We start from the raw sequence: 102,431 nt of genomic DNA on the forward strand, positions 1-102,431 counted from the left end.
TGCCTCATGTGCCTCTTTAGTCAAAGCAAAGTGGAACTCTATACCAAGAAGACTCTAGTTGCTGTTTATAGCTCCCAGAGGGTCAAGGGGAGATATTTCCACTAGTGAAGATTGTTGTCCCCGGCTGGACGAAGACTTGCTATCCGCAGCCACTTGCAACGTCTTGCAGATTGTAAAAACCAGGATCAGCGCTGAGCGTCGCTCTCCTCGCTCGAACTACAGCTCCCAGGATGCCCCGCGACCGGGGAGTGCGCACGCGCTTCCGTAGCGGAGGGGGAAACTGGCCTCACGGACAGAGCCGTCGGATTGGGGCAGCAGCCGGCGAGTGGATCCGGCAACTCCCAAGAATCAGACGCAGGCGGACCGGCGGGTGCCGGGTGCTGGAAAACGAAGGCCAGGCTTTCCCCGCGGGTCTGTGAAGGTCAGCAGCTTCAGCGGGTGCCAGTCAGGTACGCTCGGCCCGGTGCTTTCCAGGAAGTCCGTCTGCAGGCGCAGACAGGGAGTCGCACAGGCCATGGTGGCTGAGGAGGGAGAGGTTTCTGTCTTTCTGGCCTCCTTACCTCCTGGTCTCTCCGGGAGCGGGGAGGCGTTGGGTGCTGTTTTGGGGGGCGAACGGGCCCGGTCCGGGGCCGTGGGGCACGCTGGGCGTCGCCCGGAGGCGCGTTAACCCCCGGCTGCTGATGAATCACTCGGGGGCCCAGCCTTCTCGGGTTCGGGACCGGCCCCTTCCCCTCCCGCCGGAGCCCGCGCCTGTCGACGCTGTGCGAGCTCTCCGTGCCTACTCGCCCCTTCCACTCCACCCAGGCGTAGCTGGGGGGACGATCCTCGTAAAAGGGTGTTCTCACCCAGACTCCTGCAAAGGCTTCTGCTAGTTGAAAGTTAGAAAGAAAGAAAAGAAAAAAACCTTAGGTCACACCCTTGGGGGGGGGGGGGGCACTAAAATCTGGCTGGTCTTGCATTCATCGGTTTTGATCTATCTCCTTTGCCTTAAAATAAATTCCTGGCTCCTGCGCAGCACAGCTGGATCCGGCTGTGAAGTTTGTGTGTTGATGTGTTTTGAGGACGTGACTGGGTCGTTGTATTTTTGCTTATGAGGTTGGTGTCTTTCCTCTGCAAGCCTTCAATCTAATTACAAACAAATGGGAAACAGCCACTTTTTTTTTTAATAAATGTTTTAGTTAAGAATTTCATTTCCAACTTGCCGTTGGCTTCTCTTAAAACCAAAAGTCGTCTGGTAATGAACACTGCAGTAAAATTTATCCCAGGAGGTCATACTTGAACAGGAAATAAGCCTGTGGAGATTTAAGTTAGTTATGTGCAGTCTCCCTTGGGTTGTAACATTTTCATGCAGCTCATATTTCTTTCTCTGAGAATCCTTCAGATTAATTTTTTGGCAGATTAGGTTGATTAATTAATTGGCCTGTCAAAAAAATATATCGGGCTTCGAAAAATAGTTTTGTCTAGCCTCATTTACTTTTGCTAGTCTCTTCCTCCTAGTCTTTGACACATTTTACCCTACCACTTCTTTCAGAGTCTACAGTGCTTTTATTATAATATTTAAAATCCCCTTTCCAACTCATTTCTAGCGAAGAAACAAAAAGATAATTAAAATGTAAGATCCAGTATATTCTAAATCTTTTAGCCTGCTTGCTCTCCAACCACTCAGGATTCCTAATTTGCTCTTTATTTTACTTTTTTAAGTAATCTCTGCACCTCACTTGGGTCTCAAACTCACTACCCGAAGGTCAAGAATTGCATGCTGTACCTACTGAGCCAGCCAGGTGTCTGGAGTTTGCTCAACTTTAAAATGAGGTTATCGGACCAGGTGACCCCAAGATTATTCTAGCCCTAAATGTCTCTGATTTTTAGAATTCATTTATTCTCTTCATTCAGGAAGTATTGGCCACATTTGTCATTCCAAGCCCTGTGGTAGGCCTGAAGGAACAAAAATGATTTCCTTAGGATGTTACTGTCCCAGTGCTCAATTTCTTTTTTATTATTTTTATTTTAAATTTATTTATTTTTGAGAGAGAGAGTGTGAGCTGGGGAGGGGCAAAGAGAGGGGACAGAGGATTGGAAGCTGGCTCTGTGCTGACAGCAGAGAGCCTGATGCAGCTCTGAGTCACAAACCATAAGATCATGACCTGATCTGAAGTCTGATGCCTAACCTACTGAGCCATCCAAATGCCCTCTTTTTTTTTTTTTTTTTTAAGATTTTTTTTATGTAATCTCTACACCCAACATGGGCCCAAACTTACAACCCCAAGATAAAGAGTTGCATAATCTTCCAACTGATCCAGCCAGGCGCCCCTCAGTTTCTTTTAATCATATTTTTTGACTAATTTAAAAGTTTTGTGGTATACCCTCCAGGCCAAATTATTTTGCAATTAAAAACTTCACCTAAAGTTAAATACATACATAAAGTTAAATACGTGCAGGTCACATCCCATTACAATGATTGGTTTTCGCTCTATTCAGAGACTTTTCAAGTCTCAGCTACTGGTCCATTTAAATAAAGCGTAGGTTCCCTACAACAGAAAGGACTTGAAGGGTGTAGGGTGGTGCTCTCAGACTTTAATATGCATAAATGACCCGGGATCTTGTAGGTTTAAAGAGGGTCCCTGCATGTCACATAAGGAATGCTGTAGTCTCTCACACTGTATATATTTATTTATTAATGTTTTATTCTTGAAAGAGAGGGCGTGAGTGGGGGAGGGGCAGAGAGAGAGAGAGAGAGAGAGAGAGAGAGAGAACAGAGGACTGAAAGCGGGCTCTGCGCCGACAGCAGCAAGCCCGATGTGGGGGCTTGAACTCACAAACTCTGAGATTGTGAACGGAGCCAGAGTTGGACACTCAACCGACTGAGCTACCCAGGTGCCCCTCTCTCACTTTAAATATCAAGGATGGGACATTTTATGACTGGTGCTGATTACTGTGATACTAGATACATAGCAATGGCTTTTCTCAGTTCTCAAAATTTTTAAAAATAATCCTCTTCATTCTCACAAAAATAATTGCCTTCACAAGTTTTTTCTATTCTTTCTTCTTTTTTCCTCCTCTCTTCTTCTTTTCTCTTTGCTGTGTACTTTGAGCTTTTTTCCCCTCTCATCCTCGTCCATCCTCAGCTGTTTTCATTCCCATTAATTCAGTATTTCACTAATTCAACAAATAAGTGTTTTGCTCCATCCTGTACAGGGCGCTGTCATAGGCTTCTGGTGAATACAGACATACAAGACCTGGGTTTTGTCTGGGAGCTTACTCTCTCTGATACTGGGCACATGTACTTATTTATAGTTCAGAGCACTGTATGAGCCCTGTGTAGTGAATAAAAGCCTGCAGTGGGTGTTAAGGAGAGATCTTTTACAGTTGGGGTGGGGAACAAATGAAATCACCTTTTTTTCAACTCACTTCCCATCACTGTCCCTAGGCTATAGTCTCCGTACTATTTGGTTGTGTGACAAATGTACATAGAATACAGTAAGATTTTGTAAATTTATTTATTTGGATTCTGGGGTGAGCTGGCTATATGAAAATCATTTAGAGCAATAGCAGGGGAGTGAGAGGCAATAAGGGATAAAAATATACCTGGAAAGAGACCAAAAGAGGGAGGGGAAAAGATGAAGAAAAAGAGACCAAGGAGGACCTAGTAAAACAATAGGAGAAAATGGTTCTGTGGCTTTTCAAGTGTCAGTCCAATGTACTAATGTAATAGCTCTTGTAATTTAGACTGTGTTATCTTTTAAAGATCAAATTAGCTGGGAAACTATTCATCAAGCTTTTCAATTGCTCTTAAATTTAAATATGTGTGGACTCTGTCTTGATTAAAATAGTTGAGGGCAATAGTTGAGGCTGTCATAGTGGCTAAAGCACTGTTCTGTCAGTGACTTTCCTTGAAGACATTTGATTTACATGTCTCACTTATACTCATTTAAAAAAAATTTTAGGGGTGTCTGGGTGGCTGAGTTGGTTGAGCATCTGAGTCATGATCTCATGGTTCATGGGTTCAAGCCCCGCATCAGCCTGTGTGCTGACATTTCAGAGCCTGGAGCCTGCTTCGGATTCTGTGTCTGCCTCTCTCTCTGCCCCTCCCCTGTTCATGCTTTGTCTCTCTCTCAAAAATAAATAAAAATATTAAAATTAAAAAAAAAATATATATATATATATATAAGTATTTTATTCTTTTAAGTAATCTCCACACCCAACGTGGGTCCTGAACCCACAACCCCTGAGATCAAGAGTCGCAGGCTCCACTGCCAGCCAGCTACCCCATTTATTCTCATTTTTATCTCAGATTCACACAACTATAAGATCTTATTAAGAGGAAAATGCTATAGAAAACAGAAAAGTCTGCTTGACCTCTAACAGTCCATTAGGTACATATTGAAACTGTGAAGAACCAAACTAGATTTGCTATTTATGAAAAATGAAACATGAACATGTATACTATATGTATCTGCCTGTATGTGTCTGTAATCCGTTGTTATTGGCAGTAATAGAGATGTGAATAATCCAGAGTGGCAAATAATTGAAAATGTATGTGTCTATTCTGTCGTATTCTAGAATTTTATTTGAAACAAAATCATTAGCTTTTATCTTGAAGCAGAGTGCTACTTTGTATTTTTATTGAGGTATAATTAACATTCAGTAAAATGCTGAACATTCATATGTTACGTGTCCAGTTCAAGGAGTTCTAAAGTTTTATACACTGTAACTTCAGCCAAAATAAGATAGAAAACATTTTCATCACTATAGAAAGTTTCCTCATGATCCTTTCCAGTTTCCCTCACCTACCCTCCTCCAGTGGAGGCAACCACTTTTGACTGTATTTCTGATGCCATAGATTTGTTTTGCTTAGTCTTGGACTTGACATAAATGGTCATACAGTATATGCTTTTTGTGTGTGTCTGGCTTCTTTAATGTAATATAATGTTTTTTTTGTTTTTTTGAGAGGGGACTTGGGAGAGAGCGAGTGAATAGGGGACAGGGGAGGGGGAGAGAGAGGGAGGGATACAGAGAATCTCAAGCATGCTCCGCACTGGCTGCACAGAGCCAGAGCCAGACATGGGGCTCCATCTCATGAACCGTAAGACCGTGACCTGAGCCAAGATCAAGCTCAACCAACTGAACCACCCAGGCGCCCCTGTAATATAATGTTTTTGAGATTCATCTTTGTTGTGTATATCGGTGCTTGGTTCTTTTTTATTGAAGACTAGTATTCCATTGTATGAATACACCCTAATTTCTTTATCTGTTCTGTTCTTGATGGATGGTTGGGTTTTTTTCCAGGATTGGGTTATTAGAAATAAAGTTGTTGTGAATATTTCCTTTATAAGTCTCTTATGGATCGATGTTTCCATTTCTTTTGATAAACACCTAAGAGTGGAATTACTGAGTCATAGGGTAGCTGTATGTTGAACTTTATTAAAAAACCACCACACAGTTGTCCAAGGTGGTTTGTATATGACTTCCAGTTTCTTCACATTTTTTATGTTGCCTAATTTTAATGCTGTCAGCCTTTTTTGTTTTACCACACTAGAAGCTGTAAAATGGCACCTCAGTATGGTTTTAATTTGTATTTTTTTTTGATTAAAAATATTGAGTGCTTTACTGTGTAGCAATTGGTTTTACTTCTCTTGTGAAGTATCAGTTAAAGTTTTTGCCTATTTTTTTTCCAATGGATGGTTCATCTTTTTTATTGCTGTTTGTAGGAGTTATTTATATATTCTAAAAATTTTTTTAATGTTTATTTACTTTTGAGAGAGAGACAGAGCATGAACAGGGGAGGGTCAGAGAGAAGGAGACACAGAATCTGAAGCAGGCTTTAGGTTCCAAGCTGTCAGCACAGAGCCTGATGAGGGGCTTGAACTCATGGACCATGAGATCATGACCTGAGCTGAAGTCGGATGCTTAACCAGCTGAGCCACCCAGGCGCCCCCATAGGAGTTCTTTATACATTCTGAGTATAAGCCCTTTGTTAGATATGTATTTTTTACCCAGTCTGTGCCTTTTCTGTTTATTTTCTTGATGATGATGTGATAAGCAGAAATTTTTACTTTTTATAAAATTTTTACCATTTTATCAGTTTTTAATTTTATGGTTAGTGTTTTTGTGCCTAGCTCCAGGGTTGCAGAGATATTCTTAGTTTTATTCTAAAAGCATTCTTGTTCTAGATTTTACATCTAGGTCTGTGATCTGTCGCAGATTAATTTTTGTGTCAAGATGGGAGGTAGGGGTTTAGGTTCATTTTCCCCCCGTACAGGTATCTAGTTGTTCTAGCAATGTAGGTTTAAAATTTTTTTTTCCTTTCTCCATTAGATCAACTTGGTATTTTAACCGAAAATTAATAGAGCTACTTTGTATTTTGGTTGTGCTTTTATTTTTAGTTTCTTAAGCATGGGCCCTGTATCTTTAAACACAAAAGGAAAATACAAAAAAAGACTTTTATGCACCTCTTTGAGACTGTAGCTACATTGAGATTGATCCAGGGCTGGTTACCATGTATTTTCTGATGGAGGAACGTTAATAATGAATTTGAATTTGAAATGGCTTTCCTGCAGTTGAAGTAATGGATGCAATGTTAGTTTCAGTATTGCTTGTACCCTGTCCATAAGCCAGGCTGATACTGGAGGCGGGGGGGGGGGGGGGGGGGGGGGGGGGGGGGGTGGAGAGGGGGGCGGGGAAGGAAGGAGATTCAAGCTCGGAGAGATCATCTAGTACTCTATTAGAGCAAGCTGTAGAGACCTTAATATTTTCTTGTTTATTGATTGGTCAAAATAGATGTAAATATATATAATCCACGTGTTTTGGTTTCCATCTTTCTACTACACTACTCCAGTCCAGTCCTTCATGACAAACAGTTCCTGAATGTGTCCTGGAATAATTTCTAAGGAGACAGGTTGGTTATTGTTTCTACCAGATTTTATTGACTGATAACACAAAGCAGTATTATTTTTTTTTATTCTTTAATGCTTATTTTTGAGAGAGAGAGAGACAGAGTGCGAGTAGGGGAGGAGCAGAGAGAGGTGGAGACACAGGCTCTGAGCTGTCAGCACTGAGCCCCATGTGGGGCTCAAAACTCACCAGTGGTGTGATAATGACCTGAGCCGAAGTCGGACGGTTAACCGACTGAGACACCCAGGTGCCCCGAAAGCAGTATTATTATTATTTTTCTTATTTTTTATTTTTGAAAGAAGTATTATTTTTTAAAGACATCACCTCAACTATATTACTCCAGTGTAACTGTTTTAATTTTTCCTCATTTCCTTCCAGGTTTTGTTCATCTATTTACATATTTTTATATGGTTGTAATCATAGTGTATCTGTTCTTTTCTGTTCAGATATTGAGTGATAATCAGTAAACACTTTGCCACATGTGTGTCATCCTTGTTAGTAAAGACACAGCTGGAGACACAGACTATACCAATTGGAGAACTTAGCATTGGGGAATCTTGAACCCAAGCTTAAGTAAAATAGAAGCAAAGTTAAGATTTTCAAAGACATGTTACCCCTCTATGGAAATATAGGACAACTCTGGTTTCCTTATTTTCTCTCTTTAATATGTAACAGCTTTATTGAAATTCACATCCCGTATAAGTCACTCATTGCAAGAGTACCGGTCAGTGAATTTTAGTATATTCACAGAGTTGAGCAGTCATCACCACAATCCATTTTAGAACATTTTCATCACACCAAAAAGAAACCCCCTACCCATTAGCAGTTGCTACCCGCTTTCCCCAGTCCCCACCAACCTAGGCAACCATTAATCTGTTTCTGTCTGTATGGATTTGCCTATTCTGGATATTTCATAACAATGAAATCATACAGTATAGTCTTTTGTGACTGATTTCTTTTGCCTTTATACTCTTAATAATTTGAGAATACTGAAATACGGACAAGCAAGTTTCCTTCACAGATGTGCACGCTTTTTGACCTGTAAAGGTATACACTCCCTCAGGTACATATGCTCAAACACCTACACCTACTCATTAAAAAACACAAACACACCAAGACAAACATACAGACTAAGGTAGCTGATAGAGATAACCCTTTCCAAATAAACAGTTTCATATCAGAACATATCTAAGCACTAATACCACTACAAGTACATCTAGGTGAACACAGTTCCTGAAGTGTGTAAAAGAAGACGGTTTGAAAACGTGGCAAGCTGGGAGAAAATGAGGGCTCACACAAGACAAGAGACATTAGAATGTGATGGCAAGTTGAATTTATTTAATGTGTACAGAAGCAACAGTCTGACATTTATTTAATATGTATATAGGCATACAAGTAAGAGTCTTGGAGCTCCTTAGTCTATTGCATAGCAGTCCCTTTGAGCAGGATGTTATTAATTGTAATTATAAGGTAAAGAATTTCCATATGGAAAACTATAACGAACAGAATATTTTGGTTCTCTGGGTGTGGTGTTACCATTTTAATGAGTCGTTAAGGAATATTTCTTTGATATGCATACAGTGAAAAGAGATGAGTCCCCTCAAATGTATACATTATAAGTCTGTCATCTATTCAGGCAGCTCTTTCCCTGGAGCAGGCATGGCACAATTTGAAATAATAACCCCAAGATTTATTTTTGGTCTTGGTGGGTAATTATTAACCCAAGTTAGTATTCTTTTTTTTTTTTTTAATTTTTTTTTTCAACATTTTTTTATTTATTTTTGGGACAGAGAGAGACAGAGCATGAACGGGGGAGGGGCAGAGAGAGAGGGAGACACAGAATCGGAAACAGGCTCCAGGCTCCGAGCCATCAGCCCAGAGCCTGACGCGGGGCTCGAACTCACGGACCGCGAGATCGTGACCTGGCTGAAGCCGGACGCTTAACCGACTGCGCCACCCAGGCGCCCCCCAAGTTAGTATTCTTAAAGAATTCTTTTGTTTCCTTGTTTGTTTCCTCTTTAATATAGCCACTGGGGTATTATACCTGCTTAGTGGGAGAGTGGCAGTAGGTGGGGGTGGAATGGCAGTGGGGCAGAATGCTTAATTAGATTAGGAAATGTCAATAAATATGTGATTATTTGACAGGCAGGCACCCATTTTCACCTCGGCAAGGCCTTGTTAGTTATCAGCACACCCTTTACACCTGCCTTTCCTTTGCCATTTTGTTTGAGCCCCCATTATTTCTTCTTATCAAACCATCTCTAACTTTCCTAAGACATCAGACTGCGTTCCCAGGTGAACTCCTGGGTATAGTTTGCTCTCCAGAGTGTAGTACTCATCCCTGCCTTCAGCCCCTTAGCCTTCCCCCTGCCATGTCCTCTTCTTCCCCCTCCCCACCCCCCCACCCACCCCCCAACTGCCAAAACCTTAGCTCTGGTGTATATTTCCTTTTGAGTAGGATACCAGGGAAGGCTCTTCAAAGAAACGTTGTTTGAACTGGTCCCTGAAAGATGCGAAAGGATTTGAACACGAGAAAAGGGGAGAAAGGTATTTCAGGTGTAACGAACATTGTGATCTGAGGGTTGGAGGCAGAAAAGCATGGAACTGTACTTCTTTCACCAGAAAACAGGGTGTGTGAAGATCACTCCTTCCCCTTTACTTTTCTTCCACTCCTTTCCCTGGCTCCCTTCTCATTCCTCCCCCACCCCCAGCATGTACTTTGATCTCTTTGCTTAGTATATACTTCTCTTCTATCTAGCTAAATCTGTCCTTCCCTGACCACCCACAGTGATCTCTGAACTTCTCTAGTACTAATTACCAGCCCCATTCTTTTGTCAGTTAATTTTATATTGCTCTGATTAAAAAAAAAAAAAAAAAAAAGCTTTGTGTGCATGTCTCATTTTCAGATAGAGTGTGTTAGTCAAGATTCTTAGGTCTCAGGGAACACAACCCACTTAAAGCTAGCCTTTCACAAGGTATGGTGGCAGGGCTGGGAGTTGTAGTGGATTGTTACTGTAAGACAACTGAGCTCCCTTACAGGTAGCTGGGTTCTCAGCTGGAACCCAGAGCAGGCCCTTGGGAAGCCCCTGTGCTCCCTCCTCTGTCTACAGTGTACATGGATTCTCCTCAGCCTCATTCTGTGCCTGTGCTCCATTACAGGACGTTGATTTGGATTTTTATGAATACTTTGCGTTACAATATTACCTATCTTTTTTTTTTTTTTTTTTTTTTTTTGTAAGTAATCTCTACACCCAACGTAGGGCTCCATAATATTACCTCTCTTGATTACTGAGTTTTTTGGCACTCTTAAATCTTGCACCTGAGGCAAGTGCCCTTCTCTGTCTCCCTAGCCCCAGTCTGTTGCATCCTGTCCTTTATGGGCTGGCTTTCTCTGCTTTCGAGGCTTGTGCTTACCCCTTAGCTTCAGCTTAAATGTGGCTTAAACTCACTATGATGCTGCTCCTAGACTGATGACATGTGATCTCTCCGTTTAGATTTTGTTTCTTAGCTTTCCATATTCCTGGTGAAGAATTGGATTTGATCTTTCCTACTTGGGCTAGGGATCCCCCCCTGTACCAAATATCTGGGAGGGAGGAGGCATTGATGGTTGCTTAGGCTGTATACTAAACAGGGCCTAGGGTAAAGGTTGTCCCACACAAGGGGGCTTAGGTTTGGACATCCTCGAATGTGCTTGCTTTGGTACCTGAGATCAGAGGGAAGTGAGTATGCCTTAACTTTTTTGTACCTGCACTGCATCTAGCAGATTAACAGCTGAAAGGTGCCTGTGTCTCTTATTTAGTACCCGTTTATTGCTACGATTCTCTGACCATTTGACCATTAGGATTAACTTTAGGCATAACAGACTAATCAGAACAATATTTTTAATGTTTAAAATAAATTACTGAAATGCGTTTTATCATCACTTGGATGATTTCTAGTTTTAGAACAAATTAACTTTTTTAAACATTTTTGAAACTTATTTTCTGGTTCAGAAAGAAAGGGAAAATAGAATGTTGATAATCAATTGAGCAAAAAGTGATAATCAGCCTTTGTTGACTGACCACTGGTCCAAATAGGGTATGGTTAAATCGGTTACTCTCATCATCGATTTCAAAGCTTACTGATCCCCACCCCCCTTATTTTATTATACATTTATTATCTATTATGTTGCAGGCCCAATGATGGTCTGATAATATAAAAATAAGTGCCTGTCTTCAAAGTCCTCATAGCCTGTAAAGGAAACAGATATGACATAGCTGATTATAGTATGGTGAGATAAATTTTGGTAGAAGTGGGGCAAGGTGGTGACTTAGCACCTCCGTTCTACTGTTGTCTTTGTGTATATCTATCTTTCACATTTTTTTTTTTTTTAGTTTATGTATTGATTTTGAGAGAGAGCATGCATGCTTGAGCAGGGGAGGGGCAGAGAGAGAGGGACAGAGAGAATCCCAAGCAGGCTACATGCTCAGCTCAGAGCCCTGGCCCGATCAATCTCATGAGCAGGCTTGATCTCACAATGATGAGATCATGACCTGAGCTGAGTTAATGAATGACCTGAGCAGAAATCAAGAGTTGGATGCTTACCTGACTAAGCCACCCAGGCGCCCCCATCTCTCACTTTTTTATATTCTCTTTTTTAGTCTTTATCTCTCTCATCCAGTCTCTGCAATCAACTGTATTGTATGGATCACAGCATAGTAATATCTCATATACCTAGTACGAGCTATGAAGTATTTCTTAAAAATGAACTTTGAGAATAATTAATAATGACTTTATTAGCTAACAGCAAACCCTTGCTCTATGTCAAGAACTGTTCTAAGTGATTTATATGTATCCATTTAATGAATCAATATATCAGCCTCATGAGATAGGTACTGTTATTATTTTTGTTTTGCATATGAGAAAACAGAGGGACAAAAGATAGTTGACTCTGTTGTCCAAGGTTATAAACTGACATCTTTGTAGGAAGGTTGAAATATTTTTTTAATTTATTTTTTAAAAATTTATAATGTAGAGAGAGAAAGGGAGAGAGAGAGAGCACACATGCACATGTGTGCATGCAAGTGGGGGAAAGGCAGAGAGAGGGAGACACAGAATCTGAAGCAGGCTCCAGGCTCTGAGCTGTCACCACAGAGCCTGATGAGGGGCTTGAACCCAGGAACCACAAGATTATGACCTGAGCTGAAGTTGGAGGCTTAACCCACTGAACCACCCACACACCCATTAAATCTATTTTAAATGTCATTGTTTAAAAGTTTATTTATCTTGAGAGAGAGTGAGTGTGATCAGGGGAGGGAGAGAGAGAATCCCAAGCAGGCCCCCTACTGTCAACATGGAGCCTAATGCAGACCTCTGTCCCATGAACCCTGAGATCATGCCCTTAGCCAAGATCAAGATTCAGAAGCTTAACTGACTAGGCCACCCAAGTGCCCCTAAGTGTCATTTTTTGTAAAAAGTATTATAAAGTTTTTCCTTCCTTCCTTCCTTCCTTCCTTCCTTCCTTCCTTCCTTCCTTCCTTCCTTCCTTCCTTCCTCTTTCTCTTTCTTTCTTTCTTTCTTTCTTTCTTTTTCTTTCTTTCTTTCTCTCTCTTTCTCTCTCCCCCTCCCTACCTCTCTCCCTCCTTTCTTTCTTTCTTTCTTTCTTTCTTTCTTTCTTTCTTTCTTTCTTTCTTTTTCTTTCTTTCTTTCTCTCTCTTTCTCTCTCCCCCTCCCTACCTCTCTCCCTCCTTTCTTTCTTTCTTTCTTTCTTTCTTTCTTTCTTTCTTTCTTTCTTTTTCTTTCTTTCTTTCTCTTTCTCTCTCCCCCTCCCTACCTCTCTCCCTCCTTTCTTTCTTTCTTTCTTCCTTCCTTCCTTCCTTCCTTCCTTCCTTCCTTCCCTTCCCCTTCCCCTTCCCCTTCCCCTTCCCCTTCCCCTCCCCCCCTCCCCCTCCCCCTTCCCCTTCCCCTCCCCCTTCCCCTTCCCCTCCCCTTCCTTTCCTTCTTATCATGGTAAGTGTACTGTTTAATCCCCACCATCCATTTCAGCCATCCCCCCACCCACCACCCCTCTGGTAACCCATCTGTTCCCACCAACATCCTAGAATTTGTATTCTCCACCTGGGAGATTTCATTGCTGCAAATGGCAAGATTTCTTTTTTATGGTTGAATAATATTCCATTGTGTATATATACCACATCTTTAACCCTTCATCTATTGATGGATACTTGGGCTGCTTCCATAGTTTGGCTATTGTAAATAATGCCGCAATAAACATAGAGGTGCATGTATCCCTTTGAATTAGTATGTTTGTATTCTTTGGGTAAATACCCAAATTCCTGGATCATAAGGTAGTTCTATTTGTAACTTTTTGAAGGACCTCTGTACTGTTTTCCACCGTGGCTGTACCAGTTTGCATTCCTACCAACATTGCACGAGGAATCCTTTTTCTTCACATCCTCTCCAACACTTGTTTCTTGTCTTTTTGATTCTAGCCATTCTGACAGGGGTGAGGTGATACCTCATTATAGTTTTGATTTGCATTTCCCTGATGAGGAGTGATGTTGAGCATCTTTTCATGTGTCTGTTGGCCATCTGTGTGTCCTCTTTGAAGAAATGTTTGTTCATATCCTCTGCCCATTTTTATTTGGATTATTTGTTTTTTGAGTGTTGTATGAATTCTTTTTATATTTTGGATACTAACCCTTTATCATATATATGTTTTGCAAATCTCTTCTTTCATTCTGTAGGTTGCCTTTTAGTTTTGTTGATTGTTTCCTTTGCTGTGCAGGAGCTTTTTATTTTGATAGAGTCTCAATGGTTTATTTTTACTTTTATTTCCCTTGCCTCTGGAGACATATCTAGAAAAATGTTGCTATGGCCAGTGTCAGAGAAATTACTGACTGTGCTCTCCCCAAGGACTTTTATGGTTTCAGGTCTCACATTTAGGTCTTTAGTCCATTTTGAGTTTATTTTTGTGTATGTGAAAGAAAGTCCACTTTCATTCTTTTGCATGTAGCTGTCCAGTTTTCCCAGCACCATTTGTTGATGACTATCTTAAATGGAGTCCTTCAAATTTAATTTAACCAAAATCATTTGGAGGATATAGAATTTATTTTAAAAAATTTTTTTAATGTTTATTTTTGAGAGGGAGAGAGAGAGTGAGCACAAGCAGGGGAGGGGCAGAAAGAGAGGGAGACACAAGATCTGAGGCAGGCTCCATGCTCCCAGCTGTCAGCACAGAGCTGGACAGGGGGCTCGAACTCATGAACTGTGAGATCATGCCTTGAGCCGAAGTCTGGGGCTTAACCTACTGAGCCACCCAGGCGCCCCGTGGAAGTTAGAATTCATTGTATGCATTTGGTATTATTCTGTTCTATTGACTTGCCTTCTGAGGTTGTTGACTTTTATAGGCTGTTGGTAATTGCATTAAATAGTTTCACACTTTTGTGTTTTATAGTTTGGTCTTCCCTTTTGCGTCCACCTGTGGCTTCTTGTTGCCAATTACTGTCACTTCAGTAATTTGCTTCTGTTAATGTGTAGTGTGTTGTAACATAAAAGTAAAACCATGGTAGAAAGTGTTTTATAGAGGCAGTGTGATACAGTGTAAAAAGCATGGGTGTCAGGGTCATGTTTAAATCTCACATCCACTGTTGAGAAAGAAGTTACACATCCTGGGGCAGGCTCTTTATTGTCTCAGCCTCCGTTTCTTCATTTATGAAATGGGGATAGTGATAGTTTGCAGAGTTTTTATGAGGATATGTATATGGTAAAGTACCTGGCATATAATAGGTATGCAAATGAAGTTGATTCTTTCCCCCCCACTACCCCCATTATATTGGAATATGGCATATGGCCTCCTCGTTAATATGAGAAACTCAGGTAAATGAAAGAAATGTGTTAAGATGTAAGATAAAGACAGTCTTATTCTCTCACTTAAAAATATTATTTTTTCAGTTGGTATGATAAGTGTTAATTTGAGAAAAATTATCCTCAGCTTTCGTTTTGGGTCCTCTCAGCAACATCCTCTTCTTCCCTGCATTAAATTGCCTTTACTTCTATGTGACTCTCTTAACTTCCCTTGTTTGCTCTTAAAGGAAAACTTTCCATCAGCCCCTTTTAAAAGAACCTGTTCCAGGGCAAACCTTATGACCCTGAGGGCAGTAAACCAGGCTTCTTGGCCAATAGCAATAATTTCTAAAACTTCCCTTCTTTCATCAGTTCTGCTTTTTTCAGCTATCATCAGTCTTAAAATATTAGTTTTTCATTTCATCCCCACTCTCTTCCATTTCTCCTTTCCCAGCAACTGTTCCCACTAGTTGCATGGTCCTCATTATTTCAGTAGTTTTATGTGGTTTAGTTTTTATTATATGTATTTTTCAAAGGTTGTCTTTTTGTAGTTTTAATTATGTATAGGGAACTCTCTTATCTTAATATCATGAAAAATTTCAGTTTTTTGTACCAGAGGTTTTTTTGCCTTCTGTCTTGAAACCCCAGTAAAAACCTGTAATATTATGTGGATGCTTCACCACATACAAATACTCCAGGTCAAGTCACCAAATTTGTTTTAAACAATTTTATTGAGGCTTAATTAATATGCCATAAAATTCATCCATTTTAAGTGTACAATTCAGTAATACCAAATGAATTTTCCTATCAAAAACTCTTCAGTGCTATCTTTGGTCTAGAAGATGATAGTTGCCCTTTTCCCGATTTGTTCCCAAGATCACTTATGTGGGATGTGTGGCTGTTGTTCCTGGTTGCCATGTGGTTACTTACAAGTATCCATCTGTTGGTTATTGCTTCGATTATTCATTCTGAATAATATAGTAACTTGTTAAGATCGAGGTTATCTACACTTGGGACTCAAGGTCAAGGTTGAGGGGGTAGTGCCATTTTCTTGAAGAATGTTTCCTTTTTGCCTATTGACTGGTGTAAGTTACTCTCAATGTTCTTCACCTGAAGATAATTATACCCTCACTCCAGGGCCTACAATCCCTTTGAATGGTTCTGTAGGCTCCATCTTCCCCTTGAGACATCAAGACACATTATGCATATTGTAGGCATGTGCCTTTTAAACCATTGTAACTGCTTTCCATGTTAGTCTGAAAATTAATTTAATTGCTGTAGCAGAGACCCTAGTCTCCTGAAATTAGAGTAAAACTGGTAGTATCTTTTTTTTTTTACTTTGAATTTTTTTTTAAATTTTTTTTTCAACGTTTATTTATTTTTGGGACAGAGAGAGACAGAGCATGAACGGGGGAGGGGCAGAGAGAGAGGGAGACACAGAATCGGAAACAGGCTCCAGGCTCTGAGCCATCAGCCCAGAGCCTGACGCGGGGCTCGAACTCACGGACCGCGAGATCGTGACCTGGCTGAAGTCGGACGCCTAACCGACTGCGCCACCCAGGCGCCCCAAACTGGTAGTATCTTTAAGAGTCACAAGTGTGCTGTTTCTGTGAAGGTGTATGAAATGTCTTCACCATTATAGGCGTGAGACGTAGTCTAGAGGAGTGTGCATTCATACCAGTCAGGGCACCAGACACCTGGTGCAAATATTGGCAAACATTGAGGCTAAATGCCGTGCATCCTGAGCATTGTTGACCTTCAGAAAAGAGACCAAGTAGGGTTGGAAGAGCTAGGAAGTGATTTGGAGAGGGTGGACTTGAGCAAGTCTTGGAAGGGTGTGCAGAGTTTGGATAGAATGTAAAAGTGAAATTTGAGGATGGGGTAGGGAGGATTGTTGAAGAGAAGTACAGACCGTTGTGGGAAGCAAATGAGGCAAAGGGGTGTAGTGAACTTAGGAGACTTGTGAGACTCTAAGGAAGCCAGCCAGATTAGAGCAGAGGATTCCTAGTAATTCTTTTTTTTTTTAATGTTTATTTATTTTTGAGAGAGAGAGAGAGAGAGAGGCAGACACAGATTCTGAAGCAGGCTCCAGGCTCCGAGCTGTCAGCATAGAGCCCGACTCAGGGCTCGAACCCACAAACTGTGAGATCATGACCTGAGCCGAAGTCGGATGTTCAACCGAGTGAGCCACCCAGGCTCCCCAAGGATTCCTAGTAATTCTTAGTGAAAGTAGGAAGGTAGAGTTTATCAAAATCACCTGAGAAAAATACAAACACCTAACAAATAAAAGATTCTAAGCAAAGGAATGAAATGTAAAAGCACTATTACAGGAAGCCTAGTCAGGTGACTGTAAGCAAGCTCATTAGAGCAGGAAAACAAGAGCTTAGAGTTAGGCAGGGAGTTTGCTTGTCCCCGGGAGAGAAGGCTTGGTAAAGCATTGTTTTTACTTCCTTTCATTATGAGGCTCCAGAAATTTCACTAGGTACTGGAATCGTTCCTGGGAAGGGGCAGGGTTCAGAAACACAAGGCTTTGAAGACCTGCGCATAACTTCAGAAAAGTTGAAGTTATTTCTCTTGATGTTTCTTTAGGGAAAAGGAAAAAACATCCTAAAACTGGCCTCAATCCCAGTTTCAGAGTTTTCAATTAGAGGGCCTTTGGTCCCAAGCTGTGAAACTTGGGGGGAATATTGGTCTCATAGATTGTTAGGTTTTTTTCTTAAGTAACATTCTGAAATTCTTTTAGTAGAACTTTGATGGCTAATGCTTCTTGTTGTTTTGCTTTTACACCAAAGTGGAACTTTGCATTTATTTTTATTTTTTAAAATTATTTCTATTATTTTTTTAATGTTTGTTTATTTTTGAGGGAGAGAGCGCAAGCAGGGGAGGGGCAGGGAAAGAGGGAGACACAGAATCAGAAGCAGGCTCCACAGGCTCTGAGCTGCCAGTACAGAGCCAGATGCAGGGCTCCAACTCAGGAACCATGAGATCATGACCTGAGCCACAGTCAGATGCATAACTGACTGAACCACCCAGGCACCGCTGCACTTATTTTTAAAAGTTGAATGATCTTAAACTCTTAGATCTGGAAGGATTTTAAGAGTCATTTGTTAACCCTTACAGTCACTCATTGTAAAAGAAAAGTGGATCATATTTGAGGAATGGATGTACATGAATAATGGGGTTGGTTGACCTGTCTAAAATTCCTTAGGATATCACCATCTGCAACTAAAGCCTATATGAAGACTGCTTCCCACACATCTCTTTCCTAAATTCCAAATATACTTTCCTAACCTATTTTCCTTACTCTAAAGTCTTTTTGGTAATATCTTCCAGTACTGTCTGCTCTTGAGTATCTTGGTTTTAAAATTTAATTAAAATAGTGACAATAGTTAGATACTTTTGAATTTTAAAAAGTGGGAGAAGGGGGTGCCTGGATGGCTCAGTCCATTAAGCATCCGACTCTTGATTTCGGCTCAGGTCATGATCTCATAATGCGTGAGTTTGAGCCCTGCGTCAGGATCCATGCTGGCCGAACAGAGCCTGCTTGGGATTCTCTCCCTCTCTTTGCCCCTCCCATGCTTGCTCTCTCTCTCTCTCTCTCTCTCTCTCTCTTTCTCTCTCTAAATAAATAAATAAACTTGAAAAATTAAAAAAAATAAATTTAAAAAGAGAAAATGAAATAAAGAACAAGGCAGAAATGAATACTACTCTAGTGTTTTTACTGTATTAATAAAATTTATAATTTGCAACTAAAATATTTTTGCATCTATTCCTGTGATTTATGATGTTTTGGGAATACATGTTTTTATGAAACATTTCTATTTTATTACAAGAAAATAGCAAATAAAAATTTGCTTTATTTGGTGACTTTTCAGGAAAACATTTATTAATATGGTCATTCCACTTTAACTTTTTCTCTGTTACACAACAACACTGGCCCATGTTTGACTTCATTATTGACTTTTTTCATTGTTTAATCTATCTGTTCTGGTTTTTCAAGTCCCTTTCCTGAAATATTTTACTTTGTTTTTGTGCTTATCTGGCATGATTCAGCTTTCATATATTTCCTTCCTACTTGTAACATTGTTCATCTTGGCAGTGATGAGAGCACGTTGCTATTTTTTTCCAAGGTTGAGTTCAATAGGGTTTCCTTAAAGTAATAGATTATTAGAGCTAGGAGAGACCAGAGACTATTGAGGCCTATGGTTAAACTGAACAGGCTTCATCCTCTTGCCACTTGTCCTCTGTTGGTAATGGCTGCCCAAGGACTGAGGCCGAGTCTGCGTTCCCTGGGGAAAAGGCTATTTGATTTGCTGTGTCCGTTGTGGATGGGTCCATTGTCAGAACTGGGACCGTATTTTAGTTATTCTTCATGTACCCAAGCAAATTGAGACTTGCTCATAGTCACAGAGCTCTTAAGTCCATAGATCTACAGACTTCCAGTTCAGTGCTAGGAGCTAAGTGCTAGGTGTTTTCTCCTTAAGAATTCTGGTATTCTGGATTCTTTGTTGTCGTTTTCTTCCTTGAGTAATAATTGAATTCTATCCGCTACTTAACTTTGTTCTAGTTTGTTATATCTTCAGGAAAGATTGAGAAATATTCATCAGACAGTCTAAAGGTAGGATTTTCCTTATGCTAGCAGAGAAAAGGGACTTGAGTTACCTAGTCTACCTAAAATTGAGAATTTTCTTTTCATTTGTTTTTAAGACTGAAGGCTTTTCCATTAAAATTTTAAAACTTGCTACTGTATTATCCCCATTCTAATCCAACCAGACCCACCTTCTCCCAAAAGGGAGAAAAGTAGAATTTTATTTCGAAAGAATGAATTTTATTTGAAGATCAGTTGTTGGTTCAAAACAAAATCTGGTCAGGAAGGATTAAAACACTAGTAGAATGAGACAGAATAGGGAGATACTTTAAGAACTTTTTATTTTAGACATTTGTCTACTGAATTGCTTGCCATTTTGACCAAGGTAGTGTGTTATTTTGCAGTTACAAATACAAATAACAGTAAACAACACAAATAACAATAGTAGCTATATACTGTATATACATTAGTACTTTTTTAATGGTCATTGATTTGGAAAATCTTCATATAAAAAATATTTTCCACATCTTGTGGGTTTATTTTGGTGATCTAGATTAGTTCTTGTAATCCCTTAGAGCATTTTCTCCCATATTTTACCAAAATCTTACATTTTTACAGTCTCTAAAATGCTGGGATAGCATTCATACAAAATATTTTGATGCCTTATTAACTGTTAATCAGCAGATGTGCAAGTATTGCCAGCAACCATCACGTACATCTTCATGTAGGCACATTTTGTTGAAAATAGTTGATTTCTCCCAGGATAGTTTCCTCATTTGGAAGTATATTTTTCCATATAAACATGTTTTCAATTTAACAGCAATTTGCTTCTTAATCTTTATTGTGGCACAATTGTTGATATATAGCACTGCTAGAGGATAGAGTTCTGCGTACCCATGGTTGGAAAAAGGGAGTGAAGAAAGAGACGTCCCAGTGATGGGTTCTTTTCGGTATGCCACTCAGGCGATACTCTGATGGAAGGTGGCAGGAGAGGCCGAGGGAGAATCAGATTTACTTTTGCTGTATGTCCAACTTTGCTGGTCACTACTTTTGAAAATTGAGAGAGAATAACAGTGTAACAAAAGAAAATTAAAAGTATTAAGTATGTACCTACATTTAACATTAAATCTACAATTGAGTATTACAGTTTCTGTGCCCTGTTTGTGCCATCTTTGATTCTTGTGATGTCTTAAATTGCCATTTGAGAAGCATTTATAAAGCGGGGAGAAAAACAAGTATGTAATAGGCACTTAATAAATGCATACAAATATATATTTATTTAAAAATGTGGAAATTGGTAAGGTTGAAAAAGGAGAGCTTTTCAGAATGAAGGGAAAAAAGAATGATCTGAAGCCCAGGAAATTCAGAAGGGATGAAACTGAAGAAAGATGTTACCATTCACCTTTTGTTCACTGCATGAAATTCAGATTGCTCTCAGCATGATTCCTTTTAGACCTAGCCTCGTTTATTTTAGGGTTTTGTATATAGTTCAATGCTTACTAACTCTGTCGATTAAGAAAATTCTTGAAAGAGAAACAATGAGTCATAGTGATACTTCCCTTTGGGAGAGAAAGAGAAAGAAAGCCCTCAGATTGGTCTCTCCATTATATACTTGGAATGGATTCAGCATTTTGATTGATGGCTGAGCACTGTTAAGCTTCCCCTAGCTACCTCATATCATATTTGGTTCTGTCCACAGTATGACTGGTAGAAGACTCTGGGTTAACCAGCAAAGATAAAGAGCTCTGTAACCTTATTACCCTAAGAGACTTGTTCATATGATGTCATTTCTATTTTAAGATTTTTGACTTTACAACAATTTTTAGAAAAGCTCCAGCATTTCCTAGCCTATCCAGTTTATTAAATAAACAAACCAAGGAAAAGGAGAAGACTGAAAAATATTTGGTCCTGAGAAACTGAGTATGCTAAGGGTGTGGCTGTTTTGGCATTCATCAGTGGTGCACACAGAGTGGGTTCCTCTCTGACTTGGCCTTTTATCCCTGATGCCACAACACCACCAAGAAGAATGAAAAGAGAGGAGGTAGGCTAGGACTGGGAGCTGGTTTGGCTGCTTTGAGCCAGAGAAGGAAGTAGGGTACATGGGAGCCACAGAGTCTCTCAGTAATCTTATTGAAAGATTGTTTTTGAAGTGTTGTGAGTAACCTGTGAAGTATTTTCTTGTAATAGTCACAAATTATCTGGCTGCTTTCTACTTTGAGGATGCCCTCAGTGACCTTCCAATTAAATCTCTTCTTTTTTTCTGGCCCTAACAAGTATATCTGGGATGCCTCTAGACTTCAGATTTTATTTTCTTTCTTTGTGCTTTTGGGATCTATAGATCTCATTTTAAAAATTTTGAGGTGGCATCAGTAGCAGTGGCAGGAAATATGGGGCTACTTAGCTAATCTCATATGTGGGTTGGTTCATTTCCGTGGAATTTTTACACAGAATAATCAACCACCATTTTCTTAAGTTTCTGTGTGCAAAGCAACTGCCTCTCTCCAAGGTGGGTTCATCTAGGTCAACAGTAGCATCCCAAGAACGCTACAAAATTATTTAAATGTACTGTCTTTTAGGCTTCATTGTATAGAAGATATAGTGAACAGAAGGTTGAATTTAGCATCCATTTTTCCCTTTAAAAAAAGCCTTATTTGCTATAAAAGTAATACATATTATATACAACTAAAATAAAATGGTTTTTACTTTTTAGAAGGTAAATACTGTGTGCATAGTGCTTTGGATGCAGTGGACAGGAAGTACATGTTTGGGTTATAATTAGTGTTATCTAGAATTCATAAGCTCATAAAAGGGAAATGATCTTATGAGAGAGACTCTTAAACTCTCTTGCAGTTGAAGAGTCTGCTGCACACTGTCCCTGACAAATATTCATACTTAGCCTCTGCTTTAATAATGCCAAGAAAAATAGATGACTTTCTTTACTCCAGTCTTCTCCATCAAAGAGACTGTTCCTCAAAACAGCAGAGATGAAACTCAAGTCTAATATTAAATGAGAGAGCATTTTAGATGCCTTAAATGTTAAAATCTCCAGGTGGAATTAAGTTACTTTAAAATTGTTTCCGAATTTATTCTGAAGCCAGGTTCAAACAAAAAAGAAAATGCAATGTTGATTTTATTTTATTTTTTTTTAAGTAGGCTTCACACCCAGCATGGAACCCAACATGAAGCTTGAACTCATGACCCTGAGATCAAGACCTGACCTGAGATCAAGAGTCGGATGCTTAACCGACTGAGCCACCCAGGCACTCTAATTTGACTATTTTTTTAACCAAAGCAAGTTGAAGTAGATACTTATGAATTATTGGATGATGAGCCATATCCAGTTCCAATGATTACATGGGTATTTATCTAGAGGGAGTATTTTGATCCTAACTACTATTATCTGCTATGTATCAACATTGAAATACTTTTACTTAAAAATAAACACATGTAAGGACTAGAAGTTTTCTTTAGCATGAAAGGATAATGAGACTATCAGTCAGTAGTCAATATCTGAACTGAGAAGACAAAGCTAAACAATACTTACTATGATGAGGGAAAACTTTGTTGGCTAGGTATAGTCTATCTGAGCAGATGAGACCAATCTTTTATTTATATAGGGTTTTTGGGAAGTGTGGAATTTCAGGCCTGGCAAACTTTTCCCAGGCCATAATGACATCATCTGTAGAGGCATGATTTGGTTGGCATTCAGGAGTGTTTACTAGAGTGAGTCTCTTTCTGATTGGCTGACGTTCAGAAGTGAGAGACTGATGGTGATTGATTGGCTTACAAAGGCAAATTGTTTTTGGTTTTGTTTTTTATGACTACTTGTTACCATGGCTAAAGAAAAATCAATCTGTTCTATGTGGGGACTTTAATTCTCAACATCAGATACATAGTTACTTGCGCAAAGCAGGTGTATATTGAAATATTTTGAGGTATAACTTAAAGGAAGAAAATCTTAAGTGGACAGCTTAATAAATTTTATTCATGTATATATACTTGCATATATATCACCCAGTTTAAGATATAGCATTTTCATCACCTCAGAATGTTTTCCAGTGTCCCTACCTAACCTATATCCCCCAGTAGCTATTCTGATTTCCATCCCCATCGATTAGTTTTGCCTGTTCTTGAATTTCATATACATAAAAGCACACAGTATATATTATTTCATGTCCAGTTTTTTATATTCCTTTTGGCATATTGCATGTGAGAGTCATTCATGTGTTTGCACATGTCCAGTACTTTATTACTGTGTAGTGTTCTGTTTGTGACTGTACCACAATTCATTTGTATACACAAATAGTAATGGACATTTGCATCATTTCCAGTTTGGGAATATTATGAATAAAGCTGCACTGAACATATTTGTACATCTTATTTTATTAACAAACACTAATGTCTCTTGGGCATATGAAATTGCTATATCATTATGATTTGAGTATGTTTAGTTCTAGTAGATACTGTCAAATTGTTTTCTGAAGTGGTTGAATTGATTTGCATTCCACTAGCAATTTATGAGAGTTTCAGTTGCTTCATGTCCTTGTCAACACTTGGTATTGTCATCATTTTTATTTTAGCCATGCTGGAGGGGTGTGTGTGTGTGTGTTTATTTATCTAAAATTTTTTTTTAATGTTTATTCATTTTTCAGAGACAGAGAGACAGAGTGTGAGTGGGGAAGGCCAGAGAGAGGGAGACACAGAATCTGAAGCAGGCTCTGGGCTCTGAGCTGTCAGCACAGAGCCCACCAAGGGGCTTGAACTCATGGACCATGAGATCATGACCTGAGCTGCAGTCAGACGCTTAACTGACTGAGCCACCCAGGCGCTCCTATATTTATTTTTAAAAAGACAAATTCTGGGGGCACCCGGCTAGCTCAGTTGGAGGAAAATGCAACTCTTGATCTCAGGATCATGAATTTGAGCCCCACGTTGGGTGTAGAGATTACTTAAGTAAATAAAACTTAAAAAAAAAAAAAAAGGCAAATTTTGAAGAAAACAAACCTAGGCTTAGCAATTTAACATGAGAAACTTAAGAATATGGAGTTACCCATGTTAATCGAGGTTTAAGCTTCCTATTAATTCTTAGTGTAAAGAAGAAATAAACATTCTTGATTTTTTTAATTTCTTAAATAGCTTCCTAATTTAGAAAAATCTGATCTAGGAAGAATCATCCTAAAACAAAGTTACTATCGTATAGAGTTATGAAGTTAGTTTCACTAATCTTGGATGACTCCAGGTTAATGTAAATAACTTTTTTACTGTTAGCCTTGAAAATAATTATGTTGAGTATTTTTTAGTACTTAGCATGTGCCACAACCTGTTCTCTGTTGATGATGCAGTAGTGAACAAAAAGTCCTTGCTTGAATAGAATTTAGATTTTAGTGACAGTACAGACAATGAATCAATAAATATGTAATGTCAGGTAATGATATAGAGGGAAATATGGGGTAAGAAGAGATTGCCTAGTGCAGCATTATGGGAGCCTGTGGGGTTGGAGCAGAGGAGGGGCAGAGAGAGAGGGAGAGACACAGAATCTGAAGCAGGCTCCAGGCTCAGCTGTCAGCACAGAGCCTGATGTGGGGCTTGAACTCACAAGCCATGAAATCATGACTTGAGCTGAAATTGGACGCTTAACTGACTGAGCAGGTTATTTAGCTGTATCAAGGAAGACTGTTGTAAGCAGAAGGAGCATTAAGTGCAAAGGCCCTGAGGTAGGCATGTGCCCAGTTTGTTGGGCGAAGAACAAGAACATCAAGTGCTGTGAGCAAGGGATAGAATGGTTGGAGATGAGTTGGGGCTTGCAGGGAGATCATGTAGGGCCTTGTGGGCCGCTTGGCTTTTATTCTGAGATGAGATACCATTAAAAGATTGGGAGCAGTAGAATTAATCTGATCCCACTAGTTATGTTCACGCAAAAACCTGTACACGAATGTTCATCGACACTTTATTTGTAATAGTAAAAAGTTGGAATCATTCTTGAAGTTTTTCAACATCCTAATGGTTACACTGAGGTATGTATATACCATGGAATACAATGAAAGGAATGAACTACTGATACAGAAACTTGGATGAATCTCTAGAGATTTATGTTTAATGATAAACCAATTCCTAAAGATTGCATTTTATATGATTCTATGTATATAACATTTTTGAAATGAAAACATTTTAGAAATAGAGGGCAGATCAGGAGTTTGCCAGGAGTTAGAGAAGAAGGTGGGTTTGGTCACAAAAGGGCAACAGGAGGAATGCTTGTTTTGAAACTTTTAAGTATCTTGACTGTGGTGGTGGATATACAAACCTACAAGGTGATAAAATTATATGGACCCCCCCCCCACACACACACACACATGAGTACCAGTAAAACTGGGGAAATCAGAATAAGATCAGCAGACTATATAAATGTCAATGTGCTCATTGTTGTATACATTAGTTGGGCAAAATGTTATCACTGAGGGCAACTGGAAAAAGTGTACAAGAGATCTCTGTACTATTTTACTATTTCTTATAGCTCACCTGTGAATCTATAATTATCTCAATAAAAAACTTCGGTTAAAAAGGACAAGATCATTCTGGCACCTTTGCAGAAGACAGACTATAGGCTGTATGGCCATTAGAGTGGGAGCATGGTTCCCAGTTAGGCTGTTGCAGTAGGCCAGGTAAGAAGTGATGACTTGAACCAGAATGGAGGCAGTGAAGATAGTATGACATAATACTTTAAAGTTAGAACCAAGAGGATTTGCTTGATGGATCAGATGTGGAATGTAAGAGTAGTCACAGTAAACACCCAAGATTTTTGGCCCAACCAACTGGAAGAATGGAGTTGTTGTTTATTAAATGGTGAAAAATATAGTAAGAGCAGGTTCAGGGAAGAAAATTAGGAGTCTGTTTTGTACATTTATGTTTGAGATACCTGGTAGTCATCCAAGTAGAGCTGTTATATAGCCTGTCTGGCATTCAGGATTCAATCAGGAGGTCCAGACTGAGAATATAATTCCAAGAATTGTCAATGTGTGAAATCACCTGGGGATTGAGTATAAAGAGAGGCTGTCCAAAGAACTAAGTCCTGGGGATACTCCAACACTTAAAGATAGGAAAAATGAGGAAGAACCATCAGAGGAGAATGAGATGGCATAGCCAAAGAAGTAAAGAAATAAAGGAGGACCAAGAGAAAATAATGTCCCCAGGGCCAACTGAGGAAAGTGTTTTAAGACAAAAGGAGTGATCTATTGACAAATGCCAACAGGTCCCATAAGATGCAGGGTAAGAATTTACAATTGGATTTGACATCATGCAGGTTACTGCTAACCAGATCAGTTCGGGTGGGGTGAATGCTGGGGACAAAAACTAGATTGGAGAAGGTTTGAGAGAATAAGAGGGAGAGGGCTAGGGACACTGAAATTTTCTTTCAAGAAGTTTTCTGTAAAGAGGAACCAAGAAATAGGGTAGTGTCTGGAAGGGGTTATGAAGTCACTTTGGGGGATATATTACAGCCTGTATGCTCATGGGCATGATCCAGGAAAGAAAGGTCACAGTTACTAGAGCAGTCATCTATAGAGAAGCAGGGATGGGATGTGGTCACAAGAGGTGAGATTGACTTTAGATAAGAGTATGGACAGTTCATCTGTAGAAGCAAAAGGGAAGGTACAGTATATGGATATAGATGTAGGTAGGGTGGTAGATGTAGCAGGGGAAGCTTAGATGTCTGCCCTCTTACGATTGTTTCTATAAATCTCAGTGAAATATTAAGATTGAGTCTTTGAGAGTGAGTGATAAATATTAAAGGTTTGAGGGAAAAGAGGCAAATAGTCATGTAAGAGAGCAGGAGAGTGACTGGACTAGGGACATGCCAAGGATTGCTAGGCATGTTAGTGGTGATAAATTTTAAATATGACCAGTCAGTATGTATGTTTTTCTCCCACTTGCTCTGCCACCCAGGTGCAGGGGAGGAGTAGGAAGAGAGTTTTACCCAGGTTTGGGGTTTTGCCAGAGGAGTTCAGAGACAGGTAGGCTCAAGGTTGTTAAAAGTTGTGGAGGGGTATAATTATTGGTAATGAGAAGGACTAGGTTACAACCATGAGGATGTCAGACTGAGGCAGGGCGAAGACTGGACCATCAGAAGAGAGAAGGTCGAGGAACTCAGAGTCGAGGTGTTGGAAGGGTCAGCTGTGTAGATCTTAAAATCGCTGGTTGCTGGGTGCCAAATTCATGACCATCTCTTCTTTAGCAGTTTGACTCTAAGCATGGAAAATATTGGAAAGGAAATAATTTAGAGTAATTGTATAATGTTTTTTTAAGAATCATGACAAATTATTTGCTTCTTTCGTTTTTTAGATTTAGCTCTTTGCAGAAGATGATACCAGAAATGGTATTAACCAAAACACGTGCTTTGGTTTAGCATACAAATATGTTAAAGACCGTAGCCAACAGTTGTTTTATTTAGTAATTTGTAGTTGGCTTATTTATGTTATTTGTTCAGTTCATTGGTGGATATTCAAAAATTTGTCCAAAAATTATTCAACAGTTGTCATATTAGAGCAGTTCACAATGTGGATCTCAAAACCATCCTGAAAATACTAGCCAAGAAACTTTGTTTTAAAACCAGACTGAGAAATAGAGGTGACATAGAGCCATATTAAACTCTTCAGAAAAAAACAGGTATGGAACAAAAAATTAATACTAAGTATTAACTGAAAATAACATGTGAGTCGTTCCTGAGTACATCTCTCTCTCTCTCTTTTTTTTTTTTTTTTAAAGAATAACTACTTTTAGGGTGCCTTGGTGGCTCCGTCGGTTAAGCACCGACTTTGGCTCAGGTCATGATCTCAAGGTTCGTGAGTTTGAGTCCTGCGTTGGGTTCTGTGCTGACAGCTTGGAGCCTAGAGCCTGCTTCGGATTCTGTGTCTCCCTCTCTCACTGCTCCTTACCCACTCATGCTTTGTCTCTCTCTGTCTCTCAAAAGTAAATAAACATTAAAGAATACTGTTTTTTTTTTTTAATGTTCATTTATTTATTTTGAGAGAGAGAGAGCACACGCACAAGTTGGGGAGGAGCAGGGAAGGAGGGAGAGAGAGAATCCCAAGCAGGCTCCACACTGTTAGTGCAGAGCCTGATGCAGGGCTCCATCCCATGAACTGTGAGAGTGATCATGACCTGAGCTGAAATCAAGTCGGATGTTTAAACAACTGAGCCACCCAGGTGCTCCTCCCTTTGTATATCTTGTCCTTACCTCTGATAACGAATCTGTGAAAAGTCCTTTTAGTTTGCTTACAAAATATGTCACACATTTATCCACTTCTCTCCATCTCCACAGCTACAACCCTACAACCATTGCTTCTCACCTAAATAGTAGAGGCCTAGAGTGGGAGAGCTGCTAGGGACCTTTTGGTCCTGACTCAAAAATCACCTTTCAGAATGGTCTTTTTTTTTTTTAAGTTTATTCATTTTTGAGAGAGAGAGAGAAAGAGCACAAGCAGGAGAGGGCCAGAGAAACGGGGGGGGGGGGGGGAGGAGAGAGAGAGAGAGAGAGAGAGAGAGAGAATGAATCACAAGCAGACTTCACACTCCACGCTGAGCCTGATGCAGGACTCGATTCCACGACCCTGGGATCATGACCTGAGCCAAAATTGAGTCACACTTAGCCAGCTGAGCCACCCAAGCATCCCTAGAACAGTCTTTCTGAACCATTTGAAAGTAACCTTCCTGACCCTCGTCTCACCCATAGCATTGTCTTGTCCTTGGTTTTTAACTTGTAGTATCTATTGTATCTGATATTATGTTGTTCCTTTGTCATTTTTTGTCTGTGTGCCACCTTCCAAGTAAATTAGAGCAAGGAACTTATCTGTCTTGTATATTGTGAATGCCTGTCGTTTGGAACAAGTCAATTCCAGGTACAGGGGATGCTCAAAAGTATTTGTTGAATGAACAGTAAATGTATTGGAAAACAAATACTCATATGGGATCTTGAGAGAAAAATTTCTGATCTGGTAGGTAACCTAGTTCAGTATCCAGGGGTCCTAGAAGAAGCCACTGAGGAAAAAATGCACAGTCTTGAGCCTGGTACATCTGAAGAGTGAGGCTTGGTGCCTCCTGAGGAGGAAACTCGTTTCTTTACCCAAAAGGAAATTTTAAAAATTTTACTTCTAATTTATTTATTTTTTTTAGTTTGTTTATTTTGAGAGCATGAGCAGGAGAGGGGCAAAGAGAGAAGGAGAGAGAATCCGAATCAGGCTCTGCACCATCAGCTTAGAGTCCGATGCAGGGCTCAAACCCATAAACTGTGAGATTATGACCTGAGCCAAAATCAAGAGTTGGAAGCCTAACTGACTGAGCCACCCAGGTGCCCCCTCCCCAATTTTTAAAAAATATTTAATTAATATTATTTTTTAAAGTAGGCTCCATGCCCAACGTGGGGCTTGAACTCATGACCCTGAGATCAAGAGTCACATGCTCTACCAACTGAGCCAGCCAGGCACCCCAAGAAAATCAAATTTTCAGAGCTCTGATGACTGACAATCAGATGTGTTTTGTTTTGTTTTAACTGGGGTAATTAGACTGTGGAGAACTTTGAATAACAAGCCAAAATGGGTTGACATGAGGAAAGAGAAGGTGAGTAATACAGAGGCTCCATAGGATTAGCAGAAGTATCAAAGACTAATTATCAGTGCTTTTTTTTTTTAAATATATTTTTTTTAACGTTTATTTATTTTTGAGACAGAGAGAGACAGAACATGAATGGGGGAGGCTCAGAGAGAGGGAGACACAGAATCTGAAACAGGCTCCAGGCTCTGAGCTGTCAGCACAGAGCCCAACGTGGGGCTCGAACTCAAGGACCGCGAGATCATGACCTGAGCCGAAGTCGGCCGCTTAACCGACTGAGCCACCCAGGCGCCCCTGTCAGTGCTTTTTTAATTGCAATAAGGGGAATAGAGTTAGGGAGAAAGAAGGACACTAGATATCTGGGGAACTACCAAAATCGGGAAAGAGAGCCTGATGTATGATCCAATTCAGTCAAATTTGACTTAACTACACGCACCAGGTACTGTCCCTGGTGATGGCAAACCAGTAAGGAGGGAGATATAGGAGAGAATGTCTGCTTTTTAAGGGTCTTATTGTGTCTAGCAAGGGAGACAGACAAATGATGACTTATAATATGGGGTCATTGTTGGTTTGATATGAGATGGATATCTTTAGGAGTTACCGGCCAGCCATTCCATGTGTAAGATTTCACATGGTGATGCTCAGCTTTGCTTTTGTAGAAACTGGATTCCAGTAGGTGCCTAATATCTTAAAAAGTGACCCATGCTGGGGCACCTGGGTGGCTCAGTCGGTTAAGCGTCCGACTTTGGCTCGGGTCATGATCTCACGGTTCGTGGGTTCAAGCCCCACATCAGGTTCTGTGCTGACAGCTCAGAGCCCGGAGCCTGTTTCAGATTCTGTGTCTCCCTCTCTCTATGCCCCTCCCCAACTCATGTTCTGTCTCCCTCTGTCTCAAAAATAAATAAACATTAAAAAAAATTTAAAAAAAAAAGTGACCCATGCTAACCATGAACATACAAGAGTGGTGCATAAGCCAAAATATCAGTTTATTAATTTACAGTGAGGAAAGCTATGTGAACAGCCAAGTTTTAATTAGAAGATTACTTAGCATGGAGAAGAATAAAGGGAAGTAATGGGGTGATGTAAATGTCAAGTGACATCAAGCTTTGGTTGTCTGATGCTTCTCCATATCAGGACTGTACCTGCAGTGGGAGCTAGTCACTTTGCTGGTCAGGACACCATGCCTCCCTTGTGATTAATGAACATGGTCACAATTGTTTGATGAACTGCATTTTCTTAAATCTGCGTGCTTACTGCCTTCTTTAGTTATGTTACTGCCATTCTGTAGTAATTTATTCTATCTGCTTCTTTGGGAAACAATCTCTTACCATTGTATGTTGATGTTATCACCTATACCCTTAAGTTTTGAAGATACTTAGGCATAATCTGTGGTTATAATGGAGGTATATACAAGGATAGTGGCAACATAAATAAGGAAACCATTAATACCAACAGTTAGCAAGGATGAACAACTTGAATTGTCATGCACTGAATCTTCTAGGAATATAAATTGATACAACCACTTTGAAAACAGTTTAACATTACCTAGAAAAGTTGAGTATTACCATACCCTTTCCCTAGCAATTCCATTCCTAGGTTTTAATAACTTGGAGAAACTCTTGCACATGTATACCAGGAAATAGGTAACAAGATTGTTTATAGCAGAAAAATAGAAGGGGACAACTACAAGTTCAGTCAAATATTCATTTATACAATGTAACACTCTACAAACATGAAAATGGAAGTGCAGCTCTAAAACAGTATTCAGTGAAACAAGCAAGTCACCAAAAAATACATGCTGTATGAGTCCATTTGTATAAAATGCAAAAAAAGAACAGATCTAAAACTGTTAAGGACATGTCATGTAAGGTAAAACCAAAGAGGAAAGCAAAAGAATGGTTAATTCTTTGGTTAATAATGGTTAAAAGAATGGTTAATTCAAAATTCAATCCAGTCGCTACTTTTTTGGGAGAAGGAGATGCAATTGGAAAGGGGAATATGCAAGTCCTTGTAATGTTCTCTTTCTGAAGCTGGATAGTGCATTCATGGGTATTCATCCTGTCATATTGTCCACAGTGTCCACTAGTGCCTTACTAGTAGGATGACTGTTAAACTTATGGCCCCTACTGGAACACCTTTGAGAGTAAAGGGAGGGGATGCTCAAAATAATTAAAATAATATTTCTTTGGAAATATTTACTAAGAAATTTGTAACCCCCAAAATAAATATATTAAACCACATTAAAAAGTTTTTTATAATGATTGTCTAGACATTAAAAAAATAGCATAAGCTAAATAATTACTCTTGGTATGTGTTCATATACTTTTATCAGTTTCTTAACAGTTATCTGTCTCAAATACCATGTCATTGGTATTTTTATGAAGTGAATATTTTTTTAATGTTTATTTATTTTTGAGAGAGAGGGAGACACAGCATGAGCAGGGGAGGGGCAGAGAGAGCAGGAAACACAGAATATGAAGCAGGCTCCAAGCTCTGAGCTGTCAGCACAGAGCCCGATGCAGGGCTCTAACTCACAAACCATGAGATCATAACCTGAGGCAAAGTTGGACGCTTAACCAACTGAATTACCCAGACACTCCTATGAAGGGAATATTTTTTCAAAATGTTCTTATTTCTTAATTTTTCCCCCTAAAATTGCCTGCCACCTTCAAGGTTGTATTTGTTGGTTAATATATTTGAAAATGCTTATACCTTCTATTGAATCTTCTCTGCAGAGTGTTTTTTTCTTTTTTTGAGAGAGAGAGAGAGAGTGCGCGCGAGTGCGCGCGAGTGCGCGCGCGTGCGTGCGTGTGTGCGTGTGTGTCTTAAGCAGGTTCCATGCTGAGCGTGGAGCCCAACTTGGGGCTCAATCCCACAGCCCTGAGATCATGACCTGAGTCAAATGTTCAACCAATTGAGCCACCCAGCCACCCCAGAGTGTATTACTTTTTTTTTTTTAATTTTTTTTTTAACGTTTTTATTTATTTTTGGGACAGAGAGAGACAGAGCATGAACGGGGGAGGGGCAGAGAGAGAGGGAGACACAGAATCGGAAACAGGCTCCAGGCTCTGAGCCATCAGCCCAGAGCCCGACGCCGGGCTCGAACTCACGGACCGCGAGATCGTGACCTGGCTGAAGTCGGACGCTTAACCGACTGCGCCACCCAGGCGCCCATGATAATATGTTCAAAAAAAAAACACTGAAAAGATCCGGAATAATTGCTAAGCCAAGACAGATGAGATGCCAAGTAGAACAGGTATAAGCCAAACCTGTCTTGGGCAGTTACACAAAATGCCTGCAGTTTAACATCTGCATAAGCACAGTTCTGTTAATTTGCTTGTTATTGGACCCAGGTGGCTGCTAGTCAGGGCACTAGCTGACAGACCCCTGTGGTGAATGTTCCTTTCTTCTTAAGAGATGAAAACACGTAAAAGGATCCATAAACTGTTACTGGTTTGAGAAGGAAAATATATTAGTTTAAATATTAAGTTGGAAAACCTTGGGAGAGAGGAGTAGTAAAGGGAATACATCCACACTTTGAAGTACTGAGTGTTTTGCAGCCGAGTAAAATCGAGCAAAATATCTAAGACTAAGGATTATTTCTTGTTCACATAGGAACATTTTATGAAACAAATGATCCACATTTATGGCTAGAACTTAATAAATACTTTATTTCTACTTTGCATGTTTTGTGGAATTTATTCAAAGTATCTTTTCCTAAAAAAAAAAAAAAGAGGTTAGAGTGGAAGAGAGCCAAAGCATAAGAGACTCTTAAAAACTGAGAACAGGGGCGCCTAGGTGGCGCAGTTGGTTAAGCGTCCGACTTCAGCCAGGTCACGATCTCGCGGTCCTTGAGTTTGAGCCCCACGTCAGGCTCTGGGCTGATGGCTCAGAGCTTGGAACCTGTTTCCGATTCTGTGTCTCCCTCTCTCTCTGCCCCTCCCCTGTTCATGCTCTGTCTCTCTCTGTCCCAAGAAAAATAAATAAACGTTGAAAAAAAAAATTAAAAAAAAAAAACTGAGAACAAACTGAGGGTTGATGGGGGGTGGGAGGGAGGGGAGGGTGGGTGATGGGTATTGAGGAGGGCACCTTTTGGGATGAGCACTGGTTGTTGTATGGAAACCAATTTGACAATAAATTTCATATATTGAAAAAAAAACAAAGTATCTTTTCCTATGGAACAGTTCTGTATCTGGAAAGAGGCTGCTTGTGGAGTTTTACCTCATTTGGGAAAGATTCACATGGTGAGGAAATGACAAAGGTCCTTTCCTATAATGAGACTTTGCTGACCACCTTTGTCAGTCAGTGGGTGACGTATCCCAGCATGGTTTTAAAGAAACATTTTCAGAAAGCTGTAATTTTTCCTGTAAAAACACTTTTTCAAAAAAAATTTTTGTGCCTTTTCAAAACCTATTTTTTTCCAGTGGCAAGTGGCTACTCCTCAATGGGGAGTGTATTAATATCCCCCTTTATTAATAGTGAGTCAGAAGATAATGTTCTCCTACACAATTTACAGTAAAACAAATGTGTCTTAAACATATTGTGCTTAAGCAAAGTTCTCTGGTAGCAATAATTTGAAAGTCACTGATGAGAAAATTTTTATTTTGGCACACATAATGAGTTAATTCCTCCTAAAACTAAGTTATCAGAAATTCTAAATTCTATCAAATGGTTCTTTTAATACATTTGAATAAGAGGTAAGGACACTGAATGATTTATAGACCAGGGTAATGTGTGATGGATAGAGACTATATGACACATAGAAATTACATTTCACTTAATAATAGATCTAAGTAGGTGGAGATGACTTAATATTTTAAATGTGTTTGTTTCTTCTCTCCATAGCTTTAAGAAAAAGTAGAAATCACTCCTGACTCTACTGAATAGCAAAAATTAAGTGACTTTTCCTGTACTGCAAATCATGGCACTACCATTCCGGAAGGACTTAGAAAAGTACAAGGACCTGGATGAAGATGAGCTCCTTGGAAATCTATCAGAAGTAGAACTGAAACAACTGGAAACTGTTCTCGATGATCTTGACCCTGAGGTAGGTGCTAATGAAATAACTTTTCAAACCCTTTGAAACTAAGTAACTTATTTGAGCAGTTAGCTTTTTCATGACTTTTCTCACATACCCCTACATTTTCTCTTTATCCAAATGAATTTTTTGCCTCTTCTTAGTTCCCTCACTTCTGCCCGCACCTCTCCACTCACATGCCAATATATCCTAAACCATTTTCACCAACACCCTTATTTTCAAACATCTGAAATTTCCTGTCCTGTACAAAATCTTTTCTCTTTGGGCAGGGAGCAATGTTTTTGGTAAAATGAAGCAGATAATTAGGTCTTTGATTTATGTCAACCTCTGTGCCTCTTCAGAGCTTCTATACTATGATGGCCCTTGTGTAGAGTGTCTCTAGAAGGTTCTTTGTGACTTTAAATCTTTTTTTTTTTTTTTTTTTTGAGAGAGAGACAGAATGTGAATGGGGGATGGGCAGAGAAGGAGACACAGAATCTGAAACAGGCTCCAGGCTCTGAGCTGTCAGCACAGAGCCCCATGTGGGGCTTGAACTTGGGAATGGAGAGATCATGACCTGAGCCAAAGTCAGACGCTTAACCAACTGAGCCACCCAGGCGCCCCATGACCTTAAATCTAATTGTTACCATTCTAAAAGCTGTTGACCAAATTGAGTAAGTTTCTAGTCATTAGTAGAGTAGACCTAAGTAGATTCTCAGCAGTACTGCAGTCCATATGGAACAGACCTGAATATATGTATATACGTTTTAATTTGCAAAGTGGGGGGCGCCTGGGTGGCTTGGTCGGTTAAGCGTCTGACTTCGGCTCAGGTTATGATCTCACGGTCCGTGAGTTCAAGCCCCACATCGGGCTCTGTGCTGACAGCTCAGAGCCTGGAGCCTGCTTCAGATTCTGTGTCTCCCTCTCCCTGCCCCTCCCCTGTTCATGCTCTGTCTCTGTCTCAAAAATAAATAAACGTTAAAAAAAAAAATTAAAAAAAAATTTGCAAAGTGGGTGTTATTTGTCTTATAAATTACACAAGGCTAAGGTAGAGTCCCTTAACACCTGAATTGTTATTCTCTGGTATGTACAGGGTGGGGGGTGGGTGGGGAATCCTTGAGGGGAGACCCCTAAGGTTATGGCTACTTACCCTGAAGGTAAGGGTCATTTGCTAGGTTTCTTCTCTTTACTACATGCTTCTTTATGCTGAGACATTGATTTTTAGTGTCTTTTAAGAATTGAGATAGAGTTTGTTTTATAAAATTATTCTTGTTGCTACAACACATTTATTTCCTGCTGGAATGTTTTTGAATTTTTATTGAAAATTCTCCTTTTTTCAGCATTACTTCAGCACTTCATTAATGTGTCTATACCGGAGATCAAAACCCTTAACTATAATTGTTATCACAAGGAAAAGTTTGTGGTACTCATAAGTCTGGGGGTAACCGAGGATAACAGTGCTGTTTTGATCCTGTCACAGCAGTCTCTTCTACAAACAGTTCAACCTATTTAGACCTGTTTCAATCAAGTGGTTGTAGAAGTGGCAGGAGCCTAAGAGCTCATCTAGTCCAGAGTTCCTTAACCTTGACACTACTGACATTTGAAGCTGGATAATTCTTTGCTATGGGGGCTGTCCTGTGCATTGTTAAGTTGTTCAGCATCCTGGCCTCTACTCACTACATGCCAATAGCACATCCCCCTGTTTACAAATGTACTTGGGATTTTTTTTTTTTTTTTTAATTAGCTCTGGTAAGATTACAGACATGGAGGAAAAAAGAGTGTATTTCTTATAGTCCCCAAGAGGGAACATGAGAAAACACCTGGTTTCGTCAGGAAGCAGAAGCAGCAAGGAGCAAGTATGGCCCAGAACCATTCTTGTGGTTTCGGAGGGAAGAAATGGGTGAGACAGGATTGGCAAGTTTGAGCAAATTTAGGATTGGATAATTTGAGTAATTTCAGTGGTCTCTGGGCCACAGGAGTAGTCTCCAGTTGTCCAGTTACCTGGTCCTGGGTGATTTAGGGCAGGAGCAATAATGGTTTGCTGGGTGAGAGATAAAGGAGGTGGTTGGGATATGGGCTCCGGATTGGTTGGTTTTCATTTGGCAAGCCCACTGCTGGGTGGAGGGCCAAGGAAGTTGTTTGCTATCCTTAGGAATTAGCCAGCCCCCAAGATGGCAAAGCATCATAAAATACAGAAAATAGAAAACATGATTAATGCGTCCTCCCCTTAGTCATGACAACCAAAAATGTTTGCAGACATTGCCACTTGTCCCCTGTGGGAGCACCTTGGTTGAGAAACATTGATCTAGCACTTGCCCTGTGTTTTATAGATAGAAAACAAAAGTTAGGTGGACTTGATTCAGTTACTACAATTAAGGAAAGAACTGAGACTAGATCCCTCACTGCCTGATGGCTCCCTGGCAGAGTCTAGTGACCTTTCTGCTAAACTGCAGTGAGTACCCTATTAATACTTGCACTATGCTATACATGTGAAAACTGATGGTTTCTATTTTCTTACTTGCAAAACCATGAGGCCTGCTTCGTTTATGGGGAGGTTTGAGTTCAAACCTCTGGGTGTATTTTGCCGGTTCCTCAACCCCAGTTGCAACTCCCCCAACCTCAGATACTGTTAGTTGAGACTGGAAGAACGATGTTTATTGACAGCATGCTGCTTGTGGGTAAAGTTTTGGGCAAGAGTGCCAGTGAAAGATGAGGTATGAAAAGAGTGCAAGGGTAGTAGTGTCCACTTCTGGCAGAGAAAAGCCGCTGTAACTTATAAATCTCAGAAGATAAGAGAAGGGCAGATAGAGGTTGTATATGGTTCCTTGTTACATTTTGGAGGGCTGTTTTACTTTCCATATGCTGCATTCAGTATATTTATTTGCCAACCTACTGCATTTTCTCAAAACATCTATCTCTACAAGACAGACAGCCAGCCTAGGCAAAAGCTAATTTTTTTTTAAATTATTTCCAAGGCTTGGAGTATATATCATTACAACAAAATTGTACTGTGAGGAAGAAACCTACTTTTTAGTGGCAGTCATTTTAATGAGATCTTTACCTGTTATAAAATAATTATGATCTAGTAACTTGAGTAAAGCATACTCCTAATAAAGCATGGTTGATGAGTTTATAGCCTCCAAAGCCAGTTACCTGTCACTTATTTTGTGTTCAAAAATGTATTTAAGGAGCCAGGATTCCAGCTAATGTATCATTTAAAACCTATGTTTCGGGGCACCTGGGTGGGTCAATTGGTTGAGCATCTGAGGTTGGCTCAGGTCACGATCTCACTGTGAGTTCGAGCCCTGCGTTGGCTTTGTGCAGACAGCTCAGAGCCTGGAGCCTGCTTCGGAATCTGTCTCCCTCTTTCTCTCTGCCCCTCTCCCACTTGTGCTGTTTGTCTGTCTGTATGTCTGTCTGTCTTTCTCTCTCTAAAAAATAAACATTAAAAAATTACAAAAAAAAAAAAACAAACAACCTATGTTTCACATGATTTTGACCTGGCAGGTGGAATAGTGCAACTCCATTACTATCCCCATGAAAGAGCAGTAGGTATTATTGATGGTGATGGGAAGTAACTTTGATTAATTTGCCTTAATGAGCATTTTTCTTTAGAAGTGTTCTCAAATCTTTATTCAGTAAATATTTGGGGAGCAACCAATAGATTCCGGTACTATGCTAGGCTTAAGGTTATAAGAGTAAGCAAAACAAATGTGGTCTTTGCCCTCATGATGCAGATTGGTAGGAGTGGGGGAGGTAGGCATTAATCAAATAATCATACCATATTAGTATAAGAGCATATAATGGGAGGTTAAGAAAAGCCTCTTTGGGGGAATGGAGCTGCAGTCTTAAAAATGACTAGCAAAAAATGGTGGACAGAGCATTCTAGAGAAGGTCTTTGGTAGAATGAAGTGTGTGGCAGGCACAGGGGAGGAACTAGGGCTAGTGTGGCTAGAATGAGGAGGGTATGTGAGGTGAGGCTAAGGTAAGAGATAATGGAATGGGAATGAGGGATGATGTGATCCAGGGAAACCAGTTGGGAAGTTAGTATAATATTCCCTGCCAGCTTGATCATAGCTTGGACCAAAGTAATGGTGTTGGAGACGGAGAGAAGTAAATAGACAAGTGAGTTTTTTAGGAAGTAAAAATGGGTAGGATTCTTCATGCATAGTTCTCAATTTCCGAGTTGGTGGGTAGAAGTCTTGTTTCTTTATTATCTTCCTGTAGACAATTTTGCATTACAAAACACATTCTTAGTGCAGGGTTAGGAACAGACCTCCTTTGTATTTCATATTTATAGATGACCTTTCTGTATAATGTATACCATTACATGAGGAGAGCACAAAGGTGAATTTTATGAAAATTATTATGGATCTCGGCAAATGGCCACAGTTGAAGTGCTGTATTTTCTAGTTATAAAATGTATATTCCCTATTATTATCTATATAAGATCTCCCTTTATAATGAAAATTATCTTATAACATCCATGAGATTCAGCATTATGGAAGGTGTTGGCAAAAGAAGGCTGGCCCTTTTATGTGACTTACCGGGCTGCCTTCCATTTCTAAAGCAAAGAATATCTAGGAACAGTGAGACAAGGCAGTATCACCTCTTTGCCTTTCTTTCTTCTTTTTTATTATTATTATTATTTTTTTTTTGAGGGCAAGAGAGAGCATGAACAGGGGAGGGGTAGAGAGAGAGGGAGACACAGAAACAGAAGCTTCCTCCAGGCTCTCAGCTGTCAGCACAGAGCCCAACGTGGGGCTGGAACTCACAGACCAAGAGATCATGATCATGACCTGGGTTGAAGTCAGACACTTAACTGACTGAGCCACGTAGGCACCCCCCTTTTTTTTTATCAGAATTTTTTAAATGTTTATTTATTTTTGAGACAGCACAAGCAGGGTGGGGGGGCAGAGAGTGAGAGGGAGACACAGAATCTGAAGTAGTCTTCAGGCTCTGAGCTGTCAGCACAAAGCCCGAAGCGGGGCTCGAACTCACAAACTGCAAGATCATGACCTGAGCTGAAGTCAGAGGCTTAACTGACTGAGCTACCCGGGTGCCCCACCTCTTGCCTTTCGATGAGCAAAAGGATGGAGCTCACATTGTCCTATCGCCACTTGCTATTCCTGGACTTAGTGAAAATTCAGAGTAGGAACTACAAGAGACAACTTTAACCCATGACCTTGCACCCCTTCCCCACTCTCAGTGCCTCCATGCTCTCAAAAAGATTGTACCCACATGGAACCCCAGAGATATAGCTCTTGTTAGGAGGACATCCATGTGCCTTGGTGCGTGAGTAGCAATGACAGTGGTTGCTGCAGTACATCCTAGTACTGATGTACATCTATCCATACATTGAACCTTTCACATTAATGTTCTGATATCCTACTGTATGGAATGCATGTGTTTATATGAAAAAGTCTTTACCACGAAATAGAAGTCGTTATGAAGGAATATGATGTATATATCATTTAGAATTCTTTTGTAATAGAATTATTTTCTGTATATGCTTATATGCTGAGCAGTTATTAATCATTAAGAAAACTATTTTTTATTACCATGCAGGACATTTAAAAAGTAAGGAGTGTTTCCTTCTAGTAGAACTTTCTGAAGAAAATGTTTATGTGCTTATTTTAATAATGGAAGTGAATTCTACCTAATAAAGAAAACTTTGTGTAGAACACTTTTACGTTGCTGCCCTAAAATGAAACATTTAATGCCAGTATCACATTCTGGTCTATAAGTCTTTCTTAAATGGGTGATCTGTGGAAGCATATAATGTTGGCATTCTTGGTGGTCATAATGGCTGATTCATTCTCTTTGGCAGAATGCCCTTCTGCCTGCAGGGTTCCGGCAGAAGAACCAGACGTCAAAGTCCGCCACAGGGCCGTTTGATAGAGAACACCTCCTTTCATACCTGGAGAAGGAGGCATTGGAGCATAAGGACAGGGAAGACTATGTGCCCTACACTGGAGAAAAAAAAGGTAAACTTTGAAGTCATTATTCGATAGCATTTGATTTTTCTTTTTATAGGTAAGGTAGGTCTGGAGAAATAATGTTTTTAGAGATGCATCTGACACTGTTGACTTAGAAACTTGTCAGGTAATCTGGCACTTCATTTGCATTTTTCATCAACTTGGCCAGTAAGTTCCTTCTGAATGATTTCTGAGATTTTATTATACAGTGATTTTATATAACACTCTAGTGTGCTGAGGTAAAAATTTTAATTCACTAGTATATTTCAGAATGGAAATGATGTCAAAGCAGTGCTCTGTTCTAACTCCTGTCTTTAAGGAGAACTGTCATAAAATAATTCAGGCCATATTTTCAAAGACTCTTTTTAAAGGAGTATTCCTTAGTAATTCATAGTTATAATTCCTACAGCCTTCCTTAGTAATTCATAGTTATAATTGTCAATGCTTCATAACCATTACTTTCAGGAGAGTTTTCTAGTCCAGGCCCCTCCCATTGCAGAGTTTGACCTTAGGTAACCTCAGTGGAGACTGAGTATAGCCATATATTTTAAAGTTCTATATATAACACAACATGAAGTAGATTAAGCTACTCAGCTTTCAGTGCGTGTTGGCCTGCAGAGCCAGAGTCTGCTTGCACCCTTGTTTAGGAGATCATGTGTGGAATACTGGCGAATGGTGGCAGCGGTTGCAGGATCTGCAGATTACCTCTTCCAGGCACTGTTTTTACACCTGAATCCTTAGTAATCCAGACAGGAAGAAGGTTAGAGCATAGTGCTTTCTTCTAGTTAGGCTTTAGCTTTTTACTTGGGAAGGAAGCCCTTCTCAGGAATTTGGCCACAGCTCTGTCACGTGGCTACCCCTTAGTGGCAAGGGAAACTTGAAAATTCATTTTAGCATTCTAGCCTCTGTAACAGAGGAAGGCTAGTGAATGATTTTTGAGTGGGTAATTCACGAGGTCTTCATTAAACCTTTTTAAAATTATCTGTCATCCCCAACTCATTTGCTCTTTCACTAGTTTATCTAGTTCAGCCCTTTATCTCTAGTTCAGCATCATTATCTTAGCTACTTGTATTAGAGTTCTCTAGAGAGACAGAAACAGAACCAAAAGGCTCTGTGTTGGGGAGGGGGTGAGATTTATTTTAAGGTATTGGCACATGTGGTTATGGAGGCTTATTAAGTTTGAAATCTGCAGGATAGGCCGACAGCCTAGAGACCTAGGGAAGAGTTGCAGTTCAAGTCCAAGGGCAGTCTGCCAGCAGAATTCCTTCTTGCTCAGAGACGATCAGTCTTTGTTCTGTTAAGCCCTTCAGCTGATTGGATGAGGCTCACCACATATGGCTTTACTCAAAGTCCACTGATTTAAATGTCAGTCTCATTCAAAAACACCTTCACAGAAACACCCAGGATAATATTTGACCAATTATCTGGGCACCATGCCCAGCCAAATTGGCTCATAACGTTAACCATCACACTACTGTTAGAGATGGGAATGTCTTATCCTCAAATGTTTAGGGCCAGAAAAAGGATTGAAAACCAATACATAGTTTTAAAGTATGGAGAATCACAGAGATGAACAAAAATGTCAGTTCCTTTGTGTTTATAACAGAAAAGACTACTGGTTATGCTTTCATCCAGACAGCCATACCTATAACGTCACAGTGTTTATAGCTTCAATCCTATTTATACAGGAGAGTATGAGTCTATGAGAATAAACATTGGTTGATCACATTTTACTGTTATGTGTGTTTTAGATGGACTCAAATGGAGGTAGAAATGGAGGGAGAGATATGGGAAGAGAGATGGCAGAAAAAAATAAGGAATTTGAGGACAAAAAGAGAAAATAAGAGATGTGAAAGAGCCGTGTTTGTCCTAAATTGACCCAGGAAGCTTCCCAGTATGCTCTTGTTTCATAATCTCCAGTTGCCTAGGGAAAGATCTTGGAGGATTAGAGGGAGTAGGAAAGAAGGTAGAGAAGAATTGTGGAAAACAAGAAAATATCAGAGGGGAGAAATGATAGAGGCGAGGAATATGGGTGGCAAGGAAAAAAAAAATGATGTATCTTCCTTCAGCTGGAGTGTGTAATAATTTTGTTTCTTTTTATAACTTATTTATTTATTTTTGGGTTTTTTTTATGTTTGCTTTTGAGAGAGAGAGAAACAGAGCATGAGTGGGGGAGGGGTAGAGAGAGAGACACACACCCAGAATCCGAAGCAGGCTCCAGGCTCTGAGGTGTCAGCACAGAGCCAGACACAGGCTCCAACCACAGACTGCGAGATCATGACCTGAACTGAGGCGGATGCTTAACTGACTGAGCCACCTAGGCGCCCCTATTTTATTTTTTTAAGTTTATTTATTTTATTTTGAGAGAGAGAGAGATTGTCCCAAACAGGCTTTGCGCTGTCAGCACAGAGCCGGATGTGTGACTTGAACTTATAAACCATGAGATCATGACCTGAGCGGAAATCAATAAGAGTTGGATGCTTACCTGACTGAGCCACCCAGGTGCCCCTAAAATTGTATATATTTTTTAAGATTTTATTATTATTTTTTTAATGTTTATTTATTTTGAGAGATTGAGCAAAGGAGGGGCAGAGAGAGGGAGACTGAGCAGCCAAAGCTTACAGTGCAGAGCCCTGTGTGGGGCTTTAACTCACAAACCGTGAGATCATGACCTGAACTGAAGTCGGATGCTCACCCAACTGAGCCACCCAGGCACCCCATTTTCTAACTTCTAAAAATTTTTATCTCATTTCTTACACTTTGGATGGGTATGAAGTAAACAGAAGTAGTTGAGTTAAAAAGCAGGTAATTTTGCATTCATAGTCAGTTTTTATAATACATTCACTATTTTTACTGCTTCTTGTAGCTTTGTTGAATACTATTTATGGGCAGCTATGACGCAATGACTAAGACTAGCATTTTTAAAAATAATGAACTTTTTCCTGAAGCGTAACATGCTTACAGAAAGTGCACAAATCAGAAGGATATAGCTTGGTTGATTATATAGTGAGCACTGCCATGTAGTCGCTACCTGGCTTCTTCCCACTTTTTCTCTTTGTTTTCGGAGGTAACCACCATCCTAGCTTCTTTCTATCTTTGTTTCTGCACATGTGCAAGTAAGGTGGGGGAGGAGGGAGAGGGAGGGACAGAATCCAAAGGAGGCTCCATACTCAGCATGGAGCCCACCATAGGACTCAGTCTCACAACTGTGAGATCATGACCTGAGCTGAAATCAAGAGTTGGACACTTAACCGACTGAGCCACCCAGGTGCCCCAACCATCCTAGCTTCTAATACAATAAATTAGTTATGCCTGTTTTGAAATTTATATAAAAGGCATCATACAGGCTGAATATCTGCTTTGCCTCATTCATACAGTTTTTGTGTGGACCAGATTTGCTAATGGGTATAGTGAAATCACCATAAAAATCCTTTATGGTGTAGTCATTTTATTTTATTATTTTTTTAAGACTGTGAGTGGGGGGAGGGGCAGAGAGAGAGAGAAAGAATATGAATCCCAAGCGGGCACCATGTTGTTAGCATGGAGCCCAATGTGGGACTGCAACTCATAACAGTGAGATCATAAACTGAGCTGAAATCAAGAGTTGGATGCTTAACCAGCTGAGCCACCCAGGTGCCTCTGTGGTGGTGTAGTCATTTTAAAGGATCGTAAGTGTGATGTTATTACCAAACAAGGGACTTTAATTTCTGTCATGGTGGAGTGGTCCAGAACCACAGAAATGAGGTTTGAATTTCAGGAATCCATGTGATGGAAGCAAATACTACCACCCTAGACTGGGTGGGTCAAGTCTTAGAAGCCATGTTACAGTGTCGTAGACCTGGAGAAGCACAAATTAGTCTTCAACAACTGGGAGACTTTCGTTGTAGAGCTCTACTTTGAAATACTGTAGAGCTAAAAGCCAGCTCATGTTCTCTAATCTACCCTAGGCTCTCATCCTTAAATCAGTTAGCTTTAGTTATCCTTAGTCACTAATATGCCTTCCTTTCTTTGGGTCTCATCCTCAAGATCTTGATCACATTCTAGAAGATCCTGAGAATAATTCATCTACATCTTATTAGCATACCTTCCAACTGAGCTAAATGTGAATCGCCTTCTTAGCTCTGAACATCCCAAAGCTTTTCTTTCTTTTTAAGGTGTATGTTTTTTTAAGATTTTTAAGATGCCTCTCCTATGACTTTTTATCCTAAATACCTAGATTGAGTCCCAAATTTCTTAATAGCTTATTTCATAGGAGATAGATTTTCAGATTGAGGATGCTTTTAGGCAGTAGAGGTTCTCCTGGTTCTTTATTTTAAAAAAGTTTGCACACCTGTTAAGGCAAGCATTTTACTTTTTTGTGTACTTGGACTAGTTAGAACATGTAAAATCTGCCATTAATCTCTAAACTTAAAAAAAATTTTTTTTTACCCTGAGATTCTATGTTGCAGAATTCAGTGCCCAATGACAGTATTAGCTGTCTTTGCCAGTGCATGTTATAGCAATGTCCCTTAGTTCCAAGTTATGTGCCAAAATCACACAGTGATCTCATATTGTAATTACTGTCAAAGATTGAAAAAGATGACCACTCATTTTTTTAAGCAAAAAATTGGGAACCACTAAAAGGATTATCCAATCATTAAAGTTGACTGCTTCTCCTATTCTGAGACTAATTAAATGATTAATTATACTTGTTCACTGAAAGACACGCCCTCTTTGTGGAGGTAAAATTACACAGAATTGGTGTGACCAAAGGGAATCAACGTAAAACTGAAAATTGGACATTTCAGGATTTTTTCTTTGGACAGAAACTGTATACTCATGCCAAATTTTGTTTTTCTAGATCATCTCAAAATGGTTTGTTTTTTGGTTTTTGTTTGTTTTTGTTTTGTGTGTGTGTGTGTGTATGTGTGTGTGTGTGTGTGTGTGTTTTGAGAGAGAGAGCAAGCACAGGTGGGATAGGGGCAGAGAGAGAGGGAGAGAGGGATAATCCCAAGCAGGCTCCATACTGTCAGTGCAGAGCTCACTGCAGGGCTTGAATTCACAAACTGTGAGATAATGACCTGAGCCAAAATTGAGAGTCTGAGACTTAACCAACTGAGCCACCCAGGTACCCCTCAAAATGTTTTAAAAAGACATCACAGACTAAAAAGGATTCTTGAGAGTGGTTATATATAGATAAATGAGTAATTTTATTTTGTGATCTGGGAAATGTTTAAAATTGTACATTTTACAAATTGAAAGTGTATGCCAACGTCTGAGAAGAAGAAATTAATCCTAGATGCATTTTGGGGAACATTTTGTGTCCTACACTAGTAAATGTTCTGCTTTTAATAGTGTAGTTTTTTTTTTTTTTTAATGTTTGTTTATTTTTGAGAGAGAGAGTGTGAGTGGGGGAGGAGCAGAGAGAGAGGGAGACACAGAATCTGAAGCAGGCTCCAGGCTCTGAGCTGTCAGCACAGAGCCCGATGTGAGGCTCAAACTCAGGAACCGTGAGATCATGACCTGAGCTGAAGTCCGATGCTTACCGACTGAGCCACCCGGCGCCCCAATAGTGTAGTTTTATTAATAGCAAAACGAAGGTATTAAGCAGCTAGTAAGGGATAGCTGACAAAAGATGTATTAAGGATTGTTTTTAAGTGCATCATTACAGTAGAATTCACAGTATGCATATATGCATCTGTTAAATTCATCTAAATCTAATAAGCTCGTGCTAGGTATGATATGGTAACAAGTAATCTTGGCAAGTATTAAAGAAAATGCCTTTCTTACGAGTCTACTGTGTTCAAAATGTTGACAAACTAAGCACCTAAGAAAATTTAAACAACATTCCAATATTCATTCCTTTTACTTAAAAACATAATATTAAAATGTTTGGAAGCTTTTTACCTCTTTTTCCTTGAAATTCTACAAAACACGTAACTGTGGTAGAGACCAAGACAAGGGTGAAGGAGAGTGTTCATCCTATTCTTTCTCATTCCTGAGAACAGTGAAAATGCAGAGTGCTGGCTATATAGCTGATTAGCATTTCCCATTATATTTTTACGTATCTTGAATATTCTGTCTCCAGGATAGATAAGGCATAGATCTTCGCCATGAATTTGGCTCCTGGAGAACTAATTTGCCCTACTCTTTAATATTTCTTACCTACTCTCATTTTGCTTTTCTTTGCCAGGAGTCTTCCTCTGCATTTCTAGTATCACCCTTCACCCTTACCTAGCCTGAGTTTTGTCCCCCAAGTGTCCCTTATTTTACAGATGAACCAGAGCCATGCTGCACCTTGTATACTACATTCAGGTGCACCAGAGAATTCCCTTTGAGCCACTGACTCACCCAGATGGGGCTCCTCCATTCCTCACAGAGCCTCCTGTTCTCCCTGTTGGCTGTTAGGGAAGAGCCATCTACGCTTTTTGTTGTTTTTCCTTCTCCTCCCTGAGAAAGGAATGCCCTTGGGTTTTAGTGTCACAAATCCCACTGGCCCTACCTTTCCCTGCTTGTTACTAAAGGTGAATTTAACCTTATTGTTTTAAACTAAAAACTTCTCATACGCTTTCCAAGTTCTTTATTCATAATTATATCAGCTTTCCGGGAAACTTATTGTAGTTACTCTTACACTAAAAGAGGCTTCCCTCACCTTGCTGCGTACATGATTTCTTTGGAGAAAAGGCAGGCCTCATCCCTTTATAAACCAAAAAGATCATGATTATAACCTGCCTGAATCAACAGGCTTAGTAACTGCCAGTGGGTAATTCGTTGCCACTAATTTGAAGATAAAGATGGGCTCTTACTTTTGTATGCATGTCTTATAAATCTAAACTTCCCTTATATGCACGTATATAAAATGGTTGTCACCGACACTGTATAAAGTGCTCTTCCCCACCAATGAAGCTGGTATTTGAAATGGGCTGCTTAAGTTTAGTAACACAGACTGGTGTCTCCTTTTCAGACCGATCACTCTGTCTTTTTGAATGATTTACTCATTATTCCTTTGGGGTCAGGAGTTAGCCAGATGGATCGTTCGTCGCTCATATTAAGACTTCGTTTTATGGAAACTTTCCTCTGGGTAACCATACCCAGGGAATGCATATTCCTTTCCCTCCAACATTTAGTGTATAATTTACATACTATATAGAATACTGTAATTAATTGTTCCAGAATCATATACTATGCAGCTCTGTTATTAGTTTTTTTTCATTTAGGGATTGGTAAGTCCTCCTGATGAAATGACCATTTTGTCACTATGACATGATCTTCCTTACCCCTGGTAAAGTATTCTTTACTCTGGTATTCTTTTACCCCTGGTAAAGTATTCTTTACTCTGAAATCTACATTGTCTTATATTAATATAGCCAATCTCACTTTCTTTTCGTTAGTGCTAGTATGGAATATCTTTTCTGTTGTCTCATCAATTCTTTGTTCCCTTTTTCCTCCTTTCCCCCCCATATCTTCCATGTCTCTGCTTAACTTTTTGAATATATGGAATATAATTATAATAACAGTTTTAATATCCTTACTTGCTAATTTTACATCTGTCATTATTAAGTCAGTTATATTGGATTATTTTTCCTAGCTTATGGGTGGAATTTTCCTGCTTCTTACATTCTGGTTATTTTTTTAATTGGATTTAGACATTATGAATTTTAACTTGTTGGGTGCTGGATATTTTGGTTTCCCTGTAAATATTCCTGAATTTCTTTCTGGGACATGATTAAGTCACTTGGAAACAGTTTGATTTTTAGGGACTTGTTTTTAAGATTTGTTGGATGAGACTGGAGCAGTATTCCTTCAGTCTAGGGCTAAATTTTTCTCCACTGCAGGAACTTCTGAGCTGCTTACCCAATGCTCTATGAATGATGAGGCTTTATAGTCTGGTTGCTGGGAACACGTCTTACTCTCAGCCCTGCATGAGAATAGGCACTATTATCTGTAATTTTTTCAGTGTTTTTTCCTTGGCCCCAAGTAGTTCCATCACACACGTGCTGAGTACTGCTCTGCTGGGTATGAAAAGGCAGCCCTCTGCAGAGCTCCAGAGCTCCAGTTCTGTGCAACTCTCTCCTCTCTGGGATTCTTTCTTGCACATGCACAGCCACTTTGGTCTTTCTGGACCTCAGCTCTGTCTCCTCGGTTCAGAACGTTCTCCCAGCCCTGCCTGGGTTCCCGCTCCCTGTGCTGCAGCTAGACACTTTCTCCAGGCAGGAAGCTGAGCAGTCACAGGGCTTCCTTTGTTTCTCATCTCTCTGGGATCGCTGCCCTTGGTTGTGTGATGATTATTAGTATCTTGAAAACTTCTTTCACATATCTTGTCCATTTTGGGGTTTCAGGCATGTGGGTAAATCCTGTCTTTATTATTTCATTTTGGCCACAGATGGAAGTTTCTAGAATTCTATCTCCCCAAAATAAAGATCTCTTACTTTCCATACAGTGTCTTTCTAGCTCATTATCTAGTGTATACAAACTCACTAAACATTTGTTGAATAAATGAGCATTTATTGCAGTATTGAGTAAGTTCATTTGTCTTTGGGTGAAAATAAAAATGCCTTTCCAGGATCTGCCCTTCATTCTTGAGTTTGGTTGATTTGAAGTTTATGTGCATCTGATCAAAAGGTGGCCTAATTGCCTGGAATCTGTTCTGGAACTGGTAGCTTTTAAACAAACACTAAAATTAGCTAGCTAGGGGCCTTTCACCTCTGTAGAAATGAAATAAATAGGAGCCATCTCTGTTTCTTTTTATTATACCTTATATACACTCAGCAAGGCTGGGAGCTATGACTAAGATAATTTCTTTACATTTGTGGTAGCTGTAACTTGCTATCACAGCAAAAGAGAAGAGATGAGGACTAGTGAAGAAAGGTCCCGGCAATAAAATTGTTAACATGGTTAACAGTATCTCTTACTGATTGGTGACAAAAACAAGGGTCTTGGCAAGATCGTCCCTTTTTTTTTTTTTCCCTCTTGGCACAAACATGAGTTTGGGTAAGTTCCATGCATTTAAATCACTATTACATGAATTCTTATCTTGGTTTCTTCTATTTCCTTAGCTGTCATTTGTAGTTACATAAACATTACTGAACTGTTCTAACATTAGCAACCAAGAGTCATAGCTCTGTTTTTGTTTGTTTTGTTTCATTTGGGGGTTGGGGGGGCATGTCATTTCATACTTGTCTGAGAGATGTTTTCTGACCTAGTCATTGTTTATTGTCTTATTTTGCCTCAGTATAAAGAATTGTCATTTCAGTTTTTTAAAAATTGCAGTTTTAGACTTTGTTACGTTAAATAAAGAAATTAAAGTCACTTAGATAGATAGAGTTCTAAGTTAGGGCTTTTTTGACCATATTTCAAGGAGAGGAAAAACAATTAGATTAGTCCAGGGTAACTCATACTAATCTTTTCAGAACTGTAATCATCCAGATTAGTGGTTATCAATTTGAATAAGTAATTATCAGAATCGCTTAGGGAACTTTCTCAGAAATACCATGCATAACCAGTTTCCATTCCCTGAAGTTTAAGAACCACTGATAAAGATACTTGGAGCTTTATGTTTTTTAATCTCATTGGGTTGTTAGTTTGTCTTGAAAAACTGTCTCTGTCTCTCTGTTTCTCTCTCTGTCTCTCTCTCTCACACACACACACACACACACATACATGCACACACATGCAAGAAATTCCAGGGGAAATAAGAATAAAGAATTAATGTGTTGGGGCGCCTGGGTGGCTCAGTTGGTTGAGCGTCCGACTTCAGCTCAGGTCATGGTCTCACGGTTCGTGGGTTCGAGCCCTGCATCGGGCTCTGTGCTGGCAGCTCAGAATCTGGAGCTTGCTTCAGATTCTGTGTTTCCCTCTCTTTGCTCCTCCCCCACTCATGCTCTATCTCTCTCTCAAAAATAAATAAACATTAAAAAAATTAAAAAAGAATTAACGTGTCTATTATGTTTATTATATACCAGTTCCTTTATATATATTAAATCATTTTATCAGAATGAGATGGAGAATTCTTTAAAGAAATAATCCATGATTTGAAAAAACACAAAGGAATCAAGGTAACCATAATAAAGTGGAATACTAATAAGTTTAAAATTTTTTTTAAAAGCAGTATCAAATTTGTTGTGCATTTCCTTACTCTGCAAAAAACACCACCATACAAAATACCTATCATTTCACTCATCTTGCACGATTTTGGGGCGCAAACCAAACTAACCATTATAAAGATCTATTATATTTGTCAGCATCTCATGGTCATTAAGATTTTTAACTTAAGTCTAACTGATGAAAGACTAAATTAGGACACATGTTAAGAAAGGCATTTCCTGTTTTATGGGATCGAAGCAGTGTGCTAATGTATTTCTCAGAAAACAGCTGATTTTGATTAAGAAGTACAAACCTGCTGTATGACTCAGTACGTCTCAGAAAATTATCTTTTTTCCTTTACGTTTTAGGGGGTGAATATAAGTTTACTCAGGCAGACAAAACCTATATTTAATACATTTTTTGAATGTCTTTATTAAGTGTGCATCATAAAATTTCCCATTTGGAGTATACAGTTTAATGACTTCTGGTGTATTTGCAGAGTTGTGCAACTATCACCACAGTCTTCAGGTTAGGACATTTTCATCACCCAAAAAGAAACCATGTATGTATCCATGAGTAGTCAGTCTTCATTCCTCACTCTATTCCCAGCCCTAGGAAACCACTTATCTACTTAATTTCTCTGGTGCTTATACTACCATATCTAAAAATCCTTTGCCTAACTCGAGGTCATGGAGATTTAGTCTTACTGCTTTTTTTTTTTTTTTTTGGAAAGAGAGAGGGAGAGAGAGAGAATGAACCCACACAAGTGGGGGAGGGGGCGGGAGGGAGGGAGAGAATCTTAAGCAAGCATGATGCTCAGTGCAGAGCCCAACACGGGACTCGATCTCATGACTCTGAGATCATGATCTGAGCTGAAATCAAGAGTCACATGCTTAACTGACTGAGCCACCCAGGTACCCTTCTTATCACTGTTTCTATGATTGTTAGAGTTTTAGGTCTTACATCTAGGTCTGTAATCCACTTTGAATTAATATGGTAATTAACGTATGGTAAGTATGACATAGGGGATTGACTTCATTATTTTGCAAGTAGTTATTCAGTTCTCCCAGCATCATTTACAGTTCTTTCTCCATTGAATTGCCTTGGTACCCTTACAGACTTCAATTGACCATTAACAAAAAGGGTTTATTTCTGGACACTCAACTTCTATTCCATTGATCCAGATGTCTTTCCTTATGCACCATAACACTGTTGATTACAGTAGTTTTATATTAAGTTTTGAAATTGGGATGTGTAAGTCCTTCAGTTTTGTTCTTCTCTTTCAAGGTTACTTGGCAGTCCTAGGTCTCTTGGATTTCCATATGAATTTTAGCATCACCTTGTCATTTTCTGCAAAAAAGTCAGCTGAGATTTTGAAAGGGAGTGTTTAAGTCTATAAATTAATTTGGGGGGATCTCCTTAGGTTTTGTACTCATAATATTAAACTTCATTTCTGCCTAGCTTATTTTCTTATGAAGTTAAATTTCCTGTTACTTTTCTATAATGAGATTTTGTAAAAATGCATTAAAATACAAGTCTTACAGGGTTAATGTTAAGCTAACCATGAAGGAATATGAAGTATTTAATTTTTATACTGTTAAAAACAATATCGTATAGACTAAATACCTCTACAACAAAAATCTCTATATACAGAGAATTTATTATAAAGAGGAGCACCAGCTGAGGTACCAAACTGTTTCAGAGCTGTATAAAATAGAAAAATTGTATATCACAGGAAAATTTCCATAAGCCCTCAAAATTTTGTTGTTTAGCTTTGTTGTTTTTTTTATGATGAGATTAATTTTGTATTTATAAGTTTGGCAAAAGTTTATGGGAAAATTAGATATGAATAATGCCTCTATGGAATGTAGATGAGGATTACAAAAATAAACATTTTAGATTTTTATAATGCTTTAAATTCCATTGGTCCCTAGAATAAGACATGGGCAGCTATTTGATAGTTTGTGTAGTTTTGTTTCATAAGTGAATACCATAATCTAGTGGTTCTCAACCTTGACTGCTATGCATTAAGGTCCCTAGAGAGTTTATAAAAATCCAGATGTCTCACACACCAGACCAATTAAACCAGAATCTCTGGGACTTGGACATCACAATTTTTTAAAGTTCCACAGGTGAATCCAGTGTGCAGCCAATCTTTAGAAGCCCCTCCCATAGACAGTTGAAAATGTAGTGAGACTAAGCTCAGGAAAATGTAATTATCCTGAAATGGCAATTAAAGGCATGAATGGTATGCTACTTTAATTATACTATCAACCACTGAGAAAAGTGCTATGGAATTATCAGGATGTAATGATTTGGATTTGCCTTTGTCTGTGAACCAATAATAAAAGATTGTCTAATCAGAATTCCAAAATTTGGTACTAACATGATCAGTTATGGATGCCATTATATATTTGAGGTATTTGTTTGAGGGGAAAAGTCTACTGTCAAAAAGTTAATTTGAAAGCTACCAGTTTAGGGGCGCCTGGATGGCTCAGTCAGTTAAGTGTCTGACTTCAGCTCAGGTCACGATCTTGTGGTTCGTGAGTTTGAGCCCGCATTGGGCTCTGTGCTGACCGCTCAGAGCCTGGAGCCTGTTTCGTATTCTGTGTCTCCCTCTCTCTGCCCTTTGTCTGCTTACACTCTGTCTCTAGCTCTCTCTCAAAAATAAACGTTAAAAAAAATTTTTTTTAAGTGAAAGCCACCAGTTTATTGGAAGAAACACTCCTGTGTTCTAGTATTAACTCTGCTGTGTAAGTTATTTAAGTTAGACTTTATAAAATGAGGTGATTGAACTGGAGGTGGTCACCAAATTATTTATTCAATAGATTTTCTTGCCCACTTTGTGCCAGGCAAGGATACAGGGATAAACAGAGAACATAAACCATGCCCCTGAAAAGCTCACAGAAGGCAGACAAATATGCAGAATGTGTCTGTGTAGCTATAGCGAAATGTTCAGGGAATCCAGGGAGCACAGAGGTGTACTTCAGCTGGTCCAATATTGGAATACAGTCTGTAGTTGCCTATTAAGTAACAATGCAAAAATCCCTTCGTTCTTACTGGCACAACCTGTCTCTGAAATAGACTGAAAATGCCACCTTTGCAACTGGACATACGACCATTGCTGGTCCGTGACACCAGAGGAGAAATCTGGACAATTTTCCTTATAGGGGCGCCTGGGTGGTGCAGTCGGTTAAGCGTCCGACTTCAGCCAGGTCACGATCTCGGGGTCCGTGAGTTCGAGCCCCGCGTCAGGCTCTGGGCTGATGGCTCAGAGCCTGGAGCCTGTTTCCGACTCTGTGTCTCCCTCTCTCTCTGCCCCTCCCCCGTTCATGCTCTGTCTCTCTCTGTCCCAAAAATAAATAAATGTTGAAAAAAAAAAAATTAAAAAATAAAAATAATAAAAAATAAACGTTATAAAAAGTTTTCTTTATAAAAATTGACAATTGTGCCCTTCCTTCCTGTCCCGACCTTGTTGCTTGAGGGCTTGATACTTAGTGTTACAAAGGTTGTCTTGAGACTGATGGCCTGAGAACAAAGGCTTCTATGTTGATTAAAGCCAAAGAGAAAAATGGAAAGAGCCTAGATCCTTGATGTCAGTACTGAGCTGCTGAACCATCCCTATAGCCACCTACATGTGGAGTTACTGAGATGATAAAAATACTTATTGTTGGAACTCTTGCTGTTTAAAGTGGTCTGTAGTTCAGTATCGGCATCACCTGGGAGTTAAGTCTCATCCCATATTAGACTTGTGGGTCAGAATCTGTACTTTAAAGATCACCATGTGAGTGAGGTGCACATTAAAGCTTGAGAAGCACCAGTTTAAACCCCTTTTAATTGGGTATTCTGTTATATGCAGTTTAAAACATCTTTACTGGGGTGCCTGGGTGGCTCACTTGGTTAAGCATCTGACTCTTGATCTCAGCTCAAATCAAGATCTCACGGTTGATGAATTCAAGCCCCGAGTTGGGCTCTGCACTGATGGTGTGGAGCCTGCCTGGGATTCTGTCTTTACCTCCTTCTCTGCCCCTCCCCTGTTCTCTCTCTCTCTCTCTCTCTCTCTCTCTCTCTCAAAATAAACAAATAAACAAATAAACTTTAAAAAGCAAACAAAAAAACATCCTTACTGATACAAATACACTATAAATTGGCCAAATACAATTTTTTAAATAAGAAAATACTTGACCAGAAAGACTTCTAAGATGTATAAAGTTGCAAGAGACTATTATTCTTACATACCAACCCAAACAAGCAGTCTAAGCGCATTGTTACAGTTTTTTTTTAATGTTTATTTATTTATTTTGAGAGAAAAGAGCACATGCATGTATGTGAGCAGGGGAGGGGCAGAGAGAGGGAGAGAGAGAGAGAGAGAGAGAGAGAGAGAGAGAGAGAGAGAGAGAGAATCCCAGGCAGGGTCCATGCTATCAGCACAGAGCCCAACTCGGGGCTCAGCTCAGTCTCACGAACTGTGAGATCCTGACCTTAGCTGAAATCAAAAGTCAGACACAACTGACTGAGCCACCCAGGTGCCCCTAAGTGCATTTATTATAGTTTTTAAAAAGCTATCAAAGAGCTTGAGGACACAAAACATAAATGATTCTAGAAAGTGACAAACCCTTCTTGAGATTGATGACCCACTTCTCTCTTTTCTGAATGAAATGTAGGGAAAAACAGAAAACTACCATAGAAAGGAGTAAGGAGAAATCAGCCTAACTTTTAACAAACTTTTAATGACTGTGTATGGATTGGATGATAGATTAGAATCCAGAGAAGCCTTAGAGCAGTGCTGTCCACTAGAACTTTCTGCCATGATGGAAATGTTCAGTGTCTATGTTAACCAGTGTGTAGCTCCATCTAACTAAATGCAGCTATCAAGTATTTGAACTGTGACTGTGGAACTGAATTTCTAATTTTAATTAATTTAAATTTAAATAGTCACATGTGGCTAGTGGCTACCGTATTGGATAGTGCAGCACCCCCAGTTCTTTCCTGCAGGTCTTCATTTAGTGCCAGGGACACTACAAGAACAGACGCAATAAAGTAGAGCAGAGAGAAAATTCCTGAGGCATAGGTTTTCAGCTGGGAGAGACTGAGGGAGAGGCAGGAGGGGTGGGACAAATCCCTTTAAGGCCAACCCCAACTTCACAGAGTATAAAGCAGATAAGACGAGAGGGCCTGAGAGATTTGCCAAGGCCCCAAAATTAGGGGATGGGACTGGAAAACAAAGAGAGCTCCGTAGTCATCCAGAAAGCTGATGGCCTAGGCCACATATCAAGAGAAATCTCTCAAAGTTCACCATTCAAAAAGGGAAGATGCTCAGGACATCTCCAGAACCTCACCATGGTTATAATACAAGGTCTTGCTGAAGAGAAAGTCCTGATCCTATATTCAAAATGTTTGAGGCCAATGAGGAATTGAATCAAACTAAAGTTGCAACAAAGGCCAGATTTTCCTTCAGTTTCTGCCATACTTTTACACAAAAATGCTTAGCTTGGAGTCAAAGATCATAAGACACATAGCCCCATACTCAAGAAAATAACAGTCAATAGAAGACTCAGACATGATCCAGATACTGGTGTTATCAGCTAGGGACTTTAAAAATAACTGTAACAAATGCCAAAAAATCTGAGGGACAAGGTAGCACGCATGAACAAATGAGGAATTTCAGCAGACACGTGGAAACTATTTTTTTAAAAAGAACTAAATGGAAATGCTAAACATAAAAAACATACAATATCAGAAATTAAGATCCTTTAGATGGGCTTAGCAGAAAATAGCTGAACAGTTTTGGCCAGAGTCCTGGGAGCAGTCTATTGTGGTGGGATTCCTTATGGGTACACTAATTGATGTGTACCTTGAAGAAGTGCACAACACTCACTGATTCTAAACCCACATTCTTTTGATAGAGCACTGCATAGATCCATCAGGCCACATATTCTTTCATATTTCTCTGGTAGTTTCTTTGGCACATCTGTGAATCTATGCATAGGCCTTTTCCAGATCACTTAGTAAGACTTTTCACTTGTCGTGGGAGAGAAACTGGAGGCAATCTTAGTAACTCAGTCTCTGCCATGTGAGTACATCTTATTTGATCAGCAGTTGTGTCATTATCACTTCTCATTCTCTTCATGTTTTCAATCTTGCGTTGGACATATGGTAATAAAATGCTGATTTTCACATAATAGTTTCTTATCAGGTAACCCTTGTTAGTTTCCATCGAGGCTTAGATGAACAGTGACCTAAAGTTTCACGAAACCACTTAGAACATACAGGAATTTCTTTGCAATTAGATCTTGAATTTCTGGAATCAAAATTGCCTCTGCCATCCCCTAAGTGACTGTAACAGCTTGTTGCTTAAGAATAAAAAAGTGGAGGGGCGCCTGGATGGCTCAGTCAGTTAAGCGTCTGACTCTTGGTTTTAGCTCAGGTCATGATCTCACAGCTCACAGTTTTTGAGTTTGAGCCCCACGCCAGGCTCTCTGCTGTCAGCACAGAACCTGCTGTGGATCTTCTGTCCCCCTGTCTCTGACCATCCTCTGCTTGTTCTGTCTCTCTTAAATAAATAAGAACTTAAAAAAATAATAATTAAAAAATGGATTTTGCAGGGTCTTTTAAATCTCTCTAAAGTTTTATAGATTCTTAAAATTTATTCCTATATTCATCTTTTAATTCGCTATTTAGTAATTCATAATTACTCCAAAAAGATCCTATTTTTAATTTCACAAATAGAATTCCTCAGGTGTGTTTTTTTTTCTTCATTTCAACTTGTACAGCCAAATATTGCCCTGGAAACTTATAATACATATTGAAGATGAAATGTTATTGTAATTGTTTATCTTGTTGACTTTTTCCTTCAGCTTCAATTGTACTTTTCATAATTTTTGTTAGAAGAGTAAATTTTTAATAAGTTAGTTCATAGCAGTAGTATTGGAATTAACAAACTGCTTTATTTTACAGGGAAAATATTTATCCCTAAACAGAAGCCTGTACAGACTTTCACAGAAGAAAAAGTATCTCTTGACCCAGAATTAGAAGAAGCTTTGACAAGTGCTTCTGATACAGAATTGTGTGACCTTGCAGGTATCTCCTAAAACACATTTGTGAATGAGTGTGGAGGGGAGGGGAGTACCAGCACATCCCTGTATACGTCATACAGATGCTTCCTTTGCCTAGCAAAGTGCTGTTGAATCAGTGACCACATATTTGGCTTTGTTTTGTACACTATAAATGTGACATAAAGGATTTCAGTTTTTAAAATACTGTCAGTGGTGAACTTTTTATGTTAATGGAATGTATTGTATTATTTGACATCTTTTCCCATGTTACCATATTTGAAAGTCTTTATAAAAATCTTTCATCAGCTGGTGCTCAGCTAGAAGCTGTCCTATCTAAGCATTGAAAAAGAGTCTCCAGCATCAACTGCTGTCCCATTTTATCAGAAGACCTTGAGATGAGGGGCGTCTGGCTGGCTGAGCCGGTAGAGCATGCGACTCTTGATTTTGGGATTGTGAGTTTGAACCTCACATGGAGTGTAGAGATTACTAAAAATAAATAATAAACTTTGAAGAAAAAGAGGACCCCAAGATGAATAACTGGAAAGCATTTATACTCACCACTTTCCCATCTTTTCTGAAGTATATACGGAACACTCCAAACCGCCCTGTTGTTTTCATCATTGCCAGTTTCTTATCTGGACAAGTATCTCCCCCACCAGCCTCAGCACACACCCATTTTCCTTGGTAGAAAAATATGACATATGGGGATATCTTAGCACCAACTAACCCCAAGAGCTAACGTGTGAAAGAAGAGTGATGGTTCTTATGGAATGACCCAGGACAGGGACAATCGAAGTGTAGTCTACAGCCAGAGCAGGTGTCTTATTCCTTGGGGTGCTCAGGACTGAGGTGTTTGTAAATGGTGCTTTCATCAGGGTGGAGTGGGCTGGGGGCATACTGTAGCTTCTGCCATGTTTGTGCAAAAAGGGTATCAAAACCAAAAACCAAATTTATCTCTCCTGTCATTTTTGAGGGATGCTAGTTAATATCACAGATGAGAGTTCAACTATACTTTTGGTATTTTACCCTTAACTAAAATATGAATGTAAATGAACATGAAAGTTAACAAATGTAAAAATAACGGTTAGGTTGAAAATCTATCTTTTGCACTGTTCCTAAAACCTTGTGCGAAGTATTAACAGCAAACACAGATCATTTCAATATTCTCTCTTAGTTACCAAATGGAGCTAAGCATAGATTAACATTTAAGATTAGTCTGGCTCCAGTTGTAGGTCTGAATTCGGAAATGTGGGAGATCTAAATTCCAAAGTGAAGAGGAAAATAGAAGAGTATTAATGAGAAAGGGATTGTAGGTGATTTTTTAATCACATTGTCTCCTTTTTTGGGGGCTGCAAAATCTGTATTTAATTGAGTAGAAAAATGTTCAGAAAACGTTAAAATCAAATTTTTGGTTGAAAAACCAATTCTTTATGGTTAAAACTGATGGAAATAAAAATAACTTTCTTTTTCTGTATTTATAGCTATCCTTGGGATGCACAATTTGATAACGAATGCACAGTTATGTAATATAGTGGGAAGTAGTAATGGTGTCGACCAAGAACATTTCTCAAGTGAGTACTTGTACTGTGTTGTGAATTTGAACCCTTTGTTAAATGTACTGTATTTTGTTATCTTCATGTATCAACTTCAGTATATACATACCAAATGTTACACATAAGTACTTGAAACCTAAGTATGATTCCAGTTAGATGGTATTGACATAGAAGACTATTGAAAATAGAGTATTAAATATTCTTAATGTGTCAGCAAATGTAATAGGAACTATTCTCACCTCACTAAATAATACTAATGGGACGTGCCTGGGTGGTTCAGTCAGTTAAACATCAGACTTCGGCTCAGATCACGATCTCACGGTTCATGAGTTCAAGCCCTGCGTCAGACTTCATGCTGACAGCTTAGAGCCTGGAGAATGCTTTGGATTCTGTGTCTCCCTCGCTCTTTGCCTCTCTCCCACTCTATCTCTCTCTCTTAAAATAATAAACACTAGAAAAAAAAATTAAAAATAAATATATAAATAATACTAGTGGTAAACACTATGAAAGCTAATCACACTTTGGCTTTTGTTGAGATTTTATTTTCAGTGTTACTGATTTTCAAGAAAACCACAACAATGTTAACAAAGAAACTATGTTATAAAAATCAGATTCAGGAGAAACCATCTGAATCTGAAACTTATTTTTTTATTTTTTATTATTTTTTTTAATGTTTATTTTTGAGAGACAGAGTGTGAGCAGGGGAGGGGCAGAGAGCGACAGGAAGTCACAGAATCCACAGCAGGCTCTAGGCTCTGAGCTGTCAGCACAGAGCCCAACGCAGGGCTCAAACTCAACAAGCTGTGAGATCATGACCTGAGCCAAAGTCAGATGCTTAATCGACTGAGCCACCCAGGCCCCCGAATCTGAACCTTTTAATCTGTTACAGTATTAAATAGCCAAAAGCAAGGCTTTTTAAAAAATAGTTTATAGGATGCTTTAAAATGACCAAAGTAATACATATCTTTGTACCACATTTGAGCAATACCTAAGTATATGACATAAGTAAAAGTGTCACTGTTCAGGGGCTCCTGGCTCAGTCCATTAGGCATCCGACTTTGGCTCAAGACATGATCTCACAATTCATGAGTTCGAGCCCCACATCAGACTGTGTGTTGACAGCTCAGAGCCTGGAGTCTCCTTCAGATTCTGTGTCTCCCTCTGTCTCTGCCCTCCCCCACTCACACTCTGTCTCGCTCTCGCTCTCACTCTTGTTCTCTCAAAAATAAATAAACATTAAAAAAAAAAAAAGTGTCTTTGTTCATAGCCATCATGCCTTCCGCTCTCCCCACCCCTAACCTTAATTGTTAACAGTTTGGTATATGTCTTTCTAGACTTCTATGTTCATACAAAGACACACACACACACACACACACACACACACACACACACACACACACACACGGTTTACATAGTCTTGTTTTTTACAAAAATGGGATCATACTGTAGATATTTCTTGGAACTTGATTTTTCTTTAAGTTTATTTTTATTATTTTTTTAATTTATTATTTTTTTTAATATTTATTCATTTTGGAGAGACAGAGACAGAGCATGAGTGGGGGAGGGGCAGAGAGAGCGGAGACAGAATCTGAAGCAAGCTGCAGGCTCTGACCTGTCAGCACAGAGCCTGACATGGGGCTTGAACCCATGAACCATGAGATCACAACCTGAGCCAAAGTCAGACGCTTAACCGACTGAGCCATCCAGGCGCCCCCCTCTTAACTTAACAGTTCCCCTCCTCAACCTCTCTTCCCCTTTCTTCATGGTATCCATTTCTTTAAGAAACTGGGTTGTCATGTCAAATTTTCCACATTCTCAGTTTGACTGATTGCAACCTTGTAGTATCACTTTTTTTTTTAATTTTAATCACCTGGTGCTCATCACAAGTGCAGTTCTTAATCCCCATCACCTATTTCACCCATCCCCCCCACCCACCTCTTCTCTGGTACCCTTCAGTTCTGTATAGTTGAGTCTGTTTCTTAGTTTCTCTCTCTCTTTTTCCCTTAGCTTGTTTGTTTTGTTTTTTAAATTCCACGGAGGAGTGTAATCATGTAGTATTTGTCTTTGTCTTATTGACTTACTTCACTTAGCATTATACTCTCTAGCTCCACCCAAGTCATTGCAAATGGCAAGATTTCATTCATTTTTATGGCTGAATAATATTCCATTTTATATATATATATACACATACACACACATACATATGTACATATATATGTATATAAAAAGATGTGTGTGTATGTATGTGTATATATATATACACACACACATATGTACATATATATGTATATAAAAAGATGTATGTGTGTGTGTGTGTATATACATATATATATGTATATATATACATACACACACCACATCTTTTTATCCATTCATCACTTGATGGATATTTGAGCTGCCTCTATATCTTGCCTATTGTGAATAATGCTGCTATAAATATTGAGGTACATGTATCCCTTTGAATTAGTGTTTTTGTATTCTTTGAGTAAATACCCAGTAGTGCGATTGCTGGGCCGTAGAGTAGCTCTATTTTTAACTTTTTTGAGGAAACTCCATACTGTTTTCCACTGTTGCTGCACCAGTCTGCATTCCCACCAACAAAGCAAGAGGATTCCTTTTTCTCCATATCCTCACCAACACTTGTTGTTTCTCATGTTTTTGGTACTAGCCATTCTCTCACAGGTGTGAGGTGATATCTCATAGTAGTTTTGATTTGCATTTCCCTGATGATTAGTGATGATGAGCATCTTTTCATGTGTCTGTTGGCCATCTCTATGTTTTCTTTGGAGAAATGTCTTTTCATGTCTTCTGCCCATTTTTTGATTGGATTGTTTGGGTTTAGGGTATTGAGCTCTATGAGTTCTTTATATATTTTGGATACTAACCCTTCATCAGATATGTCATTTGCAAATATCTTTTCCCATTCTATAGGTTGCCTTTTTTTGTTGATTGTTTCCTTCTCTGTGCAGGAGCTTTTTGTTTTGATATAGCCCAATAGTTTATTTTTGCTTTTGTTTCCTTTGCATCTGGGGACCTATCTAGAAAAAGGTTGGTGTAGCCAGTGTCAGAGAAATTACTGCCAGTGCTCATTCTAGGATTTTTATGGTTTCAGTTCTCACATCTAGATCTTTAATCTGTTTTGAATTTATTTTTGCTATGTTGGAAAAAGGTGGTCCAATTTCATTCTTTTGTGTGTTTGCTGTTCAATTTTCCCAGCACCGTTTGTTGAAGAGACTTTTTCCTGTTGGATATTCTTTCTTGCTTTGTTGAAGATTAATTGACCATAAACTTAAGGGTTTATTTCTGGGTTTTCTACTGTGTTTGTTGATTTATGTGTCTATTTTTATGCCAATACATACTGTTTTGATTACTAAAGCTTTGTAATATACCTTGAAGTCTGGAATTGTGATTCCTCCAGCTTTGGTTTTCTTTTTCAAGATTGCTTTGGTTATCCTGGGTCTTTTATGGTTCCATTCATATTTTAGAATTGTTTGTTCTAGTTCTTTGAAAAATGCTCTTGGTATTTTGAGATTGTATTAAAGGTGTAGATTGCTTTGGGTAGTATAGACGTTTTAGCAATATTTGTTCTTCCAATCCATGAACCTGGAATGTCTTTGCCTTTCTTTGTGTTGTCTTCACTTTCTTTCATCAGTGTTTTATAGTTTTCAGAGTACAGATCTTTTACCTCTCTGGTTAGGTTTATTCCTAGGTATCTTATTATTTTGGGTACAATTGTAAATGGGATTGTCATCTTTATCTCTCTGCTGTTTCCTTATTGTGTGTAGAAATACAACCAATACGTTCATTATGTATCCTGTGACTTTACTGAATTTGTTTATCAGTTCTAGCAATTTTTTGGTGGAGTCTTTTGGGTTTTCTATATAAAGTGTCCTGTCATCTGAAAATAGTGAAAGTTATACTTCTTCCTTGTGATTTGGTTGCCTTTTATTTCTTTTTGTTGTCTGATTGCTGTGGTTAGGACCTGCAGCACTCTGTTGAATAAAAGTGGTGAGAGTGAGGGGTGCCTGGGTGGCTCACTTGGTTAAGCTTTCAACTCTTGGTTTTGGCTCAGGTCATGATCTCACGGTTCATGAGTTCAATCCCTGCATCTGTCTCTGTGCTGGCAGCACAGAGCCTGCCTGGCATGCTCTGTCTCCTCACTGTCCCTTCCCTGCTCGCATTCTCTCTCAAAAACGAATGAACTTAAAAAAAAAGAAAGGTAAAATGATGAGAATGGACATCCTTGTCTTGTTCCTGACCTTAGTGGAAAAGCTCTCAGTTTTTCCTCATTAAAGATGTTAGCTGTGGGTTTTTCATCAATGGCCTTTGTTATGTTGAGGTATATTCCCTATAAACTTACTTTGTTGAGGGTTTTTATCATGAATGGATGTTGTACTTTGTCAAATGCTTTTTCTGTGTCTGTTGAAATGAACATATGCTTCTTATCCTTTCTCTTATTGATACATCACATTGTATCACATTGATTTGTGAATATTGAACCACCCAACAACCCAGGAATAAGTTCACTTGATCATGGTGAATGATTTTTTTAGTGTATTGTAGGATTCAGTTTGCTAGTATTTTGCTGAGGATTTTTGCATCTATGTTCATCAGAGATTTGAACTATAGTTCTCTTTTTTTGTGGTGTCTTTATCTGACTTGGGTATCTGGGTAATGCTGGCCTCAGAACAAATGTGGAAGTGTTCCTTTTCTATATTTTGGAATGGTGTGAAAAGAATAGGTATTAATTCTTCAAATGTTTGGTAAAATTGATATGTGAGGCCATCTGGTCCTGGACTTTTATTTCTTGGAGTTTTTTGATTACTGACTTAATTTCTTTGCTGATAATCACTGTGTTCAAATATTTCCATTTTTAACAGTTTCAGTTTTGGTAATTTATATATGTTGACGAGTTTATCCATTTCTTCTAGGTTGTCCAGTTTGTTGGCTTAAATAGTTGGCTTAAATAGTTTTTCATAATAATCTGTTATAGCTGTTTGTATTTCTGTAGTGTTTGTTATTTCTTCTCTCTCATTTGTGATTTTATTTGGGTCTTTTCTCTTTTTTTTTTCTTGATAATTCTGGCTAGAAGTTTATCAGGGTTTTTTTGTGTGTTTTTTTTTGTTTTTTTTTTGTTTTTTGTTTTTTGTTTTTTTTCCCCAAGGAAGCAGTTCCTGGTTTTATTGATCTGTTGTATTGTGGGGGTTTTTTGTTTGTTTGTTTTTATATCATTTATTCTTGCTCTTAACATTATGATTTCCTTCCTTCTGCTGGTTTTAGGTTTTGTTTGTTCTTTTTCTAGCTTCTTTAGGTGTAAGGTTAGGTTGTTTGAGATTTTTCTTATTTCTTGCAGTAGGCCTGTATTGCTAGAAACTTCCCTCTTAGAACCAATTTTGCTGCATTGCAAAGGCTTTGAACCCTTGTATTTTCATTTTCATTTGTTTCCATGCACTTTTTAATTTCATATTTTATTTCCTGGTTGACCCATTCATTGTTTGGTAGCATGTTATTTACCTCCATGTGTCTGTGGTCTTTCCAGATTTTGTCTTGTGGTTGATTACTAGTTTCCTAGTGTTGTGGTCAGAAAAGATGCATGGTATGACTTCAGTCTTTTTTAATTTGTTGAGGCTTGTTTTGTGGACTACTATATGATCTGTTCTGCAGAATGTTCTATGTGCACTTGAAAAGAACGTGTATTCTACTGTTTTAGGATAGAATGTTCTGAATAATCTGTCTGGTCCAGACAATCAAATCAATTGTTTTCTTGATGATTGTCTGTTTAGATGATCTGTCCATTGATGTAAGTGGGGTGTTAAAGTCCCCTACTATGGTTGCATGATTACTGATTAGTTCCCTTATGTTTGTTAATAACTATTTTATGTATATGGGTGCTTCCATTTTGGGTGCATAAATATTTACAATCGTCCTATCTTGTTGGATTATTCCCTTTATTATTATATAGTGTCCTTCTTTGTCTCTTGTTACAGTCTTTGTTTTAAGGTCTATTTTGTCCAATATTAGCACTGCTACTCCAGCTTTCTTTTATCATCCATTTGCATGATAGATGGTTCTCCATCCCCTCACTTTGAATCTGCAGGTGTCATTAAGTCTAGAATTATTCTCTTATAAGCAGCATATAGATGGGTCTTGTTTTTTTAATCCATGCTGTTATCCTGTGTCTTTTGATTGGAGCATTTAGTACATTTACACTCAAAGTAATTATAGGTACATATTTATTACCATTTTCTTACTTGTTTTGTGGTTGTTTCTGCAGATTTTCTCTGATCTTTTCTTTCATGGTTTGTTGGCTTTCTTTAGTGATATATTTGGATTTCTTTGTCTTTACTCTTTGCATATCTATTAGTTTGGTTTTTTTTTTTTTTTAGTTTATTTACTTTGCAAGACAGAGGGAGAGAAAATTCCAAGCAGGCTCCATGCTGTCAATGTGGAGCCTGATGCAGAACTCAACCCACAAACCATGAGATTATGACCTGAGCTGAAATCAAGAATTGGACACTTAACAAACTGTGCCACCCAGACACCCCAGTTTGTAGTTTCTGATTTCTGGTTATCATTAGGTTTGTATATAATGTCTTATGCATATAGCAGTTTATATTAAGCTGGTAGTGAAGTTTGAACCCATTCTTCTGTCTTCCCCATGTTTTATGTATATGGTATCGTATTTTATATCCTTTTACTTTGTGAATTCCTTGACTCATTTTTTACAGAAATCTTCATTTTTACTGCTTCTGTGTTTCCTACCTTCATATTGTCACTTTTGGTCTTTCTTTTCCACTCAAAGAGTCCCCTTTAATATATCTTGCTGGGAAGGTTTATTGGTCATGAACTCCTTTAAGTGTTTGTCTGGGAAACTTTATTTCTCCTATTCTTAACATTTTTTAATATATTTATTTTTGAGAGAGAGAGAGAGCGCACAAGCTGGGAAGGGGCAGAGAGAGAGGGAGACAGAGGATCTGACATGGGCTCCACACTGTCAGCACAGATCATAATGTGGGGCTTCAACTCACGAACCACGAGATCACCACCTGCGCCGAAATAACGGTTGGACGCTTAACCAACTAAGCCACCCAGGCACCCCTCTCCTTGTATTCTGAATGATAGCCTTGCTGGATTGAGTATTCTTGGCTACAGGTTTTTCCCATTCAGCACTTTGAATATATCATGGCACTCCCTTCTGGCTTGGATAGTTTCTGCTGAAAAATTCTGATAGCCTTATCGGGTTTCTTTTGTATTGTAACTGTCTTCTTTTGTCTTGCTGTTTTTAATGGTTTTTCTTTATCACTATTTTTTTCCATTTTAATTACAATGTGTCTTGGTGTGGAAATTCTTTGGTGATTTTGTTGAGGGATCTCAGTTCCTCCTGATGTGGATATGTGTTTCCTTCTCCAGATTAGGGAAGTTTTCAGCTATCATTTCTTCAGATAAATTCTCTGCCCCTTTTTCTCTCTTCTACTTCTGGGACTCCTATAATATGAATATTACTATGTTTGATGGAGTCACTGCATTCCCTACATCTATTTTCATTTTGCATAAGCATAATTATTTTTTCTTTCTTTTGTTCAGTTTGATTACTCTCCATTACTTTGTCTTCTAGGTCATTAATTCATTCCTCTGCTTCTTCCATCCTGTTCTTTCCTTCAGGCCTGTCTTTCATTTCTTTTTTTGAGCCCTTTATCTCTGGTGTGTTATTCCCTTTCTCTGTGGTAATGGTCTCACTGATGTCCTCCACTGTTTTCTCAAACCCAGTGAGTATTATGGTCATTACTTTAAATTCTCCATCAGATATGTTACTTATATCTGTTTTGGTTAGATCTCTGGCCATGTTCTTGCCCTGTTCTTTCATTTGGGACAGATTCCTCTGTCTTCTCATTTTGTCTAAGTCTCTCTGCCTGTTTCTCTGTATTAGGAAAGTCAGCTGTGTGTCCTTTTCTTAAGGGTAATGGTTTTATGAAGAGGTCCATGAATGCTGCTTCTCTGGGACACAGTCTGAGATGAGGCAACTAACCTCCCCACTGTATGTCCCAGGCGCTCTTCAGATTGTTGTTTCCACACTGTATGTCCACAGGCTGTTCGCCTGTCTTCTCTCCAGCAGCCTCAATATCCTCCGAGGTCTCCCACAGCCAAGCACACTGACCTTTAAAACTCCAGGCCTTAAGGCCCACTGGTTGCAAGAACTCATGAAATTCGGGCCCACTCACCTTCCAAGCCAGTTGCTTGTGGGACCCATTTATCCTGTGCTCCTTCCTGAGTGCTAGTCTGCCTCTCATCCTTCTCCCTGATTACAGCTCCCTCCCTACCACAGAGGCCACAAATCCATTTCTCTCCCCAACTGATTCTTCACCCTTCCTACCTTCTTCAGTCTGCCTCTTTTCTACCTTTACTTGTGATTTGTTCTGCTAGTCTTCAGGTTGATTTCTGGGATATTTAGGATGATCTGAGATTTACCCAATTGTACTTATTGGATGAGGCGAACCTAGGGTCCTCCTACTCCATCACCATCTTCCCCTTGTGGTATCATTTTACATATTTCTCTGTCTTCTATGTTTCTGAAAACTATTATTTTCTAGAGGCATATGTGCAGCTTTTTGGTTTTTGTTTTTTGGGGCAAGAATGCTTCCTAAGTGGTAATTGAATCGTATATCAAGTCTGGTCATTCCTCTTTGGGGAATGTGCCAAAAGTCATCATTGTGTTCACATGTTAGCAGCCTGATCCATCCCTTTTTAAAAATTTTTCAAGTAGGCTCCACACCCAGTGTGGAACCCAGCATGGGGCTTGAATTCACAACCCTGAGATCAGGACCTGAGTTGAGATCAAGGTCGGATGCTTAACCGACTGAGCCACTCAGGTGCCTCCTGATCCATCCATTTTAAAGTCTCCCATGAGCCTTTCTTAATAGTTTCAGCATTCCATTTATTGGATCCATTACTTTATTCAGAAGTAAAGCTTTTTAAATACATATATTCTGTGGAATTAAGAAAGAAATATTTTGGTTTTATAAAGTTTAGAATTGAGATAGAACTTAATTTTCTTTATGGTAAGAAATCTTTTTTCTCCAGCCCCCTTGATCTATAGTCTTGGAGAAGATTACCTTGCTGAACTTATGTGAGAGGGAGCCCATTCTGTCCTTTTAGCAGAGCTCTGATAGGAAGCTGGTCCTTGTATTGAACCATATTCTGCCTCCTGGCAACCTACACCTGTTCTAACCCAGCCTTTCAGAACAACTTGAAATTCTGTCTTCTCCTTCTACAGGATAAATCTGAAAACAATGTGCATACTTCCTTTTAATATATATGTCCAGTCTAGATACACCCAGATGTTTCAACTCTCCTCAGGAAAATAATTTTCAGACCATCATCTAAGTTGATCTCCTCAGGATGCTATGTGTATATGTGTGTGGTATTTTGAAAGAAGAAGGGAATTTATTCAGTATACTTTGTCTTAAGATGAGTTTTGCTACAAAAAGCTAGAGGAAGGCAGAAAGGAAGAACTAAGCCAGACAGTGACCTTGTCAATCTTTCTATGTCATTTGACTCTTTGTGAATCTGATGCTGTAGGTTTTATCCCCAGAAAATTTATCCATTAAAGTTTGCCTGCTACACGTGTTCATAGACCTTTACACACACATCAAAGTGCACTTAGATCTCATTAGAAGATTCAAGGCTTTTATGTCCTCTTTCAACTTTGCATAGTTGTATTTTGGCTATGTGTGTGGGTATAGTATGCATGATGAAGGATTGGGGGATAGAAGTGAAGGAGGGCAGTAATTTGGGGGATTTCTGTCTCAGTAGCTCTTCTATATACCGTTGCTTCTCTGTCTCCCCATTCCCTGTTCCTGCTCGTCCTCCCCCTTTCCCCAGGTGTAGTACTCCCCATAAGAGAAAGAGGTCATGTATCCTTCCTTTACTTTACTCTTTTCACCGAGGCTATGTTTCTTCAAGTCTGTGATTCTTACTGCTTTTACAGTAATTACTAATTAAATCTCAGAGAAAACAATACAAGAGGATAACATTTTATTTGAGTGCTTTAAATATGTGTCAACACATAACGGATCTTTTAGAAATTGTGGGGGGAGCTTTCTGGTTAGTTCTATTGAACGTGCATGTATGTGTGTGTGATCAAGTTCATATATGAATTCACTGTAATAGTATCAGCCAATAAGACACTTTTTTCATTTGTTACTACAGATGTGGTGAAAGGTGAAAAGATTCTTCCAGTATTTGATGAGCCACCAAATCCAACCAATGTTGAAGAGACTTTAAAGAGAATTAAAGAAAATGATGTTCGTCTTGTTGAAGTCAATTTGAATAATATAAAGGTAGGTATGCTAAGCAACTAATAAAGTTTTTAATTGCTTTGAGTCAGCTGTAGGATGAGAGTTTGGGCAGTTTTGATATAGTGTAATTCTTTCTACTTAAAGGTAAAGTTTTTGGTCCTAACAGTATGCTTAGATTCCTAGAGCTTAAGGTGTAATATTTTTCTGACTTGCTTTTTAAAGAGCAGCATGTAAACCTGTAAACCCTACAGACTGTCAGCATAAATCTCTCTGGCTCTCAAAGTAAAAAGAGTTTTTTAGTCTTTTGGGTTCTTTTTTTTTTTTTTTTTTTTTTTTTTTTAATCAGGTTTCTTGAGCTATAATTGATATATAGTGAAACTCTCGCTATTTCATGTACAGGTCCAGTGAGTTTGACAAATGCATAAGTTGTAAGATCACCACCACCACAGATGTAGAACATGTTACTCCCCTTTGTCATCATTTTCTGCCCCCAGCTCTAGCCCCTGACAGCAACTGATATGTTTTCTTTCCCTATCATTTTGCCTTCTCCAGAATGCATTACAAATGAAATCATATAGTATGTAGTCTTTTGAGTCTGGCTTCTTTCACTTAGCATAATGCATTTGAGATTCATCTCTGTGGTTGGATGTATCAGTTTGTTGAGCAGTATTCTGTTGTGTGGATGTGCTGTAGTTTGTTTATCCATTCACCAGTTGATAGACCTGTGGATTCTCTCTGGTTTGGGATGATTATAATAAAGCCATTAAACACATAATGAACATGCGAACATGTTTTCATTTCTCTTGAGTAGACACCTAGAAGTAGGCTTTCTGGGATCTTACTGAGTTATTAAAAATGTAGCTCTTCCTTGGAGTAAAGGAGAAATGAGGTAGGAGGGCCTAGGGATAATTAAATTAAATTTATGAAGAGTAAATTCAAATTATCTCTAGAGTAATGGTCATTGTATAAGAGCTACATTAAGAATTCCTTTTTATTTTATTATTTTTTTAATTCCTCATTTTATGTCTTTTGAGGGCTGTGGGAGCATCTGGTAATTATAAGAAGCTAGAGAATAAGACCTTTCTGTTCTTTTAGCAGCTGTTCCTTCCTCTGAGCAAAAAAAGGAAAGCCTTGGAAAAAGCTAACATTTCTGGTTGATCACTAATTTTAATTAAAAAAAAAATCCTCACATTCTAAATCAACAGTAATGGTCAAAAAATAACCAGGCTACAGGGAATTGTAGTCTTGGTACTAAAGGGAGAAATTAGTGCCTTCTAGAAGTCTATCTTTCCACATTTCAGGTAGTGTAAGATTAATCTCACTTAATGCCTTGTAGCTTAAACTAAGTGACCTCTCTCTCTCTCTGTAGAAAAGTGGATCCATTTTGAATACTAATGTTGACTTCCTATAATCCAAATAGTTAAGTGTAGAATAATGGAAATTTCTTTAAATGCTAGAGAAATAATGATATATACTCTGCTCTAGATCAACAGTTTGTGCAGATGTACCATAAGAGGGAAATCACGTAGATATGAAGGAGGCTGTTTGTTTTCATTTGTAGACTAAATGCTATGTGTATGTAATTTGAGTACATTTAACTTAAAAAAAAAGTATAAATATATTTGATTAATAGACTGAATTTCTTGAAAACTAAAATGTAATATTTCACATATTGTCTTTCAAGAATATCCCAATTCCAACTCTAAAAGATTTTGCAAAAGCTTTGGAAACCAACACACATGTGAAATATTTCAGTCTTGCAGCCACCCGGAGCAATGACCCTGTTGCTGCTGTAAGTAAGCTACTGTTGATAATATTGAAATGATGGCTATATACAAGCGTGTTACAGAGATGGCTAAACTGATTTTATGAACATGACTTACTCTTTTTTCAGTTGATATTTAGCTATTAAGCAGTACATAATCTTTTTTATGGGTTTGTTCCTGTATTTCTTTTCTTTTTTTTTTTAAATAATTTGATTTATTTAATTTCATTTTTTATTTTTTAAAGTTTACATCCAAATTAGTTAGCATATGGTGCAACAATGATTTCAGGAATAGACTCCTTAGTGCCCCTTATCCATTTAGCCCATCCCCCCGTCTCACAGCTCCTCCAGTGACCCTCAGTTTGTTCTCCATATTTATGAGTCTCTTTTTTGTCCCCCTCCCTGTTTTTATATTATTTTTGTTTCCCTTCCCTTATGTTCCTCTGTTTTGTCTCTTAAAGTCCTCATATGAGTGAAGTCATATGATTTTTGTCATTCTCTAATTTCACTTAGCATAGTACCCTCCAGTTCCATCCACGTAGTTGCAAATGGCAAGATTTCATTCTTATTGATTGCCGAGTAACACTCCAAAGAAAATGTGGTATCTTCTTTATCCATTCATCCATCAATGGACATTTGGGCTCTTTCCATACTTTGGCTATTGGTGATAGTGCTGCTATAAACATGGGGGTGCATGTGTCCCTTTGAAACAGCACACCTGTATCCCGTGGATAAATGCCTAGTAGTGCAATTGCTGGGTCGTAGGGTAGTTGTATTTTTAGTTTTTTGAGGAACCTCCATACTGTTTTCCAGAGTGGCTGCACCAGCTTGCATTCCCACCTGTATTTCTTTTCTATAATTTTTCAATTTTATTTTATTTTTATTCTTAGAGTGCAAACAGACAAGTGGCAGGGAGAAAGAGAGAAAGAGAATCTTAAGCAGGCTCCATGCTCAGTACACAGCCCAACATGGTGCTCCATCCCATGACCCTGGGATCATGACCTGAGCTGAAATCAAGAGTCAGATGCTCAACTAACTAAGTCACCCAGCCGCCCCAATTTTCTTTAATTTTTAAAAACATAAATGAAGTCATGCAATATATGCTGTTTTGCAACTTAATTTTTCACTCAACAGTATATCTTAGAGATCTTTTCATATCACTGCATAAAGTTCTAGACCTTTCTTTTTTTTTGTTTTTTATTTTTTTTTTCAACGTTTATTTATTTATTTATTTGGGACAGAGAGAGACAGAGCATGAACGGGGGAGGGGCAGAGGGAGGGAGACACAGAATCGGAAACAGGCTCCAGGCTCTGTGCCATCAGCCCAGAGCCTGACGCGGGGCTCGAACTCACGGACTGCGAGATCGTGACCTGGCTGAAGTCGGACGCTTAACCGACTGCGCCACCCAGGCGCCCCTAGACCTTTCTTTTGACATCTGCAGAGGATTTCATTCATGGATCTACAGTGTTGGATTTCATCAATTGCTTTCAATGTGTCTATTGAGATGATCATGTGGTTTTTGTCCTTTACTCTGTTAATCTGGTATATTGTATTGATGAACTTTTGCATATTAAATCAACCTTGCATTCCAGGGTTAAGGTATGAACCTTTTTCTTCACTTGGCTTTGAGGCCATCACTCCCTTTGATTCTCCTCCCTCCTCATTGAACATCCCTTCTCTGGTCCCTATGCTGGTTGCTCCTTATCTCCCCAACCTCTAAGGATTGGAATGACCCAGGGCTCAGTCCTGGGCCCTTTTCTTTTCTCTGTCTACACTCACTTTCTAGTTGATGTCACTCTGTTTCTTTGCCGTGTATTTTCTGTATATGCTGCTGACTTCCAGTGTTATTATCCCCTGTTGGTGCCTCTGTCCTGAACTCCATACTCATGTCCACCTACTTACTTAACAGCTTGCTTGGATGTCTAACAGACATCCCAAATAGTCCCAAACTGAACTCCTGACTTCCCTCCCACACATGCTCCTTTCCCACTCATTCCTGTCTCACTAAATGACAACTTCACTCTTTCATTTGCGTAAGACAGAAAGAAATGGAGTCATCCTTGACTTCCCTTTCTCACCACCTTAAATGTATATCCAGCCTTGTCTTCAAAATATTCCAGAATCCAACTACTTCTCACCCCTTTCTCAACTACCACCTTGGTCAGTCTTAGCCACCATCTTCTCTTACCTGGATTGTTGCAATAGTCTCCTCACTGAGCTGCCCACATCCATCTTTCCCATCTCAAAGCCAGCTTTTTTATGTAGTGTCAAAAGTGAAATAGATACCTGTCCCAAGTTCTGTCTGCCCCCCTCTTGCCTGTTGTTTTAACTTGACTTTAAGTTCTGCTTATCTGTGAGCTTTTCTGGCCTTCTGCCTTAGGCATCCCTTCTGGTCTCTGCCCTGAAAAGCAATCCACAATTTATCCTCCTTTGGTGACACAGTAACCTAACTGCAGTAGGACCTAAGTAAGAAAAGTTGTTCCAAAGAGACCTCGATGAAGTTAGTCCTACCCAGAAACTGAGAAAAACTGAGAGACACCGGGGAAAGAAGCAAGGAGTAGGGTGTGAATGAACATAACAGTGTGAACAGCAGCAGAGAATATTACCAACAGTGACAAATCTAAATATTGTGACAGGGTACTTGTGAAAAGTAGATACATGTGAAGCCTGTGAGGTAGTGTGTCAAGATAAAACAACCTAATGAGAAACATCAAAGCTGTTCTGTTAATTAGTGTATTTGTTTATAGTAGGTATAATATGTGATAGACGCTGTCAATTTTTATCTTCAAATACTTTCTTTAATTTCTAGGCTTTTGCAGATATGCTGAGAGTGAACAAAAATTTGAAGAGCTTAAATATGGAGTCCAACTTTATTACAGGAGCTGGGATTCTAGCACTGATTGATGCTTTGAGAGATAATGAAACCCTGGCAGAGCTCAAGATTGACAATCAGGTCAGTGTTCTACAGCGATAACTGTGGGAGCTCCAGCCCACTCTGCTGTGTAGGGGCTGGGGGTTTAGGAGGCAGGTGAGAGGAAGGCTTTGGTGCAGTCTTGTGGGAAGGTGGTGGCCTGAAAGGAGATGAAGACATTTGAAGCATCCAGAATGTTAACTTAGTATTTTTAGTATGGGTTTTGAGCATATTTATAGGGTTGTGCAGCCATCACCACTAATTCCAGAACATTTTCATCACCCCTCCCACCGGCCCCTGGCAATCACTAATTCACTTTCTGTCTCTACACATTTACCTATTTTGGACAATTCATATAAATGGAATTATATAGTATATGGTCTTTTGTGTCTACTGTCTTTCACTTAGCAAAATAGTCTGCAGGTTCATCCATGTTGTAATATGTATCAGTAGTTAATCTTTATGGCTGAATAATCTATTTGGATTATTTCTACCTTTTGAACGTTAGGAATACTGATATGAACATTCGTATACAGGTTTTTATATGAACATAGGTTTTCATTTCTCATGGACATATACCTAGGAGTGGAATCGCGAGGTCAAGTGGTAACGCTGTGTTTAACTTTCTGAGGAATGGCCATGTTGTTTTCCACAGCGACTGCACCATTTTACATTTGTGCCAGCATGTGTGAGGTTCCCAATTTTTCCACATTCTTGCCAACACTTGTTATTGTCTTTTTGATTATAGTCATCCTGTAATAATGGGTATGAAGTGGTATCTTGTTTTGGTAATCTTCATTTTTTGATGTCTGTATGATCATATACTGAACTTTAAGATTTGTTTATCTTATTTATGTATATTGTAAGAATTGAGAAAACTTAAAAAGACCAACAGAATCAGCATGTACTTGAATATCTTAGTCTTGATTTACCTCAAAAAATATTTTGAATTAGTTTATTAATACTGTTCTTTATTTTTAATTATTCCAGAGGCAGCAGTTGGGGACAGCTGTGGAATTGGAAATCGCCAACATGCTTGAGGAAAATACAAATATCCTTAAATTTGGTTATCAGTTTACACAGCAGGGACCCCGAACCAGGGCAGCTAATGCTATAACAAAAAACAATGACTTAGGTAAGACATATGCATTTCAAATCAAATTTCTGAATTATATCATTAAGCTACTGTATTAGAGGAACATTTTTTTACTTAAAAAAAAATGTTAACAGATTACTTCGCCTTTGTTTTTTAAATCTGCACAAATTACTTGGCCTTTGTTTTTTAAATCTGCACAAGCCTTTTTATATTGATTGAAGTAGAGTTCAGTTTAAGTGCACTTGTCGTGATCATTGGGTTAGTGGGTCTGCTTACAAATATTTCACAGCTTTAAGTGAACGGTTTTCTACGAGAAACATAATAAATGCTACCTGTAACAAATATTTTGTTCTCTGTTACAAGCCACCTCCTGATTAAAGATTTCAACATGACAGGAAAGTTTTTTGCCCTTTTTATCAAACAGGCCTAGACAGAAATCCAGTTTTACATGATAAAATATGGAGTAATTCTAGTTTTGATACAAGTTTTATAGTATGTGGCACACAAGTGTTGGCTGTCCTTACCAGTCTCCCTGACACAGCCATTACCGGGCAGGTTGTCCTCTCGCAGTGCACATCAGTCAACGTCAGACATTGCCCTTGTTTTTTTCCTGGTTCCCACTGAAATACTGCTGAGGCTTGTGCTTCTGTTTGATGCAAGTGTTCTGGCCAAGGCTGAATTAAAGAATATGATGCTTATAATTTTGTTTCTACATGTTTCCAAAAATTGAACCTTTTGTGTTTGTCACTGAAAGATTTTTTAAAGAGGTACTTAGACAAGAGATAAAATAACATTTCCTAAACCGAATAGCACTTCAAAGTGAGGCAGTTCTTTTAAGCTTCAACCATATTTGAGTTTGCATTCTTTAAATGCAGAAAATGTTACAGCCTCCTTCCCTCAACCCAAATTACTTTGAAGAGTATTAGTCCAAACCCTTTCTGTCCTTCAATGACTTAGTTTCCCATAGAAGATTTTAGCCTCTTGCATTTTAGGAAATTGGTGTGTTTGGTATACTGTTGATTCTCAGTGTAATTTGCAAAGTCACGCTAATTACATCAAGAATCAACAATATACCAAAAGATGAGAGAACACATAAAAACTATTTCCTAGGCTGCTTTCAGTTGACATTGTGCAGGTGAGTAGGTGCCGGGGGCCACGTGTAATAGAGATGAGGAGGTCATGGTGAAGGTGTGGTCTGACGTGAAGCAGAACTGAGAGAAAGCAGACAGCTTTGTGTTGGTAGCTCTCTAGACCCCCACCTCATGCTGTTGCATTCTGATCCAAGCCAGATTTTTAGACATGAAATGAGAATAAGGACATTCCTGGAGTGGGGGAATTGCATGGATAAAAACCCAGATTTGGGACCAAGCAAGTTATTTATATACTGAGGACAGCTTGTAGAGTTTGAAAACTGACTCTCGTTGCAGGATGCTGCCTTGAGAATAATTCTTCAATAAGTACTTGCTGCTTAAAGCTAACAGAATAAAAAAGTGATGTCAGCAGATTAAGAGGGAGTGCTAGTAGAAGGCACTAAAATTACATGGGAAGAAACTTCATTTCTTTGGATTTTTTGTGGGAGGCATTTGAGAGCCATTATAGGCCACCAAATACATGATTAAAATGATACTTCAAAAAATAACTATTTACTCTTCCAGAGATAGGATATGAGGTTAGAACTTATTTGCAATTCATGGATCATAGAGTATTGAGAACCTGTATTAGTGGAGTAGGTTTTGGAAAGAAATTGCCAAAGAATTGTTAATAGGGCCAAATTTATAAGCCTCTTGTCTAGAGGCTGAGCCGAGGATCTGCTTGTAACAAGTAGGCGCCAAGGAAGAGTCGGAAATGGCTCTTGGGCCCATCTTGCACTTTATGTGCTCCTAGCACCCGCAGCTTTTTTTTAGAGCCCTGCGTTGATTGCTGCCCACAGATCAAGGCTGCCAGCATAAAGACATGTGCTCTGATATGCAATCTAATTATGTAGCCACCAGAAAGAGATGCCAAAGAACAAAACTTGAAACATACACACAATCTCTTGGGCATATTGTTTTTCTTCATCTTGCAAATCGGGCTGTATCAGATCTTTAGTGTTGATTTTGATAATCTTTTCTTCTCATTATTTTCTGTTCATCCAAATACTCTTACCTACTCCCATCTCTCCGGCTAAGAAGTGTCCTAGCTGTAGCAGCAAAGAGATTATATGGTATATGTTGCAATATTTGATTGAACTTTGAGTCTCCTATTACTGTCCTTATAACCACATAATTAATTTTCTTCCTTTCTTGTTTGCTCCACTTTGTCTTAGATCTTGTTTACAACATGTATTTTTTAATAACATGCATTTTATTTTATTTTACATTATTTTGAGAGAGAGCAAGCATGTGAGTGGGTGGGGGAGGGGCAGAGAGAGAGAATCTGAAGCAGGCTCCACACTCATCAAGGAGCCACATACAGGGCTTGATCCCATGATCCTGGGATCATGACCTGAGTCAAATTCAAGAGTCAGATGCTCGGGGCGCCTGGGTGGCGCAGTCGGTTAAGCGTCCGACTTCAGCCAGGTCACGATCTCGCGGTCCGTGAGTTCGAGCCCCGCGTCAGGCTCTGGGCTGATGGCTCGGAGCCTGGAGCCTATTTCCGATTCTGTGTCTCCCTCTCTCTCTGCCCCTCCCCCGTTCATGCTCTGTCTTTCTCTGTCCCAAAAATAAATAAAAAACGTTGAAAAAAAAAAAAAAAGTCAGATGCTCAACCAACTGGGTAACCCAAGAGCCCCTATAACATGCATTTTAACATCATAAATGGTCTGCCAATAACATCCAAACCCTGCTGCAATTCAAATTTTTCTTGGAAATGTTCTACCCTAAAGAGTTAATCTGATTTACCTTTCGATATTTCTGTTTTTCAGAGATCTATAAATATGAATTAGGTTTGTATTTGAGGACTCAAGTCTCTATTTGATTTTTTCCCTTAGTATTTCAGTAAACACAGGAAACCTACTTTTCATTAACATGAACTAAAATTAGAGCCCGGGGTGTACTTAATTATTTAAGTATAAAAATGTTCATGGGAACTTGATACTTTTTATCTCCTGGTTTTTACTTTCTAGCTAGCACCCAGCCAGTAGCTAGACAAGCTTTTATGCACATCACTTGCATGTCTGCCTGAGGACTCTATCCTACTGTTACTGAGTACAGCCTAATGGTTTGGGGTCATCAGTCTGTGAAGAGGCTGGGAACTCCTGAGATATATGTGCCTTTCTGTACACCATCCACTGAATTAGTTGACCACTTTGGTGGCCAAAGTTTATTATGGTACCCTCATGTGACCTTATACCACATTACCAGGATCTGATTACTTTGTATTTGTTGTTTTGTCAGAGCCTGGTTCATTTTGTAGGAGACCCTAGAAAGAAAATTTGGGAAATAGTAGCAAGTCATTTACCTTTAAAATGACAAAAATGTTTGGGGCACCTTGATGGCTAGTTGGTTAAGGCATCCAACTCTTGATCTCAACTCAGGTCATGATCTCATGGTTTGTGAGTTCGAGCCCCTCATTGGGCTCTGTGCTAATGGTGCGGAGCCTGGTTGGGATTCTGTCTCTCCTTCTCTCTGCCCTTCCTCTGCTTGTGCTCTCTAAATAAACAAACAACTTAAAAAAAATGTTTTTGGTATATTCTTTCACAAACTAAGGAGATACATTGTAATGCCTAATCAGGAAAGCATGCAAATATTTGTTGCTTTTAATACTTTCTAATCCCAGCTTCCTGAAGGTCATTTCAAAATTCAACACAGTAATTTATAATTCATTGTTTTAACAGAGGTGTCAATTTTTTTAAATAACAAATGGGTGCAATGACTTAAAGGTGATTGATGACCATGATTTTAGATTTCTGATGCTACTGTGTAAGCACAGGGGAGCTGAGGACACGTCTTTGTTCTCCTTTTGAAGCCCCTCAGTGCTTAACAAGTAAATGGACGTTACATGTCAGTACAACTATAACTGGATTCTGCAGCAACTTGTTTGTTACAAGCAAGTTAACCCTGTACAAAGTAACAGGGATTTCTAACATCCTCTCTTTTTTTCTCACAGTTCGCAAAAGACGAGTTGAAGGAGACCACCAGTAAATCCACCGAGATAACAATCTTTGGGAGACTTTAAAAGGTCACCAAGGGCTCATGTTGGTGATGTCAGATGTAAAATTTTCCTGGATAGAAGGGAAAAGACTGGAAATCTTTTTTTTTTTTTTTTTTAACTACATGTATCTTTTTTCTAGTTTACATTGTTATCAGTTTCAAATTGCAAAATCAATAGGTGATATTTTGTATTTTATAACATTATTTCTTTCTGCTAAAATCAGTTTTAATTTAGCTTAAATGGTTTGTAAGGAGTCATGAGTTTAAAAATGCAATTGTAAAAAAAGTTTAGGAAATCATTTACGTAGATAGTATGAACATTTTAAGGACCGATCTTTTTAAAATCACAAAGGGACATTACTGCCATTAGAATTGCTATTGTACCTGTTAGGTACAAGACATTCACAGCTTTCCTTACTCCATCACATGGAGCCCTTTCCTGTTTTAGAATACATGAACTTGGCAAGAGTGTGCTTTTTGCTTCTATCAAGAAAGCAAGATACCAGAGTTTTAAAACGACTCCAAATCTGGTCATCGGCTGAGAAATAAAAGCCGGTCTGTTGGGGAGAGAAAGGGGCCTTCTGCACATTCCTGGTCACCGCACTTGTCCACTGTGTCACCAACACCTGGACTTGTTTCAACAAAGTCATCAGCTTGGCCAGGTTAGTACTTTGTTTAAAAGGACAGTTATGGCTAAATTCACTATAGTTTTTTATTTCAATAATGTGGGCATTACTAAATTTTTGTGAAAGCTCATAGTAAAAAGCATCGAAGTAGACAAGCTGTTTTCTTCCCTGTAAAAGGCATACATATAGTCAACTCTTGGTTATTTAGGATAATAAAAAAGAAGGCGGTTATTAAACACATGACATCGAAGATAACAAACATGATGGAATTTAAGTCTGAGGCACATACCAAATAGTCACTTAAACTGATGCTTACTGTAAATTAGAAACTGGCATGTGTATAAATTGTGGCACAGTATCGTGAAAGTTTGTGTGTGCACTGCAGAATTAGAACAACAATACTGAATTGGCATTCCACGAATTTTCCAACCAGTAGGGAAAACTGTTCTTCATCCATCTACTTTTTTTTAAATTTTTTTTTTCAACGTTTATTTATTTTTGGGACAGAGAGAGAGCATGAACGGGGGAGGGGCAGAGAGAGAGGGAGACATAGAATCAGAAACAGGCTCCAGGCTCTGAGCCATCAGCCCAGAGCCTGACGCGGGGCTCGAACTCACGGACCGCGAGATCGTGACCTGGCTGAAGTCGGACGCTTAACCGACTGCGCCACCCAAGCGCCCCTCATCCATCTACTCTTATATTCCCTTTCATCATCTGGCTTTTTTGTCCATATTGTGTAAAAGGAATCTCTCACAAGAGAAGTTTCTTCGTACTGCTCACGGTATTCAAACGAGCACTTGCACAGTGTACCATGGTGGGATGTGGACCTGTTCAGGGCAGCGCCTGGAGCAGACGATGGCAGAGTTGGCCCAGCTACAGAGGGCAGGCAGGAAAAAATCTGAGTAATACCCCCGAAATTGAGGCCTGACTGTCCTCTATCACTTACACGGAGTAAAGGGAAGAATCCCAGTTAAAAGTAGGGATAGATGTGTTGATTCTTTTAAAAAGAATTTTTGAAATTGAATTATAAAACGTCACTCAATTGGCTTGGGCTGGACAGTTTACTTATTGAGCTAGGCAGCTTCTTGTGTGTGATCTGGTATTAACCCTTCTCAACAGCAAAAGCTTCCCTCAGAAGAAGTGGGTGTCTTTGTTTTTCTGAATCAATATCCAGTGTTTTAAAGGGGCCAAAGATCGACTTTGCACTATTCCCTTTGAGTTAGAGACCACTGATTTTTTTTTTTTCCAAGTTAGCAAGGGTTTCTGTGTGTGTGTGTGTGTGTGTGTCCCCTTTTCATATGCAACTTTGGAAATGTACTTGACTTTAGAGACTGCACCCTTCCAGCAGGATGGGGAGTCAGCACGGAGCAGGCACCCAGGGCTTCCTTGCTTGCTTTGTCTATAAGTCAATGAACTGATAAGTATGTTACCCCTTCTATCATCAGGTTTTTTTTAATAGACATAAGCGAGACCCTACATAGTGTGTGTATGGTACTTACGGGTAATCTCTTTTTCACTGATTATTTACCTAAGTATGAAGAAGTTAAGTGTTTAGCTTATACCATTCCAGTTCTCAGCTGTGACAGTGCATTATATAATTGAAGAAAAGATTTCATCAATATCTTTAAAGCTGAACATTCATCCAACTGAATACAGAAAATCTTTTCAAGACTGGTGTTTACTTTGATCTTTAAAACTCCAGCACCTCTTAACCATTTAGTAACATTCAGTATTTCTATATATAGCTCTAAAGCGTTGTAACAGATTAGGGTTCTCACATAGTCTTGATTTTTAAACCAAAGATTTTTCTAAGACCATACATTCTGTAGGCTAACCAATTTAAACTTACCTGGTTATCTAATCAAAGAATATTCTTTGCATTTTTAAATTGCTGTTTAAAGGCTTTTAATTGCCCATTTTGAAAAATTTTATATTTGTCTGAAGATCTCATTTTTCAAGTATGTCTACATGAAATTGTATTGAAAAACATCAACATTAATAACGCTGATACTATTAAAATGGATTTTGGTGCTATAAACTTGTAGCTAAATTCTAGTAGAAGTCTTAAGTATAGGTGAAATACATTCCTAAAGGTGCCTGTCATTTAAAAGACCAAATATACATTTTGTGTTTTAAAAAACCCACCGATTGTTAGAGATTTCAAGGAGAATTATCTTGGTCATTAAATTGCAAATTCTTGTTATTTGAATGAAGTAACCCACATACTCGCTTTGTGTAATAGATGCACTCTGGAAAAGTTACATGTAAATAGAACTTTGTAAATGGTTTTTCCAGTGACAGTATCTGATGTATCTTCATTTAAAAAGGGGATTCCACAGTATAATAAAAATTATAAAAGAAAAAATGTTTTCATAAAATGTTAGTCATGTTCTGTTGTACATTATATTTAATCCTTGCCATTAAAATAAGATGAAAAGAGGGGCACCTGGGTGGCCTAGTCAGTTAAGCGTCTGACTTCAGCTCAGGTCATGATCTCACGGTGCGTGAGTTCAAGCCCCGTGTCAGCTCTGTGCTGACAGCTCAGAGCCTGGAGCCTGCTTCGGATTCTTTGTCTCCTTCTCTCTCTGCCCCTCTCTTGCTCGCTATCGCTCGCTCGCTCTCTCTCTCAAAAATAAAAACACTAAAAAAAATAAATAAGATGAAAAGATTCACAAGGTTTCATAAAATCTTCTCTATTTTTGGCTCTGTGTTCCCAGGGCGTGCAGGTCTCTCTTTCCCCTTGGAGTCAGGAGCCACAGCACCTCCCACACGTCTGAGGACTGTGCTTTCTCTGGAATCACAGTAGCTTCCACCCTCTGCAGGTTTAGTCCTGTGCTCGTGCTCCTCCATGACAGTGCCACTTCACTTAAAAAATGTTTTTTCTAGTATTATTGAGATATGATTAACATATAACTTTGTATTACTTTAAGATACACAACATGATTTATGTATATATTGCAAAATATGTACCCCAAATTTAGTTAACATCCATCACCTCATATCGTTTTAAAGAAATTATTTTTCCTTGTGATGTGAACTATTAAGATCTAGTCTCTTAGCAACTTTCAGATACGCAGTACAGTACTGTCACCTGCAGGCACCATGCTGCACATTCCATCCTCCAGACCTACTCATCTTACAACTGGGAGTTTGTAGCTTTCACCACCTTCACCCATCCTCCACCCCCTACCCCCACGCCCTGGCAACCACCAGGCGATTGTTTCTCTGAGTTCAGTTTTTTTAGATAGTCCTATAAATGAGATCATACGGTATTTTCTCTGCCTTAGTTAGCATAATGCCCTTAATACTATTCAAAAGCGAAGTGGCTGCAACTAAAGACCTGGCACCCACGAGAACCAGACATGTGGACCTACCAGAACAACTGTTGCTCTCAAAGCTGTGAGCTCTTGGGTCTAACCATCTTTAGAAGCGCCTTCTATCAGCTCTCACTGAGCATTCATGTTTTTCGGTCATTCTCACCACAAGACAGACTTACCAAAGAAACTTCATTATTTTTAAATTGAGAAAATGTATTGATAAGCAACGATTTTTATATTCTTATACCTTTTTAATTTGGTCTTATATTCTTCTGCATAATTCCACTTAAGTCTGATACTCCAATTTACCCACCTTTGGGCCCAGCCAGGAGGATGAGGTGGGGCAGAGCAGCCGAAATGCACAAAAACCTAAGACCCAGAGCAAACAGTTACCAAAACAAGTTTCTTCCTTGGGAAAAATGGATCTTCTAAAGTCACAGGCTTGCTTTTGAACATTTTTTATTCACAACTAGGATTATGCAAAAGCAACTCGAGTTATCATTTCAATCAAAACAAGTCATTTAATCATTGCTTTAAAACAAACTGTTGATGGGGCACCTGGGTGGCTCAGTGAAGCGTCCGACCTCAGCTTGTTGTGATTTTGTGGTTCATGAGTTTGAGCTCCCCGTTACGCTCTGTGCGGACAGCTTGGAGCCTGGAGCCTGCTTCCTGCTTCGGAGTCTGTGTCTCCCTCTCTCTCTGCCCCTCCCTTGCTCATGCTCTGTCTCTCCCAAAAATAAACATTAAAAAAAATTATTAAAAAAATAAACTGTGGAAAATAATATGCAGCTGACAATGTTGGGGTTAGGGGTGCCCAAACCCTGCACAGTCGAAAATCCCAATACAACTTTTGACCCACAGAAACTTAACTACTAATAGCCTACTCTTTACCAGAAGCCTTATTGATAACAGTTAATACATATCTTGCATGTTTAATGTATTATATACTATGCTCATAATAAAGTAAGCTAAAGAAAATGCTATTAAGAAAGCTACAAGGAAGAGAAAATACATTATATCAAAAAACCGTGTGTAAATGGACCAGCGCAGTTCAGATCTGTGTTCAAGGGTCAACTGTACACAATGAGCACACACTTCATACTTGAGTCATGTTCTTCCTCTTTAACCTCTGCTCTTCTTTTTCTGGAGGGCTCACCTCCTAAACAGATATAAGATGTAAAATTCAGTATCAACCATTTCTAGAAATTTTGTCCAAAGTAGTTCTCAGCTATCGTCAACAAAATACTAGCAAACTGGATTCAGCAAACTGAATCCAACAATACATTTAAAAAATAGGGACACCTGGGTGGCTCGGTCGGTTAAGCATCTGACTTCAGCTCAGATCATGATCTCGCAGTCTGTGAGTTCGAGCCCACGTTGGGCTGTGTGCTGACAGCTCAGAGTCCAGAGCTTGCTTCGGATTCTGTGTCTCCCTCTCTGTCCTTCCCCAGCTCACATTCTGTCTCTCAAAAATAAACAAACATTGGAGCGCCTGGGTGGCTCAGTCAGTTAAATGCCTGACTTCAGCTCAGGTCCCCAAATCAGGCTCTGTGCTAATAGCTCAGAGCCTAGAGCCTGCTTCACATTCTGTGTCTCCCTCTCTCTCTGTTCCTCCCCTGCTCACACTCTGTCTCTCTCTCTCAAAAATAAAGATTAAAATAAATATTTAAAAAAATTTTAATAAAAATAAAAAATAAAATCATTCACTAAACCATGACCAAGTGGGATTTATTCCTGGGTTGCAAGGGTGGTATGCTGCAGTATTTGCAATTTAATATAGCACATCAATAAGAGAAAGGATAAGAATCATATGATCATTTCAATAGATGCAGAAAAAGCATCTGACAAAGTACAACATCCATTCATGGTAAAAGCCTTCAATAAAATGGGTTTAGAGGGAACATACCTCAACATAATAAAGGCCATCTATGAAAAACCTACAGCTAACATCATCCTTAATGGGGAAAAACAGCGCCTTTCCTCTAAGGTCAGGAACAAGACAAAGATGTCCACTCTCACCACTTTTATTTAACACAGTACTCTAAGTCCTAGCCATAGTAATTAGACAACATAAAGAAATAAAAGGCAACCAAATCAGGAACAGGTGAATGTTTCACTATTTGCAGATGACACAAAATTGTATATAGAAAACCCAAGGGACGTCTGGGTGGCTTTGTCGTTTGATCGTCCAACTTCGTCTCAGGTCATGATCTCACAGATTGTGAGTCTGAGCCCCGCAACGGGCTCACTGCTGTCAGCGCAGAGCCCGCTTTGGATCCTCTGTCCCCCTCTTTTGCTGCCCCTCCCCAATTTACACTCTCTCTCAAAACTAAATAAACATTACAAAACCTGAAAGACTCCACCAAAAAACTACTAGAACTGATACATGAGTTCAGCAATGTCACAGGATACAAAATCAATGTACAGAAATCTGTTGCGTTTCTAAACAGCAATAATGAAGCCGGAGAAAGATTAAAACAACCCCATTTACAATTGTACTCAAAATAATGGGATACCTAAGAATAAACCTGACCAAAGAGGTGAATGACCTGTACTCTAAAAACTATAAAACACGGACGAAAGAAAGAGAACACAAAGGGAAAGACATTTCATGCTCCTATACTGGAAGAAGAAATACTGTTAAGATGTCTATACCACCCAAAGCAATCTAAATCTTTAATGCAATCTCTATCAAAATACCAACAGCATTTTTCACAGAACCAGAACAATCGTAAAAGTGTATGGAGCCACAAAGGACCCAGAAGCCAAAGCAATCTTGAAAAAGAAAAACAAATCTGGAGGTATCATAATTCCAGACTTCAAGTTATATAGCTGTAGTAATCAAAACAGTATGTACTGGCACAAAAATAGACACACAGATCAAAAGAACAGAATAGAAAACCCAGAGATAAACCCCTAGGTATACGGTCACTTAATCTTCAATAAGGCAGGAAAAAATACCCAGTGGAAAAAAGTCTCTTCAAAAAATGGTGTTGGGAAAACTGAATAGCCACATGCAAAAGAATGAAATTGGACCACCTTCTCACACCATACACAAAAGTGAATTCAAAACGGATTAAAGACCTAAATATGAGACCTGAAACCATAAAAATCCTGGAAGACAGCACAGGCAGTATCTCTGACATCCATCACAGCAACTTTTTTCTAGATAGGTCCTCTGAGGCCAGAGAAACAACAGCAAAAATAAACTATTGGGTCTGCATCAAAATAAAAAAAGCTGCACAATGAAGGAAACAACAAAACAAAAAGGCAAACTACAGAATGGGAGATGATATGTGTAAATAACACATCTGATAAAGAGTATCCGAAATATATAAAGAATTTATAAAATTGAATACCAAAAAACCCAAAAAATCCAATTAAAAATGGGCAGAGGACATGAACAGACTTTTCTCCAAAGGAGACCTACAGATGGCCAACAGACATGAAAAGATACTCATCATCATTAATCATCAGGGAAATGCAAATCAAAAGGACTATGAGATATCACCTCATACCTGTAGAATGACTAAAATCAGAAACATAAAAAACAAGTTCTGGCAAGGATGTGGACAAAAAGGAACCCTCTTGCACTGTGGATGGGATTGCAAACTGGTGCAGCCACTGTGGAAAACAATACAGAGGTTCCTCAAAAAGTTAAGAACAGAATTACCCTATGACCCAGCAATTGCACTACTGGGTATTTACCCCAAGAATACAAAAACAGTAATTCAAAGGGATACATGCACCCTGATGTTTATAGCAGTATTACATACAATAGCCAAGATAGGGAAGCAGCCCCCCAAGTGTCCATCGCTAGAAGAATGGATAAAGAAGATGTGGTATATACAATGGAATATTATTCAGCATAAAAATGAATGAAATCTTGCCATTTGCAATGTCATGGACGGAGCTAGAGAGTATAATGCTAAGTGAAACAAATCAGAGAGAGATAAACACCATATTTCACTCGTGTAAAACTTAAGAAACAAATGAACAAAGGGGGTGGGGGGGGGGAAGAAACCAAGAAACAGATTCTTAACTCTAGAGAACAAACTGAGGGGAGGTGGGTGTTGGGGATTAAGGAGGGCACTCACTGTGATGAGCCCTGGGTATCACACGGAAGTGTTGAATCACTGTATTGTACATCTGAAACTAACGTAACACTGTATGTTAACTAACTGGAATTAAAATAAAAATTTCCCAAAAAAGTAGTCTTGAGCTGATGGGGGAGCCATTCCTTCATATTAGAAGGTGACCACCCAGCAGCGACCCATCTCCACAGACACTGTCTCTAGCTGGTCAGGCCATACGAACCCCGGGCTGCCCCCGGGCAGTGGTCAGGGCAGGAGGGACACTCCCTCCTCACTCTGTACTGACATTCCAATCATACTACTTGAAATATGTTTTCCTGCTTCCTCAATATTTCACTTTCCCTATCTAAAAGTATTTTAAAGCCTATGGATTTTTAAAAATGACTGCTTGCATTTTATGTGCTTTCTCAGTATGCTTTTAAAATTTTAAATCTATTTTTTACATGAAAAACGAATGCTTCCCTTGGACAGGTGACCAGCGCTTAACTGACATGCTCAACATTTGTGTTACTGAAATGTTTACTCCCACCTGTGACTCCAGACCCGGAGTGAAGCATGTTAAGTGTTCAGAAAACAGTGAATTAATTAATACGACATATGGGCAGGGGCACCTGACTGGCTCAGTCGGTTAAGCGTCCGACTTCAGCTCAGGTCATGATCTCACCGTTCATGAGTTTAAGGCCCACATTGGGCTTTGTGCTGACAGCTCAGAGCCTGGAGCCTGCTTCAGATTCTGTGTCTCCCTCGCTTTCTGCCCCTCCCCCACTCACGTTCTGTCTCTCCTTCAAAAATAAACATTAAAAAAAAATTTTTTTTAATATGGCATATGGGCAATAATTCCCATTTTGCCCTTATATATTTACTTGGTAAATATGATTCCCTTGTATATTTAAGACTGAAATTTTATTTGCACTTAGAAAAGGAAATAATTAAAGGGAAAATATTTTAATAACATGGAAATGGAATAACCCTCAACTACTCATACACCCAAACAATAAGAACGCCCAGTTACCACGATGAACATGATGGACGTCTTGCTCCACCACACAGAGCTATCGGTCCCTCTCCCATTGAGTGTGGTGGCGACTCAGGGCCCCACACATTTCCTCACAGGCCTTTCTACCTACCTAGAACGCCCGCCTGGTCAGTGTGTCCCATAAGCTAACACTTTCTTCACCACCAGTGAGGGATCTTCTTCTCTGAGCAGTCTTCCAACATGCACCTGATCACAGGGGTCAGACCCTCCTCTGGGTCACTCCTGGTCCTGTCACTACATTAATCTCCCAGAGTCTCAGTGAAGTATACAAACATCTGTCTGTGCCCCAGGGCTGTGAGCAAATTTTTAGTCCAGGAGTTGGCTCCTGGGTTCAGGACAAACCCCCTTAGAATTGAACAAATTTGGTTCTGTCTCATCACTGGTGACCTTCCTTGCTCTCAGTAATCTTTGAGCCTTTTCTTCTTCTGATCCCCATCACTGTCTGAAAAATAGATTCTAGCTCATTCCTCTGAAAGTAAAGGAACTCGAACTCCAGACGTGGGAATGAACTTCAAAGATGAAGACCTGTTTATTCCTGAGCTTTTCTTCTGAATATTGTTGCTTCCCACTTATATTTTCCCTTGAAGAGCCAACATTTTTAAAGTTTTGATGAGAAAAAGTGTATATAACTTGCAGACATGCTGAAATGACAGATATGAGAAGTTTTGTTCTCAGATTCATCACTTTTAAACACCCAAGAGGTTTTATGATCACATTAAGAAACTACAATGTTTAAATAATGGGTCAATTATACAAGCAGCAAACTCTTTATTACACATTTTCCCTCCATAAGAACAAGAATTATTTAATTGATTTTTTTTATTTTGGGGGTGCCTTACCTTCCCAGCTAAGCTTTTCTGTGGGAAAGTGACCCTAACAAACACAAAATAAAAACAAAAGGCCTTTGTACCGTTGTCCTAAGTAAGTAACAGCAGGAGAGAGAGTAAAAGGCCATCAGTCTCTGTGGCCCTCAGATGAGGAAATGTTACCTCCATGCCCAGCTTACCTCAAAGGTCCCCTTGGTTATGGTTTTTCACAGCTTTGATGCCTTCCTCTTCCTCATGGACACCATTGGGGTCCTGGTAGGGGACACCCAGCCCCTGCTGGTTCTGCCCCTCCCACAGATGGACTGTCTGCTGAGTAGAAGCCCTCAAACGTTCCTTTTTCTGTAAAGAAGCAAATCAACCATTTAACTTAAAAATATGAACTACCTCTGTGCTCGCTTGAACCTACATTTACTACAATTCTTGTCTTTAGAATATAGTTGTCTCCATTCCACACCTGTTACCACACAGCGATCACTCTCTTTAGTTCTAAGGCGTGAAGGTAACACAGGGTGAAGAGGCCGCGGGCTTTCTCACACCAGCGGCCGATCAGAACTGGCACAGGCACGGCCCTGGGAGCTGCAGCGTCCCCTTGTGCTGCCCATCAGTCAGAGTCTGGAGAGCAGCAACCAGCCTGAAGAACCTCATCCTTGCCCAGTGGACGCCTGAGGGCGGCCGTTTCTGTTAATCCCTGAGACAGACAACCCAACTTGCTCAGGCTCCATCAAACTACAACGGTGCTCAGATATTCCTGTCAGGGCCCCTCACCCCAGAGAGCTCCCCGTCGCTCCTGATGACAGGATGGGGAGGTGCTGGCAGGGGAGGGTCCCTGAGCCCCAAAGTAGAACTTTCACACCCTTCGCACCCTTCTCTGCCTGGCGATCCACACACTGGTGTTCACAAGACAGAGCCTAGTTGAGTGAGTCAGGAATGTCCTTTTGACCTTCCCAGCACTTCATATCTCACAAAGTTTTATGATAACCTGACATAAAACCTGTCAGATTTCTCCCTGAAATCTCATGAACTGGAGAGAGAACACCTGAGTGTCTGATTTGCTACATCTCACCAGAAGCCACTGATATTACTAAGGTTAACCACACACTTAGGTTTAAGTTGGCTCCCTGATAACTATAAGAAATAAAATGGTTGTGGCAATACAAAATTGTGAATTAATATTCTGGAGAGTAAGCCTGTAATACCCCCCAAAAAAAAATCCCAGCATAGAGCTTAGCAACGTACCTTAATCATTTCAGTGCGCTGGCACTCAGGATCACAACCAGCCATTGGTAAGATTCTAATCTTCTGCGTCCTTGAGCATCTATTAGCAAGCAGCAGGGTCATCTTTCTATGTGTGACACTGTCTGTAGAGTGAGGTCTGCTGGGAGATGGACAAGAATGCCCCACTGTTGACTAAGAACATCGCAGGTGATCAAACCGAGAGCACAAACAGCTGTGACGATGACCCCTTCCCCTTTAGCAGATGAAGGACACTGGGCCTCGGGTCCTGGCGCTCTGAGGCTTCCTCCTTCTCTTGTTCCTCCCTCTGTCCCTTCTCCCCGGGGGGATGCCGAGGGGCTGAAGCACCAAGTGGAGAAAAAAGGAGAGCAGGCGGCAGGGTCAAGGGCTTTTACAAAGAAATCCCTGACAACAAGCAGAAAGAGAAGGGATATGAAATCTCAGGTCTGTGAGGGTGGTGCAGAGGCCACAAGTCCTGACTCAAGAACTAAAAATCCCTTTATCTGAAATACAATTAGAAGGAAGGGCAAGGCAAGGAGGCCTCACGATAGCCCAGAGGACAGGAACAGCTGGTGCAGAAAACATTCCTGGCTCAAGGGAGGCAGATTGGTGGTACATCAGAAAGAAAGAACGATCCTAACTTAGGAGAGTCTCTGAGGCTGTCGAGAGATGGGACATAAGGAGTGTGGAACACAGGGCACAACGGGGAAAAAAGCACGCTGTAGAATTGTTTGTCTTTTACACCACTGGAGAAAAGCTCATTAAGAGGTTGGATCCGAACAACGTTTATTATGCCAGGTCTCCACACTGCATGCCATCTAATGTATCATTTGACTTAACTGACACACCATTCTGTGAAGTAGATATTATCTCCAATTTACAGATAAGGACACTAAAAATTAGTGAGATTGAGACTCTTCTTCAAGCTTGCACAAAGTCAGACACTGTTAATGTCTAAACCTCAGTGCTGTTAATCTTGAAAACAGAGCAAAAGATTTGAGTATAATTTACATATCATAAAATTCACTCATTTTAATACACAAGTAAATAACTTTTTAGAAAAAAATTGTTGGGGCGCCTGGGTGGCGCAGTCGGTTAAGCGTCCGGCTTCAGCCAGGTCACGATCTCGCGGTCCGTGAGTTCGAGCCCCGCGTCAGGCTCTGGGCTGATGGCTCGGAGCCTGGAGCCTGTTTCCGATTCTGTGTCTCCCTCTCTCTCTGCCCCTTCCCCGTTCATGCTCTGTCTCTCTCTGTCCCAAAAATAAATAAAAGCGTTGAAAAAAAAAAATTTAAAAAAAAAAAATAATAAAAAAAAAAAAAAAAGAAAAAAATTGTTAATGTTTGTTTTTGAGAGAGAGCGGAAGCGTGCGCGCGCGAGAGACAGACAGAGAAAGAGAGACAGAGACAGCTCGAGCGAGCGAGCGGAGGAGGGGCAGAGAGAGAGGGAGACACACAATCTGAAGCAGGCTCCAGCCTCTAAGCTGAGCCCAATGGGGGACGGGGCGGGGCGCTGGAAGCCATGAACCCCGAACCCCGAACCCCGAGATCATGACCTGAGCCGAAGTCGGTGCTTAACCAACTGAGGCACCCAGGCACCGCGTAAACGACTTTTTAAATTACAAGTGGTAGAGGGACGCCTGGGTGGCTCAGTCGGTTAAGCGGCCGACTTCGGCTCCGGTCATGATTTCGCGGTCCGTGAGTTCGAGCCGAGGTCTGTGCTGACAGCTCAGAGCCTGGAGCCTGTTTCAGATTCTGTGTCTCCCTCTCTCTCTGACCCTCCCCTGTTCATGCTCTCTCTCTGTCTCAAAAATAAATAAACGTTAAAAAAAATTTTTTTTAAAAATAAATTACAACTGGTGTAACCATTACAACAATCCGATTTTAGGACATTTCCGTGACCCCAAGAAAGAAATCCTGTGAGCACTGTTCATCTGTTAAGTGCCCCACTTCAAGGAGAGCTGCAAGACGGACAACAGCGCTATGACCTTCAGAGGCAAGGTGCGCGAAGGAGCGCGGAGGAGGAAAAGCACCCAACAAGGCAGCCGCAGCACAGGGGTGTAGCGCCTATCCGCTTGGGGTCAGGCCGCAGCCTATCCAGCCCCTCCCCCGCCTCTGCCACGTGCACACGCCAACGACACGCTCACAATCGGCCCGCCTCGCAGCTGTGTTCCTCTCACGGGAAAGGGCACTGACCGGCGGAGCTGAGTAGACCAGTCCTCTAGGCCTCCTACCGGGTGCACTGACCAAGGTGAATTCATTCACTGGTCTCCCGGCTTACATACTGGTCTCGTGGTGGTTTCGATAGCATGAACTGGCTCCCTGAGAAACAGCAACTTGTAGCAAAAGTGAAAAACAGCATGGGAACCGAGCACGTCCCCTGGTGAGCTGCACCCCGAAATTATGTCAGTCAGGGCTGAGTCAGGCCTTCTGCACGGCCTCTCGGCCTGGCTGCTCTTTAACAGCCAGTAACAACACATCAGTATGAAGGTTACCTGAAGGTGAGCTTGGCTTGGAAGACGGCTTGTCCCTGTAGACCTGTGTCTTCTCGAACGAACAGGTGGTTGTAATTGCCCTGCAGGGGGGCCTTGTAGACATCAAACACTTCATTGCCCAGATGCAGGGAAAGGCTGGAAAGGAGACACCGGTCAGTGCTGGGGTGGACATGTTAACGAATCCTACAATTCCCATTCTCCCCTATAGGCTTTACTTAAAACGCTGTGCAACTGTGCACTGAGCTCCTGAGAAAAACAAAGATGCCGTAAATAACTCATGCCCTTTTTTTTTTTTAATTTTTTTTAATGTTTTTATTTATTTTTGAGACAGAGAGAGTCAGAGCATGAGCAGGGGAGGGGCAGAGAGAGAGGGAGACACAGAATCTGAAGCAGGCTCCAGGCTCTGAGCTGTCAGCACAGAGCCCAACGCGGGGCTCAAACTCACGGACTATGAGATCATGACCTGAGACAAAGCCAGATGCATAACTGACTGAGCCACCCAGGCGCCCCAACTTACGCCTTTTTAAAGCAAAAGGTGGTAAAACTCCTTCTCCTTCCCATTTGAGACATAATAGTTTTGTCACTTTCCCAATCTCTACCATTTCATTAGTGAAACAGAAACATTTTTCCCAAAATACCAATTTATACTGTCCAGTAGCACCTGGCGCATGGGAGCGAGCATTGGGCGCTTACTCGGATAAGGCAGATACCATGAATCTGATCACATCTTGGGCCCATTTCTAAAGTGTCCTCCCAGAGGCCTAGATTTTGTTAATTCTTTAGTGAAAGAGGACCCCAAAGTAAGGTCCCACATGGAGAACTCCACGCCTCCCAGGCCTCCCTCCGGGTCTGTCAATGCTCTTCAGGCGTTATGGGCTCACCTTCCATCTGACCACTTGACTATCCGAGTATTGCTTTCTTTAATTTCATTTCCTTCCTCATCCCGGCGTTTCCTCCATCTTATAGTATTTTCCACCTGGTTCATAATACAAGGGCATTACAAAACGAGTGTAACTCAACTGCATGTTCTTCATTTCCTCAAGTGACTTATAATCATGTGCCAAGAATTCGTATGTAGTGATAGAAGAAGCTTCCAAAATAGCTGATGAAGAAACACTGAAACACTCCTACTACAAATACCTAGGGATATTGGTTAAACTAACCATTTTGTTTAAATCTTTCCTAAGCTTGGGGCTCCCAGGTGGCTCAGTTGGTTAAGAGTCAGACTTCAGCTCAGGTCATGATCTTGTGGTTTGTGGGTTCAAGCCCCATGTTGGGCTCTGTGCAGACAAGCTCAGAGCCTGGAGCCGGCTTCAGATTCTGTGTCTCCCTCTCTCTCTGCCCTCCCCTGCTTGTGCTCTCTCTCTCTCTCTCGAAAATAAAAATAAAAAAAATTTTTAATCTTTCCTAAGCTCTAGTTTATAACAGTGGAGGTAAAAGCCAAGGACAATGCAGGACGGAGGTATTACCAGACACACCAAAAGTTCAAAGAAAGGATGAGGCTTTGAGTCTACATGAGATGGGCAGTTAACATAGAGATCTCTGCCTACTGTTAAGTCCACTTGAAGGGCTATGAACCCAGTGAAGGGAGGACTAGTAAGCCTGGCCTAGTAAGACAAGGAAGCTCTGGGCATTATGTTAAAAAAAAAAAAAAAAAAGTAAATAAAAGAATATACACTTAAGATACTCTTAACAATTAAAACTGGAGACTTGTGCTTTGCCCTGTTTGTTTTTTGTTTTTTGGGGTTTTTTTAGTTCAAATTTGTCCTACCCATATAGTAGGGAACCCCAAATCATGAAGGTAGCATAAAAATTGGTTCTGCCTCTGGCAATAGCTCATGACGCCCTGTGTGAGCAGTAGAGTGTACAGCCATCCCAGGCCTTCTCAAGAGGAAACATCTCAAGACAAGGCATCTCTTTGTACATAGTCTGAATTTCCAGAAAGAGCCTGAGAGATTTCTATTGTGGGAAGTCTACTGTAACATGTAGAGGCAGTTCCATATACCTATGTTTATACGAAATGAAGTAACTAGGGGTGCCTGGGTGGCTCAGTCAGTTGAGCATCCGACTTCAGCTCAGGTCATGATCTCACAGCTCGTGAGTTCAAGCCCCGCATCGGGTTCTGTGCTGACAGCTCAGAGCCTGGAGCCTGCTTCGGATTCCGTACCTCCCCCTCTCTCTCTGCCCCAACCCACTTGCATTCTGTCTCTGTCTCTCTCAAAAATAAATAAACATTTTTAAAAAATGAACTAACAATTTTCAAGAATTTTTATCTTTACTTCCATTGAAAAATTACAACTGCAAAAAAAAAAAAAAAAAGGTTAGAAAAGTGACAATTACAGGGACTATGAGGCTATGTAACTTCTCCCCTAGAAACATTCTGAAGAGACATTTCAGACCTTGGTCTGAACGGTTGTTTGTTGACTGAAGAGTAAACATAAAACATCATTTCATAATCTCAAGTCTCAATCATTATCTCTGTTTTATGAAAAACTTAAAAAAAAAAAGGAAACAAGTACAGAATGGTACCTTCAATTTTAACATGGTTCTATCTTCCTCATCAAGCACTTTCACACCTTCAAATTCGTCTTCATAATACTGAGGATCAAAAGGTCTAAAAATGGTTTTTTAATCTCAGGTTAGCCATATCTAGTAATGAATATTGTTAATGCTGTAAAATAATAATAATCTTTACAACATGCACCAAGGTGTTTTTAAAAAGTCACAGTAGACAAGTCACTTCATGTAAAACTTCAAGCAAGTATGCAAATTAGTGTACTTTCTTGAAATTTGATTTTAACACATCTGAAATAAAATCCAAATGTGACTAATAATTCGAAGTCTTATTTGAAGAATTACATTTTCTGAAATATAAATAACATATGGTCCATCTTTCACCATTTTTAAAGGAAAGTATCATGTTTAATTGCATAAGAGCTTACACTCACAATGCTTCATGAAAAATACCCAATACTATGTTGTTGTCCAAGATCATGGTCTTTTCTAGTCACAGTGGCTTTCGCACTGAACATTTATGATTTCTCTAGCAAACTTTCTCAACCTCATTTTTCAGCTTTACACTAGTGAGAAACACCTGCATCATCCTTTCAGATGAGGAATCTCTAATCTTTATGATTAGCCAACTCATAAGAAAAAACATTTATATTCCACTTATTTTTATTTAATATCTTGAAAAAAAACTTTAATCAGTCCTCTTACTTGGATTCTATGCTGAGAAATCTGGGTAGTTTAACAAAGTACAATTCATTTCCCAAATCAGAGTTGACATTGGGGATTTCTATTTCTATTCTGCCTTCAGAAATCGGCTCTTCCTCCTGTTGGTCCTGAGACACTCCACGTTCTTCCTAAGAGGAGAATCAGAATGTGAGAGCCTGAAGTGAAATCAGAAATGCTCTAGCTGAGGGCACCTGGATGGCTCAGTTGGTTAAGCATCCAATTTCAGCTCAGGTCATGATCTCATGGTGTGTGAGTTCAAGCCCCGTGTTGGGTTCTGTGCTGACAGCTCAGAGCCTGAAGCCTGCTTGGATTCTGTCTCCCTCTCTCTCTGCCCCTCCCCCTCTTGTGCATGTGCGCGTGTGCGCGCGTGCTCTCTCTCTGTCTCTCTCAAAAATAAATGTTAAGGGGCGCCTGGGTGGCGCAGTCGGTTAAGCGTCCGACTTCAGCCAGGTCACGATCTCACGGTCCGTGAGTTCGAGCCCCGCGTCAGGCTCTGGGCTGATGGCTCAGAGCCTGGAGCTTGTTTCCGATTCTGTGTCTCCCTCTCTCTCTCTGCCGCTCCCCCGTTCATGCTCTGTCTCTCTCTGTCCCAAAAAAAAAAAAAAAAAAAAAGTTGAAAAAAAAAATTAAAAAATAAATAAATAAATAAATGTTAAAAGAATTTTATAAAAAAAATAGAAAGAGGGGCGCCTGGGTGGCACAGTCGGTTAAGCGTCCAACTTCAGCCAGGTCACGATCTCGCAGTCCCTGAGTTCGAGCCCCGCATCAGGCTCTGGGCTGATGTGATGACTCAGAGCCTGGAGCCTGTTTCCGATTCTGTGTCTCCCTCTCTCTCTGCCCCTCCCCCGTTCATGCTCTGTCTCTCTCTGTCCCAAAAATAAATAAACGTTGAAAAAAAAAATTAAAAAAAAAAAAAAAAGAGAGAAAAAAATAGAAAGAAATGCTCCGGCTCTCCCATACTAGGCAGATGCAGGTGTGACAGGAAGTAAATTCAGGCACCACTTTAGGAATAAAGTAGTCAGTAACCCCTCCAGGTCTCTCCCTAAAATTTCATCCTCTCCGCCAACAATACCACCATCGGAAACAAGACCTGTAAGCCTGCATTACCAGAAAAAAATACTTATTTTGTTGGCATATCTAGTTTGCATAAGACATTAAACAAAAGAACTGTGAAATTGTACAACCCCTCAGTACTATGTAACTATTAAAATCAGAGAAGAGGGCACCTGGGTGGCTTATAAGCATCTGACTTTGGCTCAAGTCATGATCTCACGGTTTGTGAGTTCAAGTCCCACTACAGGTGAGTTCGTACCCTGTTTCTCTCTTCCTCTCTCTGCCCCTCATGGGATTCTCTCTCTCTCCTTCTCTCGAAAGAAAGAAAGAAAGAAAGAAAGAAAGAAAGAAAGAAAGAAAGAAAGAGAAAATCAGAGAAGTCAAATAGCACATGCTTTTTGGCACAGGTTTGGGTTCAGAAAAACTTAAGCCAAAGGTTTTCAAATTATGAGTTTTCAGAGTTTAGCCCCTAAAGTTTACCCTCTTCTGAGCAGTTCCTTCGGTGCCTTCTAATATCCACAAATTCCCAACACAGCTGAGAAAGTCACCCATTTATCAGATGTTTCAGACTGCTACTCAATTATCAATGTCCTCTCCCCATAGGAGTCAGACCCGTCAGGCTTTGAAGCTTGTTTAACTTTCAACACTGGAACCTGTTGAGGTTACTGAGTGTACTTACATGAGGCTGCCCAGGAATGGAATTTTCATTGTCCCCATCGCTGTCTGAAGAAATGTCACCTATGTCTCCAAACAGATCCATGGTCCTACTATAACCTTCAGTGTTGGGAGAAAATGTACAGCATTAATTTCTCTGACTGAAGTTTTTCACACAGCTCTTACCCCATCACTTTGACGTTTTCCCAAGATTCATAAACCAAATCTCCTCTCTACCCAACCAACCTCAGACTGGCTCCCTGAGCCTAGCCCTCAGGAGCCCGTCAAGTGTCTCTGGATAGGGAGGGTGGCCAAGTTGGTTGGTGGAAGGCAAAGCTGCTGTGACAGCCAGCTTTCAAGATACTTTCTGGTGGTTCCTGCCTCTGGTATTCCTGCCCTTGCATAGTCTCCTCCAACACGTATCATGGCTGGTCTATCCGATCGATAGAATACAACCTCACTTCCAAGGCTAGGGCACGACATTGTAGCTTTCTGCCTTGCTCTTTCTCTCCTGCTCTAGGTCACCCGCTCTAGGGGAAGCCAGCTGCCATGAAGACACTCAAGCTGCTACAGAGAGGCTCACGTGGCAACAAACAGACCTCCTGCCAACAGCACAAGAATGAACCATGTTGGAAACAGATCCTTCAGTTCCAGGCAAGCCTTTAGATAGTGTGTTCTCAGCCAATGTCTTGATTGCAACCTCATCACAGACCCTGAGCCACAACGACCCTGCTAAACCAATCGTGACCCTCAGAAATGGTGAAATATTAAATGTTTATTATTTTAATCTGGCCTTCCCAGGGGATGGAGTTGGAGAAGGTGAGGCATGGTATGCAGGTAACACAAGGTATGTCTAATCCAACACTCATCTCCCTAAGCCTTTGGATTCCCTCCACATAATGCCAGGGAAGCTTTATTGCAAGTAGGTCACCAGTGAGTTTGTTTTAGTTAACCAACCAGCTACAGAGCCGTGTCTCGCTATATGCTATATGCGCTAACACATCAAATCCAGAGTACCTAAGTGTACCCAAACCAGTTTGGCCCATGCTAGTGTTATAGTCTGTCCTTCATCTCACATTCTTAGAATATACTTCCACACATATTCCCTAGGCTTCTCCCTGTATCAGCAAAATCTTGCCGTTCTTTTGGGAAGCTAGTTCTTCCTCATTTGGGAGTTCGTGCTTTCTTCGTCAGAGTCTCAGGAGGTCGTAGCGCTGGGTCTGCTGGTAACAAGTGGGTCAGACAGCATGCAAAGGGTGAGCCTTGAGGAGAATACAAACTGCCCCAGGTGACATTATTACAACATTTTCAAGCAAGGAAAGATCAGTTTCTTCAGACCTAGGGAAGCAAACTTCTCACAAGCAAGGGAGTCTCAGAGTGACTAGGAAATCGAGCTTTTCAGCTTCATCCAAACCACCCCGCTCCTAGTTTCTTTCTCTATCCAATGTCCTTTCACATGAGAGATATCAAGAAGCTGTGGATTCAATTAATGTTTTAATTCTGCAATTGCACAATTAAATGTTGTCTAACATCCTGCTACCTCGGCTGATTATGAGATAGAAGATTCTTTTAGGGCTATAATGAACTCACTGGTTCTCTGACCATGACCTGAGCTGAATATTTAAAGACCTAAGCTTGTAATTTTCTTCTGTAAGTCCTCCAGAGCACTCAGAAGCATCCATGCCACACCACAGTCCAAATAATCATCACTACTGCCTAACAAAGTGTAGCAGCCATTAAAGCCCTCAAACATAGAGGAGATAATCTGATTCATCATGCCACCACACCATGGATTACCAGCAATCCCATTGCCTGTCGGTGAGAAGCTCAGACCTGCATTTAAACCCAAACTAACCTACCAATCGCCTCTTTGAGGATTTGTTTCCTGGACTACCCGGTCAGGTCCAAGTGGGGCAAGAGAAAACACACCAGTTATCCATACAGAATTTTTTTAAAAATTGTACTGAGGCGCCTGGGTGGTTCAGTCAGTTGAGCGTCCAACTTCAGCTCAGGTCATGATCTCATAGTTCATGAGTTCGGGCCCCGCATCGGGCTCTGTGCTAACAGCTCAGAGCCGGAGACTGCTTCAGATTGTGCCCTCATCTCTCTCTGCCTCTCCCCTGCTTGCTGTCTTCCTCAAAAATAAACATTAAAAAAATTTTTTTTTTAATTGTACTTAGGTTAGCACTTTTGGAAATGAGGGAACAGAGAAGAGGTGAAATTATTAAACTTAAAAACTTAAACAGTATGGAGCTGAAACTCATACCTGAGGAAGAAAAGTGTCCAGCTGGCACTAATGCCTCTGGGAGGGGCAGGTACAATAAAGCTGGCTCTCCAAGTGTTGGTAAAGCTGCAAATTGGACAGAGCTGCTGTGGGAAGGAACTGCCTCTGCTGAGACTGAAGTGTTTGTGGGCCTCTTAGGAAAGCTGCAACTTGACAGGAAGCGTCTAGAAAATTCCATAAACAAACAGGAAGGAGCAATCTCTTATTTGTTATCCAGTCTTCCAGTCTCCCTCCAGCGCCCCCTAACAGGGGGCAACTGGCAAAGATGAAATGTGATTACAGAAACTTGGCCCCAGCGTCACTAAGCTTGCAAGATAAGAGCATAATAACGGACACACATGCCTACTAGTTTAAAATTTAAAAAAGTAGGGGCACCTGAGTGGCTCAGTCCATTTAGTGTCTGACACTTGGTTTTGGCTCAGGTTGTGATCTTGCGGTTCATGCGATTAAGCCCCATGTTGGGCTCTGTGCTGACAGCTTGGATCCTGCCTGGGATTCTCTTCCCCTCTTTCTGCCCCTCCCCTGCTCACTTGTTCTCTCAAATAAGTAACTTAAAAAAAACAAAAAAAAACAAAAAAAAAACAGGCATACGAGTTTCAACTTGATAAGACAAGAAACAGCACGAGACTGAAGGTTTTGGTGTTAGGAAAGTGGCACAATGGTGATTTAGGACCTTCTCTTTCAATGTCACTTTTCTATGGTCTGATTTCGGGATAAGCCTCCCACAGCCACCACGCCCAGATTGTACCAACAGCACGAGAAGTAGGGTGGAATCCATTCATAAGTGAAAGATCAGTGTATGTAGAAGAACACCACAGAAAAGACATATGTGCGTGCTAAATTTAAAACATACCTGCAAATTCCTTGCCATTCCATCGACTCAAATTTCCCTCCGATTAGTGACTCACTTGTAATGAACAGAATGTGTTGGACTTCAATGTGACTTTCCATGCTAGCCACAAAACCTAAAAAAGGTAATACAGCTTGTCCCTGGTTCCCTCTCTTGGGTGCTTGTCTTTGGATCCCAAGCATCATGCTGTGACAAACGAGGGCCAGGACAGGGATGCAACAAGTGACACATTCACCGTGGGTGAAATAAGGGTGCCAGAATCTCAGTCATCAAGTTAAACTGCAGCACAATATTTTTAAAACTCCGTGTGAAAAACCCATGAAAATATTAAAATTTTAAGTAAAGCAAGGATCCATCCAGCTCTGTACTTGTGCAACTCGTTTCACTTGCCTTACCCTAATTCCAGTCATCAGATGCTGTTTACAAAAATGATATCTTGTTCATCATGGATTTTTGCATTAGTTCCAATTTTTTTAAATGTTGTATCACGATATTATTTACCTTGATTACTATAGTGGGCCGAACAGGGATCCCCCCCCCCCCCCAATCCCCACAAAGTTCATATCTACCCAGAACTTCCCAATGTGAGTTTATGTGGCAATAGGGTCTTTGCAGATATAGTTAGTTAAGATGAAGTCCACTGACTTGGGGTTGGTCCTAAACCCACTGACTGGTATCCTTATAAGGAGAGGAAGACCTGGACACATACAGAGACACAGAGCAAACACAAGGGGAAATGTGCCATGTGAAGACCAAGGAAAGACTGGAGTTATGCTGCCAAATGCCAGGGACTGCCAGGAGCCCCCAGAAGCTGGGACAAAGGAAGGAAGATTCTTCCCTAGAGACTTTAGATGGAGGCTGGCCCTGTCAATATTTTGACTTAGGATTTCTAGGCTCCAGAACTGTAAAAGAACACATTTTTGCAGTTTTAAGCTACCCAGTTTGTGGTACTCTGTTAGAGAAG

The 102,431-nt window shown here is 39.8% G+C and overlaps 1 protein-coding gene, 1 non-coding gene and 1 pseudogene across 3 annotated transcripts; 1 reads left to right on the forward strand and 2 right to left on the reverse strand.

Moving 5' to 3' along the window:
- Positions 1–263: 263 nt before the first annotated feature.
- Positions 264–80,857, forward strand: TMOD3 (tropomodulin 3). The gene is made up of 10 exons (XM_025920011.2): positions 264–449; positions 34,748–34,949; positions 40,750–40,906; positions 57,917–58,039; positions 59,496–59,585; positions 69,774–69,904; positions 71,547–71,654; positions 74,438–74,581; positions 75,530–75,674; positions 79,722–80,857. The coding sequence occupies exons 2-10, from the start codon at positions 34,824–34,826 to the stop codon at positions 79,754–79,756; spliced, it is 1,059 nt and encodes a 352-aa protein (XP_025775796.1). The 5' UTR covers positions 264–449; positions 34,748–34,823; the 3' UTR covers positions 79,757–80,857.
- On the reverse strand, positions 29,704–29,776 carry TRNAK-CUU (transfer RNA lysine (anticodon CUU)). The gene has a single exon. It is a non-coding gene; the product is annotated as a tRNA-Lys (tRNA).
- A 3,293-nt stretch (positions 80,858–84,150) lies between the features above and the next one.
- Positions 84,151–98,464, reverse strand: LOC147580224 (RNA polymerase-associated protein LEO1-like; annotated as a pseudogene). The gene is made up of 9 exons (XR_015252653.1): positions 98,359–98,464; positions 96,609–96,754; positions 95,919–96,003; positions 94,271–94,365; positions 93,390–93,524; positions 90,902–91,037; positions 89,845–90,004; positions 89,213–89,307; positions 84,151–84,869 (listed from the first exon to the last, which is right to left on the reverse strand). The product of XR_015252653.1 is annotated as an RNA polymerase-associated protein LEO1-like (transcript).
- Positions 98,465–102,431: the final 3,967 nt, after the last annotated feature.

This window comes from Puma concolor, chromosome B3, assembly GCF_028749965.1.
Source record: "Puma concolor isolate L17-30 chromosome B3, mPumCon1.1.hap2, whole genome shotgun sequence".
NCBI classification, from domain to species: Eukaryota; Metazoa; Chordata; class Mammalia; order Carnivora; family Felidae; genus Puma; species Puma concolor.

Bases quoted from the DNA above. Each gene is read 5' to 3' on its own strand.
- TMOD3 (XM_025920011.2), top strand. From the start codon at position 34,824: ATGGCACTACCATTCCGGAAGGACTTAGAAAAGTACAAGGACCTGGAT. The intron at 71,655-74,437 runs GTAAGTAAGCTA...TTTAATTTCTAG, and splicing joins GCAATGACCCTGTTGCTGCT to GCTTTTGCAGATATGCTGAG. The intron at 75,675-79,721 runs GTAAGACATATG...TTTTTCTCACAG, and splicing joins AACAAAAAACAATGACTTAG to TTCGCAAAAGACGAGTTGAA.